The following is a 144,179-nucleotide window of genomic DNA, read 5'->3' as shown; positions in this document are numbered from 1 at the left end:
TCTGTCCTGCTGAAATAAGCAGCTTTGGCATAGTGTAAGCATGGTTTTGTTTTTTTTATCTGTGTTGTCATCTGTAAGGCAGCTGTTTTTACACATCAGCAGTGAATAAACTTTACAAGATCATTTACAGTTTCCTATGATAATAATGGCAATGTATCTGTAAAAAAAACACCGGATTACGTACCGGTAATGCTCTTTTATAGAGCCACGACAGCACCCACTTGAGAGAGGGGATCCGCCCCTAGGAACAGGAAACCCTATGGAGAGAATAAAAGGGGCGGTCCCCCTCGCTCCCACAGTTGGGGTTACAGAGATTGCGAGGAACCGTCCACCAGACTTTAGTAGGTCATTCAATATCATCGTTTATAACTAGTTAACTTAAGCATGGCTAACTACAAGAACCAAACACCCTTAACCGTGCTCCTAATAAAAAACCTATAAGGGTGGGAAGTGAAGGGGTGCTGTCGTGGCTCTATAAAAGAGCATTACCGGTATGTAATTCGGTGTTTTCTCTTCGCCACGACAGCACCCACTTGAGAGACTTTCAGAGATAGTCTTTTTGGGAGGGATCACCGTGTTAAGGACTGATCTACCGAAGGATAAGTCAGATGAGGCAGATAGATCTAATCTATAGTGATTATAGAAGGTAGTAGGCGAAGACCAGGTTGCGGCCTTACATATCTGTTCTATCGGAACCTCCGCTCGTTCAGCCCAGGATGATGCAATCGCCCGGGTGGAATGTGCTCTTACGGTCTCAGGCGGATTCTCCCCTGTGGATGAATAGGCCAGACATATTGCATCTCGAATCCACCGAGATAAAGTACCCTTCATGATTCCAGCTCCTTTTCTATGACCCTGGAAAGAAACAAAGAGAGCCCTGCTCTTCCTCCAGGCGCTAGTCCTATCCAAATAGGCTAATATGGCTCTCCTCACATCTAATGTGTGGTATTTTTGTTCTTCCTGACTTGTAGGGTTCTCATAGAAGGAGGGAAGGAAAATTTCTTGCGATCTGTGAAATTTAGTGCATACTTTGGGTAAGTATGAAGGGTCTGTCTTAAGGACAACTCTATCTGGGAATATAGACATGAAAGGAGGATCTATCGATAGTGCCTGTATGTCACTTACTCTTCTCGCTGATACTAAGGTGACAAGAAGAGCTGTCTTGAGGGAGACATGTTTTATGTGAGCTGAATGTAGAGGCTCAAAAGGGTGATCTGTGAGAGCTTCGAGAACTAAATTAACATCCCATGGTGGTACATGGGGAATTCGGACTGTCTCTGACCTCTGGCATGCTGCAACAAATCTGGCTACCCACTTATTACCTGCGATATCAAGACCATATAAAGCCCCCAGCGCAGAAATGTGTACTTTTAAAGGTGCTGACTGCCAGACCTAGATCGCGCCCTTTTTGAAGAAATTCTAAAATTATAGGAATATGAATTTCGTTTGACAGGGCTGTTGGGTAGAGGTTTAGAAATTTTTTCCACACTCTTGCATAGATGGAGGTAGTGGACTTTTTTCTACTTAGTAGAAGAGTGTCAATCACTTTGTTTGAGAACCCTCTCATCTTTAGCAGCTGCCTCTCAAGTTACAGGCTGTTAACCGTAGACCCTTCACCTGAGGGTGGTTGAAGGGGCCCTGGAAGAGAAGATCCCGATCCTCCGGGAGGATCCATGGGTCTGAGATTGACATGGCTCTCAGCCAGGAAAAAAATGGCCTCTTGGGCCAGAATGGAGCAATTAGGATCACGTTTGCTCTGTCCTCCCTTATCTTCCTGATCACTGTCGGAAGTAATATCAGCGGGGGAAAGGCATATGCCTTTTTGAATACCCATGGTACTTGTAGGGCGTCGAAGATATCTGAATTGTCAGATCGGAACAATGATGCAAATTTTTTGACTTGCCTGTTTTGTCTTGTCGCAAAGAGATCTATCTCGGGAGTGCCCCACTTTTTTATTATCATACAAAAGATACGACGATTTAGAACCCACTCTCCTTGGTGGAGAGCGTGGCGACTGAGGAAATCTGCTCTCGAATTGTCAATTCCTCTCACATGTAGCGCCGATAGGGACAGGAGGTGTTCCTCTGCCATGGCTAGAATATCGTTGGCTATAGACATGAGTCCTTCCGATCTTGTTCCTCCTTGGTGGTTTATATATGCTACCGCTGTCATGTTGTCTGAGAAGACTCTTGTATGTGTTCCGTGTAACTGCGGAGGAAATTCAGATAAGTCATGATAAACAGCCTTCAGCTCTTTTTTATTAGAAGAATCATCTGATTCTCTAGGAGACCACAGACCTTGTACTATTTGGTTTTCTAAATGTGCTCCCCAACCACTAGGACTGGCGTCAGTGAAAACAGTTTTTGATGGTTTAACCACCCAGGGGACCCCACTGGAAAGATGATTCTGATTTAACCACCAAGTGAGAGATTGTATCACGTCTGTCGTTAAAGAAATACGAGTATCTAATCGGCCATGTAACCTTTCTTCCTCACGAAGTATTGTATGCTGCAATTTCCTGCTATGGAATTGGGCCCACGGAACAGCTGGAATACAAGAAGTGAAGGAACCAAGAAGGGACATACCTATTTGTTTTGACTCGGGAAGAAAGCACATTTGATTTGTAGAGTCTAGAATAATTCCTAAAAATTTTTGCTCAGTTGTGGGGGACAATTTAGATTTTTCCCAATTCACTAACCACCCCAACCCCTGTAAGGATGAAATTGAATCAGATAAGCGTTGATGACATTGAGAAAGAGTTCCCGACTATCAATAGGTCATCTAAATAGGGTATTATGAGGGTATCTTTTAACCTCAAATATGACATTACCTCTGACATTAGTTTTGTGAAAACTCTAGGGGCTATTGATAGTCCAAAGGGCATTCCATGAAGCAATGGGGAAACAGAAGCTTAATAGTTGACCGGATGGATTCCATTTTAAAAGCTTGGTTCTCTAAGAAGACATTTAGTCTCTTAAGGTTAATTATTGTTCTATATGATCCGTCGGGTTTTGAAATAAAAAATAAAGGGGAATAAAATCCCCTTCCTTTTTGATGAAAAGGGACTTCCACTAATACTCCTTTGGACAGGAGAGTTATTATTTCCTGTTCCAAGGCCTCTTGTTGTGATGGTGAACCTAAGGAAGTCAAACAAAACGAGTCCGGGGGAACTTGAGAAAATCTTAGTTTTAGGCCTGTAGTTATCAGGCTAGTTGCCCATGAATTAGAGGTTATTGCCAGCCATTGTGTGGAGAAGAAGGACAACCTACCACCAACGGGTAGATCTGTCCTAGCGGGGTTTATCCTCAGGTTTGAAAGGGCGTTTTCCGAAGAAGGCTCCTTTCTGCTTAAAGTCCTTATTAGCCCAACGGTCCTGGTTTTTATAGTCCCGTCTTCTGTTGAACATGGGCTTTCGGAATGCTCTCCTATAAGATGGAAGATAAGTGTTATTGGGGAACCCTTTCTTCCTCTCACCCGCTTTGGTAAGAATGTCATCCAATTGAGTACCAAATAGGTACTCACCTTGACAGGGCAGACCACATAACTTGGATTTTGTTTGTGGATCTCCTTTCCACCCCTTTAGCCACAAGGCGCGGCGAGCCGCGTTGGTTAGACCTGCTGATTTGGCTGCTAATCGGATGGAATCCGCCGAAGAATCTGCCAAAAAGGCAGTAGCTCCTCTAATTAACGGGATAGATGACATGAGTTTATTACGGGAAAGGCCACCTTTTAAGCCTTCTTCCAGATCATTCAACCAAACCATCATGGATCTAGCAGTACATGTGGCCGAGATAGCTGGTTTAAAAGCTCCTGTACAGGATTCCCAAGCTCTTTTTAAAAGGGAGTCCGCTTTCCGATCGAGCGGGTCTTGCAAGGATCCTGAATCTTCAACAGGCAATAAAGATTTCTTAGAAGTGGATGCCACTGCCGCATCTACTTTTGGGGCTTTTACCCATTTGGAGAAATCCTCGTCATTAAAGGGATAGCGACGTTTTGAGGAAGACGGCAACCCTCTTTGCCCTTGGCTTTCCCACTCTTTTTTGACTAACTCCTTTATTGCTGGAATAATAGGAAAGGAAGGTCTCTTTTTCTCTGACAGGCCAGCAAACATCACGTCCTGAGGTGTTTTAAGGGTCTTAGTATCTTCCATACCCATGGTGTTGCGTACAGATCTGACTAAATTGTCAATGCTTTCTGTAGGGAAACATGTATCCTGTTCACCCTCCGAGGATATAACCTCTTGGGAACTGTCCGACTCCTTATCCTCAACCTCAGATGACTGTTCAGATAGAGGAGAGCTGTATTTCTTCCTACTTCCAGGAATTTTATCCGAGTTTCGAAAAGCTCGCAACTCCTCTCTTATCATGCTACGTATATCATCCGACCTTACTGAAGACTCCTCACGTAAGGTGGATTCGATGCAAGACTAGCATAACTTTTTTAAATAGGTATCCGGGAACGGCTGAGAGCATAAGGCACATTGCTTATGTTTGGATTTCCCTGTTCTTTTAACCTAGGGAATTAGATGAAAGAGGGAGTACAATCAGCTTAAAATAGGGTAGACATACACTCACCCCTGAAGCGGTCATAATACCGGCTGGAGAGGAGGAGATGGAGGCACAGATGGAGGAACCGACCGGTCCGATCTTTTTTCCCTGGCGCTCTTGGAGGATGATCTGCGGCTGCTAGTCCGGCTTCCTGGTGTAACAGCGTTAGCTTCAGAAGAAGGCAACGTTGTCTCTTGAGGAGATGCCATGATGGACGCCGGGAATCAACGCCGGCGTCCTTTTGTTATGGGGGCCGCCATCTTCTTCCTGCCGCACCCGGAAGTGACCACTACATCCGGGTTGCGGCTCTGCTGTGCGCGCCTGCGCTTCTATCCAGCGATCGCGCAGGCGCCGTCCTCCTCCTCCATCACCCCGGAAGTTGTAGTAATACTTCCGGGGGAGAAATCACTGGCCCCACGCTGCCTGTGCGCCACCCGAGGCTGGCGTCACAGGATCTTACCCCCCCCCAGCGGTCCGGCCCGCAGGTCTGCTGGATACTTCTCCGTGAGCCAGGTGCCTTCCCGATCCTGGCCTCACGGTACCTGCCAGCAGAGGGGGGAAGCTGATACAGGACCCCGACGCTGCTTCCAGCCCTGGAGCCCTTGCCGTCCCTATTCAGGTAAACCGCACAAGCGGCATCCAGGCTGGGAATCCTCTTCTCTCCAGGTCTCCCGTAGGAACAGGAAACCAACTGTGGGAGCGAGGGGGACCGCCCCTTTTATTCTCTCCATAGGGTTTCCTGTTCCTAGGGGCGGATCCCCTCTCTCAAGTGGGTGCTGTCGTGGCGAAGAGAAAAAAAAAAAATTGGATCAAACATGGTTGCTCCTTATGGGAAACAGTTGTGCTCAAAAGTTTACATACCCCAGCAGAATTTTTGCTTTCTTGGCCTTTTTTCAGAGACTATGAATGGTAACACCAAAACCTTTTGTCCACTCATGGCTAGTGGTTGGGTGAAGCCATTTATTGTCAAGCTTCTGATTTTAAATTATGAAATATGAGAGTAAGTTCCACAATTAGTTATTACTCACCTGTGTGTCCATCTCTGAGAGTATCCTCCGATTTGCACTGCTGATCATCACAGGTATATGTCTCTTCTTCTATCATCTCAGCTTTCACAACAATAGGAAAATCCTAAATATCCAAAAGTAATCATTTTACATTTTTAAAGGGAACCTGCCATGTGAAAAATTGCTATTAACTGACACATATGTAAGTAAAGAGTTTGTCCCATGAATAAAGTACATTTTAATCAATAGATCTTGGAATAATAATAAGTTCCACAATTGGATGTAAAGAAAATGTTCCTGTGCTGAGATAATCTTACAAATGTGCCCCTGCTGTGTACTGTGTAATGGCTGTGTCTGACCGTGCAGGGACATGGTCTGATCATACCACCAGGGCCGGTTTTAGGCAAAGTGGGGCCCTAGGCAAAAGTTTAAAATTGTGCCCCAAATGCTACCAAATTGCACCATCATGCAGAAACATTTCGGTTGTAGTTACATGTGCTGAGTTCAGGCCACTAAACGAGTGTGATCGACAATATTGAAGTCATTCGTCGCTTGTTTCCCGACCTCTTTACACCGGCTGAGGAATAATGATGGGGACAGAATGGTCACTAGTAGATCAATCTGTCCCCATACAGTATCATCTTAGCAGCATATCAATATTCATTCCCTTTAGTAGCGGGCACATACGATCGCCTAGCAGCAGGAAGCCTGCAGCTGTGGCTACTGTGACCCCTATTAAAGTGAAATGAATATCCACTGCTCTCCACACCTATAGTCCCTCCCATCTCTCGGCACCGGATTCAGTGCATAGTGGTGGGAGTGACTATGGGCGTGGGGAGCAATGACTATGAATTTCTCTTTAGCAGCGGGCACAGGCTTTAGCCGCAGCAGCCGACTCCTGCCTCCTGTCACCCACTGCTCCTTCACTGGCACCGGTCGAGCCCCCTGACTCACAGGCCCCATAGCAGCTGCATGGTGTGCTGCTATTAGCGACATGCCACTGGCTGGGGTGGACACTAATAGCTTGGGGCCCCTGTTCCCCCTGTTCAAGAAATGTGTCTGGGCCCCCCTTCCTGCCCGGTACACTGCTTATGATGATGTCAATCTGACAATGGCACCCTGGAGCCTTGGGCTCCAGGAAACAAGTCAGATTGCCCTCATTATTACTGCCCTGCAAGCGGGGCGCACATAGCAATCACAGGGCTCCCATAGCAAAAGTTCTATTTCGGCCCCCACACCTCTAAAAAATATTTATATCTTTTCACTGAGATTATATATATATATATATATATATATCTATCTATATATCTATATATATCTATAGCTATCTAGCTCTCTCTCTCTCTATATATCTATATCTATATATATATATACACTGTGTGTGTTTGTAATAAATATATATCCGTTACGCCGTACATACACAGATGCAAATTCATGTACCTTATATGCAAACGCATACTGTACATACATTCACACAGCTACACATACAGTACATATACCGTACATACATACAAATACGCATACATATACCGTATATGCAAACACAAAAACCGTACATACACACAGATACACATACTGTCATACATACACATACCGTACATACACACACATATACAATATATACATACAGATATATACACATACCGTACACATATACATACACATATACTGTACATACATGCACATAAACATACATATATACATACAATTATATCGCACATACACTATACACACACACAGACATACACATATACTGTACATGCATACACAGATACACACACAGAAGCAAACACAGACACGGCCATTACACAGTACACAGCAGGGGCACATTTATAAGATTATCTCGGCACAGGAAAATTTTTATTATTTTTTTTTTAACACCTCCAATTGTGGAAGTTATTATTCAAAGATCTAATGTACTTTGCTGGTGGGAGAACTCCTGTGACAGCGTTCTAAAGCTGCTTGGTTGCTGCACAGAAAGCTTGGCTACCAGGAGGAAATTCACTTGATTCCTACAGGCAGCCTCCGGCTTTCAGTCACAGATGTACGGCCGGCATGGCTTCAGTCACTGCTCAGTGAGCGGCGGCTGTAACCACACCCCGGCACTGACTGACAGCCGGCTCAGCACTCACACACTGTACAGCCAGCTGTCAGTCAGTGATGGGACGTGGTTACACCAGCCATTGCTCACTATAATACACTGAGTGGTGCCTAAAGCCGTGTCAGCCGCACCTCTATGACTGAAAGCTCAAGGCTGCCTGGAGGAATAAATTGCATTTCCTCCTAGCATACGGATTTCCATTGCGGCTGAAGCTATTACTCTGCAGATATTTACAGGTAACAGCGTTTTTTCACATGATAGGTTCCCTTTACAAGAAGATATGTGTCACAGGACAATATAAGTTAGGAGAAATCATAAGATTGGCTTTATTTCTACCTACATGATCATCCAGGGTATCGTTGTTGTTTTCTGCTGCAGAAGTCTGTGAAGATAGAGGACTGGCACATCCCTCCAGTGTATTTCGGGTAACATACCTGTCTGTAAAAAATAGTTACTGAATGCGTGGTTTGTGCATGTTCTAGCAGAGTATTTGTGTAGTCATCACTTACCCTGAGATGTCAGAGGCTGGGGATTCTCTGTGATGACGTCGTGGTACAGATTCTGGTGTTCTTCTAAATATTCCCACTCCTCCAAAGAGAAATAGACCATGAAGTCATCATATCTTAGAGATATCTAAGAGAAAGATTGATACATCTTCGCTTTTTAGGAATCTGACACATACACATATCATACAGTTATCGTGCGAGCACATTGTTCTCTTGTGGTTATCATGCGAGGTTCCAGCATTCCCAGCAGTGCTCACCTCTCCAGTCAGCAGCTCAGTGATCTTGTTGGTGAGTTCTAGAATCTTCCTATCATTGTATCGCTCATGTAAGATGAGTAGAGATGGGGGTACCATGGTAGGGCTATTAGTGGTGTCTAATTTTTCAAAGATTTGTTGGCAACTGGGAGTAACTTGGTGATCAAACATCTTCAAAGGTCCATAGTCCTACATAAAATGATAAACATGAAATTTACATGACATTTTTTCCAGATTCAAGTTTCATTAGAAGGTATCACCTATGTATAAGAGTGGTGATAAGATGTTTGATGGTGTCTGAGTGCTGGGACCTTAAACAAGCCCAAGAACAAGGCTCAGGAATGTCCCACCTGCATGAAGAGCAGCCACACGTGAGCACCACGAATCCTTTCATTGCCTATGGGACTGCTATGTGCTCCGCTATTTATGGCAGTCCTATAGGGAATGATTGGAGTAGTGGTGCACATTTCTGGGCACAGCTCTATTCAGAGCATTCGAGAGTCCCTTTCATGGGATCTATGGTATAACCCCCATCGATCAGCAGGTTATCATCTCTGGGGCTTGGTCAGGAAACCCAGAACTGGCTCCGTCAACATGGTGTTATTACAGGGATCTGACACGGGACATTGCAGAATCCATTACCTCTCCAGTCAACAGATGGATGATCTCCAGGGTCAACTCCAGTATCTTTTCATTCAACCTGCTGCCTTTCCCATCCATTCCTGATCAGTCACGTTATGTTCTTGTGCAGAACACCGGCCATGAGGAATCTAGACGATCTTCGACTGCAGTAAAGAAGTGGAATTTACCTGTCAGCACTGCTCAAAACATGGTTGCAGAATTTGAGATTCCCCTTGAAATGCCAAATATGGGATCAGTTACGATCAGGATTATATAGAACTTCTGCCACAAAGTCTGGTAAAAATAGATTTCATTATAGGGCTTTTCCGCCTATTGAGAAGAAGTGCAGCTTGCTTACTACAAGGAGTATAATGTACACACTTTTCTGACGGTGGGTTTGAGTGGTCATCATATAACATGGGTAATAGTGGATGGGAGGCTAGTCGGCACGTGACGGCAAGTGGCAGAGCTGTAGTCACCTGATGACTGCTGGCAGCGAGCAAAGACAGATCCTACCAGTGCGGAGATTTCCCACCCACCAGTGCATATCTGCTTGAAGGGAAAAGTCAATGAGGATAATTTTTTTTTACTTAAATACATGTATTTGGGGCTAAAAATTATTTTTGTTATTCGGTTTTATTAAAAATGCTGCAGTTTGGCTCTCACAGGTCGCTTCCCTGCACATTCAACTTTGATGTGGTCTAAAGCCAAGAGGAGCTCAGAATAAAAGTTACCATCTGTCCCATTGGACTGTCACCAGGAGCTCCCTGACAGATTCTCAGTTAACCCATTCAGCAGCCTGCAGTAGACAAAAGTGAGGCCATAGAAGGCGAATGGTGACAGAATTATGCTGAGGCACAAATGCATACACTGAAAATAAGAAAACGCCCCACAGCAGTGGACATACCACGGAAGAGCAGACAGACAGAACTTATAGGACACAAGTCAGCATGTGCAGCACAAGCATGGCCCAGAGAAGGCTGGAGACTGGCGAGCAGCTGCACCAGGAGGCGCTGCATTACATGTCCGCGCACCCACACTGCAGCACCTACTCAGAGCCAGCCGCTGAATGACGTCTGCCTGGACGGTAGGTGCGAAATCCTAGCAGCTAAAGGACCTGTGATGACGTCATGGCCATGTGATCAGCCTTGTGTGGGAGGAGCCATGCTAGAGATGGCCGGAAGTGCTTATTTCCCAGAGTTCTGCAGAGCTGTTTCCGATGCCCCGCCCCCTACAGACAGAAGCAGAGCGCAGCACAGGGCCGTGCTCAGTATTATCGCTCACTGAATGCAATGCTCTGCATCTGTTGGGAACTCTGGCTACACTCGGGTGTAATGCTCTGCAGGAGGCTCTGCATGTGCTGTGGGTGCACACTGCTCTGCAGGAACTGTGCACAGCTTGGGGCTATTTGTACTAGGAGTCAGTGCTCTGCAAGACCTGGTGCACTAGGGCGCAATGCTGTGTATGGGGGTCACTGGATGCAGGAGGGCGCAGTGGTCTATGGTACATGAGGGTGTTCTGCTGGGCATGGTGCAGTGGGGCGCAATGCTGTGTATGGGGGGGTCACTGGATTCAGGAGGGCGCAGTGGTCTATGGTACATGAGGGTGTTCTGCTGGGCATGGTGCAGTGGGGCGCAATGCTGTGTATGGGGGTCACTGGATTCAGGAGGGCGCAGTGGTCTATGGTACATGAGGGTGTTCTGCTGGGCATGGTGCAGTGGGGCGCAATGCTGTGTATGGGGGTCACTGGATGCAGGAGGGCACAGTGTTCTATGGTACATGAGGGTGTTCTGCTGGGCATGGTGCAGTGGGGCGCAATGCTGTGTATGGGGGGGTCACTGGATTCAGGAGGGCACAGTGTTCTATGGTACATGAGGGTGTTCTGCTGGGCATGGTGCAGTGGGGCGCAATGCTGTGTATGGGGGGGTCACTGGATGCAGGAGGGCGCAGTGGTCTATGGTACATGAGGGTGTTCTGCTGGGCATGGTGCAGTGGGGCGCAATGCTGTGTATGGGGGGGGGTCACTGGATGCAGGAGGGCACAGTGTTCTATGGTACACGAGGGTGTTCTGCTGGGCATGGTGCAGTGGGGCGCAATGATCTGTATGGGGGTCACTGGATGCAGGAGGGCACAGTGTTCTATCGTACACGAGGGTGTTCTGCACTGCAGGGTGGGGCGCAAAGTTCTGTGGGTACACAAGTGTGTTTTTCAGGGCGGAGTACAATGTTCTGTGGGTTCACAAAGTTGCTCTGCAGGGTGGGCTGCAATGTTCTGTGGGTACACAATGGTATTATGTGGGGTGCAAAGTTCTAGGTGCAGTATTCTGCAAACAGCACCAAGAGTGCAATGCTCTGTTAAGTAAAATGGAAAGTCAGTGGTCTGTACCTGCGCTGCCAGCTGATGAAGAAACGTCAAGTGTCAGAGATAATGTTATTTTACATTTCTATGTGTTTTGAAGTGTAGCCCACTTCCTCAGGAAACAACAGCCATATACAGGGTTCACAGAAATTTATATAAAGGGAATTTTTGAAAAAAAGCTCCAAGTTCATAGGGTAGAAACATGATGCGGTTCAAGTGAGAAAGAAATGTGTGTAAATGTACAGTATATATGTGAGACTACATGAATAAGAGCTTATTCTCTGGCACTTGACGTTTCTTCATTAGCTGGCAGTGCGGATACAGCCCACCTACTTAACATTTTATTTATTTTTGGGTGAAAAATATTTGAGAGATAATTTGGCTTCTTATCCTAAGTCATGTATTAAGGCCCTGAAAAGGGTCAATATAGACTTAGGATTGCTACAATCAGTAGGTGGCGCTTGAATTTTCATCTTCCTCTCTATAAAAGCAGTTTGCATATTTAATTTCCCGGAGAAGTATTGCGTGGCTTATAAGCCTCCTTACGCCAATTTGCCACTTTCCACCAGGAGAAATGTTCCCCTCTTAAATTTGGTGTAGTTTCATAGCATGAAATAAGCAAGTTTCCAATTAGCTTGCTTTTTCTATGGGTGTCATTCTCCTGCTTCGAGCTGTTGTCTTTCATGGTGTAAAGAAAGGTTTTTATACTAGGGATTGGGGGGGGGAGGGTATTCATTTTATAGGAGGGGAAGATAGTGCAGATAGAGACCTGGAAACAAGGAAGTTGGGGGTGGCGGTGGCATGGGGGGTGGGGTTAGAACAGTTAATAATTTAAGAAAGAATAGAGGTGCAGAGATATACATAAAGTGCATATATACTAATGCCAGAAGCCTCGCCAACAAAATGGACGAATTAGAATTAATGTTGTTGGAGCATAATTATGACATGGTGGGGATATCTGAAACATGGCTGGATGAGAGCCATGACTGGGCTGTTAACTTGCAGGGTTATAGTCTGTTCAGAAATGACCAAACGGATAAGCGAGGGGGAGGTGTGTGTATATATGTAAAATCGTCCTTAAAACCCATCCTGCGTGATAATATAGGTGAATCTAATGAAAATGTAGAGTCCCTGTGGGTGGAGATAAGGGGAGGGGGAAAAAATAATAAATTACTGATAGGGGTTTGTTATAAGTCTCCAAAACTAATGGAAGCAACGGAGAATATCCTCATAAAGCAAATAGATGAAGCTGCGACTCAAGGAGAAGTCATTATTATGGGGGACTTCAACTACCCTGAAATAGATTGGGGAACGGAAATCTGCAGTTCCAGCAAAGGTAATCGGTTTTTGACAACTATGAGAGACAATTACCTTTCACAGTTGGTTCTGGGCCCAACAAGAAGGGGGGCACTGCTAGACCTAATATTAACCAACAGACCAGACCGCATATCAAATATAAGGGTTGGGGGTCACTTGGGGAATAGTGATCACAAAATAATACGTTTTCATGTATCCTTTAAAAAGATGTGTAGTAGAGGGGTTACAAGGACACTAAACTTCAGGAGGGCAAATTTCCAAAGGATGAGCGATCTTGGTGCAATTAAATGGGACGATATCCTGAGACATAAAAATACACAAAGAAAATGGGAGACGTTTATTAGCATCCTGGATAGGACCTGTGCACAGTATATACCGTATGGGAATAAACATACTAGGAATAGGAGGAAACCGATATGGCTAAATAGAGCTGTAAGGGGAGCAATAAGGGACAAAAAGAAAGCATTTAGAGAATTAAAGGAAGTAGGTAGTGATGAGGCATTAAATAAATACAGAAAATTAAATAAATTCTGGAAAAAGCAAATCAAGGCAGAAAAGATTGAGACAGAGAGACTCATTGCCAGAGAAAGTAAAAATAATCCTAAAATATTCTTTAACTACATAGATAGTAAGAAACTAAAAGATGATAGTGTTGGCCCCCTTAAAAATAGTCTGGGTGAAATGGTGGATGAGGATGAGGAAAAAGCCAATATGCTAAATGACTTTTTTCATCAGTATTCACACAAGAAAATTCCATGGCAGACAATATGATCAGTGATAACAAAAATTCCCCATTAAGTGTCACCTGCTTAACCCAGCAGGAAGTGCGACGGTGTCTAAAAATCACTAATATTGACATCTCTGGGCCCGTATGGGATCCACCCCCGAGTACTGCAGGAATTAAGTACAGTCATTGATAGACCATTATTTTTAATCTTTAAAGACTCCATAATAACAGGGTCTGTACCACAGGACTGGCGTATAGCAAATGTGGTGCCAATATTCAAAAAGGGGACAAAAACTGAACTCGGAAATTATAGGCCAGTAAGCTTAACCTCTACTGTGGGTAAAATCCTGGAGGGCATTCTAAGGGATGCTATACTGGAGTATCTGAGGAGGAATAACCTCATGACCCAATATCAGCATGGGTTTACTAGGGGCCGTTCCTGTCAGACTAATCTGATCAATTTCTATGAAGAGGTAAGTTCCGGACTGGACCAAGGGAACCCAGTGGATGTAGTGTATATGGACTTTTCAAAAGCTTTTGATACGCTGCCACACAAAAGGTTGATACATAAAATGAGAATAATGGGGATAGGGGAAAATATGTGTAAGTGGGTTAAGAGCTGGCTCAGGGATAGGAAACAGGGTGGTTATTAATGGAACACACTCGGACTGGGTAGCGGTTAGCAGTGGGGTACCACAGGGGTCAGTATTGAGCCCTCTTCTTTTTAACATATTTATTAATGATCTTGTAGGGGGCATACAGAGTGGAATTTCAATATTTGCAGATGACACTAAACTCTGCAGGGTAATCAACACAGAGGAGTACAATTTTATATTACAGGATTTATGTAAACTAGAAGCTTGGGCTGATAAATGGCAAATGAGCTTTAATGGGGATAAATGTAAGGTCATGCACTTGGGTAGAAGTAATAAGATGTATAATTATGTGCTTAATTCTAAAACTCTGGGCAAAACAGTCAATGAAAAAGACCTGGGTGTATGGGTGGATGACAAACTCACATTTAGTGGCCAGTGTCAGGCAGCTGCTACAAAAGCAAATAAAATAATGGGATGCATTTACTCCTTTACCCCCAAGGGTGGTTTGCACGTTAATGACCAGGGCAATTTTTACAATTCTGACCACTGTCCCTTTATGAGGTTATAACTCTGGAACGCTTCAACGGATCCCAGTGATTCTGACATTGTTTTCTCGTGACATAATGTACTTCATGATAGTGGTAAAATTTCTTTGATATTACCTGTGCTTATTTGTGAAAAAAAAAACGGAAATTTGGCGAAAATTTAGAAAATTTCGCAATTTTCCAACTTAAAATTTTTATGCAATTAAATCACAGAGATATGTCATACAAAATACTTAATAAGTAACATTTCCCACATGTTTACTTTACATCAGCACAATTTTGGAACCAAATATTTTTTTTGTTAGGGAGTTATAAGGGTTAAAAGTTGACCAGCAATTTCTCATTTTTACAACACCATTTTTTTTAGGGACCACATCTCATTTGAAGTCATTTAGAGGGGTCTATATAATAGAAAATACCAAAGTGTGACACCATTCTAAAAACTGCACCCCTGGTGCTCAAAACCACATTCAAGAAGTTTATTAACCCTTCAGGTGTTTCACAGGAATTTTTGGAATGTTTAAATAAAAATGAACATTTAACTTTTTTTCACAAAATTAAATCCCATCTCCACTATGCATGCAGGGCCGCATCCGGCAGCCTGCGTTACCAGACATGCGGCACTTCTTTCCAGACCGCAGCATGTCTATTTACCTTGCGGAAGCGCTCCGTCTCCGCAAGATAAATAACACAGTCTATGAATACGATACAGTGATTCTGCATGTGTTCAATGAACAAATCTGGAATCACTGCGCGTACAACAGGGGGCGGAGCGGGGAATCCACTGCGTCCAAAGCTCAGGGATTCCTGATGGTGGAAACATAGCCTAACACCAATGGGAAAATGGAAATAAATATATGTTTTTATTTTTCCCTAACTAAGGGGGTGATAAAGGGGGGTTTGATTTACTATTTATAGCGAGTTTTTATGTTTGTCAACTGTCACACACTAAAAGACGCTTTTTATTGCAAAAAATAGTTTTTGCATCACCACATTTTGAGAGCTATAATTTTTCCATATTTTGGTCCACAGAGTCATGTGAGGTCTTGTTTTTTGTGGGAGGAGTTGACGTTTTATTGGTACCATTTTCGGGGACATGAAATTTTTGGATTGCTTTTTATTAGGCAGAATTAACAAAAACCAGCAATTCATGAATTTCTTTTGGGAGGGGGAGGGGGGGTGCGTTTATACCATTCCGCGTTTGGTAAAATTGATAAAGCAGTTTTTTATTTCGGGACGGTACGATTACAGCAATATCTCATGTATATAGTTTTTTAAGTTTACACGCTTTTACACAATAAAAACTATTTTATATAAAAAATTATTTTTGCGTCGCTTTATTCTGAGGGCTATACATTTGTTATTTTTTTGCTGTTTATATCCTTTTTTTGATCGTGTGTTATTCCACTTTTTGTTTGGCGGTATGATAATAAAGCGTTGTTTTTTGCCTCGTTTTTTTTTTACGGTGGTCACAGAAGGGGAGAACTAGTGGGACAGTCTTATAGGTTGGGTCGTTAAGGATGCGGCGATACTAAATATGTGTAATTTTATTGTTTTTTTTTCAAACGAAGAAAGAGAAACAGAAGTGCACTCACCGGTCTCTTGTGCGATAGTCCTTTATTTAGAACAGGTGCGGGCACACTTGGGGAGAACGTGGACAAAAAACGACGGCCGTTTCGCGGTACCGTGCTTCTACGGGTCTCAATGCCGAAAGGAAATGCAGAAGCACCCTTTATCTCCCACCTCTGCAAGGGAACTCCCATTAATCGGCACTATGAAAGTAAAAACCCACCCTCTGAGGAAGTGAATTACTTAAATGAATGAATACAATAATTACAAAACATTTAAGAAAAAAATACAACATGAACAATAACAAAAAAAATATAAGAACCACTCTATTTAAATACACTGGATATAATATACTCATCTAGACAATAATAAACATTTAGAAAAAAAGAATAATTACCACTGAAGAAAAATTACAAAAAGACTGCCATATCGATTTTTTCATTCAATCCTAATGGACCCATTGCATTTGTACGTAAAATCCATTTACTTTCTCTTCTCAATAAAGACATTTTCTTAAATGTTTTGTAATTATTGTATTCATTCATTTAAGTAATTCACTTCCTCGGTGGGTTTTTACTTTCATAGTGCCGATTAATGGGAGTTCAGTTGCAGAGGTGGGAGATAAAGGGTGCTTTTCCATTTCCTTTCGGCATTGAGACCCGCAGAAGCGCGGTAGCGCGAAACGGCCGTCGTTTTTTGTCCACGTTCTCCCCAAGTGTGCCCGCACATGTTCTAAATAAAGGACTATCGCACAAGAGACCGGTGAGTGCACTCCTGTTTCTCTTTCTTCGTTTGGATTTTCACAGTCTACTCTTAAGGTGCACCCAGAGTCTAAAGTATGGCATAGCAGCGGCATACAGTTACATAGTAACATAGTAAGGCCGAAAAAAGACATTTGTCCATCCAGTTCAGCCTATATTCCATCATAATAAATCCCCAGATCTACGTCCTTCTACAGAACCTAATTGTATGATACAATATTGTTCTGCTCCAGGAAGACATCCAGGCCTCTCTTGAACCCCTCGACTGAGTTCGCCATCACCACCTCCTCAGGCAAGCAATTCCAGATTCTCACTGCCCTAACAGTAAAGAATCCTCTTCTATGTTGGTGGAAAAACCTTCTCTCCTCCAGACGCAAAGAATGCCCCCTTGTGCCCGTCACCTTCCTTGGTATAAACAGATCCTCAGCGAGATATTTGTATTGTCCCCTTATATACTTATACATGGTTATTAGATCGCCCCTCAGTCGTCTTTTTTCTAGACTAAATAATCCTAATTTCGCTAATCTATCTGGGTATTGTAGTTCTCCCATCCCCTTTATTAATTTTGTTGCCCTCCTTTGTACTCTCTCTAGTTCCATTATATCCTTCCTGAGCACCGGTGCCCAAAACTGGACACAGTACTCCATGTGCGGTCTAACTAGGGATTTGTACAGAGGCAGTATAATGCTCTCATCATGTGTATCCAGACCTCTTTTAATGCACCCCATGATCCTGTTTGCCTTGGCAGCTGCTGCCTGGCACTGGCTGCTCCAGGTAAGTTTATCATTAACTAGGATCCCCAAGTCCTTCTCCCTGTCAGATTTACCCAGTGGTTTCCCATTCAGTGTGTAATGGTGACATTGATTCCTTCTTCCCATGTGTATAACCTTACATTTATCATTGTTAAACCTCATCTGCCACCTTTCAGCCCAAGTTTCCAACTTATCCAGATCCATCTGTAGCAGAATACTATCTTCTCTTGTATTAACTGCTTTACATAGTTTTGTATCATCTGCAAATATCGATATTTTACTGTGTAAACCTTCTACCAGATCATTAATGAATATGTTGAAGAGAACAGGTCCCAATACTGACCCCTGCGGTACCCCACTGGTCACAGCGACCCAGTTAGAGACTATACCATTTATAACCACCCTCTGCTTTCTATCACTAAGCCAGTTACTAACCCATTTACACACAATTTCCCCCAGACCAAGCATTCTCATTTTGTGTACCAACCTCTTGTGCGGCACGGTATCAAACGCTTTGGAAAAATCGAGATATACCACGTCCAATGACTCACCGTGGTCCAGCCTATAGCTTACCTCTTCATAAAAACTGATTAGATTGGTTTGACAGGAGCGATTTCTCATAAACCCATGCTGATATGGAGTTAAACAGTTATTCTCATTGAGATAATCCAGAATAACATCCCTCAGAAACCCTTCAAATATTTTACCAACAATAGAGGTTAGACTTACTGGCCTATAATTTCCAGGTTCACTTTTAGAGCCCTTTTTGAATATTGGCACCACATTTGCTATGCGCCAATCCTGTGGAACAGACCCTGTCGCTATAGAGTCCCTAAAAATAAGAAATAATGGTTTATCTATTACATTACTTAGTTCTCTTAGTACTCGTGGGTGTATGCCATCCGGACCCGGAGATTTATCTATTTTAATCTTATTTAGCCGGTTTCGCACCTCTTCTTGGGTTAGATTGGTGACCCTTAATATAGGGTATACATTGTTTCTTGGGATTTCACCTAGCATTTCATTTTCCACCGTGAATACCGTGGAGAAGAAGGTGTTTAATATGTTAGCTTTTTCCTCGTCATCTACAACCATTCTTTCCTCACTATTTTTTAAGGGGCCTACATTTTCAGTTTTTATTCTTTTACTATTGATATAGTTGAAGAACAGTTTGGGATTAGTTTTACTCTCCTTAGCAATGTGCTTCTCTGTTTCCTTTTTGGCAGCTTTAATTAGTTTTTTAGATAAAGTATTTTTCTCCCTATAGTTTTTTAGAGCTTCAATGGTGCCATCCTGCTTTAGTAGTGCAAATGCTTTCTTTTTACTGTTAATTGCCTGTCTTACTTCTTTGTTTAGCCACATTGGGTTTTTCCTATTTCTAGTCCTTTTATTCCCACAAGGTATAAACCGCTTACACTGCCTATTTAGGATGTTCTTAAACATTTCCCATTTATTATCTGTATTATTAGTTCTGAGGATATTGTCCCAGTCTACCAGATTAAGGGCATCTCTAAGCTGGTCAAACTTTGCCTTCCTAAAGTTCAGTGTTTTTGTGACTCCCTGACAAGTTCCCCTAGTGAAAGACAGGTGAAACTGTACAATGTTGTGGTCGCTATTTCCTAGATGCCCGACCACCTGCAGATTTGTTATTCTGTCAGGTCTATTAGATAGTATTAGGTCTAAAAGTGCTGCTCCTCTGGTTGGATTCTGCACCAATTGTGAAAGATAATTTTTCTTGGTTATTAGCAGAAACCTGTTGCCTTTATGGGTTTCACAGGTTTCTGTTTCCCAGTTAATATCCGGGTAGTTAAAGTCCCCCATAACCAGGACCTCATTATGGGTTGCAGCTTCATCTATCTGCTTTAGAAGTAGACTTTCCATGGTTTCTGTTATATTTGGGGGTTTGTAACAGACCCCAATGAGAATTTTGTTACCATTTTTCCCTCCATGAATTTCGACCCATATGGACTCGACATCCTCATTTCCTTCGCTAATATCCTCCCTTAAAGTGGACTTTAGACAAGACTTTACATAGAGACAAACCCCTCCTCCTCTCCGATTTTTACGATCCTTTCTAAACAGACTGTAACCCTGTAAGTTAACTGCCCAGTCATAGCTTTCATCTAACCATGTCTCGGTTATTCCCACTATGTCAAAGTTACCTGTAGATATTTCTGCTTCTAGTTCTTCCATCTTGTTTGTCAGGCTTCTGGCGTTTGCAAGCATGCAGTTTAGAGGATTTTGTTTTGTTCCAATCTCCTCGCTGTGGATTGTTTTAGAAATGTTCTTACCTCCCTTCTGAGTATGTTTTCCTGGATCTTCTTTGTTCAAGTCTAATGTTTTTCTTCCCGTCCCCTCTTCTTCTAGTTTAACGCCCTCCTGATGAGTGTAGCGAGTCTTCTGGCGAATGTGTGTTTCCCAGGTTTGTTGAGGTGTAGTCCGTCTCTGGCGAGGAGTCCATCGTACAAGTTGCATCTTCTATTTTGTGGAGGTGGTGATACACAGGCACAACAGTGCCATGGACTTTTTCTATATCTCTACAGTTATTGTTTTTTTTATTTACATAAAGAAATGTATTTATTGGAACAATATTTTTTTTCTTTATTTAGTAACTTTTAAATAAAAAAATATTTTTACACATGCTATTTTTTTTAAACTTTTTTACATTGTCCCAGGGTGGGACATTAGTATATATTATCAGATCGTTGATCTGACACTTTGCACAGCACTGTGTCAGATTAGCGATCTGACAGGCAGTGCAGGAGGCTTGCCGGCGCCTGCTCTTTGCAGGTACTGACAAGCCACCTCCCTGAAGGACCCGGAAGGACCCCGTAGCAATCTTGGATTTGGGGGCCAGCAGGGAGGAGACTCTCGGAACAACGCGATCACATTGCGTTGTTCTGAGGGTCTCAGGGAAGCACACAGGGAGCCCCCTCCCTGCGAGATTCTTCTCTATGCTACCCGAATGCTGCAATCTTGTTTGACCGCAGTGTTCCGGGGTTCGAAGTGCCAGGAGCGGTCTATGATTGCTCCTGGCACATAGTGCCGGGTGTCAGCTGTGATAATAAGCTGACACCCGGCTGCGCTTTCCCCGGGTATTCGCATGTGACGTACTATTCCGTCCATGGGAATTAGGGCCCGGGTCACATGGACGGAATAGTACGTCCAATGGTAAAAAGGGGTTAATAAAAAATATACAGTTAAGTCCATATATTTGGACAGAGACAACATTTTTCTAATTTTGGTTATAAACATTACCACAATGAATTTTAAAACAATTCAGATGCAGTTGAAGTTCAGACTTTCAGCTTTCATTTGAGGGTATCCACATTAAAATATGATGAAGGGTTTAGGCGTTTCAGCTCCTTAACATGTGCCACCCTGTTTTTAAATGGACCAAAAGTAATTGGACAATTGACTCCAAGGCTATTTCGTGGACAGGTGCGGCCAATCCCTTCGTTATGTCATTCTCAATTAAGCAGATAAAAGACCTGGAGTTGATTTGAGGTGTGGTGCTTGCATTTGGAAGGTTTTTCTGTGAAGTAAACATGCGGTCAAAGGAGCCATCCTTAAGCTGCGAAAACAGAAAAAATCCATCCGAGAAATTGCTACAATATTAGTAATGGCAAAATCTACAGCTTGGTAAATCCTGAGAAAGAAAGAAAGCACTGGTGAACTCATCAATGCAAAAAAACCTGGGTGCCCACGGAAGACAACAGTGGTGGATGATCGCAGAATAATCTCCATGGTGAAGAGAAACCCCTTCACAACAGCCAATCAAGTGAACAACACTCTCCAGGAGGTCGGCGTATCAATATCCAAATCTACCATAAAGAGCAGACTGCATGAAAGTAAATACAGAGGGTTCACTGCACGGTGCAAGCCACTCATAAGCATCAAGAATAAAAAGGCTAGACTGGACTTTGCTAAAAAAACATCTAAAAAAGCCAGCACAGTTCTGGAAGAACATTCTTTGGACAGATGAAACCAAGATCAACCTCTACCAGAATGATGGAAAGAGAAAAGTATGGCGAAGGCGTGGTACAGCTCATGATCCAAAGCATACCACATCATCTGTAAAACACGGCGGACGCAGTGTGACGGCTTGGGCATGCATGGCTGCCAGAGGCACTGGGTCACTAGTGTTTATTGATGATGTGACACAGGACAGAAGCAGCCGAATGAATTCAGAGGTATTCAGAGCCATACTGTGTGCTCAGATCCAGCCAAATGCAGCCAAACTGATTGGTCATCGTTTCATACTACAGATGGACAATGACCCAAAACATAAAGCCAAAGCAACCCAGGAGTTTATTAAAGCAAATAAGTGGAATATTCTTGAATGGCCAAGTCAGTCATCTGATCTCAACCCAATTGAGCATGCATTTCACTTGTTAAAGACTAAACTTCAGACAGAAAGGCCCACAAATAAACAGCAACTGAAAACCACCCAGTGAAGGCCTGGCAGAGCATCAAAAAGAAGGAAACACAGCGTCTGGTGATGTCCATGAGGTCAAGACTTCAGGCAGTCATTGCCAACAAAGGGTTTTCAACCAAGTGCTAGAAATGAACATTTTATTAAAAATTATTGAATCTGTCCAATTACTTTTGTTCCCTTTAAAAACAGGGTGGCACATGTTAAGGAGCTGAAACTCCTAAACCCTTCATCCAATTTTAATGTGGATACCCTCAAATGAAAGCTGAAAGTCTAAACTTCAACTGCATCTGAATTGTTTTGTTTATAATTCATTAAGGTAATGTCTAGAACCAAAATGAGAAAAATGTTGTCTCTGTCCAAATATATATGGACTTAACTGTATTAACCCCTTTCTGACATCGGACGTACTATCCCGTCGAGGTGGGGTGGGCCCCTATGACCACGGACGGGATAGTACGTCCAGCGCGATCGGCGGCGCTCACGGGGGGAGCGCGGCCGAGTGTCAGCTGCCTATCGCAGCTGACATCCGACACTATGTGCCAGGAGCGGTCACGGACCGCCCCCGCACATTAACCCCTGGCACACCGCGATCAAAGATGATCGCGATGTGCCGGCGGTGCAGGGAAGCATCGCGCAGGGAGGGGGCTCCCTGCGGGCTTCCCTGAGTCTTACCTCCCTCCCTGCCTGCTCCAGACCCGGATCCAAGATGGCCGCGGATCCGGGTCCTGCAGGGAGGGAGGTGGCTTCACAGCGCCTGCTCAGAGCAGGCACTGTGAAGGCTGTACTGCTCTAAGTGAGATCAGTGATCTGACAGAGTGCTGTGCACACTGTCAGATCACCGATCTGTGATGTATCCCCCTGGGACAAAGTAAAAAAGTTTAAAAAAAAATTTCCAAATGTGTAAAAAAAATTAAAAAAAAATATTCCTAAGTAATGAAAAAAAAAAAAATATTCCCATAAATACATTTCTTTATCTAAATAAAAAAAAAACAATAAAAGTACATATATTTAGTATTGCCGCGTCCGTAACGTCCCGACCTATAAAACTGGCCCACTAGTTAACCCCTTCAGTAAACACCGTAAGAAAAAAAAAAAAAAGAGGCAAAAAACAACGCTTTATTATCATACCGCCGAACAAAAAGTGGAATAACACGCAATCAAAAGGACAGATATAAATAACCATGGTACCGCTGAAAGCGTCATCTTGTCCCGCAAAAAAACGAGCCGCCATACAGCATCATCAGCAAAAAAATAAAAAAGTTATAGTCCTGAGAATAAAGCGATGCAAAAATAATTATTTTTTCTATAAAATAGTTTTTATAGAATAAAAGCGCCAAAACATAAAAAAATGATATAAATGAGGTGTCGCTGTAATCGTACTGACCCGAAGAATAAAACTGCTTTATCAATTTTACCAAACGCGGAACGGTATAAACGCCTCCCCCAAAAGAAATTCATGAATAGCTGGTTTTTGGTCATTCTGCCTCACAAAAATCGGAATAAAAAGCGATCAAAAAATGTCACGTGCCTGAAAATGTTACCAATAAAAACGTCAACTCGTCCCGCAAAAAACAAGACCTCACATGACTGTGGACCAAAATATGGAAAAATTATAGCTCTCAAAATGTGGTAACGCAAAAAATATTTTTTGCAATAAAAAGCGTCTTTCAGTGTGTGACGGCTGCCAATCATAAAAATCCGCTAAAAAACCCACTATAAAAGTAAATCAAACCCCCCTTCATCACCCCCTTAGTTAGGGAAAAATTAAAAAAATGTATTTATTTCCATTTTCCCATTAGGGCTAGGGTTAGGGCTACAGTTTGGGTTGGGGCTAAAGTTACAGTTAGGGTTTAGATTACATTTACGGTTGGGAATAGGGTTGGGATTAGGGTTAGGGGCGTGTCAGGGTTAGAGGTGTGGTTAGGGTTACTGTTGGAATTAGGGTTAGGGGTGTGTTTGGATTAGGGTTTCAGTTATAATTGGGGGGTTTCCACTGTTTAGGCACATCAGGGGCTCTCCAAACGCGACATGGCGTCCGATCTCAATTCCAGCCAATTCTGCGTTGAAAAAGTAAAACAGTGCTTCTTCCCTTCCGAGCTCTCCCGTGTGCCCAAACAGGGGTTTACCCCAACATATTGGGTATCAGCGTACTCAGGACAAATAGGACAACAACTGTTGGGGTCCAATTTCTCCTGTTACCCTTGGGAAAATACAAAACTGGGGGCTAAAAAATAATTTTTGTGGGAAAATTTTTTTTTTATTTTTAAGGCTCTGCGTTATAAACTAGTGAAACACTTGGGGGTTCAAAGTTCTCACAACACATCTAGATGACATCTAGTTCCCTGGGGGGTCTAGTTTCCAATATGGGGTCACTTGTGGGGGGTTTCTACTGTTTAGGCACATTAGGGGTTATGCAAACGCAATGTGACGCCTGCAGACCATTCCATCTAAGTCTGCATTCCAAATGGCACTCCTTCCCTTCCGAGCCCTCCCATGCGCCCAAACGGTGGTTCCCCCCAACATATGGGGTATCAGCGTACTCAGGACAAATTGGACAACAACTTTTGGGGTCGAATTTCTCCTCTTACCCTCGGGAAAATACAAAACTGGGGGCTAAAAAATAATTTTGGGGGGAAAGGTTTTTTTTTTAATTTTCACGGCTCTGCGTTACAAACTGTAGTGAAACACTTTGGGGTTCAAAGCTCTCACAACACATCTAGATGAGTTCCTTAGGGGGTCTAGTTTCCAAAATGGTGTCACTTGTGGGGTTTTTTAATGTTTAGGCACATCAGTGGCTCTCCAAACGCAACATGGCGTCCCATCTCAATTCCTGTCAATTTTGCATTGAAAAGTCAAACGGCGCTCCTTCCCTTCCGAGCTCTCCCATCCGCCCAAACAGTGGTTTACCCCCACATATGGGGTATCAGCGTACTCAGGACAAATTGTACAACAACTTTTGGGGTCCAATTTCTGCTCTTACCCTTGGAAAAATAAAAAATTGGGGGCGAAAAGATAATTTTTGTGAAAAAATATGATTTTTTATTTTTACGGTTCTGCATTATAAACTTCTGTGAAGCACTGGGTGGGTCAAATTGCTCACCACACCTCTAGATAAGTTCCTTAGGGGGTCTACTTTCCAAAATGGTGTCACTTGTGGGGGGTTTCAATGTTTAGGCACATCAGTGGCTCTCCAAACGCAACATGGCGTCCCATCTCAATTCCAGTCAATTTTGCATTGAAAAGTCAAATGGCGCTCCTTCGCTTCCGAGCTGTGCCATGCGCCCAAACAGTGGTTTACCCCCACATGTGGGGTATTGGCGTACTCAGGACAAATTGTACAACAATGTTTGGGGTCCATTTTCTCCTGTTACCCTTGGTAAAATAAAACAAATTGGAGCTGAATTAAATATTTTGTGAAAAAAAGTTAAATGTTCATTTTTATTTAAACATTCAAAAAATTCCTGTGAAGCACCAGAAGGGTTAATAAACTTCTTGAATGTGGTTTTGAGCACCTTGAGGGGTGTAGTTTTTAGAATGGTGTCACACTTGGGTATTTTCTATCATATAGACCCCTCAAAATGACTTCAAATGAGATGTGGTCCCTAAAAAAAAATGGTGTTGTAGAAATGAGAAATTGCTGGTCAACTTTTAACCCTTATAACTCCCTAACAAAAAAAAAATGTTGGTTCCAAAATTGTGCTGATGTAAAGTAGGCATGTGGGAAATGTTACTTATTAAGTATTTTGTGTGACATTATAAAGTTAGCCAGAGGTACGAGACAGGGATGCCCACTGTCGCCCCTTCTGTTTGCCCTGGCTGTGGAGCCACTGGCCGCCAAGATCCGACAGTCGGATGAGGTCCCTGGGTTCAGATATGGGAGTGTTGAGGAGAAGATTGCGTTATACGCAGACGACATTTTACTGTTCCTGGCGGACCCGGATGACGCCTTGAAAGGGGCCATCGAGATCATTGAAAAATTTGGAGCCTTGTCGGGACTGAGGATAAATTGGGATAAATCGGTCCTCTTTGATGTGGATGGGGTGGAGGAGAGTGGGAGTGAGCAATTGGGAGAGGGGCGGCTTAAGGTGGCATCCCTTTTTAAATACCTGGGAATATGGATCTCGATGCCAGTTACGGAGTTTTTGTATAGGAATTTGACTCCTCTCATGGGCGTGCTTAAGGCAAAAGTAGATGCGTGGAATAAATTACACCTATCGGTGGTGGGTAGGGTTAATCTTATTAAAATGGTTCTGATGCCCAAAATACTCTACGTCCTCCACAACGCGCCAGTTTGGATTCCTTGTGGGAAATTCCGGCAGATTAATGCTCTCTTTAGAAGCCTGATATGGGGGAGACAGTACCCACGTATTAGCTTGGAGACGCTTCAGCGACCCAAGGAAGATGGAGGGTTGGCTTTGCCCAACCCTGAGTTATATATTTTCTTGCAGCCCAAGGTCAGCATTTGAAGGGCTAGGCGCGAGAGGCGTCCTCCAATGCGGTACAACACTTGATGGAGGGGGTGACAAACCGACGACCGGTGGTGCAGTGTCTGGAGGATGGCTCCTTGGGCGTATTGGGGAAATTGTATCCAACTATGTTTTTGATACATAAACTATGGACCAGACTGCGACAGATTCGGGGGGTTACGGGACTGACTAAATTTACACCGATATGGCTTAATATCGTTATTGAATTATCTGAGCGACCAAATGGATTCCTTTGGCCTGCCACTCTGTCCATTTGGTCGCTCAGATAATTCAATAACGAGTGTTAAAGTCCTTTTCGCAGCTGCAGGGGGAGTTTGGATTGAGACCGACTGGGGAGTATCAATATGCCCAGATGAAGCATGCTTTAAAAGCTCAAAACAAGGGCGATAGTATTGAGATCCAAGGGGACATAGTATTGGAATACGTGTGTGGGGAAGGGTCCACAAGTGGAGTCATTTCCACCCTTTATAAGGACCTACTGCATGCATACTTGCTGGATTTCCCTCTAAAAGCGAGAGCTAAGTGGGAAAGAGATTTAGGCCCAATGGAGAATGAAACCTGGGAGTCGGTGTTGGAGTGGGTTCCACGAGTGTCACTAAGCGAGCCGTATAGACTATCGCAGCTGTACATCTTGCACAGAGTCTATAAATCACCGGAAGTGTTACATAGAGCGGGGTTGCGTGCTGACTCTGAATGCCCGAGATGTAGGACTGAAAATGCAGGAATATACCACATGATGTAGACATGTCCAAGACTGGTTGCTTTTTGGCTGGTGGTATTGAGCCGTGTGGAAGGGGCGTATAAATGTAGAGTGCCGAGAGATCCGATGGTGTGCCTACTGGGATATGTGGAGGAAATTAGAGTGGATAACACCTGGAAGATAGCAATAGCTAGGCTATTATATATGGCTAGGAAGGTGATAGCAAGGAATTGGATTAAGGAGGAGCCGCCTACAAGGGGTGAATTCCTGAAATATGTTAAACATGGTCTCAATCTGGAAAAGGGGGTCTACAAAAGACGTGGGAAAACAGAAATGTTTGACAAAATGTGGTCTCCGTGGCTCGAGCTGGGATGAGTAGGTATGGGAAATGGGTGAATGAAGACCTTTTGAAGGGGGGAGATTGCTAGAGGAATAAGCGGTCATAAGTGAGTCAAGCGGCTCAAAGAGCCATCAGTACTGGTAATAAAAGTATAACTGGGAAGGAGCTGTCATGGGAGGGGGAGGTTTGGGGGTTGTTGGGATTGTTGGGGGTTTGGAAAATGGAGAAACTTTGTAATGTATTGGAAAATGCATAAAATGTAATGTTCATGTTTATTTTCAATAAAAATCTATTTAAATAAAAAAAAAAGTATTTTGTGTGACATATCTCTGTGATTTATTTGCATAAAAATTCAAAGTTGGAAAATTGCGAAATTTTCATAATAATTTTTTTTCACAAATAAACGCAGGTACTATCAAAGAATTTTTACCATTGTCATGAAGTACAATATGTCACGAGAAAACAATGTCAGATTCACTGGGATCCGTTGAAGCGTTCCAGAGTTATAACCTCATAAAGGGACAGTGGTCAGAATTGTAAAAATTGGCCCGGTCATTAACGTGCAAACGACCCTTGGGGGTAAAGGGGTTAATATTAACATGGAATAGAATTAATTTCGGCATATTGGTTCGGCCCTCCACAACAGTCACAATCTCTCATGTGGCCCCTTGGGAAAATTAATTGCTCACCTCTGTTGTAGTTCCATCGTTGTTGAATTTTTGTATCACTTTTATAACAGTGTTATGATATGTGAAGCTATCCTGATCTTGCAGCTTTCACCTTTCTTGTATAAAGAATTTTCTTTCTCGCTCCTTGTAACATTTCTCTTCCATATTGTGACATTGATGACAGTATGAAATTGAAAGGGGTTTTCTTAGTTGACTATAAAATGACATTAGTTAATCTGCTGAGCTCTTGTTTAATGAATAATTAGACTTACCTGTGGTTGAATTCTTGTTAATTAGAATTTTGAAGTCTAAATTTTAGCCTCGCGTCTCAGGCTTTAATTGTGGTGTACTCATTTTTACAACATTGTCTTGAGTACATTTGTACAGAGGCATATCTAGGGTTTCTGGCACCCGGGGCAAGAATACACTTAGGACGAAGCATTTCCTTGCGAAACGCGCGTCGGGTGTGGTGGGTCTCCGGGTGCCTCCTCGTGGTAACTATACCATTCATTTATACAGAGTCTATATATATGGCTTATTTATTTATCTTAGATAGCTTCTTGTCTATGCTAGGGGACATAGTTTATTAGTCTTTTCACTTGCATACTTGGTACTGTACACATTATTGTATTACCTCTGTCTTTTGTCTTATATGTACCCACTTGCTTCTCATTTATTTACTTATGTGGTCACTGTTGTAATTACCTAGACAGTGCTATCTGTTTGTGATCTATTACTGCCATATATGCTGTGTTATTGAGGGTGCCCCTGTGTGAGCCCCACCTTTGCTGCTGCACTGGTGGCCACTGCCTTGTTTTTATTGTCATTTCTTATATTTAATAAAGTTTATATATTTTTTGGTATATTTTATTCTCGACTTCTTTTGTGAAGGTTTGTTTTTTGGTATTTTATTTGGTTTATGCCTTCATGGTTTTGTTAGGGATATCATTTGGTGTTTCTTTTTCATACACCTTAGACACACACGACTCTGCTCCATACACCTTGCACACACGGCTCTGCTCCGTACACCTCGTATGCAGACGGCTCCGCTCCGTACACCTCGTACGCACACGGCTCCACTCTGTACACCTCGTACACACACGGCTCCGCTCTGTACACCTCGTACACACACGGCTCCGCTCTGTACACCTCGCACACACACCACCACCGCAGATGCCTGATGCTGCACACACATAGCCCCTAACGGGACTCCAGCACCTTTCCTGGGAATATGCCCTCTTCCTATTTTCTTTACTGTAAGGTTTGAAAAAGACCCAGCGGGTCGAAACGTTACCTTACAACACTGCGGTGAATTGTTCTATTTTGGTGTTTTGAAAATAAAAAACCACTTGTTTTGAAAAAACTCTAAAGACATTTTGAGTGCGACTGTTTATGCTCGAGACTATACCTTGGTGGAATACCTCCATGTTCAGTCTGCACCACCATAAGCTAGAGTGCACGACTTTCTCTTCTCTACCATACACCTTGCACACACGGCTCCACTCCGAACACCTCGTGCACACCCAGCTCCGCTCTGTACACCTCGTACACACACGGCTCCGCTCCGTACACCTCGCACGCACACGGCTCCGCTCCGTACACCTCGCACACTCTGCTCCGCTCTGTACACCTCGCACACACACGGCTCCGCTCTGTACACCTCGCACACACACGGCTCCGCTCTGTACACCTCGCACACACACGGCTCCGCTCTGTACACCTCGCACACACACGGCTCCGCTCTGTACACCTCGCACACACGGCTCCGCTCTGTACACCTCGCACACACACGGCTCCGCTCTGTACACCTCGTACACACACGCCTCCGCTCTATACACCTCGCACACACACCACCACCACAGATACCTGATGCTGCACACACATAGCCCCTAACAGGAATCCAGCACCTTTCCTGGGAATATGCCCTCTTCTTATTTTCTTTACTGTAAGGTTTGAAAAAGACCCAGCGGGTCGAAACGTTACCTTACAACACTGCGGTGAATTGTTCTATTTTGGTGTTTTGGAAATAAAAAAAACACGTTTTAAAAAAACTCTAAAGACATTTTGAGTGCGACTGTTTATGCTCGAGACTATACCTTGGTGGAACACCTCCACGTTCAGTCTGCACCACCATAAGCTAGAGTGCATGACTTTCTCTTCTCTACCATACACCTTGCACACACGGCTCCACTCCGTACACCTCGTGCACACCCAGCTCCGCTCTGTACACCTCGTACACACACGGCTCCGCTCTGTACACCTCGTACACACACGGCTCCGCTCTGTACACCTCGCACACACACGGCTTCGCTCTGTACACCTCGTACACACGGCTCCGCTCTGTACACCTCGCACACACACGGCTTCGCTCTGTACACCTCGTACACACGGCTCCGCTCTGTACACCTCGTACACACACGGCTCCGCTCTGTACACCTCGCACACACACGGCTCCGCTCTGTACACCTCACACACGGCTCTGCTCTGTACACCTCGCACACACACGGCTCCTCTCTGTACACACACGGCTCCGCTCCATACACCTTGTACACACACTGCTCCACTCCATACACCTTGTACACACACGGCTCCGCTCCAAACACCTCGTACACACACGGCTCCGCTCCATACACCTTGTACACACACTGCTCCACTCCATACACCTTGTACACACACGGCTCCGCTCCATACACCTTGTACACACACGGCTCCGCTCCATACACCTTGTACACACACGGCTCCGCTCCATACACCTTGAACACACCCAGTTCCGCTCCATGCACCTTGCACACACCCAGCTCCGCTCCATACACATCAGACACACATGACTCCACTCCATACACCTTGCACACACGGCTCCACTCCGTACACCTCAAACACACACGGCTCCACTCCGTACACCTCGTACACACACGGCTCCGCTCCATACACCTTGCACACACCCAGTTCCGCTCCGTACACCTCGTACACACACGGCTCCGCTCCATACACCTTGCACACACAGCTCCGCTCCATACACCTTGCACACACAGCTTCCGCTCTGTACACCTCGCACACACACGGCTCTGCTACATCCACACAAACCACTCCTGACCCCACACAAAAGCTTACCCTCGCCCAGCACCATGACAACTAGCAGAGTCCTGCACTACACTGAGGCCCTTGATCATGTGACTCCTGACTCTTCCCCTCCTGTGACCTCATCACAGGTCCTGTGCGTACAGAGCAGCAGCAGCAACAGCTGTGGTGTGCGGCTCTCTGCGGTGGAGGGGCTCTGCTGTGGGGTAGTTACGCCGCTGGGATTCGACGCGCAGCACTTTCTCTGAGCCGGCTGTCAATTTGACAGCCGGCTCAGACAACGGGACTATCTCAGTGTGGGGGCGGCAGAATGCCGCCGACGAGGAGCCTCCTTGGACCACCGCATCATCAGGCGGCCCGCTGGCGCTCCCCTGTCGGCTGCGCCACTGATTTGTAAGGAAAATTACTTTTATAGATGTGCAAAATAAATATTGCTTGCAATCAATGGCCCACATTTATGGGAGTATTAAGTATGATGGTTTCCCATAGAAAATGTTGATTCTGAAAAGAAAGATTTTCTGACAAATCTGTTGGGTTGTACTCATTTATACCAAGCACTGTATGTTAGGAGTCGAGTTTCCTCTGCTGCACAAGGGGAATCTCGATCCGTGTCTGCTGCGGTCTCCCATTCGGTATCGGCCGCAGTGGGCTCTGCTCAGCGGAGACGTCGCTCCCAGCGTCTCGCTGGGGCTGATTCGGTGCATAGGGTCACTACTGCCTTTTCTGGCTTTCCTATGGTACCCTGCACTGATCTGCGGCGAGCGAGCCTCTCTGGGACTAAGTCCTTGTTTACTCACACTGAGCATGCCCAGGGCAGGGTCTCCCATTGGAGGTCGAGGGCCACATGTTCGGTCACATGCTCAGGTGCTGCAGCACTTTCCATTGGTCCTTCTGGAAGGTCCTGAAAGGGCAAAAACTTCAGTAGCAGCTTCCTGTGCTGCAACTATATAAACTGCGCATGACCGCACGGCCATGCGCTAGTATCGTCTTATGCTATATGCTTTGCGCCAATGTGGTCATGTGTTTGAATGTGTTCAGGGACCCGGCTGAAATAAGCCCCTAGAATGCTGGCACCTCCGGCGAGGAGATTGTGTTTAAGTGTGTTCAGGGACCCGGCTGAAATAAGCCCCTAGAATGCTGGCATCTCCGGCGAGGAGTTTTGTATGCATGCATGACCACTCACTGCTCACATCTGGGTAGTTGGCCTGTGCCTCTGTGAAAGTCTAACAGGGCACAGAGCTTTCCTCTCGCGGTTACTCTGTGAAGCTAACAGAGTTGGTATATACCGCCATATAGAGCCGCCATTATTTAGCAGCAGGTGCTTTCTTGCACGGTGGATCCCGGGTTGCGAACGCACCAATTCCATTTAATAAATTATATATTTGGTGCGTTCCGCCAACCCTAACACTGTATTTCTCTTTTTGAACTCTGTTGTCACTACATTTTTCAAGAAGATACCCCTTACAACCATATGAATGTCTACCTGTGACTTCAAGCAAAATTTAGTTATTTACCTGAAGTACTGGGAGTGATCGATTGGAGACATTCTCGCTTAGACATCCACTTTAATTTCTTTTCAGACATTTATAGCAGGATAAAAGGGAGAAGCTATCGGGAACAGGAAAAGACCACTCCAACCTCAGTGTAAACAAACTTACTTTCTCTCAAAGAAATGACTTTGGGTAATCGAAATTGCGAAAAGGACTAATTCACAAAATGAAATAAAAAAATGAAAAGCCTTAATAATGATTTCATTATACAAGCTGCATCCATACACTGTATCAATGGCAGCCATATTCATTTCTCAAGTATTTCTCTGTAAAGTAAAAAAAACGGTTTAAAAACAACATTCCAATTAAAAGTTTACCTAGGGTATGAAAAGGTCTCATATAAAACTTTCCTCCTATATATTTGCCAAGAAGTCTGTCTAGACCTCTGCTCAAGTTGTTCCCCACCAAGCAAATCTGCAACTGTTTAGTTTTTCAGAAAAATGTTGTTAAAATTGAAAATCTCTTCATACAAAGTGAAGTCTTTGATGTACAACAAGCCCCGAATTACTTGTAAAATGTTTCCCACAATGCAAACAAGAAAATGGCTTTTCTCCTGTGTGAGTTCTTTGATGCAACAAGAGATTAGCTCTCCGGTTAAAGACTTTGCTGCACTCAAAACAAGCAAAGGGCTTCTCTCCGGTGTGAATTTTCTTATGTCTAATGAAGTTTGACTTATCGTTAAAGCTTTTGCCACATTCTGGACACACAAATGGCTTCTCTCCTTTGTGAATACGTTCATGTGTCAGCAGCTGGGAGTTATTGGCAAAACATTTGCCGCAGGCTGCACAAGAAAATGGTTTCTCTCCTTTATGAATCATCTGGTGGATGAAAAGACTGGATTTCTCATTAAATTTTGCATCACATTCCAAACAGGAAAACTGCTTCCCTTCCATGTGGAAAACTTTATGTCGGACCAGTTCCGCTTTGCTGGTGTAACGCTTCCCACAATCATTGCAGGCAAAGGGCTTCTCCCCTGTGTGGGTTCTTTGATGAATTAGAAGATTAGCTTTGCGATTAAAGCCTTTTCCACACTCGCTGCATGAAAACGGTTTCTCCCCAGTGTGGATTCTCTTGTGCCTTCCAAAGTTTGATTTGTCATTGAAGCTTTTTCCACATTCTTGACAGACAAAAGGTTTCTCTCCCCTGTGGATCCTTAGGTGAGTTACCAGATGAGAGTTACTCTTAAAATTCTTGCCACATTCTAAACAACTAAAGGGTTTTTCTCCTGCATGAATCCTTAAATGTATTAAGAGATGGGAATTACTAGGAAAGCACTTGCCACACACCGAACAGACTAGCGGAACCTTCCCTCGATGCAATCTTCTATGTATAACCAAATCATTATTTCTAGGAAAACACTTTCCACATTCTGTACATTGGTGCTGTCTACTTCCCAATTTTGGCTGGCTTTTAACTCCAGGGTCTTGAAAATATTGGTCATGTCTGTAGGGAAAAGAATTTAAAGTTGGATTTTGAGTCAATTGCAGCATTTCAGCGTTATAATTGGGATCAAGGTGAAAATCCTGATAAATATTATGGTTTACTACGGTAGGATAGTGATGGATTCCTGAAGTCTGTCCATTGTCTTCAAGGGCTTAAAAAAAAAAAAAGTGCAAAAAACAGTTAACATTAAGTAGTAATATAATCCTGACCAACGCATACAGCTAAAACTTCCATTTAAAGATAATCTGTCAGCAGTATTTCACCACAAACTATTTACATGCACATGTTGCTCTTTCAAACACAAGTCCAGTCTGTTCCTTAAGGCCCCTTCACATTAAGCGACGCTGCAGCGATACCGACAACGATCCGGATCGCTGCAGCGTCGCTGTTTGGTCGCTGGAGAGCTGTCACACAGACCGCTCTCCAGCGACCAACGATGCCGGTAACCAGGGTAAACATCGGGTAACTAAGCGCAGGGCCGCGCTTAGTAACCCGATGTTTACCCTGGTTACCATCCTAAAAGTAAAAAAAAACAAACACTAGATACTTACCTAACGCTGTCTGTCCTCCAGCACTGCGCTCTGCTTCTCTGCTCTCCTCCTGTACTGGCTGGGAGCCGGAAAGCAGAGCGGTGACATCCAGTGACATCCAGCGGTGACACAGCCAGTACAGGAGGAGAGCAGAGAAGCAGAGCGCAGCGCTGGAGGACAGACAGCGTTAGGTAAGTATCTAGTGTTTGTTTTTTTTTACTTTTAGCATGGTAACCAGGGTAAACATCGGGTTACTAAGCGCGGCCCTGCGCTTAGTTACCCGATGTTTACCCTGGTTACCAGTGAAGACATCGCTGGATCGGTGTCACACACGCCGATCCAGCGATGTCTCCAGGGAGTCCAGCGACGAAATAAAGTTCTGGACTTTATTCAGCGACCAACGATCTCCCAGCAGGGGCCTGATCGTTGGTCGCTGTCACACACAACGATTTCATTAACGATATCGTTGCTACGTCACAAATAGCAACGATATCGTTAACAATATCGTTATGTGTGAAGGTACCTTTAGTTGCTGAAAAATCATTGTTTAATTGACATGCAAATGAAACTTAAGGACTATGGTCAATCTGAGGCCTCTGTACTCCTTGCCCAGCATGGTTTCCTCCTGCTTGACTGATTGCCTGAAGTCACAGATCATATAGGCTAAGGAGCTGTCAGACAAGCAGGAAAAGGTGGTACTGGGTGGGGAGTAGAGCTGGAGTGACAGAAGCTTCAGATCTACCATAGCTCATCAGTCTCATTTGTATGTCAACTGAAACACTGATGTTTTAGTAATGAAAGAACCGACTAGCTAAGGTACTGGTACTTGTCATTAAACTTGGACTAGTCATTAAAAGAACTACACAGACATATACTGTAAATGGGGTGGGTTTGGGGGCGGAAAAGATTAAATCCTGCTGACAGATTGACTTTAAATCTGTCACCAGATTTTATAATACAAACTGGATACATTCTCAAATAGATCTCTTACTGATCTATTACTGGTGTACTTACTTTAAAAATCAATGCCAGAATGGAGATATAATCGTTTATGAAAGTTTCTCTGTCTAATATTAAAATGATACTTTTATGAGCTAAAAATTCCCATTTTTATTTTAGGATTATACAGTCATTCTGACATGAATATTCAAAGTAAGTACACCAGTCTCATCAGGAAAAATGTATGCAGTTTGTGTTGTGAAATTTTCTTTAACTCCATAGTACTATGGTAGGCATATTTTGCAACTTAAAGGGCAAGCTATTTTCTGCTCATGTTGGTTAAAGAGCTCTATCTTTTGTTATGCATTTAGAGATTTTTTCCATTTAATTTTTTCTAGACACCCAGGGCTTTATTTTTATACTATTATGCCACACACAAGCTCACACATTTACTGTGACCAGCTTTTTTTTTTTTTTTCCTTTTTTTTTTTTTTTTAAACGCCAGTTTATCCTCTTCACCCCCAAGCCATTTTTCAGAGTTTGACAGTGGCATTTCACTAGTTAATAGGCATGGGTAGATCGCGATTCCCCCCATGCCTATTGCGGGCACATGTCAGCTGTTCAAAACAGCTGACATGTCCCAGCTTTGATGCGGGCTCACCACCGGAGCCCACCTCAAAGCGGAGGTACCGACATCAGACGTACTATTCCATCTGATGTCAGTAAGGGGTTAAATAATTTTTTTTCTGTTAGGAAGTTAGAAGTGTTAAAAGTTGACCAGCGATTTCTCATTTTTCCAACAAAAACAGGATTGCTTACCGTAAAATCTGTTTCTTGAAGCCTCCATTGGGGGACACAGGAACCATGGGTGTATGCTGCTGCCACTAGGAGGCTGACACTATGCAAATAAAAAAGTTAGCTCCTCCTCTGCAGTGTACACCCCACCGACTGGCATTAAACTCTTCAGTTAGTGAGAAAGCAGTAGGAGAAAGAACAAGGTTGAAAACCATAACCACAAACAAGAGAACTGTAAACGTGAGAACAGTCAGAGAACATATAACAAAAACATTGGGAGGGAGCTGTGTCCCCCAATGGAGGCTTCAAGAAACAGATTTTACGGTAAGCAACCAAAAATCCTGTTTTCTTTATCGCCTCTCATTGGGGGACACAGGAACCATGGGACGTCCCAAAGCAGTCCCACGGGTGGGAAAAACAGACTTCCATCAGGTCAGAGGACTCACCACTGCCGCCTGCAAGATCCTTCTGCCTAGGCTGGCGTCCGCCGAAGCGTAGGTATGGACCTTGTAGAATTTGGCGAACGTGTGGATGGAAGACCAAGTTGCCGCTTTGCAAAGCTGTAGGGCGGAAGCCCTGTGGTGCACCGCCCAGGAGGCGCCGACTGCCCGGGTAGAGTGAGCCTTAATCCCAGGAGGGGGCACTCTGTTCTTGACCCGGTAAGCCTCCAAAATTGCCATTCTGATCCAGCGAGCAATAGTCGCTTTAGAAGCCGGTTGGCCTCTGCGCGTGCCATCAGGAATGACGAAAAAGAAATCCGTCTTCCGGAAAGTGGACGTTCTGTCCAGATAGATCCTCACTGCCCTGACAAGGTCCAGCTTGTTCAATGATCGCTCCAGAGGATGAGTCGGAGCTGGACAAAAGGAAGGTAGAACGATGTCCTCGCTGAGGTGGAAGGTGGAAACCACCTTAGGAAGAAAAGAAGGTGGGGGCCGGAAGACCACCTTGTCCTGGTGAATGACCAAAAACGGAGGACGGCAAGACAGGGCCGCCAGCTCGGAGACGCGGCGAATGGACGTGATGGCCACAACAAAGGCCACCTTCCACGATAAAACTGATAGAGGAATCTCCCTAAGAGGTTCAAAGGGAGAAACCTTCAGAACGTCCAGTACCAGGTTTAAGTCCCATGCCTCCACAGGGGCCCTGTACGGCGGGACGGCGTGGGCTACCCCCTGAAAGAAGGTCTTAACCTGTGGCCGAGAGGCCAAGGTCTTCTGAAAGAGGATGGAAAGCGCAGAGACCTGACCCTTCAGGGAACTAAGAACCAGGCCCGAATCCAGTCCTGCCTGAAGGAAGGCCAAAAGAGAAGGCAGGGAAAAAACCATAGGCGGAACGCGGTTGGACTCGCACCAATGGAAGTAGGCCTTCCAGGTGCGGTAGTAGATCCTGGAAGACGAAGGCTTCCGAGCCTGAATCATGGTGTGAATCACCCGGTCCGAAAGGCCGGACGCTCTTAGAACCACGGTCTCAACAGCCACGCCGTTAAACTGAGCGACCGAGAATTTGGGTGGCAGATCGGACCCTGGGACAGATCGGGCCTGTCTGGAAGGCGCCAGGGAGCGTCCGCGAGAAGGTTGACGAGCTCCGCGAACCAAACTCTCCTGGGCCAATCCGGGCCGATCAGGATGACCGGCACCCCTTCCGCTTTGATCTTCTTCAACAGTTTGGGAAGTAATGGAAGGGGTGGGAACAGGTAGGGCAGCTCGAACTGTGACCAAGGAATGGCCAGAGCATCGACGCCCACTGCGAGAGGATCGCGGGACCTGGAGACGAACTGCGGAACCTTCCTGTTGATTCGAGACGCCGTGAGATCCACGTCCGGAGTTCCCCATCGAAGACAAATCTGATGGAAGACCTCCGGATGCAAGGACCATTCCCCTGCCGCGAGGCCCTCGCGGCTGACGAAGTCGGCGGCCCAGTTTTCCACGCCGAGGATATGCACCGCGGATATCACCGGAACCGTTGCCTCTGCCCAAAGGAGAATCTTGGATACCTCGGCAAGGGCCAAGGAGCTCCGAGTCCCCCCCTGATGGTTGACATATGCCACAGCCGTGGCGTTGTCCGTCTGGATCCGGACTGGAAGGCCCCTGAGGATCCTTTCCCAGTGGCGGAGGGACAGAAAGATGGCCCGAATTTCGAGGACGTTGATTGGCAGAGATGACTCCTGCGGCGACCAACGGCCCTGAACCGTCAGGTGGCGAAAAACCGCACCCCAGCCGATCAGGCTGGCGTCCGTTGTCACCACCTGCCAGTGAACCGGAAGGAAGGACCTGTCCTGGGAGATGAGAGGTGACGTCAGCCACCAGTTGAGAGACCGCTTGACCCGAAAGGAGAGTCTGATCGGCCGATCCAGGGAGAAGACCGACCTGTCCCACTGAGACAGAATGGCTTGCTGAAGGGGTCGCGAATGGAATTGGGCGAAGGGAATCGCTTCCAATGTAGCTACCATCCTCCCCAGAACCTTCATGGCCAAATGGAGGGAGGGAGGCCGAGGACCCTGGAGCAAGCGTATGTCCCGACAAAGAGTGGATCTCTTGTCTTTGGGAAGGAAGACTCTGCTCTGACGAGTGTCGAAAAGCATGCCCAGAAAGATGATGCGCTGAGAAGGAATAAGGCAGGACTTCTTCCGGTTGACCAGCCACCCGAAACGGGCTAAGGTGTCGAGAACAATGGACAGGCTTTCGTGGGCCTGAGCAAAGGACGGAGCCTTGATGAGGATGTCGTCGAGATATGGAAATAGGACCAAGCCTCTGACTCTCAAGATGGCCATCAGCGCCGCCATGATCTTCGTGAACACCCTTGGCGCGGTTGCGAGACCGAACGGCAGGGCGATGAACTGAAAATGATCTCGTTGCACTGCGAAGCGCAGCAAACGGTGATGTCCGGGAAATATCGGGACATGAAGGTAGGCGTCCTGGATATCTATTGAGCATAGAAACTCCTGAGCCTCCATGGAAGCAATTACTGAACGAAGGGATTCCATCCTGAAGTGTCTCAGGCGAACTCTCCTGTTCAGCAATTTGAGGTCCAGAATGGGGCGAACCTTGCCGTCTTTTTTCGGACCACAAAAAGATTCGAGTAGAAACCCGTGAAGCGTTCTTTTTCTGGGACGGGAACGATTACCCCGGATTTGAGCAGAGAAGCGATGGCTGAGAAGAAGCCCGGAACTAGAGCGGGATCTCTTGGAGGACGGGATTGGAAGAAACGATCCCGAGGTCGGGAAGCGAACTCTATTTTGTATCCCGAGGATACAACTTCCCTGACCCATGCATCCTCTACTGCGGAAATCCAGACGTCCCTGAAAAGGAGAAGACGGCCGCCCAATCTGGGAGTTGGGCTGGAGTCTTGCCGAGAGTCATGCCGAGGTTGGATCTTCCAGTCCTGGGCCTGTAGGATCTACCTTGGGAGAAGCGAGGACGCCAGGACGGAGTGGGCCTAAAGGACACCGCCTTCTTCTCTTGACGTGCCTGTGGCCTCTGTTGCTGCTGGGAAAAGGAGTTTGACGCAGCAAAGCGACGAAAAGGCCGAAAAGAACGAAACTGTCGTCTAGAAGGAGGGCGACGAGGCTTAGCCTGGGGGAGAAGAGAACTTGTACCCCCGGTGGCGTCCTTAATTATTTGGTCCAGCTGGGAACCAAAGAGACGAGAGCCCTGGAAGGGCAGACTAGTGAGGGACTTTTTGGAGGACAAGTCCGCCTGCCAGGCCTTGAGCCAAACGGTCCGGTGGATGGCAACGGCATTGCTGGAAGCTTGAGCCGCACAAGACGCGACATCCAGGGAGGCGGAAACCAGGTATTCACCAGCGTGGGAAATCTGGTTGGCAAGTTCCGCTAATTGCGCGGGAGGCGCCCCGTCCAGGATACCTCGCCGAAGATCCTTGGCCCATTTTGAGATGGATTTTGAAGCCCAAGTGGACGCAAAAGCTGGACATAGAGCCGCTGAAGCCGCCTCAAAAGCAGATTTCGCGAAGGATTCTATAACTCTATCGTTAGAATCCTTCAGAGATGCTCCGCCGGACAGGGGAAGCACCGTGTTGGTGGACAGCCTGGACACAGGTGGATCCACCGAGGGAGAGACCGTCCAATTGGCGGTAAGTTCTGGAGAAAAAGGATATAGCACACCCAGGCGTTTTCCCCTCTGAAAACGCCTAGTGGGGTTCTCTCTCTCTCTGGACAAGATTTCCTAGAATTCAGGATGAGGAGCGAAAAAATTTAGAAGGTGGTTTGGCCCATCTAAACGAAACCGCCTGATCTGCGGGTTCCGTAGAGGGATCCTTGATGCCACAGGTTTGGTTTATTGCCCCAATGAGGTTCTGGACTGTCTCACTCATGGTGGCGATTTGGTTAGGATCCAGCTCCGAAATATCCTCCGAGGGCGCATCAGATAATGCCTCGCCTGACTCAGGTGAGGAGGATCGGTGGGACACCAACCGCGGGGGAGGGCCGAGCGGCGAGATGGAGCGCGAAGAGGACTCAGACCGACATTCCTGTCTGGACCTTTTGTGGCTTATCAAGGAGGGCTCGGGCGGCGGTTCCTGCGACCCGCTGGCCACTGCAGGGGTCTGCAGGGGTAACCGATCCAGCGCGGACACTAGGGTTTGAGATACCCGTGTTGAATCGGCCACCGATTGTGACAGAGAGGCGGCCCACCCTGGGATGGGGGGATCACTCTCGGGCGGAACAGCCGGGGGATCCTGGGCGGTGGGAACAATCGGGTTGCTGCAGGACTGACACAGCGGGGAGGACTGACCTGAGGGAAGTTTGCTGTTACAGGACGAACATGCAAAGTACGTGACTAAGGCAGTAGATGAAGAAGAAGTAGGGGGGCGAGAGCGGCCCCCTTTAGAGGTAGACATTTTGAGGGACCCTGAAGATGCTAGTGGGTTAGGGGACAGTGGGCAGAGGGGGGTGTCAGACTGCAGTGCAGCTACTCACGGACCCGGTCCTGGGAGATGTCCCACTTGTCGATGGAGTGCCCTGAGGAGCTGTATTCAGCGCAGATAGAGCTGTGCCCACAGAAGATGCGTGCGAAGGTGCGGGTGCGCTTGCGAGAACTGGTGCTGCTGCCGGTACAAAGCGGTGCTCACACCAGACGAGTGTCCCAGGAGGAAGGGGGCGGAGCCAGACGCAGGGGCGCCAGTAGGCAGGGCACAGTAAGTCGGGCGGGAAAAAGCCTGCCCTCAGAGCCGGAAGTGAGGGGGCCGAAAACCGGAAGTAGGCCCCGACTGAAGCCGGGGCCTAAATTAGGGGCCGGCGGCCGAGGAAAGGAGCCGCGGCGCCGGAATAGAGCGCCCTAAGAGACAGCTAGCGGCGCGGTCGCCCACCAGGCTGCGCCGCTGAGGGGCGCCCAGAGAAAGACCTCCTGCGGTGCCGGAGCAGAGCGCCGCAGGGAGAAGCGGCGCGACAGCCAGCAGGGCTGCCGCGCTGTGGATGGTGCCCCATGAAGAGCCGCAGCACCGAGTGGTGCGCCGCAGGGGGGAACGTATGGCAGCCCATCGTGCAGGCATACAGAAGAACGGCGCAGCAGCCTGTAAGGGCCCCGCGCCGGAAAGAAGGCAGAGGGCCTCCATATCTGAATTGGGGGAAGAGGTGCTGTGGGGGGAAGAAAGCGCACCTACGGATGTCGCAGCGCGACACAACAATCCCGGCCGCGTCACTGTATGGACGCAGGTGATGACAGGTATGAAAGGAGGCTGGGAGCCCCTAACAAGACCCCCACCCCCCCTATAAAAGATGTGGGATGTGAATGGCGAAAATACTCGCCTAAAACATCCCACGCCGATACTAACCTTACAGGAAGGGTATGAGACGTCCAGGGAGCTGATGGACGTCCTCGTCTCCTCCAAACCGACAGGCTCTGGTGGGTGGGGGACGGAGCCAGGACCGGACTTCTGAGCACGCTTGTGTGCTAGGATCTTGGTCCTGGAGAGAGATCTATGAGGATACGGGGTGGCAGTACACGCCGTACTCATAGTCCGCTTGTGGGACTACAGGTGTGACTGCTCACCCTGTATCCCATCCGGAAAAAACCTGAAAAGAAACGACGCACGTTGAGGTAGATAAGGGTCTAATGAAAGACCCGTGTCCACCTCCTACTGACACTAAGCTAAACTGAAGAGTTTAATGCCAGTCGGTGGGGTGTACACTGCAGAGGAGGAGCTAACTTTTTTATTTGCATAGTGTCCGCCTCCTAGTGGCAGCAGCATACACCCATGGTTCCTGTGTCCCCCAATGAGAGGCGATAAAGAAATATACAATTTTTTTGTATTTTTTTTTAGGCACCACATCCTATTTGAAGTGACTTTGAAAGACCTGTATGACAGAAAATACCCAACATTGACAGTATTCTAAAAACTGCACCCTGCAAGGTGCTCAAAACCACATTTAAGAAGTTTATTAATCCTTCAGGTGCTTCACATAAATTTTTGAAATGTTTAAAAAAAAAAAATGAACATTTAACTTTTCTTCACAAAAAATTTACTTTTTTTTATTTTACCGAGGGTGACAGGAGAAATTGGACCCCAAAAGTTGTTGTACAATTTCTCCTAGGAAAAACTACTGTTTATGCGCACGGCAGGGCTCAGAAAGGAAGGAGCACTATTTCATTTTTTTAATGCAAAATTAGCAGGAAACATTAGCAGATACAATGTTTGGCTTGGACAGCCCTGATGTGCCTAAACAGTGGACAAATGACCCCATTTTGGAAAATAGACCCCTTAAAGAATGTATCTAGATTTGTGGTGAGCACCTTGAACTCACAGAATTTTATACCATTGGGCAATGAAGAAAGAATAATTACATTTTTATCACTAAAATGTTGTTTTAGCCCCAAGTTTTAAATTTTTCTAAGGGCTAATACAAAAAATGAATCTCAGAATTTTGTAAAAATTTATCCTACGTGCTCCAATACCGTACATGTAATTGGGAAATACTTTTCAGGCACAATGCAAAGCTCAGAAGGGAAAAAGCGCCATATTATAGTGCAGATTTTACTGTTCTGGTTTGCTGGCGCCACGACCCACTGGGAGAGCCCCTGAGGTGCCAGAACAGCAGAATCCTCATAAGTGACCCCATTTGACAAACTACACCTCTCAATAAATATCAACCAGAAGCGGATTTACATCCAATTAACCGCACGAAGAGATGCATAAAGGTTTAAAATAACATCTTTATTAATGATACAATATAAAAACACACAGAAAAGACAAGACCTGATATACACATAACAAAGTGTCCTATGGGGGGAGAGACATCACGCACTAGCTGTAAAGTATGTCACAAAATCAATCAATATCCTAGAAATATATAAAAAACATATACCCACTGCTGAGGCTGCCACTAGATGTCATAAGATGAGAAGTCCATATAATACACTGATGACTACAATATAGTGCAGGATGGGAAAATACAAGGGGGGGCCCTGATGCCATCATATGCCTAGGCAGTAACCTTGTCCACATACCATATACTATGCCATATAACCAGATTACCCTCTGATCACTAATATATCAAACACATAGCCAGCGGTGCAGATGCAAATATATTACCTGATAGTGCGGTGTGTCTCAATACCCACGTGCGCCCCGACGCATGTTTCGCCCAAGCTTCTTCCGGGGGACATTTTTACATGGGGAAGTGGGTAAAAATGGCACCATAACTTGTCCCACAATTTCTGCTGAACGTAACAATATCCCAGATATGGCAGCTTAGCCATACGGCGAGACTCGGAAGGAACAGAGCGCTATTTGCCTCATGGAGTGCCTATTTTCCTACAATAGTTTGTGGACTCTATATAGAGAGCCCCTAATTGCTAGAAGAGCGGAATACCACCCTCCCCCTCAAGTGACTCCAGTTTGGAAATTATACCCCTTTGGGAATTTATCTATAGATTTAGTGATGATTTTGACTCCATGGGTGTTTTCCAGAAACGAGCAGCAGCTGATGTTGCTGAGTCAAAATTGCAAACTGCCATTGTAGTTACCAGTATGCTGTAGTGACCAGTACATTATGCCCAGCTCATACTTCTGGAGACATGCACCTGTGAATTAGGTGGGCTATCATCACTACAGAAATGCCAAACATGTGGGCGCTAAACGTGGTTAAGGTACACTGTGGGGCTCAGAAGGGAGAGGGGGCATTTGGATTGGGGAGCACTGAATTTGTTGGATTTCTTTTGGGGAGCGAGGAGCCACAGCGCTTTTCCAGAGTACTTGTACTACCAGTATCATGGAAGCCCCCTATATTTCTGTTAACAGGTGATGGACCTGAGTGGGAACTTGCTTTTTTATGGACTGAGTTGCAGCTTATATTGGGAACATTTTACACAATATTTGGGATCACATTTATCCGGCGCTGTACGCTGAGCACTTACTTTGGGGTTTCCATCTAAATCTCTGAGTAATTCAGATGAAACCCCCGAGGAATCCATTCACTATAATGAGGCAGCAGAGTTACTCTGGACTCCATCTGGCCTCTGTTCAGTGGTATCCTTTTTTCAGAGGTGCACAAAACTGTGGCTGACGGCATTTTTATGCACGTCTAAGAAGACGGACTCTGCCGGATCATAGGCCAGGCAGCGTCCACAGTGCCTCCATCTGCCTCATTATAGGGAATCTTCCGCCAGATGTTCCATCTGAATCACATATTTCAGAGATTTACATGGAAACCCCACTGTAAGCGCTCAGCACAGAACGCAGGATAAATGTGCGCCGAGCCCTGGTGTTCACTGAAGGGGTTAACTAGTCTGACAGTTTTATGGAGCAGGTTGTTTCGGACATGGCGATATCAAACTTGAACTTTTTTGTTTACTGATTTTACATAAGAATACAAATTTATCAGTACAATGTATTTTTTAGTATTATTTTTGGATTTGTTTATTTTTTAAATATTTTTACAACTTTTTAACAAACTTTCAATCCATTAGTACCGGATTCTCCTTCATGGCTGCTGCAAACACACAGCGTGCAGCCATTAAGAGTTTGTTTAAAGGGGTTGTCCAACGAACCAAAGTACATTTTAATTAAGAGATCATAGAATAAAAATAAGTTCCACAGTTGGATGTATTAAAAAAAAATGTTCCTGTCAATGGATAATCTTATAAACGTGCCTTTGTGTAATGGATGTATATGACCTGGCAATAACTTGGTTGGATACACCACAGCTCCTGCTCAGTGGAGGAAGCAAAAGGGAGTATACAGACATTACAGCATGGGATCAGAGCTGGTTATTTCTATGAGGTAAATCAAGTTTTTAAAACAGGCAGGGAAATGTTTTTCCTTGCAGAAAGCAGTAGTTGTGATCCCATACTATCCAGTCTGTATCTTCTGTTTTGCTTCCTCCCCTGCCCAGGAGTTATGGTATGATCAAATCCAAATTTTTCATTTTCATAAGGGCAATAGAAGAAAATGAACCCTAAAATGTGTTGTGCAATTTATGCAGAATGTGCCAATACCCCATATGTGGTGGAAAACTACTGTTGTGCTCAGAAGGGAAGGAGAACCATTTGACTTTTGGAGCGCAAAATGGCCTAGGATAGATAGATGCCATGTCACGTTTGCAGAGACCCTGATGTGACTAAACAGTAGCACAGCCCCAGAAGTGACCCCATTTTGGAAACTAGGCCCATCAAGGAAATTATCTAGAGGTGTGGTGAGCACCTTGAGCCTACAAGTTTTCCAACTAAACTGTTGCTTAGGCAAAAATCTTTAAATTTTCACAAGGATAACAGCTGTGCAATTTCTCCTCAGTACGTTGGTGTTCCATATGTGGAAAACTTGGAAGAGAAGGAGCACTATTTGACTTTTTAAGCATAGATTTGGCAGGAATAGACTGAGGACGTCATGTTGCATTTAAAGAGCCCCCAAGATGCCAAAACAGCAGAAACTCCCTACACATGACCTCATTTTGGAAACCATACTTCTTGAGGAATTCATCTGAATGGTAATGGGCATTTTAAACCCACATATGATTCACAAAAATGTGTAACATTGGGCTGTGGAAATTCAAAAATACATTTTTTTAACTTACAAGTTGTAGCTTAAGTTTTTAATTTCCAAAAGGGCTATTATGAGAAAAGTTTGCAACAAATTATGTGGTCCATTTTCTCTGAAGTATGCCAATACCCCAAAACTACTTTTCAGGCACAGTTCAAAGCTCAGAAGGGAAGGAGCAACACTATTTGACCTCCGATTGTCAACGATTATATGGCAGTCGTGTCGCTTGGGTGGGAGAGGGAGCCCCTACCTTTCCTAGCCTTCTAAATGCTGCAATAGTTATTGTTTATGGCATTAAGGGGGTTAAACAGAGAGGGGTTGTGCGGGCACAGACTCTGTGCCGACACACCTTATGTGCCCACATAGTCACTAAGACGTAACTGTACATCATTTTGCCGAAACTCCTTCCAGATCATGACGTACAGTTATGACAAGTGTTCTGACGGGATTAAAGTGTACTTCGTTTGTGGGACAACCCCTTTAACTTGCAGATTTGCTACAAATTTCCTAATTCAGTTTGAGAATTACATTCTCAACATAGTGAGATTTCAAAAATGTAATCCACATGTTGCAGCTAATTTCTGTGTGGAAACTGTCTCGCGCTGCATATATATATAAATCTGTAGCAAGTTAATTCTCTGAGAAGAATTTGCTCACGGACTTGCATAGGGTGACATCGGCAAAATCATATGTACAATTTTTTTTTGCAGATCTGCAACAAAAAATTGTCGGTCAAGTGTGAACATATTCTAACATGTCCTAATATGTTTAAAGTGTGAAAAAATATTTTATACAGGCCTTACTTACAGTGCTCTCATGGAAGGCCCCAAGGCAAGCTATAATGACAAATTACGGCTCACCTGTAGAAACCTGTGTCTCCATCTTACACGGTTGGTCACCCTCTGTGTAGTCCTCATCATCTTCTTCAATATCAATTATGACAATATTCAAATTTTCATCCTAAATAGAACATTTGGGAGAAAAGTTAAATAGCTAGTAAACATTTATATGTCACTAATAACCAGCTTAGTTTATTAATTACATTCATGCACACATATAAACATTACTGTTATCAAGAACCCCAATTTGGGCTTGGTTGGTGCAAACAATTAGAAAATGTTTGTTCAGAAATTGGAGCCTCTAGTGAATCATGTTCTAGGACTATCTGAAGTGAGGCATAAGCTTGTAGGGTGAATACATTGGAGAGATGGACATTTATGTAACCGGTAGTACAGTACCTCATTCTGTTTTTTGAAGGCTCTCCGATTCACTGCATAAGTTGCTGGATTAGTAGGACTGGGGCATCTTTTAGGTGTGACACTGGATTCCTCTGTACGAAACAGACACTACATTGTAAGCAAACATTAACAACATAAAATACTACACACAAAATCCGCAAAAAAAAAATTAAAATAAAGAAATAACTTTTCTTTTTAGGATTCATTTCTGGCTCCAAAGCTTAGCCTTTTAGACTACTGTTTCTTAACATTGTCAACCATTAGGCAACTATTGATTAAAATGGTTCTTGAGAGAAGATGCCCAAAATGTTTGCAGTCACCTATTTGAGGCTATAACTGATCTTAGGCTGCATGCATTAGGACAGGTTTCTTGAAGAAAAGCTCCAAGAAGATGTCCAATATGGTCACCATCACTCAATTCAGGCTCCTTATCTTCCTAAGCGCTATACTGGAGTATCTGAAGAGGAATAACCTCATGACCCAGTATCAGCACGGGTTTACTAGGGACCGTTCATGTCAGACTAATTTGATCAGTTTCTATGAAGAGGTAAGTTCCGGATTGGACCAAGGGAACCCAGTGGATGTAGTGTATATGGACTTTTCAAAAGCTTTTGATACGGTGCCACACAAAAGGTTGATACATAAAATGAGAATAATGGGGATAGGGGAAAATATGTGCAATTGGGTTGAGAGCTGGCTCAGGGATAGGAAACAAAGGGTGGTTATTAATGGAGCACACTCGGACTGGGTAGCGGTTAGCAGTGGGGTACCACAGGGGTCAGTATTGGGCCCTCTTCTTTTTAACATATTTATTAATGACCTTGTAGGGGGCATTCAGAGTAGAATTTCAATATTTGCAGATGACACTAAACTCTGCAGGGTAATCAATACAGAGGAGGACAATTTTATATTACAGGATGATTTATGTAAACTAGAAGCTTGGGCTGATAAATGGCAAATGAGCTTTAATGGGGATAAATGTAAGGTCATGCACTTGGGTAGAAGCAATAAGATGTATAATTATGTGCTTAATTCTAAAACTCTGGGCAAAACCGTCAATGAAAAAGACCTGGGTGTATGGGTGGATGACAAACTCATATTCAGGGGCCAGTGTCAGGCAGCTGCTACAAAGGCAAATAAAATAATGGGATGCATTAAAAGAGGCATAGATGCTCATGAGGAGAATATAATTTTACCTCTATACAAGTCATTAGTACGACCACACTTAGAATACTGTGCACAGTTCTGGTCTCCGGTGTTTAAGAAAGACATAGCTGAACTAGAGCGGGTGCAGAGAAAAGCGACCAAGGTTATTAGAGGACTGGGGGGTCTGCAATACCAAGATAGGTTATTACACTTGGGGCTATTTAGTTTGGAAAAACGAAGACTAAGGGGTGATCTTATTTTAATGTATAAATATATGAGGGGACAGTACAAAGACCTTTCTGATGATCTTTTTAATCATAGACCTGAAACAGGGACAAGGGGGCATCCTCTGCGTTTGGAGGAAAAAAGGTTTAAGCATAATAACAGACGCGGATTCTTTACTGTAAGAGCAGTGAGACTATGGAACTCTCTGCCGTATGATGTTGTAATGAGTGATTCATTACTTAAATTTAAGAGGGGACTGGATACCTTTCTGGAAAAGTATAATGTTACAGGGTATATATACTAGATTCCTTGATAGGGCGTTGATCCAGGGAACTAGTCTGATTGCCGTATGTGGAGTCGGGAAGGAATTTTTTTCCCCAATGTGAAGCTTACTCTTTGCCACATGGTTTTTTTTTGCCTTCCTCTGGATCAACATGTTAGGGCATGTTAGGTTAGGCTATGGGTTGAACTAGATGGACAAATAGTCTTCCTTCAACCTTAATAACTATGTAACTATGTAACTATGTAAGCGTCACACATTACAGCAGGTTGCCTATAAACAGGCTCTGAGATATCCAAAATGGTGACAGTCCCCCAATTCAGGCACCAACTTGACCCAGGCTAAATGTATTACGACAGATTGCCTGAAGAAAAGCTGCTCGTACAAATGTCTGCTATGTTAGAGCAAGTTCCTGGTCAGGCTGAGGGACAGCATAGTAAATATGTAGTAGACATTATCTGCTTACTCAGCCTGACAAGTTGACAGAGGGCATGGAGAAGGTCAAAGCTGGTGAAAAAAACAGTTTTGCTTAGTCAGACTAGCAAGTTTCATTTTCCTCTATTTTTTTCCCACTTTGTGCTTGTCTGTAAACTTGTTATACTGAAAGAGCAGATCAATTTATTTATTTATGAAGCTAACCCTCAGCTTAAACAGTAGCTTGGTCTAGCAAAGCTTAGATGCATCTCTAATGCTGCTTTTCTTCAGACAACCCATTTAAATGCGTGCAGGCTGACAACTACATATTGATGACTATGAATGTCATGGCGTTGTATTAGAAAATCAAACATGTGCGTTGGATCTCCAGTATAGAATATTATTTTGAATCAGACACCTCTCTAACAAATGCACAGAGAATTTCTCTTTGATCCTCTACCTATGGAAGAAAAATATACCATCAAAAATTTAGTACCGTGATGTACCGTGATAGCTAAGCCATCTTCTGCTAATCTCTTCATAACGAGGTTTAAAGAGTTATTTTGTAGAGAACACTCTAAGGCTACGTTCACACTAGCGTTGCGCCGCCCTGCGTCGGCGACGCGACGCACGAAAAAACGCGCGCGTCGTTTTTTTGACCAAAATCGGACGCACAGAAAATGCAACTTGTTGCATTTTCTTGCGTCCGACGCTAGCGTCGGAAACGACGCAAGTGTCGAAAAACGCCACCCTAAAAATGCACGCGTCCCCTATGTTAAACATAGGGGCGCATCGCCGCTGCGTCGCCGGCGCAACAGCGACGCACATTGGCGGAACGCCAATGTGAACGTAGCCTAACTGGGACAGTATCATCTTATACTTTATTTAACTTAATATTTAATTGCATAGACAATTTTTTTTATATGGCAAGTTGATGAAGGAAGCATGAGACTTCTGTGACCAACTTAACACCAATAAATGGGGCATCAAACTAATGGTCAACTATAATCATAATAGCATAGAATTTTTGGACCTACTGATCATCTATCAAGTATATTCTTACATGGCATTGACCTTTTTTTTGTTTTTAATAGGTAGTCGATACCAATAGATTCCTTGAATTTTACTGCAGTTATCTTAACACATGTACCAACATTCAACGGATTCAGAAAGATGGTTGCTGGGGTGGCTTAAGATCCCAGTCTGCGCATGCGCCACCTCTAGCGGCCTACAGCTTCTGGAAAAATCGCCGCCAGGAAAGCAATGCACGTTGCTCTGCCTCACCGCTGACATGGGTCCACAGCATCGCACCGCTTCTGCTGCCTCCAGCACCCTGAGGAAGGGACCCTGCCTTCTGTGATCCCGCTCCACCACCGCCGCAACCCCCGGTAAGCTACATTCGGACAATAAGATGCCCCCACCATTTTCCTCCATGTGGAGGATTGCAAGATAGTTGAGCTCTGCTATAAGCAAACTGATAATAATGTACAAAATCACACAGGCAGCTTTTCTTACGTAGCTACTAGAATATAAAATCAGTCAGGCAAGGTACAGTACAGGAGCAGAAAGTGTACAGAAGCATAAGGTGAATTAAATGCTTAGTTTAGCTTGATGATTAAATCAAAGATGTGTGGCTTGTCAGGAGAACAAAGAAAAGGAAGGGGAGTGCAGCACTGAGGAGCAGCAAGTGCTGATGAGAAATGTAATTTTACCAGATAAGAAGAGAACAGCCCATTCAGCTATACAAAGCTAGATATGCAGAGGGACAGATGAAAAATGCAACAAAGGTGGGTCATTCCATGTCAAGTGAACCAATGATTTTTACCACTATATTTTTAATTATTTTGAGATTTTGTTATTTGGTAACAGTGTGTCAGAGAATGCAAAGTGTGAAGAAGAAAAAATTCTAGATATTTTTTTTTTTTTTTTTATTGATTTTCAAAGTTCGGAAAAAGTGCGAATTTCGGTGTTGCCTGCCTATACATTTCTCCCCATAGCTCAGGCTAGAAAAGAGATAGAGAAACAAAATAAACACCATTCTACTCAGAACTGTACAGGCTTTCACCAGATATGTCACAAGACTATCTTTGATAATATTTTACCTATGCGAACGCAAGCGCAAATCTTTAAAACGCATTTCCGAAAAAAAAGTTTAATTTAAAAATTTCAAAAACTGCACATGTGCCTGCTATGCTCCTAACCACATCTGTACCAAAATACAAGATGGGATCGTGATGGGATCATATTTTAAAAAATAAAAATATTACAGTGTCAGTTCAAAAATCTTGATTTCAGATCTGTTCAGCCTGTGGTCTAACAGTGTGGGGTCTAGATTTACCAAATAATCCATGATTTCTAGATATTACTGTATTATTTTATTATGTTACCACTCAGAAGCAGGAGAGGACAGAGGAGAAAGCTTTGTTAGGGCAGAGAATAACCAGGGGTAGACGGTGACTGCAGAGCAGATGACCGGCCGGCAGCTCGGGCCTCCACAGACCGTATTCACACCAAATCTTATCACACAGGCAACTCCTAAAATGGAGGGAGAAAAATATTCTTAACATCCAGTTCATGTATTGTACAAACCAGGACTGCGAAGCGGAGGAGGAGAGTTTGTTATAACATCAGTTACAGGAAGCAGAAAGGGGACTCAGCAATACCGGACTGTCATCCCATGTAGTGGAAATAAAGACAGCGACGACCATGAAGTGGTAGAAGGCGGCACAAGATCGGCAATGGATGACACAACTGGCTATGTGACCTGTGAATATGATCGGCGCTGGCGGCTACTGGACTCTCCAAAGATTGTGAAAATGAAGACGTAGAAGTGACTCTTCTGCACTTTATGGTCCAGCGCCGTCCTTTGTGTATCCAAGAAAATCAGACATTGTAAAAGTGAAGAAAAATCAGATATAATTCAGGTGGAGCCGAGCACCATGACCGGCCGCACATACTCTGACACAGAAGGAAACGGCCAATGCTAGTAAGCGCTTAAGGACAAGATGACATTTCACCCACTAGAAGGGACACATTGATAAAAGGCCAGTGTAAAAACCTACCATTAATTGTTTGATTAGTTCATATTTTATAGAACGAGGAATTAACTACTGTACTATTCTTCTTAACCCCTTCATGACCCAGCCTATTTTGACCTTAAAGACCTTGCCATTTTTTGCAATTCTGACCAGTGTCCCTTTATGAGGTAATAACTCGGGAACGCTTCAACGGATCCTAGCGATTCTGAGATTGTTTTCTCATGACATATTGGGCTTCATGTTAGTGGTAAATTTAGGTCAATAAATTCTGTGTTTATTTGTGATAAAAACGGAAATTTGGCGAAAATTTTGAAAATTTTGCAATTTTCACATTTTGAATTTTTATTCTGTTAAACCAGAGAGTTATGTGACACAAAATAGTTAATAAATAACATTTCCCACACGTCTACTTTACATCAGCACAATTTTGGAAACAAAATTTTTTTTTTGCTAGGAAGTTATAAGATTATAAAATTTGACCAGCGATTTCTCATTTTTACAACGAAATTTACAAAACCATTTTTTTTAGGGACCACCTCACATTTGCAGTCAGTTTGAGGGGTCTATATGGCTGAAAATACCCCAAAGTGACACCATTCTAAAAACTGCACCCCTCAAGGTGCACAAAACCACATTCCAGAAGTTTATTAACCCTTCAGGTGCTTCACAGCAGCAGAAGCAACATGGAAGGAAAAAATGAACATTTAACTTTTTAGTCACAAAAATGATCTTTCAGCAACAATTTTTTTATTTTCCCAATGGTAAAAGGAGAAACTGAACCACGAAAGTTGTTGTCCAATTTGTCCTGAGTACGCTGATACCTCATATGTGGGGGTAAACCACTGTTTGGGCACACGGCAGGGCTCGGAAGGGAAGGCGCGCCTTTTGACTTTTTGAATGGAAAATTAGCTCCAATTGTTAGCGGACACCATGTCGCGTTTGGAGAGCCCCTGTGTGCCTATGCATTGGAGCTCCCCCACAAGTGACCCCATTTTGGAAACTAGACCCCCCAAGGAACTTATCTAGATGCATACTGAGCACTTTAAACCCCCAGGTGCTTCACAGAAGTTTATAATGCAGAGCCATGAAAATAAAAAATAATTTTTCTTTCCTCAAAAATGATTTTTTAGCCTGGAATTTCCTATTTTGCCAACGGTAATAGGAGAAATTGGACCACAAATTTTGTTGTCCAGTTTGTCCTGAGTACGCAGATACCCCATATGTGGGGGTAAACCACTGTTTGGGCGCACGGCAGGGCTCAGAAGGGAAGGCACGCCATTTGGCTTTTTAAATGGAAAATTAGCTCCAATCATTGGTGGACACCATGTCGCGTTTGGAGAGCCCCTGTGTGCCTAAACATTGGAGTTCCCCCACAAATTACCCCATTTTGGAAACTAGACCCCCAAAGGAACTAATCTAGATGTGTGGTGAGCACTTTGAACCCTCAAGTGCTTCACAGAAGTTTATAACGCAGAGCCATGAAAATAAAAAAAAAAAATTTCTTTCATCAAAAATGATTTTTTAGCCCGCAATTTTTTATTTTCCCAAGGGTAACAGGAGAAATTTGACCCCAAAAGTTATTGTCCAGTTTCTCCTGAGTACGCTGATACCCCATATGTGGGGGTAAACCACTGTTTGGGCACATGCTGGGGCTCGTAAGTGAAGTAGTGACGTTTTGAAATGCAGACTTTGATGGAATGCTCTGCGGGCGTCACGTTGCGTTTGCAGAGCCCCTGATGTGGCTGAACAGTAGAAACCCCCCACAACTGACCCCATTTTGGAAACTAGACCCCGAAAGGAACTTATCTAGATGTGAGGTGAGCACTTTAAACCCCCAAGTGCTTTACAGAAGTTTATAACACAGAGCAGTGAAAATAATAAATACGTTTTCTTTCCTCAAAAATAATTTTTTAGCCCAGAATTTTTTAATTTTCCCAAGGGTAACAGGAGAAATTTGACCCCAATATTTGTTGTCCAGTTTCTCCTGAGTACGTTGATACCCCATATGTGGGGGTAAACTACTGTTTGGGCACATGCTGGGGCTCGTAAGTGAAGTAGTGACGTTTTGAAATGCAGACTTTGATGGAATGCTCTACGGGCGTCACGTTGCGTTTGCAGAGCCCCTGATGTAGCTAAACAGTAGAAACCCCCCACAAGTGACCCCATTTTGGAAACTAGACCCCGAAAGGAACTTATCTAGATATGTGGTGAGCACTTTCAACCCCCAAGTGCTTCACAGAAGTTTATAACGCAGAGCCGTGAAAATAATAAATATGTTTTCTTTCCTCAAAAATAATTTTTTAGTCCAAAATTTTTTATTTTCCCAAGGGTTACAGGAGAAATTGGACCCCAAAAGTTGTTGTCCAGTTTCTCCTGAGTACGCTGATACCCCATGTGTGGGGGTAAACCACTGTTTGGGCACACGTCAGGGCTCAGAAGGGAAGTAGTGACTTTTGAAATGCAGACTTTGATGGAATGGTCTGCGGACATCACGTTGCGTTTGCAGAGCCCCTGGTGTGCCTAAACAGTAGAAACCCCCCACAAGTGACCCCATTTTGTAAACTAGACCCCCCAATGAACTTATCCAGAAGTGCTTCACAGATGTTTGCAACGCAGAGCCATGAAAATAAAAAATCATTTTTCTTTCCTCAAAAATGATGTTTTAGCAAGCAATTTTTTATTTTCTCAAGGGTAACAGGAGAAATTGGACCCCAGTAATTGTTGCGCAGTTTGTCCTGAGTATGCTGGTACCCCATATGTGGGGGTAAACCACTGTTTGGGCACACGTCGGGGCTCGGAAGTGAGGGAGCACCATTTGACTTTTTGAATACAAGATTGGCTGGAATCAATGGTGGCGCCATGTTGCGTTTGGAGACCCCCTGATGTGCCTAAACAGTGGAAACCCCTCAATTCTAACTCCAACACTAACCCCAACGCACCCCTAACCACAGCCCTAACCCCAACACACCCCTAACCCTAACCACAACCCTAATTCCAACCCAACCCTAACCCTAAGGCTATGTGCCCACGTTGCGGATTCATGTGAGATTTTTCAGCACCATTTTTGAAAAATCCGCGGGTAAAAGGCACTGCAGTTTACCTGCGGATTTCCAGTTTTTTTGTACGGATTTCACCTGCGGATTCCTATTGAGGAACAGGTGTAAAACACTGCGGAATGCGCACAAAGAATTGACATGCTGCGGAAAATACAACGCTGCGTTTCCGCGTGGTATTTTCCGCACAATGGGCACAGCGGATCTGGTTTTCCATATGTTTACATGGTACTGTAAACCCGATGGAACACTGCTGCGGATCCGCAGCCAAATCCGCACCGTGTGCACATAGCCTAATTCTAAAGGTATGTGCACACGCTGCGGAAAACGCTGCGGATCCGCAGCAGTTTCCCATGAGTTTACAGTTCAATGTAAACCTATGGGAAACAAAAATCGCTGTGCACATGCTGCAGAAAAACTGCACGGAAACGCAGGGGTTTACATTCTGCAGCATGTCACTTCTTTCTGCGGATTCCGCAGCGGTTTTACAACTGCTCCAATAGAAAATCGCAGTTGTAAAACCGCAGTGAAATGCGCAGAAAAACCGCGGTAAATCCGCGATAAATCCACAGCGGTTTAGCACTGCGGATTTATGAAATCCGCTGCGGAAAAATCCGCAGAGGACCAGAATACGTGTGCACATTCCTAACCCTAACCCTACCCCTACCCCTAACCCTAACCCTAGTTCTAACTCCAACCTTAGTGGGGGAAAAAAAAAAAAATTCTTTATTTTATTATTGTCCCTACCTATGGGGGTGACAAAGGGGGGGGGGTCATTTACTGTTTTTTTTTTTATTTTGATCACTGTGAGGTTTTATCACAGTGATCAAAATTCACTCTGGAACGAATCTGCCGGCCGGCAGATTCGGCGGGCGCACTGCGCATGCGCCCGCCATTTTGGAAGATGGCGGCGCCCAGGAAAGAAGACGGACGGACTCCGGGAGGCTAGGTAAGTATAAGGGGGGGAGGAGATGAGGGCACGGGGGGGGGGGGGAGCGTCGGAGCACGGGGGGTGGATCGGAGCACGGGGGAGGAAGGATCGTAACACTGGGGGTGGATCGGAGAACGGGGGGGTGGATCGGAGTGCGGGGGGTGGATCGCAGTGCGGGGGGGTGGATCGGAGTGCGGGGGGGTGGATCGGAGTGCAGGGGGGGTGGATTGGAGCACGGAGGGTGGGATTGGAGCACGGGGGGAGCGGACAGGAGGACGGGGGAGCGGAGCACAGGACGGAGGGGAGCGGACCACAGATCGGAGGGCTGGGGGGGCGATCGGTGGGGTGGGTTCACATTAGTGTTTCCAGCCATGGCCGATGATATTGCAGCATCGGCCATGGCTGGATTGTAATATTTCACCAGTTTTTTAGGTGAAATATTACAAATCGCTCTGATTGGCAGTTTCACTTTCAACAGCCAATCAGAGCGATCGTAGCCACGGGGGGGGGGGGGATTCGAAGCCACCCCCTGGGCTAAAGTACAACTCCTCCTGTCCCTGCAGGCCGGGTGAAATTACAGTTAACACTTTCACCCGGCCTGCAGTAACGCGATTCCGCCATGACGCATACGCTGCGTCATGGGTCGGAATGGCACCGACTTTCATGACGCAGCGTATGCGTCAAAGGTCAGGACGGGGTTAAACACTTCAGAAATGACATGTTTAGTGATATAGTAGATAAAAAATTGTTCCATGTATAAGTAGGTGGTAAAAATATTGGTTCTTTTAATCTTGTTCTTAACATATAATTAGGATCAGACTGTATTTAGAAAACCACACTTGAGGATGTGATCACCTTTTATCTTTTGGCTTGTTCAAAGAATTCAAGTTGAAAATGCTGAGCAAGTTGTTATGATGATTAAGATGTATTTATTGTGGCACTTCGGTATTTGTTTTTTTGTGTTTCTTTATTGTTACATATAAATGTTCAATGCAATAAGTTGTAATTTGAAAAGAAAAAAGGAAGAAACTCACACAAACATAAAATCAGATGATTCAAGGCTTAAAAAAAATACAAATTTGATAGGTCCATATGTTTGAATCCCGTTTGAGGGGGGTTGGATATAAAAGCCACGACGGGGGTCACTGAATGGGTGCCAAAACGCAAAGTGAAAGCACCTTTGTTTGTCCCAGTACGGATGGGAGATCGCAATTCGACTCCATTGACTTGTATTACTCTGTAGTAGCAATACTTAGCAAACTTGTGTTGCCATGTAGCCACAGTTTTTTTTCTTTTAATACACATTATGTTGTTCCATGTACAACGCTCCCCAATGAACTTTGACCTATTAAATTAGTTTCACAGAACATTTGGAACATATACCATTAATACACCCATCGTCCACAAATATGTGAACCTTTTGTACACGAAAAACACTTTGTGACACTTTGTGTACAAATTTAGACGCATGTAACCAACAGCATCTTTTCCTATTTTATATTTTTTATAGCGATTGTGTGTTACACCTTTGAAAAAGCTAAATCGAAACGAGCATCAGGGGTCTTATCCCTGGTCTTTGCAGCACCATCTCACCATGGTGTAAGGTGGACACATAGTAGATAACAGATATGTATCACTGAGGTGGATGTCTTCACTGATGTATACCTGAAGTATTCTCATCCTTTGAATTTGAGGATATTCACATTAGACTGTAGTTTATAATGAAACATACATTTTTGGACCAAACTCCTAACACTAATGGTATTACTTGATCTAGAACAGCATCTGCAGGAAAATCTCAATTTTTCTGTTTCCCCAATTACTTTCTACTGGGCTGTACTGCCAGTCATACCAAAGAGGGTTGAGGGCAGCAGTGCCACTGATTATGACTTGCATTCATGAGAGTTGTACATGATAGCACAACTTATCCAGGTTGGCCCAATTCCTTCTCCTGATTTTATACCCTCTCTGAGGATACTACCTGAGGCGCGGTCTCTTCTTAACCCCTTCATGACCCAGCCTATTTTGACCTTAAAGACCTTGCCGTTTTTTGCAATTCTGACCAGTGTCCCTTTATGAGGTAATAACTCAGGAACGCTTCAATGGATCCTAGCGGTTCTGAGATTGTTTTTTCGTGACATATTGGGCTTCATGTTAGTGGTAAATTTAGGTCAATAAATTCTGTGTTTATTTGTGATAAAAACGGAAATTTGGCGAAAATTTCAAAAATTTTGCAATTTTCACATTTTGAATTTTTATTCTGTTAAACCAGAGAGTTATGTGACACAAAATAGTTAATAAATAACATTTCCCACTTGTATACTTTACATCAGCACAAATTTGGAAACAAAATTTTTTTTTGCTAGGAAGTTATAAGGGTTAAAATTTGACCAGCGATTTCTCATTTTTACAACGAAATTTACAAAACCATTTTTTTTAGGGACCACCTCACATTTGAAGTCAGATTGAGGGGTCTATATGGCTGAAAATACCCCAAAGTGACACCATTCTAAAAACTGCACCCCTCAAGGTGCACAAAACCACATTCAAGAAGTTTATTAACCCTTCAGGTGCTTCACAGCAGCAGAAGCAACATGGAAGGAAAAAATGAACATTTAACTTTTTAGTCACAAAAATGATCGTTCAGCAACAATTTTTTTATTTTCCCAATGATAAAAGGAGAATCTGAACCACGAAAGTTGTTGTCCAATTTGTCCTGAGTACGCTGATACTTCATATGTGGGGGTAAACCACTGTTTGGGCGCACGGCAGGGCTTGGAAGGGAAGGAGCGCCATTTGACTTTTTGAATGAAAAATTGGCTGCACTCTTTAGCGGACACCATGTCACATTTGGAGAGCCCCCGTGTGCCTAAAAATTGGAGCTCCCCCACAAGTGACCCCATTTTGGAAACTAGACGCCCCAAGGAACTTATCTAGATGCATAGTGAGCACTTTAAACTCCCAGGTGCTTCACAAATTGATCCGTAAAAATGAAAAAGTACTTTTTTTTTACAAAAAAATTCTTTTAGCCTCAATTTTTTCATTTTCACATGAGCAACAGGATAAAATGGATCCTAAAATTTGTTGGGCAAATTCTCCTGAGTACACAGATACCTCACATGTGGGGGTAAACCACTGTGTGGGCACATGGTAAGGCTCGGAAGGGAAGGAGCGCCATTTGACTTTTTGAATGAAAAATTATCTCCATCGTTAGCGGACACCATGTCGCGTTTGGAGAGACCCTGTGTGCCTATGCATTGGAGCTCCCCCACAAGTGACCCCATTTTGGAAACTAGACCCCCCAAGGAACTTATCTAGATGCATATTGAGCACTTTAAACCCCCAGGTGCTTCACAGAAGTTTATAACGCAGAGCCATGAAAATAAAAAACAATTTTTCTTTCCTCAAAAATGATTTTTTAGCCTGGAATTTCCTATTTTGCCAACGGTAATAGGAGAAATTGGACCATAAATGTTGTTGTCCAGTTTGTCTTGAGTACGCAGATACCCCATATGTGGGGGTAAACCACTGTTTGGGCGCACGGCAGGGCTCGGAAGGGAAGGCACGCCATTTGGCTTTTTAAATGGAATATACCCACAAAGGAACTAATCTAGATGTGTGGTGAGCACTTTGAACCCTCAAGTGCTTCACAGAAGTTTATAACACAGAGCCATGAAAATAAAAAAAAAAAATTCTTTTCTCAAAAATGATTTTTTAGCCCACAATTTTTTATTTTCCCAAGGGTAACAGGAGAAATTTGACCCCAATATTTGTTGTCCAGTTTCTCCTGAGTACGGTGATACCCCATATGTGGAGGTAAACTACTGTTTGGGCACATGCCGGGGCTCGTAAGTGAAGTAGTGAAGTTTTGAAATGCAGACTTTGATGGAATGCTCTACGGGCGTCACGTTGCGTTTGCAGAGCCCCTGATGTGGCTGAACAGTAGAAACCCCCCACAAGTGACCCCATTTTGGAAACTAGACCCCGAAAGGAACTTATCTAGATGTGAGGTGAGCACTTTGAACCCCCAAGTGCTTCACAGAAGTTTATAACACAGAGCAGTGAAAATAATAAATACCGTATATACTCGAGTATAAGCCGAGATTTTCAGCCCAAATTTTTGGGCTGAAAGTGCCCCTCTCGGCATATACTCGAGTCAAGGTGGGTGGCAGGGTCGGCGGGTGAGGGGGAGAGGGCGCCGAGGCATACTTACCTAGTCCCGGCGATCCTGGCACTCCCCCTGCAGTCCCACGGTCTTCGGTGCTGCAACGTGGGACCGCTCATTAGAAAAATGAATAGGCGGCTCCACCTCCCATAGGGGTGGAGCCGCCTATTCATTTCTCTAATCAGCGGTAACGGTGACCGCTGATAGAGAAAGAAGCTGCGGCACCGAAGACAGCTGTGACAGGCAGAGGGAGCCGGACGTCGGGACCAGGTAAGTATCGCACATTCACCTGTCCACGTTCCAGCCGCCGGGCGTCGCTCCATCTTCCCGGCGCCTCCATCTTCCCGGCGTCTGCGCTCTGACTGTTCAGGTCAGAGGGAGCGATGACGCATATAGTGTGCGCGGCGCCCTCTGCCTGATCAGTCAGAGCAGAGACGCCGGGAAGATGGAGGCGCCGGAACGAGACGCCGGGAGCTGCAAGCAAGAGAGGTGAGTATGTGTTTTTTTTTTTTTTTTTATTGCAGCAGCAGCGGCACAGATTTATGTGGAGCATCTATGGGGATATATGAACGGTGCAGAGCACTATATGGGGCACAGCTATGGGGCACAATGAACGGTGCAGAGCACTATATGGGGCACAATGAACGGTGCAGAGCACTGCATATGGGGCACAGCTATGGGGCACAATGAACGGTGCAGAGCACTGTATATGGGGCACAGCTATGGGGCACAATGAACGGTGCAGAGCACTATATGGGGCACAGATATGGGGCACAATGAACGGTGCAGAGCACTGTATGGGGCACAGCTATGGGGCACAATGAACGGTGCAGAGCACTGTATATGGGGCACAGCTATGGGGCACAATGAACGGTGCAGAGCACTATATGGGGCACAGATATGGGGCACAATGAACGGTGCAGAGCACTGTATGGGGCACAGCTATGGGACAAAATGAACGGTGCAGAGCACTATATGGCACAGCTGTGGGGAAATAATGATCTATTTTTATTTTTGAAATTCACCGGTAAATGCTGCATTTCCACCCTAGGCTTATACTCAAATCAATAAGTTTTCCCAGTTTTTTGTGGCAAAATTAGGGGGGTTGGCTTATACTCGGGTCGGCTTATACTCGAGGATATACGGTACGTTTTCTTTCCTCAAAAATAATTTTTTAGCCCAGAATTTTTTAATTTTCCCAAGGGTAACAGGAGAAATTTGACCCCAATATTTGTTGTCCAGTTTCTCCTGAGTACGGTGATACCCCATATGTGGGGGTAAACTACTGTTTGGGCACACGTCGGGGCTCGGAAGTGAAGTAGTGAAGTTTTGAAATGCAGACTTTGATGGAATGCTCTACGGGCGTCACGTTGTGTTTGCAGAGCCCCTGATGTGGCTAAACAGTAGAAACCCCCCACAAGTGACCCCATTTTGGAAACTAGACCCCGAAAGGAACTAATCTAGATATGTGGTGAGCACTTTCAACCCCCAAGTGCTTCACAGAAGTTTATAACGCAGAGCCGTGAAAATAATAAATACGTTTTCTTTCCTCAAAAATAATTTTTAGCCCAGAATTTTTTATTTTCCCAAGGGTTACAGGAGAAATTGGACCCCAAAAGTTGTTGTCCAGTTTCTCCTGAGTACGCTGATACCCCATGTGTGGGGGTAAACCACTGTTTGGGCACACGTCGGGACTCAGAAGGGAAGTAGTGACTTTTGAAATGCAGACTTTGATGGAATGGTCTGCGGGCGTCACGTTGCGTTTGCAGAGCCCCTGGTGTGCCTAAACAGTAGAAACCCCCAACAAGTGACCCCATTTTGGAAACTAGACCCCCCAAGGAACTTATCTAGATATGTGGTGAGCACTTTGAACCCCCAAGTGCTTCACAGACGTTTACAACGCAGAGCCGTGAAAATAAAAAATCATTTTTCTTTCCTCAAAAATGATGTTTTAGCAAGCAATTTTTTATTTTCTCAAGGGTAACAGGAGAAATTGGACCCCAGTAATTGTTGCGCAGTTTGTCCTGACTATGCTGGTACCCCATATGTGGGGGTAAACCACTGTTTGGGCACACGTCGGGGCTCGGAAGGGAGGGAGCACCATTTGACTTTTTGAATAAAAGATTGGCTGGAATCAATGGTGGCGCCATGTTGCGTTTGGAGACCCCCTGATGTGCCTAAACAGTGGAAACCCCTCAATTCTAACGCCAACACACCCCTAACCCTTATCCCAACTGTAGCCGTAACCCTAACCACAACCCTAACCCCAACACACCCCTAACCCTAACCACAACCCTAATTCCAACCCAACCCTAACCCTAAGGCTATGTGCCCACGTTGCGGATTCGTGTGAGATTTTTCCGCACTATTTTTTAAAAATCCGCGGGTAAAAGGCACTACGTTTTACCAGCGGATTTACCGCGGATTTCCAGTACACATGCTGCGGAAAAACTGCACGGAAACGCAGCGGTTTACATTCCGCAGCATGTCACTTCTTTCTGCGGATTCCACAGCGGTTTTACAACTGCTCCAATAGAAAATCGCAGTTGTAAAACTGCAGTGAAATGTGCAGAAAAACCACGGTAAATCCGCCATAAATCCGCAGCGGTTTAGCACTGTGGATTTATCAAATCCGCTGCGGAAAAATCCGCAGAGGACCAGAATACGTGTGCACATACCGAAACTCTAACCCTACCCCTAACCCTAGTTCTAACTCCAACCTTAGTGGGGAAAAAAAAAATTCTTCATTTTATTATTGTCCCTACCTATGGGGGACAAAGTGGGGGGGTCATTTACTGTTTTTTTTATTTTGATCACTGCGATAGGTTTTATCACAGTGATCAAAATTCACATTGGAACGAATCTGCCGGCCGGCAGATTCGGCGGGCGCACTGCGTATGCGCCCGCCATTTTGGAACATGGCTGCGCCCAGGAAAGAAGACGGACGGACCCCGGGAGGCTCGGTAAGTATAAGGGGGGGGGGGAGATCAGGGCACGGGGGGGCGTCGGAGCACGGGGGGGGGGTGTGGATCGGAGCATGGGGGGGTGGATCGGTGTGCGGGCGGGTGGATCGGTGTGCGGGGGGGTGGATCGGTGTGCAGGGGGGGTGGATTGGAGCACGGGGGGTGGGATTGGAGCACGGGGGGAGCGGACAGGAGGACGGGGGAGCGGAGCACAGGACGGAGGGGAGCGGACCACAGATCGGAGGGCTGGGGGGGCGATCGGTGGGGTGCGGTGGGGGCACATAAGTGTTTCCAGCCATGGCCGATGATATTGCAGCATCGGCCATGGCTGGATTGTAATATTTCACCAGTTTTTTAGGTGAAATATTACAAATCGCTCTGATTGGCAGTTTCACTTTCAACAGCCAATCAGAGCGATTGTAGCCACGGGGGGGTGAAGCCACCCCCCCCCTGGGCTAAACTACCACTCCCCCTGTCCCTGAAGGCCGGGTGAAATTGGAGTTAACCCTTTCACCCGGCCTGCAGGAGCCCAATCCGGCCATGACGCATATGCTGTGTCACAGGTCGGATTGGCACGGGTTTTCATGACGCATACGCTGTGTCAAAGGTCGGGAAGGGGTTAAATGTGTGCTGCCAAGGAAAGATTGGAGAACCTTTAAGGACTAATTGATCACATTCCAAAGAAGTAGTAGTGCTGATCATGTAATCCAGGTTTCATATTAGGGCAAGTATATCAAGTACATAAGAGGAGCGGTGCATCCATCTGGGCTACAGCCAAATCATGTGTGCTTGCGCTTTCACAGAGTAAAGTTATTTATAAGTATATCATTTATATGGGACAAGACAGTGGCACTTACCAATCTTCCTTAGCTTTTAGTCACTACAGCTTTTAGTCAACCCCCACTACCGCCGCTAAAGACTGCTAGGTTACACAAAACAAGAGGAAACTTAGCTTGTGTAGACTCAGAAAGAAACACCATCATCGTTCAAACTCCAAAGAGGACGCTATCCGACTGCTGCAGCTCAAAGCCTCAACAGGGATGTGCAAATAGAAGATATCACCAGCAACTCCTAACAGCAAGTTGGGAGTTATAAACACACAGATCCAGGTGTGACCATTAGAGCCAGAGGAGGTGGCCACTGAGTCCTAGTGTCAGAAGGACCAGGCAGAAGTCTGCAAAGCAAACTGCGAAGACCTTCTGCACACAGATGCAGTGCAACGGTCTGCAGCCTCTGACACATCCATGACAAAAACCTTCAAGGAACACATCTGGAAACATGGAGTAAAGAAATGCGTGCATATAAACTGCATTTATGATAAACCTTAGACTCCTCAAAGTATTACTCTTCTATTTTATTCTGAGGACATCGTTACACACACTCTTAGCATTCTCTCAAGCAGTTTCAACCGTCGATCTGTAAAATCAAAGGCCTTCAAGTGTGTTTTATTTTGCGGAGGCAGTGTTGGCACATAGTTCCATGCGGTGTTGAGCCCTATTCCACAACTTTTCTAAGCCACAATGTGTCAAGAACCACTCAGCAAGTAAAGTCTGCCTTTGAAGAAATTGGTTCTCAAGTGGACTTCCCCAGGTAAAGAAGATTTAGGCCCCGATTCATATTTTTGCCTGTTTTTAGTATTTTAACCCCTTCATGACCCAGCCTATTTTGACCTTAAAGACCTTGCCGTTTTTTGCAATTCTGACCAGTGTCCCTTTATGAGGTAATAACTCAGGAACGCTTCAACGGATCCTAGCGGTTCTGAGATTGTTTTTTCGTGACATATTGGGCTTCATGATAGTGGTAAATTTAGGTCAATAAATTCTGCGTTTATTTGTGATAAAAACGGAAATTTGGCGAAAATTTTGAAAATTTCGCAATTTTCACATTTTGAATTTTTATTCTGTTAAACCAGAGAGATATGTGACACAAAATAGTTAATAAATAACATTTCCCACATGTTTACTTTACATCAGCACAATTTTGGAAACAAATTTTTTTTTTGTTAGGAAGTTATAAGGGTTAAAATTTGACCAGCGATTTGTCATTTTTACAACGAAATTTACAAAACCATTTTTTTTAGGGACCACCTCACATTTGAAGTCAGTTTGAGGGGTCTATATGGCTGAAAATACCCAAAAGTGACACCATTCTAAAAACTGCACCCCTCAAGGTACTCAAAACCACATTCAAGAAGTTTATTAACCCTTCAGGTGCTTCACAGCAGCAGAAGCAACAAGGAAGGAAAAAATGAACATTTAACTTTTTAGTCACAAAAATTATCTTTTAGCAACAATTTTTTTATTTTCCCAATGGTAAAAGGAGAAACTGAACCACGAAAGTTGTTGTCCAATTTGTCCTGAGTACGCTGATACCTCATATGTGGGGGTAAACCACTGTTTGGGCGCACGGCAGGGCTTGGAAGGGAAGGAGCGCCATTTGACTTTTTGAATCAAAAATTGGCTCCACTCTTTAGCGGACACCATGTCACGTTTGGAGAGCACCCGTGTGCCTAAAAATTGGAGCTCCCCCACAAGTGACCCCATTTTGGAAACTAGACGCCCCAAGGAACTTATCTAGATGCATAGTGAGCACTTTGAACCCCCAGGTGCTTCACAAATTGATCCGTAAAAATGAAAAAGTACTTTTTTTTCACAACAAAATTCTTTTAGCCTCAATTTTTTCATTTTCACATGGGCAACAGGATAAAATGGATCCTAAAATGTGTTGGGCAATTTCTCCTGAGTACACCAATACCTCACATGTGGGGGTAAACCACTGTTTGGGCACATGGTAAGGCTCGGAAGGGAAGGAGCGCCATTTGACTTTTTGAATGAAAAATTATTTCCATCGTTAGCGGACACCATGTCGCGTTTGGATAGCTCCTGTGTGCCTAAACATTGGCGCTCCCCCACAAGTGACCCCATTTTGGAAACTAGACCCCCCAAGGAACTTATTTAGATGCCTAGTGAGCACTTTAAACCCTCAGATGCTTCACAAATTGATCTGTAAAAATGAAAAAGTACTTTTTTTTCACAAAAAAATTCTTTTCGCCTCAATTTTTTCATTTTCACATGGGCAGTAGGATAAAATGGATCATAAAATTTGTTGGGCAATTTCTCCCGAGTACGCCGATACCTCATATGTGGGGGTAAACCACTGTTTGGGCACTCGGCAGGGCTCGGAAGGGAAGGCGCGCCATTTGACTTTTTGAATGGAAAATTAGCTCCAATTGTTAGCGGACACCATGTCGCGTTTGGAGAGCCCCTGTGTGCCTAAACATTGGAGCTCCCCCACAAGTGACCCCATTTTGGAAACTAGACCCCCCAAGGAACTTATCTAGATGCACATTGAGCACTTATAAACTTCTGTGAAGCACCTGGGGGTTTAAACGCAGAGCCATGAAAATAAAAAATAATTTTTCTTTCCTCAAAAATGATTTTTTAGCCTGGAATTTCCTATTTTGCCAAGGATAATAGGAGAAATTGGACCCCAAATATTGTTGTCCAGTTTGTCCTGAGTACGCTGATACCCCATATGTGGGGGTAAACCACTGTTTGGGCGCACGGCAGGGCTCGGAAGGGATGGCATGCCATTTGGCTTTTTAAATGGAAAATTAGCTCCAATCATTAGCGGACACCATGTCACGTTTGGAGAGCCCCTGTGTGCCTAAACATTGGAGATCCCCCAGAAATGACCCAATTTTGGAAACTAGACCCCCAAAGGAACTAATCTAGATGTGTGGTGAGGACTTTGAACCCCCAAGTGCTTCACAGAAGTTTATAACGCAGAGCCATGAAAATAAAAAAAAAAATTATTTTCTCAAATATGATCTTTTAGCCTGCAATTTTTTATTTTCCCAAGGGTAACAGGAGAAATTTGACCCCAAAAGTTGTTGTCCAGTTTCTCCTGAGTACGCTGATACCCCATATGTGGGGGTAAATCACTGTTTGGGCACATGCCGGGGCTCGGAAGTGAAGTAGTGACGTTTTGAAATGCAGACTTTGATGGAATGCTCTGTGGGCGTCACGTTGCGTTTGCAGAGCCCCTGATGTGGCTTAACAGTAGAAACCCCCCACAAGTGACCCCATTTTGGAAACTAGACCCCCAAGGGAACTTATCTAGATGTGTGGTGAGCACTTTGAACCCCCAAGTGCTTCATAGAAGTTTATAATGCAGAGCCGTGAAAATAATAAATACGTTTTCTTTCCTCAAAAATAATTATTTAGCCCAGAATTTTTTATTTTCCCAAGGGTAACAGGAGAAATTGGACCCCAATAGTTGTTGTCCAGTTTCTCCTGAGTACGCTGATACCCCATGTGTGGGGGTAAACCACTGTTTGGGCACACGTCGGGGCTCAGAAGGGAAGTAGTGACTTTTGAAATGCAGACTTTGATGGAATGGTCTGCGGGCGTCACATTGCGTTTGCAGAGCCCCTGGTGTGCCTAAACAGTAGAAACCCCCCACAAGTGACCCCATTTTAGAAACTAGACCCCCCAAGGAACTTATCTAGATATGTGGTGAGCACTTTGAACCCCCAAGTGCTTCACAGACGTTTACAACGCAGAGCCGTGAAAATAAAAAATCATTTTTCTTTCCTCAAAAATGATGTTTTAGCAAGCATTTTTTTTAGATTCACAAGGGTAACAGGAGAAATTGGACCCCAGTAATTGTTGCGCAGTTTATCCTGAGTACACTGATACCCCATATGTGGGGGTAAACCACTGTTTGGGCACACTTCAGGGCTCGGAAGTGAGGGAGCACCATTTGACTTTTTGAATACGAGATTGGCTGGAATCAATGGTGGCGCCATGTTGCGTTTGGAGACCCCTGATGTGCCTAAACAGTGGTAACCCCTCAATTCTACCTCCAACACTAACCCCCCCACACCCCTAACCCTAATCCCAACTGTAGCCATAACCCTAATCACAACCCTAACCACAACCCTAATTCCAACCCTAACCCTAAGGCTATGTGCCCATGTTGCGGATTCGTGTGAGATATTTCCGCACCATTTTTGAAAAATCCGCGGGTAAAAGGCACTGCGTTTTACCTGCGGATTTTCCGCGGATTTCCAGTGTTTTTTGTGCGGATTTCACCTGCGGATTCCTATTGAGGAACAGGTGTAAAAAGACGCGGAATCCGCACAAAGAATTGACATGCTGCGGAAAATACAACGCAGCGTTTCCGCGCGGTATTTTCTGCACCATGGGCACAGCGGATTTGGTTTTTCATATGTTTACATGGTACTGTAAACCTGATGGAATACTGCTGCGAATCCGCAGCGGCCAATCCGCAGCCAAATCCGCACCGTGTGAACATAGCCTAATTCTAAAGGTATGTGCACACGCTGCGGAAAACGCTGCAGATCCGCAGCAGTTTCCCATGAGTTTACAGTTCAATGTAAACCTACGGGAAACAAAAATCGCTGTACACATGCTGCGGAAAAACTGCACGGAAACGCAGCGGTTTACATTCCGCAGCATGTCACTTCTTTGTGCGGATTCCGCAGCGGTTTTACAACTGCTCAAATAGAAAATCGCAATTGTAAAACCGCAGTGAAATGCGCAGAAAAAAACGCGGTAAATCCGCCATAAATCCGCAGCGGTTTAGCACTGCGGATTTATCAAATCCGCAGCGGAAAAATCCGCAGAGGACCAGAATACGTGTGCACATACCGAAACCCTAACCCTAGCCCTAACCCTACCCCTAACCCTAGCCCTAACCCTAACCCTAGCCCTAACCCTAACCCTAATCCTACCCCTAACCCTAACCCTACCCCTACCCCTAACCCTATTCTAACATTAGTGGAAAAAAAAAAAATTCTTTATTTTTTTATTGTCCCTACCTATGGGGGTGACAAAGGGGGGGGGTCATGTATTATTTTTTTTATTTTGATCACTGAGATATAATCTATCTCAGTGATCAAAATGCACTTTGGAACGAATCTGCCGGCCGGCAGATTCGGCGGGCGCACTGCGCATGCGCCCGCCATTTTGGAAGATGGCGGCGCCCAGGGAGAAGACGGACGGGACCCCGGCTGGATCGGTAAGTATGATGGGGTGGGGGGGACCACGGGGGGGGGGGATCGGAGCACGGGGGGGGGGATCGGAGCACGGGGGGGGAATCGGAGCGCGGCAGGCGTGGAACGGAGCACGGGGGGCGTGGAACGGAGCACGGGGGGCGTGGAACGGAGCACGGGGGGGCTGGAACGGAGCATGGGGGGGTGGAACGGAGCACGGGGGGTGGATCTGAATGCAGGGGGGGTGATTGGAGCACGGGGGGGTGATTGGAGCACGGGGGGAGCGGACAAGAGCACGGGGGGGAGCGGAGCACTGGATGGAGGGGAGCCGGAGCAGTGTACCGGCCAGATCGGAGGGCTGCGGGGGCGATCGGTGGGGTGGGGTGGGGGCACACTAGTATTTCCAGCCATGGCCGATGATATTGCAGCATCGGCCATGGCTGGATTGTAATATTTCACCCGTTATAATGGGTGAAATATTACAAATCGCTCTGATTGGCAGTTTCACTTTCAACAGCCAATCAGAGCGATCGTAGCCACGAGGGGGTGAAGCCACCCCCCCTGGGCTAAACTACCACTCCCCCTGTCCCTGCAGATCGGGTGAAATGGGAGTTAACCCTTTCACCCGATCTGCAGGGACGCGATCTTTCTGTGACACAGCATATGCGTCACAGGTCGGATTGGCACCGACTTTCATGACGCATACGCTGTGTCACAGGTCGGGAAGGGGTTAAGCCTCTTTGTTTGCACCAAAATGTTACTTAAATTTTCACCTTCTATTAAATCTATTCTATATAGGTTTGTATATCACCTGCAACAACATGCCAACTTTGTGCAATTTGTGTTGCTACAGGAAAATGACCCAAAATGCACCTTTTGGTTATGCAAGGACTATGTGACCAAGATGGAAAGGAATGGAGTGCTGCATCTGAAGAAATGTCCTACATATCTGATCTCAACCAATTTGACATGGTATGGGATGAGTTGGACCACAAAATAAAGCCACTTTAAAAAGGACTTGAGAGAATGCCAAAAGGGGAGTAAATCTAACATCAAAGAACAAAGGAATCTAAAGGTACCGTCACACTAAGCGACGCTGCAGTGATACCGACAACGATGCCGATCGCTGCAGCGTCGCTGTGTGGTCGCTGGAGAGCTGTCACACAGACAGCTCTCCAGCGACCAACGATGCCGAAGTCCCCGGGTAACCAGGGTAAACATCGGGTTACTAAGTGCAGGGCCGCGCTTAGTAACCCAATGTTTACCCTGGTTACCGTTGTAAATGTAAAAAAAAAAACACTACATACTTACGTTCCCGGTGTCTGGTCACGTCCCTCGCCTTCAGCTTCCCGCACTGACTGAGCGCCGGCCGTAAAGTACAGCGGTGACGTCACCGCTGTGCTGTGCTTTACGGCTGGCCCGGCGCTCACCAGTCAGTGCGGGAAGCTGACGGCGGGGGACATGACCAGACACCGGGAATGTAAGTATGTAGTGTTTTTTTTTTACATTTACAACGGTAACCAGGGTAAACATCGGGTTACTAAGCGCAGCCCTGCGCTTAGTAACCCGATATTTACCCTGGTTACCAGTGAAGACATCGCTGGATCGGCGTCACACACGCCGATCCAGCGATGTCAGCGGGAGATCCAGCGACAAAATAAAGTGCTGGACTTTCCCCAGCAACCAACGATCTCCCAGCAGGGGCCTGATCGTTGGTTGCTGTCACACACAACGATTTCGTTAACGATATCGTTGATACGTCACAAAAAGCAACGATATCGTTAACGATATCGTTATGTGTGACGGTACCTTAAGGCTTAATATATACAATGGTCGCACATTGTGTTCCTTTGTAGTTTTTTTGTTTTCCTTCACTCTTAATTCTAACTAGCTGAAGAGCCCGGCGTTGCCTGGGCATAGTAAATATCCTTGGTTAGTTATAGCACCTCACTTCTCTTATTTTCCCATCACGCCTCTCATTTTCCCAATCACATCTTTCATTTTCTCCCTCACACCTCTCATTCCCCCCTAACACTTGTCATTTCGACCTCACATCTGTAATTTTCCGATCACTCCACTATTTTCCCTCACTCCTCTCATTTTGCACTCACACCTTTTCATTTTCACCTCACACCTCTCATTTTCACCTCAATATATACATGTTTGTCATCTCCCTTATATATAGTATACACCTGTATGTCATCTCCTGTATATAGTATACACCTGTATGTCATCTCCCCTGTATATAGTATATACACCTGCTGTGTCATCTCCCCTGTATATAGTATATACCTGTATGTCATCTCCTCTTACATATAGTATATACCTGTATGTCATCTCCTGTATATAGTATATATCTGTGTGTCATCTCCTCTATATAGTATATACCTGTATGTCATCTTCTATATATAGCATATACCTGTATGTCATCTCCTCCTGTATATAGTATATACCTGTAGGTCATCTGCTCCTGTATATAGTATATACCTGTATGTCATCTCCTCCTGTATATAGTATGTACCTGTATGTCATCTCCTCCTCTATATAGTATATACCGGTGTGTCATCTCTCCTGTATATAGTATATATCTGTGTGTCATCTCCCCTGTATATAGTATATACCTGTGTGTCATCTTCTCCTGTATTAGACCTCATTCACACGTTATTTGCTCAGTATTTTTACCTCAGTATTTGTAAGCTAAATTGGCAGCCTGATAAATCCCCAGCCAACAGGAAGCCCTCCTCCCTGGCAGTATATACAGTGCCTACAAGTAGTTTTCAACCCCCTGCAGATTTAGCAGGTTTAATAAGATGCAAATAAGTTAGAGCCTTCAAACTTCAAACAAGAGCAGGATTTATTAACAGATGCATAAATCTTACAAACCAAAAAGTTTTGTTGCTTAGTTAAATTTTTATAAATTTTAAACATAAAAGTGTGGGTCAATTATTATTCAACCCCTAGGTTTAATATTTTGTGGAATAACCTTTGTTTGCAATTACAGCTAATAATCGTCTTTTATAAGACCTGATCAGGCCGGCACAGGTCTCTGGAGTTATCTTAGCCCACTCCTCCATGCAGATCTTCTCCGAGTTATCTAGGTTCTTTGGGTGTCTCATGTGGACTTTAATCTTGAGCTGTTTCCACAAGTTTTCAATTGGGTTAAGGTCAGGAGACTGACTAGGCCACTGCAACACCTTGATTTTTTGCCTCTTGAACCAGGCCTTGGTTTTCTTGGCTGTGTGCTTTGGGTCGTTGTCTTGTTGGAAGATGAAATGACGACCCATCTTAAGATCCTTGATGGAGGAGTGGAGGTTCTTGGCCAAAATCTCCAGGTAGGCCGTGCTATCCATCTTCCCATGGATGCGGACCAGATGGCCAGGCCCCTTGGCTGAGAAACAGCCCCACAGCATGATGCTGCCACCACCATGCTTGACTGTAGGGATGGTTTTCTTGGGGTCGTATGCAGTGCCATCCAGTCTCCAAACGTCACGTGTGTGGTTGGCACCAAAGATCTCGATCTTGGTCTCATCAGACCAGAGAACCTTGAACCAGTCAGTCTCAGAGTCCTCCAAGTGATCATGAGCAAACTGTAGACGAGCCTTGACATAACGCTTTGAAAGTAAAGGTACCTTACGGGCTCGTCTGGAACGGAGACCATTGCGGTGGAGTACGTTACTTATGGTATTGACTGAAACCAATGTCCCCACTGCCATGAGATCTTCCCGGAGCTCCTTCCTTGTTGTCCTTGGGTTAGCCTTGACTCTTCGGACAAGCCTGGCCTCGGCACGGGAGGAAACTTTCAAAGGCTGTCCAGGCCGTGGAAGGCTAACAGTAGTTCCATAAGCCTTCCACTTCCGGATGATGCTCCCAACAGTGGAGACAGGTAGGCCCAACTCCTTGGAAAGGGTTTTGTACCCCTTGCCAGCCTTGTGACCCTCCACGATCTTGCCTCTGATGGCCTTGGAATGCTCCTTTGTCTTTCCCATGTTGACCATGTATGAGTGCTGTTCACAAGTTTGGGGAGGGTCTTAAATAGTTAGAAAAGGCTGGAAAAAGAGATAATTAATCCAAACATGTGAAGCTCATTGTTCTTTGTGCCTGAACTACTTCTTAATACTTTAGGGGAACCAAACAGAATTCTGGTGGGTTGAGGGGTTGAATAATAAATGACCCTCTGAAAAGACTTTTCACAATTTAAAAAAAAAATAAACAAAGAAATAACATTCTTTTTTTGCTGCAGTGCATTTCACACTTCCAGGCTGATCTACAGTCCAAATGTCACAATGCCAAGTTAATTCCAAATGTGTAAACCTGCTAAATCTGCAGGGGGTTGAATACTACTTGTAGGCACTGTATTAGCTCACACATACACATAATAGACAGGTCATGTGACTGACAGCTGCCGTATTTCCTATATGGTACATTTGTTGCTCTTGTAGTTTGTCTGCTTATTAATCAGATTTTTATTTTTGAAGGATAATACCAGACTTGTGTGTGTTTTAGGGCAAGTTTCGTTTGTCAAGTTGTGTGTGTTGAGTTGCGTGTGGCGACATGCGTGTAGCAACTTTTTATGTGTGTCGAGTTGCATGTGACAGGTTAGTGTAGCAAGTTGTGTGAAGCAAGTTTTGCACGTGGCGAGTTTTATGTGTGGTGCCTTTTGAGTATGTGCAAGTTTTGTGTGAGGCAACTTTTGCATGTGTTGCAACTTTTGTGCATGTGGCAATTTTTCCGTGTGTGCAAGTTTTGCGTGTGGTGAGTTTTCCATGAGGTGAGTTTTGCACTTGTGGCGAGTTTTGCGTGAGCCTAGTTTTTGCATGTGGCGAGTTTTGCGCGTGGCGAGTTTTGAGCGGCGACTTTTGTGTGTCGACTTTTATGTGGCGAGGTTGGTGTATGTGTGGTGAAATGTGTGCTGAGGGTGGTATACGGTATGTGTTCAAGCATGTGGTAGTGTGTGGCACATTTTGTGTGTGTGTTCATATCCCCGTGTGTGGTGAGTATCCCATGTCGGGGCCCCACCTTAGCAACTGTACGGTATATACTCTTTGGCGCCATCGCTCTCATTCTTTAACCCCTTCATGACCCAGCCTATTTTGACCTTAATGACCTGGCCGTTTTTTGCAATTCTGACCAGTGTCCCTTTATGAGGTAATAACTCAGGAACGCTTCAACGGATCCTAGCGGTTCTGAGATTGTTTTTTCGTGACATATTGGGCTTCATGTTAGTGGTAAATTTAGGTCAATAAATTCTGCGTTTATTTGTGATAAAAACGGAAATTTGGCGAAAATTTTGAAAATTTCGCAATTTTCACAGTTTGAATTTTTATTCTGTTAAACCAGAGAGTTATATGACACAAAATAGTTAATAAATAACATTTCCCACATGTCTACTTTACATCAGCACAATTTTGGAAACAAATTTTTTTTTTTTGCTAGGAAGTTATAAGGGTTAAAATTTGACCAGCGATTTCTCATTTTTACAACGAAATTTACAAAACCATTTTTTTAGGGACCACCTCACATTTGAAGTCAGTTTGAGGGGTCTATATGGCTGAAAATACCCAAAAGTGACACCATTCTAAAAACTGCACTCCTCAAGGTGCACAAAACCACATTCAAGAAGTTTATTAACCCTTCAGGTGCTTCACAGCAGCAGAAGCAACATGGAAGGAAAAAATGAACATTTAACTTTTTAGTCACAAAAATGATCTTTTAGCAACAATTTTTTTATTTTCCCAATGGTAAAAGGAGAAACTGAACCACGAAAGTTGTTGTCCAATTTGTCCTGAGTACGCTGATACCCCATATGTGGGGGTAAACCACTGTTTGGGCGCACGGCAGGGCTTGGAAGGGAAGGAGCGCCATTTGACTTTTTGAATGAAAAATTGGCTCCACTTTTTAGCGGACACCATGTTGCGTTTGGAGAGCCCCCGTGTGCCTAAAAATTGGAGCTCCCCCACAAGTGACCCCATTTTGGAAACTAGACCCCCCAAGGAACTTATCTAGATGCATATTGAGCACTTTAAACCACCAGGTGCTTCACAGAAGTTTATAACGCAGAGCCGTGAAAATAAAAAAAATTTCTTTCCTCAAAAATTATTTTTTAGCCTGGAATTTCCTATTTTGCCAAGGGTAATAGGAGAAATTGGACCCCAAATGTTGTTGTCCAGTTTGTCCTGAGTACGCTGATACCCCATATGTGGGGGTAAACCACTGTTTGGGCGCACGGCAGGGCTCGGAAGGGAAGGCACGCCATTTGGCTTTTTAAATGGAAAATTAGCTCCAATCATTAGCAGACACCATGTCGCGTTTGGAGAGCCCCTGTGTGCCTAAACATTGCAGATCCCCCACAAATGACCCCATTTTGGAAACTAGACCCCCAAAGGAACTAATCTAGATGTGTGTTGAGCACTTTGAACCCCCAAGTGCTTCACAGAAGTTTATAACGCAGAGCCATGAAAATAAAAAACATTTTTTCTTTTCTCAAAAATGATTTTTTAGCCCGCAATTTTTTATTTTCCCAAGGGTAACAGGAGAAATTTGACCCCAAAAGTTGTCCAGTTTCTCCTGAGTACGCTGATACCCCATATGTGGGGGTAAACCACTGTTTGGGCACACGTCGGGGTTTGGAAGGGAAGTAGTGATGTTTTGAAATGCAGACTTTGATGGAATGCTCTGCGGGCGTCACGTTGCATTTCTAGAGCCCCTGATGTGCCTAAACAGTAGAAACTCCCCACAAGTAACCCCATTTTAGAAACTAGACCCCCAAAGGAACTTATCTAGATGTATGGTGAGCACTTTGAACCCCAAAGTGCTTCACAGATGTTCATAACGCAGAGCCGTGAAAATAATAAATACGTTTTCTTTCCTCAAAAATAATTTTTTAGCCCAGAATTTTTTAATTTTCCCAAGGGTTACAGGAGAAATTTGACCCCAAGAGTTGTTGTCCAGTTTCTCCTGAGTACGGTGATACCCCACATGTGGGGGTAAACTACTGTTTGGGCACGTGCCGGGGCTCGGAAGCGAAGTAGTGACGTTTTGAAATGCAGACTTTGATGGAATGCTCTGTGGGCGTCACGTTGCGTTTGCAGAGCCCCTGATGTGCCTAAACAGTAGAAACCCCCCACAAGTGACCCCATTTTGGAAACTAGACCCCCCCAAGGAACTTATCTAGATATGTGGTGAGCACTTTGAACTCTCAAGTGCTTCACAGACGTTTACAACGCAGAGCTAAGAAAATAAAAAAAATCATTTTTCTTTCCTCAAAAATGATGTTTTAGCAAGCAATTTTTTATTTTCACAAGGGTAACAGGAGAAATTGGACCCCAATAATTGTTGTGCAGTTTGTCCTGAGTATGCTGGTACCCCATATGTGGGGGTAAACCACTGTTTGAGCGCACGTCAGGGCTCGGAAAGGAGGGAGCACCATTTGACTTTTTGAATACAAGATTGGCTGGAATCAATGGTGGCGCCATGTTGCGTTTGGAGACCCCTGATGTGCCTAAACAGTGGAAACCCCTCAATTCTACCTCCAACACTAACCCCAACACACCCCTAACCCTAATCCCAACTGTAGCCATAACCCTTATCACAACCCTAACCACAACCCTAATTCCAACCCTAACCCTAAGGCTATGTACCCACGTTGCGGATTCGTGTGCGATTTTTCAGCACCATTTTTGAAAAATCCGTGGGTAAAAGGCACTGCGTTTTACCTGTGGATTTACCGCGGATTTCCAGTGTTTTTTGTGCAGATTTCACCTGCGGATTCCTATTGAGGAACAGGTGTAAAACGCTGCGGAATCCGCACAAAGAATTGACATGCTGCAGAAAATACAATGCAGCGTTTCCGTGCGGTATTTTCCGCACCATGGGCACAGCGGATCTGGTTTTCCATATGTTTACTTGGTACTGTAAACCTGATGGAACACTGCTACGAATCCGCAGCGGCCAATCCGCTGCGGACCGGCAGCCAAATCCGCACAGTGTGCACATAGCCTAATTCTAAAAGGTATGTGCACACACTGCGGAAAACGCTGCGGATCCGCAGCAGTTTCCCATGAGTTTACAGTTCAATGTAAACCTATGGGAAACAAAAATCGCTGTACACATGCTGCAGAAAAACTGCACAGAAACGCAGGGGTTTACATTCCGCAGCATGTCACTTCTTTCTGCGGATTCCGCAGCGGTTTTACAACTGCTCCAATAGTAAACTGCAGTTGTAAAACCGCAGCGAAATGCACAGAAAAACGGCGGTAAATCCGCAATAAATCCGCAGCGGTTTAGCATTGCGGACTCATCAAATCCGCTGCGGAAAAATCCGCAGAGGACAAGAATATGTGTGCACATACCGAAACCCTAACCCTAACAATTCTTACCCCAACCTTAGTGTAAGAAAAAAAAAATTTCTTTATTTTATTATTGTTCCTACCTATGGGGGTGACAAAGGGGGGGGGGGGGGGCATTTAGTCTTTTTTTTTTTGATCACTGTGATAGGTTTTATCACAGTGATCAAAATGCACTTGAAATGAATCTGCCGGCCGGCAGATTCGGCGGGCGCACTGCGCATGCGCCCGCCATTTTGGATCATGGCGGCGCCCATGGAGAAGACGGACGGACCCCGGGAGGATCGGTAAGTATCATGGGGTGGAGGGGGAGCATGGTGGGGTGGATCGGAGCACAGTGTGGGGGTGTGGATCGGAGCACGGGGGGGTGGATCGGAGCACCGGGGGGTGGATCGGAGTGCAGGGGGGGTGGATCGGAGTACAGGGGGGGTGGATTGGAGCACGGGGGTGAGCGGACAAGAGAATGGGGGGAGCGGACAGGAGGACGGAGGGGAGCGGAGCTGTGCACCGGACTGATCGGAGGACTGGGGGGGGGGGGGGGAAATCGGTGGCGGTGGGGGGGTGCAGACCAGTGTTTCCAGCCATGGCCGATGATATTGCAGCATCGGCCATGACTGGATTGTAATATTTCACCAGTTTTAACCCCTTTACCCCCAAGGGTGGTTTGCACGTTAATGACAGGGCCAATTTTTACAATTCTGACCACTGTCCCTTTATGAGGTTATAACTCTGGAACGCTTCAACGGATCCCAGTGATTCTGTCATTGTTTTCTCGTGACATATTGTACTTCATGATAGTGGTAAAAATTCTTTGATAGTACCTGCGTTTATTTGTGAAAAAAGCGGAAATTTGGCGAAAATTATGAAAATTTCGCAATTTTCCAACTTTGAATTTTTATGCAATTAAATCACAGAGATATGTCACACAAAATACTTAATAAGTAACATTTCTCATATGTCTACTTTACATCAGCACAATTTTGGAACCAAAAATTTTTTTTGGTAGGGAGTTATAAGGGTTAAAAGTTGACCAGCAATTTCTCATTTTTACAACACCATTTTTTTTTTAGGGACCACATCTCATTTGAAGTCATTTTGAGGGGTCTATGTGATAGAAAATACCCAAGTGTGACACCATTCTAAAAACTGCACCCCTCATGGTGCTCAAAACCATATTCAAGAAGTTTATTAACCCTTCTGGTGCTTCACAGGAATTTTTAGAATGTTTAAATAAAAATGAACATTTAACTTTTTTTCACAAAAAATTTATTTCAGCTCCAATTTGTTTTATTTTACCAAGGGTAACAGGAGAAAATGGACCCCAAATGTTGTTGTACAATTTGTCCTGAGTACACCGATACCCCATATGTGGGGGTAAACCACTGTTTGGGCGCGTGACAGAGCTCGGAAGCGAAAGAGCGCCATTTGACTTTTCAATGCAAAATTGACTGGAATCGAGATGGGACACCATGTTGCGTTTGGAGAGCCCCTGATGTGCCTAAACATTGAAACCCCCCACAAGTGACACCATTTTGGAAACTAGACCCCCTAAGGAACTTATCTAGAGGTGTGGTGAGCAAGTGCTTCACAGAAGTTTATAATGCAGAACCGTAAAAATAAAAAATCATATTTTTTCACAAAAATTATCTTTTCGCCCCCCAATTTTTTATTTTCCCAAGGGTAAGAGAAGAAATTGGACCCCAAAAGTTGTTGTACAATTTGTCCTGAGTACGCTGATACCCCATATGTGGGAATAAACCACTGTTTGGGCGCATGGGAGAGCTCGGAAGGGAAGGAGCACTGTTTTACTTTTTCAACGCAGAATTGGCTGGAATTGAGATCGGACGCCATGTCGTGTTTGGAGAGCCCTGATGTGCCTAAACAGTGGAAACCCCCCAATTATAACTGAAACCCTAATCCAAACACACCCCTAACCCTAATTCCAACGGTAACCCTAACCACACCTCTAACCCTGACACACCCCTAACCCTAATCCCAACCCTATTCCCAACTGTAAATGTAATCTAAACCCTAACCCTAACTTTAGCCCCAACCCTAACTGTAGCCCCAACCCTAACTGTAGCCCCAACCCTAACCCTAACCCTAACTCTAACCCTAGCCCTAACCCTAGCCCTAACCCTAATGGGAAAATGGAAATAAATACATTTTTTTAAGTTTTCCCTAACTAAGGGGGTGATGAAGGGGGGTTTGATTTACTTTTATAGCGGGTTTTTTAGCGGATTTTTATGATTGGCAGCCGTCACACACTGAAAGACGCTTTTTATTGCAAAAAATATTTTTTGCGTTACCACATTTTAAGAGCTATAATTTTTCCAAATTTTGGTCCACAGAGTCATGTGAGGTCTTGTTTTTTGCAGGATGAGTTGACGTTTTTATTGGTAACATTTTCGGGCACGTGACATTTTTTGATCGCTTTTTATTCCGATTTTTGTGAGGAAGAATGACTAAAAACCAGCTATTCATGAATTTCTTTTGGGGGAGGCGTTCATACCGTTCCGCGTTTGGTAAAATTGATAAAGCAGTTTTATTCTTCGGGTCAGTACGATTACAGCGACACCTCATTTATATAATTTTTTTATGTTTTGGCGCTTTTATACGATAAAAACTATTTTACAGAAAAAATAATTATTTTTGCATCGCTTTATTCTCAGGACTATAACTTTTTTATTTTTTTGCTGATGATGCTGTGTGGCGGCTCGTTTTTTTGCGGGACAAGATGACGTTTTCAGCGGTACCATGGTTATTTATTTCTGTCTTTTTGATCGCGTGTTATTCCACTTTTTGTTCGGCGGTATGATAATAAAGCGTTGCTTTTTGCCTCGTTTTTTTTTTTTTTCTTACGGTGTTTACTGAAGGTGTTAACTAGTGGGCCAGTTTTATAGGTCGGGTCGTTACGGATGCGGCGATACTAAATATGTGCACTTTTATTGTTTTTTTCTTTTATTTAGATGAAGAAATGTATTTATGGGAATAATATTTTTTTTTTTTTTCATTATTTAGGAATATTTTTTTTTCTTTTTTTACACATTTGGAAAAAATTTTTTTTACTTTTTTATTTTGTCCCGGGGGGGACATCACAGATCAATGATCTGACAGTTTGCATAGCACTCTGTCAGATCACTGATCTGACTTACAGTGCTGCAGGCTTCACAGTGCCTGCTCTGAGCAGGCTCTGTTTAGCCACCTCCCTCCCTGCAGGACCCGGATCTGCGGCCATCTTGGATCCGGGTCTGGAGCAGGCAGGGAGGGAGGTAAGACCCTCGGAACAACGCGATCACATCGCGTTGCTGCGGGGGGCTCAGGGAAGCCCGCAGGGAGCCCCCTCCCTGCGGGAAGCTTCCCTATACCGCCGGCACATCGCGATCATCTTTGATCGCGGTGTGCCGGGGGTTAATGTGCCGGGGGCGGTCTGTGACCGCTCCTGGCACATAGTGCCGGATGTCAGCTGCGATAAGCAGCTGACACCCGGCTGCGATCGGCGGCGCTCCCCCCGTGAGCGCTGCCGATCGCATATGACGTACTATCCCGTCGGTGGTCAAACGGGCCCACCCCACCTCGACGGGATAGTACGTCTAATGTCAGAAAGGGGTTAATAGGTGAAATATTACAAATCGCTCTGATTGGCAGTTTCACTTTCAACAGCCAATCAGAGCGATCGTAGCCACGGGGGGGGGGGTGAAGCCACCCCCTCTGGGCTGTACTACCACTCTCCCTGGCACTGCACATCGGGTGAAATTGGAGTTAACCCTTTCACCCGATCTGCAGGGACGCGATCATTCTGTGAAACAGCATATGCGTCACAGGTCGGATTGGCACCGACTTTCATGACGCATAGGCTGTGTCACAGGTCGGGAAGGGGTTAAGTCCCCTTTGCTCACATCTGGCAGCTGTCAATTTGCCTCCAACACTTTTCCTTTCACTTTTCCCCATTATGTAGATAGGGGCAAAATTGTTTGGTGAATTGGAAAGCGCGGGGTTAAAATTTCACCTCACAACATAGCCTATGATGCTCTCGGGGTCCAGATGTGTGACTGTGCAAAATTTTGTGGCTGTAGCTACGACGCCTCCAACACTTTTCCTTTCACTTTTTTCCCCATTATGTAGATAGGGGCAAAATTGTTTGGTGAATTGGAACGTGCGGGGTTAAAATTTCGCCTCACAACATAGCCTATGACGCTCTCGAGGTCCAGATGTGTGACTGTGCAAAATTTTGTGGCTGTAGCTGCGACGGTGCAGATGCCAATCCCGGGCATACACACACACATACACACACACATTCAGCTTTATATCTTAGATAAGTAAAAAAAACAAAACAAAAATAAAATTACATTAGAATGTGTGTCGAAATGTTTGCTTGTTACTGTATATAAGTTGTAAGAAGCAGGCTCAGGAGCTCCATATGACACCAATGGGGGTCCTACAGCTCTATACAATATGTGGTGGCTTTTCTCAGATGATGCAGCTCAGCTCCCATTGATGTTGAAGGTCTGATCCCACAAAGGCCTACCAAGTTTACAAACCTGTAGTGTTCTGATTCACTTGTGTACACCAAGCATCATTATAAACTGCTGATCAGTGTGGGTCCAACATCTATAACCAAATATCACATTTCTGAAGTACTCCTTTAAAGACTTGTCTGCAATTTTAATCCAGAATCTCCAGACTTTTTAGAATTCTCTAGTCCAGTAGTCAGGTTTTCTGTGGTCAGATGATAACTTTGCCTAATGAGCAAACAACTCTTCTCGGTAATACAACGTTCAATGCAGGGGAGGTTTTTAATATGAAGTATGAATTCTGTTTTTATGATTTTAACTCTTGATTGTGGTTTTTATTTTATGTTTAGTGTATACTAGGAAAATGGAGGAAGCTCGATGGGATGAGTAAGAAGAAGTGACCTATTGAGATCCCATAATAAATAGCATAGATTGTTATCTATACGGGTATATTTTTCTTCCCCCCCCCCTCTCCATTACATGGCTTGATAGAGGCCGCTTGTGGATGAAACATTGCACTTTCTAAGTGTTGTATGCTGCAACCAGTAAAGAAATCAATTGCGTTTGACATCTGGTGCCTTGGATATTTATACTTTCCATTATATGGCAATATACTGGAGAGTTGACCTAAGACAGTACGGACCCAAAAGGAGTAGTGCACGGGATTCTATTACATGAAGAACAACTCCTCCTGGAGCTCTATGATTGGCTGGTACTCACCTGGGGTGAGATCTATAACAGTGTCAGCGTCCTGAGGTTTACTCATAGCACGCGTCTTTTTTCCTTTCACTTGAGGGTCAACTTCAACTTGCCACATCTTTACATCTTCATCCTATGTGATGAATTAAAATAAAAGCTATTGGGTAGAATCCTCACTTTTTAGGTCTTTATAAAGTATGCAGAAAACAACACTGTCCTGTGTTGGCTGCCTTCATGTCCCTCCTATACACAATCAGTAATAAACATAGAGGTAACACTGGAACCTGGAAACTGTCACAATTATGTGACTGGCATAATGAAAGTAGTGAATTTCCACAACTATTAGATGTAAAAAAAAAAAAAAAAAAGAAAAGAAAACACTATTTTCTGCCTCTGAGCTCATTGTTTGTAAATTCTGAAAAAGTTAAAAAGGGATGTCCAGAATGGTTGATTTGCTCCAAAAAGAGCGGGTTCATGACGAGTGGTGACGTTAGCTGTGCCACAAATCTTACTCCAGTCCCTGACTGGAGTAAGAATTGTAGTGAGGCGCAAGCTGCTGATTCATTAGGAGTAAGGCGTCTCTCAATAAGTCAGGAGCGTCTGACTACAACATGACTCCTCATCAAGACAGGCAAGAAAATCGCTATTTTTGATGAATCGGGGCCATTGTGTATAGTATTGTAGTTTAGCCCATTTACCTTAATAAAGCCAACCTGCAATAGCAGAAAACTCATGGACACTGTTTCGGCACTATTTCTGGAATAAGGCGGAGGATTCATTCCTGCTTTAGGTGCAGATTAGGAGTCTCCAGAATATAACAGATTGTAGATCTAAACTGGAGACCTACTTGGTTATTGGCTGCTGTAGAGCACTGAACTCTGCTGCAAGATATGCATTGGACATAATACAATCATTAAAATAGAATCTGTCTGCAATCTGTAAGACTATCCTCCCCCCCTCCAAACTGAATATATCGGCATGCAGAGCTTTAAAAAGTAATTCCATCTACCTCTATTTATTACTGCATTCCCAAATAATTAGCATAATAATTCATATACAAAAAGTGCAGTAAGTGCTCTGGCCATGACAAAGCACTTAACAAGCCAATGCCTTCCAAGGTCGTTTCCTCGCCCAAAGCCAGCCTCTTTAGCTTGGTTGATGGCTCACTATCCAATTTCCTTGCCTACAACTTCATGACACACAGACAGTGAGCCATCAATCAAGCTAAAGAAGTTGGTACTGGGTGATGAAACAATCTCAGATGGCAGAGGCTCCTCATTTGCATTTGAATAAAAAGCTCAATTTCTTAGGAATACAGAAATGAATGTAAGATATAAATTATGACTTCGGCATACACGTTTTGTAGAGTTCTTGCCAAATTCAGTGCATGGCAGATGTGGAGGCCACGGTAAAGAATCCAGTTACCATAGCAATCCATCAGCACAAAGCAATCGAATCGAGGGGTGGGCTGGGCATAACAGTAGTGGTCACAGAAGGTGCAGGACACGGGCCTGCCCACGCCAGTGCCTGTTTCAGCTGGATATGCATTTAAGGCACAGTCAGCTGATTGGGGAATAGAGACTCGCAGGCTTCTTGCACTGCAATACACGCCACCAGCCAATCAGAGGTCAGCAGCTGACGTTGATGTGTCTGTCACAGGTGGCACATGGCAATGACGTCATGCACTACCCATGGTGGGCACGACAACGTCAGCTGTAGGCCTTTGAGCTGGCTATGGAAGAGGAGACCGTGTGTCATGGGAGTGGAGGCATGGTTTATTTGTTTTATATGTGTTAAAAAGAGCAGCAGAACAAGGACTTTATTACAGAAAGGCGACATCAGTACAAAAAAGGGGCCAGGATGGGTGACATTATTACAGAAAGGGATATGGATGAGGACATTATTACAGAAAGGAGCCCAGGATAGGGGACGTTATTGCTGGAAGTGGCCAGGATGAGGACATTATTACATGGGGTGAACAATTATGTCCTTATAGGTTGTAAAACACTATAAGGGACCATACATCTGACTGACATGCTATTGGGGGCCCAGGTCTAAATTTTGCACCAGGGCCCTTCGGACACTAGTTACGCCACTGATGGCCAGTCTCCCAGCAGATGTTTCGGGACACCCTGCCGTCTGCTGACTTGGAAGATGTGCCGGCATTGTACATTTGAATATGTATAAGAGCCGGCCCGAGGCATCCCAGTATTGCAGACACCCACACTGCATGTTGTGTGGTCCCAGCCTGCTGAACTCATGTCACCAGCACGCCTGGCTACTTCAACACACCGGGGAGGAGCTTATGAGAAGGATGGCGGAGGTCAGCATACAGCCTTACGCTGTGTGGTGTCAGCGGATTGATGATTTTTTTGCACGCTTGAACCTCCACACAGATCAGGTCATGCGGTCAGTGGGAATCATTGGCCACAGTGTCACCCAATCTGCAGGAAAGTTCACACACTGCAGCAATAACTTACACAGTGCCTGAGATAGAGTGACTGGAGACACTGAAATACAGAATCCAGGGCTGACTGATCCTGAGCCTGGCTCCGATACATCATACTTTACATATCATATAACGCGCAATACATTATAATAGGCATGTCCTGCAGCCAGGGCCAGTTGTGAGCAGTGATACAGAAATAAGATGTCATATATAGTGCCATAGAAGAAAATTAAAATCCATAAAACATCTCCATGGTGGGGACATATGTCACCGCCACCCCCCGACTTTGAGCATATGGAAAAGAGTAAAAACAACTCATAACTGGAGGAGAGCCGACACTCCAAACTCCATTTGGAGTGGGATTAATTATAGCTAGGTAGAGAGAACCTAATTAAAGCAACCTTTAAAGCAGAGGGCTCCTACCGTGAACAGGTGACAAACAGGATATCTGCTGGGGAAAAGACAGTAAGCTGTCAGATCTGATTACACAGAGAAGTCCAGAGGTTGGCTTTGTTCAAAGGAAGAAGTATCCAGGGTTCAAAGGATTCTTCCGAGAGCATTTCAGACATGAATATTGAGATTTTGTATCAATCTGATATTAATGGGATATAGATTTTCATCGTCGTGGCAAATGAAGGATGTGACACATTCAGTCACATCGCCGTGGGGTCACTAGAACACCTCAAACTTAATAATGGTCCGACAGATGATGCGAACCAGGCCACTTTTGAGCTCTATGTAATGGTAAAATCATTATAAGAAATATGACGTCAATATCAATATGAACCTTAAGGGGCGAATATATCCTTTAAGTTGGGCATCTCATAAAATTCTAACAGGCCCAGCACATCCCAAAATCATGAGCTCATAAAGGGGAGGTGTGTGAGCGTGACTTGAAGCTTAAAAAAGCAGCATTTGGGTCTGGGTCATTTGTCAGTCCCTGGAAGACAGTTAGCTGTCGATTCTGTCCGTTTACTTTCCCAATTGGAGTATTTCCCTCTGCTAAGCTCTGACTGAGCCATTTCCGTAACCAGGTTTAATAATTCGTCTCATAATTCCTTTTTATTTTAAGCAATTGTACATATCATATTGTGTTGTTCCCTTTTTGTATCATCCTGTATAATTTTAAAAATCCTGGCCATCTTTCTGGAACAAATATATAAAATGTAATGTCTCTGTTCCTTTTACTCTGTAAACCGCACCCCCGGAAGCAATAAGCAACCTTTAATGGGTGTCCAATTGGCCCATATAAACAATTGGTGGTGGCAACTAGTAGTTCTTTTGTTATAGTGGAGCTGACAGTGACCATAAGGTGGGTATATACATATATTCTATGCGTTGGAATCAGAGGTGTATTTACCATACGCTCACTGTTCGTTCCCCAATAACCAGCCTAGTAGTGAACGCAGCAGCGATCTCATTTATCACTCGTCAGCCAACTGCATAATGGTCTTGACTATTGGAGGCAGCGGGTTAGGTACCCCTGACAATTGGTAGCAGCACTGGGATTTGCATGACCCCAATGGTTATCTGTGACATATTGGTGGCAAGCGGTGGGATACAGAGCATTAATGGCTGGATTGAGCAATAATGGCTGGATTGAACAATCATTGCTTTCACAGTCCTTGCACAGATTCTGTGCAGAGTTTTGAGAATCAGACTTTGTTTTATTTTTACCTGGGACAATTCTCAGATTGTTAGCTTGTGAGCAGGGCCCTCACTCGTTTTGGTATTGGGGGTTTGGTGTTATTCTAAAATGCCTTTGTCTGTCCAAGTTCCCTCTTAAATGTACAATGCTATGGAATATGTTGGTGATATGGAAATAAAAATGATTATTATAATACTGTATGTGTAGCAATTATACCCCTCCCCCCTCATATTTTTCTGTTCTATGCTTTATTTGGCGAGTGACTGCTAAGACATCAGCTGCTTACCAGAAGTATGAGAAAGCTGATAAGTTTGTGTGAGGAGTTAGGTTTTGATGGGTCAAACAAGACCAAAAGAGATGTTAATCTGTGCCTTGGTGGAGGATGATGCCAGGCGCCAACTCGATGAGGCACCAGACAAGTGGAGCCCCAGAATGTCCAGTTGTGGAACTAATTCCCGAACTGTCCAACTCAGCAGGGACCAGCGGCAACCATAGCTCCCAGAGTGGAATGGACTCAGCAAATGAGCACATGTGACCTCAAATGCAGATGCAGCTTGTGCTACAAGAATGCAGAGCGGCAGGTCGAGAGAGAAACTGCAGCACCACAGGCCGAGCGAGATTTTGCCGAGCATCAAGCCAAGCTAGGGTTGAAAGAGCCAAGCGACAGGCCCAGGCAGAGCAAGAGGCAGCAGCACAAGAGCGACAGGCCCAGGCCCAGCAAGAGGCAGCAGCACAAGAGCGACAGGCCCAGGCCGAGCAAGAGGCAGCAGAACAAGAGCGACAGACCCAGGCCGAGCAAGAGGCAGCAGCACAAGAGGGACAGGCCCAGGCCATGCAAGAGGCAGCAGCACAAGAGCGACAGGCTGACAGAGATCAGCAGCTGGAGATAGCCCGACTCCAGAAAGAGCCATCTACCCCACTAAACAGTGAGTCCAGTAATGTCCAGACCTTTATACCCTGTCCCAAACACTTTCTGATCATGGACAAGGACGCTGATATGGACACATTTTTGAGGTGGTTTGAAAAGGCCTGCATATAGTACCAGCCGCCTGATGACTAGTGGGCCTGATCATTAAACCCAAGGTTACGAGGCAAAGTTCTGGTGGTGTTTGTCTCTCTCTCTCTCTACAACATGATGGAGACTGAGGCAAACAAACAGGCCCTGATAAGGAAATACCAGTTGACTCCTGAGGTGTACCGAAAAAAGTTTCAGACCCTTCAGAGTGGACCTCACAACAGCTGTCAAATGCGTGAGCCTTAAGTGGCTTTTACATAGCAAATCTACGGAGCCTCATTCTGGCACGCCATAGACTTACACTGTAAAAAAATGGCTTCTGTATCACAGTGAGTACAGTGTGGTCCAGAAAGCCTGAATCACATTACTCAGAAGAGGGGTGGAATGATGCTGAAGGCCACAGTATATTAACACACTGACACTACACTACATATACACACACAGGTTTAGGGAAAAAATGTTTATAGGAGGGCCTCTTTAACCCTTTTACCCCCTGAGGGTCGTTTGCACATTAATGATCGGGCCAATTTTTACAATTCTGACCACTGTCCTTTTATGAGGTAATAACTCTGGAACACTTCAACGGATCCTACTGATCATGACATTGTTTTCTCGTGCATATTGTACTTCATGATAGTGGTAAAATTTCTTTGATATGTCTTGCTTTTATTTGTGAAAAAACAAACGGAAATTTGGTGAAAATTTTGCAATTTTACAACTTTTAATTTTAATGCCCTTAAATTAGAGTTATGTCACACAAAATACTTAATAAGTAACATTTCCCACATGTCTACTTTACATCAGGACAGTTTTGGAACAAACATTTTCTTTTTGTTGTAAGGGTTAAAAGTTGACCAGGAACCAATTTTTGGGGGGATCACATCACATTTGAAGTCACTTTAAGGGGTCTATATGATAGAAAATACCCAAAAGTGACACCATTCCAAAAACTGCACCCCTCAAGGTGCTCAAAACCACATTCAAGAAGTTTATTAACCCTTCAGGTGCTTCAGGTCCCAAACTTTTCATTTTGTCAAGGGTAACCGGCAAAAAAAAAACAACATACAACAAAATTTGTTGTGTAATTTCTCCTGAGTACGCCGATACCCTACATGAGGGAGAAAACCACTGTTTGGGTGCACATTAGCGCTTGGAAGGGAAGGAGCGCCATTTGACTCTTTGAATGCAAAATTTGCTGGAACAATTGGCGGCATTTGGTTTTGGGAGCGGAGAATTTGCTGAATTTCTTTTGGCGGGTGAAAAGCCATTTCGATTTTCCAGAGCCTTTGTGCTACCAGTAACGTGGAAACCCCCTATATTTCCATTAACAGATGACAAACCTGAGTGGGGACTTGCTTTTTTTGTGGATTGAGTTGAAGCTTTTATTTGGAACATTTTACATAACGTTGGGGATCACATTTATCCGGCACTTACACCGTACACTGAGCACTTACTTTGGTGTTTCCATCTAAATCTCTCAGTGACGTGATTCATATGAAACTCAATGAGATCCATTCACTATAATGAGGTACCAGAGTTACTCAGGACTCCATCTGGCCTATTTTCAAAAAAACAAAAAGATGATCCAACTTCCAAATAAAATATAAAAGGTTAATCCAACATATTAAAATAAGGAAGACGACTCCTGGGACGGCATCATACACATAGTAAGGCGAGCGACGCGTTTCGACCAAGCGGTCTTTATCACAGCTGATCTGCTAAATGACATATCCGGTATATATACAATATAGCACCAATCAAATGCTAGAAAAATGTCATGTGATACATAGGTCTAAAAAAAAAAAAAAAAAAAAAAAAATTCCAAAATGTACCCAATAAATTCAAAACAATAATGTGCAGAAGGATATATACAATAGATAATAAACAATAAACAATGCACAATGAATAAAAATAAAGACATAAAGAAAATGAAGAAATACAGAGGGAGGGACATTGCTAGTAAATGAAACATTAGTTCATTTCGTTTGTTCAAACCACCTGGAAACCTTGTACCTAGATTAAAGATCCAGAACGCTTCTCTGGTAAGTAACGCTCTGTGAATATCCCCACCGTGCGGAGGTTTTTTAATTTTCTCAATACCTATTACTTTCAAAGAAGCTGTATTGCGGGAATGAAAATCAGTAAAATGCCTCGCCACCGAGGAAATGGTGCGACTATTATTTGTAGTGCATTTGATGTCATACAAGTGTTCCGATATGCGGTTTTTTAATTTCCGAGTAGTACACCCGATATATGATTTGTCACAAATCGTACAATCAATTTTGTAGACTACAAATCGTGTATTACAGTTTATAAATGTTTGAATTTTGTATTGATTTTTATTTCGTCCGGTACCAAAAAACTTGACGGTGGTAAGATGTCTGCACGTAGTGCAATTAGTTACATTACATTTATAACAACCTATACAATGCAACCAAGTATTAGTTGAATGTTCAGAAGAAAAGTGATTAGGAGATATTATGTTGCCTAAGGTGGGCGCTTTTCTGGCTACTATATTGCATCCCTTAGACAGAATCTGAGCAAGAGTGGGATCTTCAAATAAAATGGGCAAAGCTTGATTAATAATAGTTTTGATTTTATTGAACTGAGGACTAAATTGTAGACACACGTATGGTTTGTTGCCTATATTAGTTCTATTTATAATTTTCTTTTTTTTATTTTTTTTAATATTATCGCTTGTTCCACTGTCTATCTCTGAGGGGATAAGACTTGATTGCTCTTTCTGATTTACTATATGTGCTGCTCTGTCTAGCCTCCAATGCGGATATCCACGTTTTAAAAATTTGTTTCGTGATTGGATTAGATCTTTAAATAAATCATTATTATTGTTACAGTTTCGCTTCAATCTCGTGAATTCACCTACAGGAATTGCCTTAACTGTGTGCCTGGGATGACTACTTTTAGCGTGAAGTAAACCATTATCTGCCATTGGTTTTATAAAAGTTCGTGTGGAAATAAGTTCATTAGGAACACCTGTCAACTCCAGATCCAAAAAGGAAATCTTGGACACAGCCTGAACATATGTGAATTTTAAATTGAAATTGTTGTCGTTAATATAATTTACAAAGTCCTGTATGGCAGATACATCGCCACGCCAAATAAACAGCGTATCATCGATGTATCTGCCATACCAATGAATACATGCAGAAAACGGATTGGAAACTGCAAAAAGGTGTGAATACTCCCAATAAGACATGACCAGATTTGCTAGGGAAGGTGAAAATTTAGCCCCCATGGCCACACCTGTGCATTGTAAAAAATATTCAGAATCAAAAGAAAAGAAATTATGCGTCAAAAGAAAATAAGTTACCTGTAAAATAAAATTAATCAGATCACTTGAATATGAACTATACTTGTTCAGATGGAATTGTAACGCTTGAATTGCAACATTGTGAGGGATACAAGTATATAAAGAAACGACATCGCAACTTAGCCAAGTATACTCCAATTTCCATTTCTTTTTTGTTATGATACCCAGTATATCTTTGGTATCCTTAATATATCCTGGGGTCCTGGATACCAATGGCTGTAGTAAAGAATCAAGCCACTGGCCAAGAAATTCATTTAGAGATCCTACACTAGAGACTATGGGTCTCATAGGTGGAAAAGCGGCTTGTTTATGAATTTTAGGAAGCCCATATAAAATGGGCATAACTGGATGAGAAACTCGTAAAAAATCAGCCTGTTTAATGGTCAGGACCCCCAAAGATATTCCCTCTTCAATAATTTTGTCAATTTCAGATCTAAATGAGGGGGTAGGATCAGAAATCAATTTTTTGTAAATATTAGGGGCCGCTAAAGATTTTAACATTTCATTTTTATAGTCAGAGGAATTCATGATGACAATTATGCCTCCTTTATCACTAGTTTTTATAACTATGTCATTCATATCTTTTATCTCCTGAATAGCTCGTTTCTGGTTTATAGATAAATTGTGTTTGACTGAAACCCTTTGATTCTGCAGGGTTTTCAGATCTCGCTCCACTATTTCTTGAAATTTATTCATACATTCAGCCCGAGACTGCAAATGATAAAAAAAGGGGTTCTTTGTTACCAAATTTTGAGATTGATTGACCAATTTATTGGATTCAGTATCCTGATCCTGTAAATCCTGCAGAATCAAAAGGGACATTTGTTCATGAAAATCCAAAGAATGAAAAACATTTGTTGTCCCATAATTTTCCTCAGACAAATATTCTTGTTGTTCGGCTGAAAAAAAATGTTTTTTTATTGTAAGATTCCGAATGAATTTATTGATGTCCAAAATTGTTGTAAAAAGATTAAAGTCTTGATCTGGCGCAAAATTTAAACCAAAAGACAATACTTCCAATTGGTCTTGTGTAAAAGATCTAGATGATAAGTTTATAACATTATTATTCATCTCATTGCACCCTTCCTGCGGCGGGTCTGCACACCATATAGACTTTCTGTGCTTCCTCCCACCGCGCCTTTTGCGTTTTTTGGCTTATTCACATGTCTAATGGGACTGGTATCCGTGAGCTCATTGAGGGAGGCATCCGATGTGCTGCAGCCATTATCGTCAGAATCCCCCTCTCTTGAGCTAAAGCTTACAAAACGCTTGTTGTGTTTTTTGCGGCGATTGGAAAACCGCAGAATGGATCTGGGTGTTTTAGAGGAGTCTATGCCTTCATTCCAGTTAAACACTTTATTGGTTGCATAGTCGTCCAAATCTTGTTGAAATTTGCGTTTCTTTCGTTGTATAATTTCATCTTCTAATATTGTGACGTCTTCCTGAATTTTCTTGTACGAGACGTTATTTTCTAGAATGATGTCCATACTCTGCAGACTTGCTTTAGATACATCAATTTCTTTTTGTATGTCATTAAGTTTTTTATCCTCATATTTCACAATTAAACGCATGAGATTAAGTGAACAGGTGCTTAATATTTCGTTCCACTCCTCAGAGAATGAAGTACCCAAATCAGTAGTGGCTTTTTTCTTAATTCGCAAGCCTCTTGGCACCATAGTTTTGGATATGTAATTCTGAAGTGTGGTTAAATCCCACCAAGTTTTGGTTTCTTGGATCATGAGTTTTTTCAGTGCAGACCATGAGTTAGAAATTTCAGATGTAGCAATATTTCCTTCAAATGTACCAGAAAAAACCTTAGCTGCTTTTTGCATGCAGTTTGTAGTGGTGTCCGACATGGTGCAATGTGCCAAAAAAATAAGAATATGATAAAAGCAGAGAAAGCACTTACTTGTGATGATATGTAGCCAGTCCCGAAAATAAGGAGTTAAATCTCGGGTGCACGGTAGTCAGCGAAATATGGACAAAAGGCAGGGAGCCAGCACACCGAGGAAATGCAGGAAGCACGGATCTCCGTCCTGACGTGACGTGAAGAATATCCAAAAAAACGAAAAGATGATCCAGCTTCCAAATAAAATATAAAAGTTTGCCTTTGTGCTACCAGTAACGTGGAAACCCCCTATATTTCCATTAACAGATGACAGACCTGAGTGGGGACTTGCTTTTTTTGTGGATTGAGTTGAAGCTTTTATTTGGAACATTTTACATAACGTTGGGGATCACATTTATCCGGCACTTACACCGTACACTGAGCACTTATTTTGGTGTTTCCATCTAAATCTCTCAGTGACGTGATTCATATGAAACTCAATGAGATCCATTCACTATAATGAGGTACCAGAGTTACTCAGGACTCCATCTGGCCTATTTTCAACTAAACGAAAAGATGATCCAACTTCCAAATAAAATATAAAAGTTTAATCCAACATATTAAAATAAGGAGACGACTCCTGGGACGGCATCATACACATAGTAAGGCAAGCGACGCGTTTCGACCAAGCGGTCTTTATCACAGCTGATCTGCTAAATGACATATCCGGTATATATACAATATAGCACCAATCAAATGCTAGAAAAATGTCATGTGATACATAGGTCTAAAAAAAAAAAAAAAAAAAAAAAAATTCCAAAATGTACCCAATAGATTCAAAACAATAATGTGCAGAAGGATATATACAATAGATAATGAACAATAAACAATGCACAATGAATAAAAAATAAAGACATAAAGAAAATGAAGAAATACAAAGGGAGGGACATTGCTAGTAATGAAACATTAGTTCATTTCGTTTGTTCAAACCACCTGGAAACCTTGTACCTAGATTAAAGATCCAGAACGCTTCTCTGGTAAGTAACGCTCTGTGAATATCCCCACCGCGCGGAGGTTTTTTAATTTTCTCAATACCTATTACTTTTAAAGAAGCTGTATTGCGGGAATGAAAATCAATAAAATGCCTCGCCACCGAGGAAATGGTGCGACTATTATTTGTAGTGCATTTGATGTCATACAAGTGTTCCGATATGCGGTTTTTTAATTTCCGAGTAGTACACCCGATATATGATTTGTCACAAATCGTACAATCAATTTTGTAGACTAAATTGTAGACACACGTATGGTTTGTTGCCTATATTAGTTCTATTTATAATTTTCTTTTTTTTATTTTTTTTAATATTATCGCTTGTTCCACTGTCTATCTCTGAGGGGATAAGACTTGATTGCTCTTTCTGATTTACTATATGTGCTGCTCTGTCTAGCATCCATTGCGGATATCCATGTTTTAAAAATTTGTTTCGTGATTGGATTAGATCTTTAAATAAATCATTATTATTGTTACAGTTTCGCTTCAATCTCGTGAATTCACCTACAGGAATTGCCTTAACTGTGTGCCTGGGATGACTACTTTTAGCGTGAAGTAAACCATTACCTGCCATTGTAACAACAAATGTTTTTCATTCTTTGGATTTTCATGAACAAATGTCCCTTTTGATTCTGCAGGATTTACAGGATCAGGATACTGAATCCAATAAATTGGTCAATCAATCTCTAGATTTGGTAACAAAGAACCCCTTTTTTTATCCTTTGCAGTCTCGGGCTGAATGTATGAATAAATTTCAAGAAATAGTGGAGCGAGATCTGAAAACCCTGCAGAATCAAAGGGTTTCAGTCAAACACAATTTATCTATAAACCAGAAACGAGCTATTCAGGAGATAAAAGATATGAATGGCATAGTTATAAAAACTAGTGATAAAGGAGGCATAATTGTCATCATGAATTCCTCTGACTATAAAAATGAAATTTTAAAATCTTTACCGGCCCCTAATATTTACAAAAAATTGATTTCTGATCCTACCCCCTCATTTAAATCTGAAATTGACAAAATTATTGAAGAGGGAATATCTTTGGGGGTCCTGACCATTAAACAGGCTGATTTTTTACGAGTTTCTCATCCAGTTATGCCCATTTTATATGGGCTTCCTAAAATTCATAAACAAGCCGCTTTTCCACCTATGAGACCCATAGTCTCTAGTGTAGGATCTCTAAATGAATTTCTTGGCCAGTGGCTTGATTCTTTACTACAGCCATTGGTATCCAGGACCCCAGGATATATTAAGGATACCAAAGATATAGTGGGTATCATAACAAAAAAGAAATGGAAATTGGAGTATACTTGGCTAAGTTGCGATGTCGTTTCTTTATATACTTGTATCCCTCACAATGTTGCAATTCAAGCGTTACAATTCCATCTGAACAAGTATAGTTCATATTCAAGTGATCTGATTAATTTTATTTTACAGGTAACTTATTTTCTTTTGACGCATAATTTCTTTTCTTTTGATTCTGAATATTTTTTACAATGCACAGGTGTGGCCATGGGGGCTAAATTTTCACCTTCCCTAGCAAATCTGGTCATGTCTTATTGGGAGTATTCACACCTTTTTGCAGTTTCCAATCCGTTTTCTGCATGTATTCATTGGTATGGCAGATACATCGATGATACGCTGTTTATTTGGCGTGGCGATATATCTGCCATACAGGACTTTGTAAATTATATTAACGACAACAATTTCAATTTAAAATTCACATATGTTCAGGCTGTGTCCAAGATTTCCTTTTTAGATCTGGAGTTGACAGGTGTTCCTAATGAATTTATTTCCACACGAACTTTTATAAAACCAATGGCAGATAATGGTTTACTTCACGCTAAAAGTAGTCATCCCAGGCACACAGTTAAGGCAATTCCTGTAGGTGAATTCACGAGATTGAAGCGAAACTGTAACAATAATAATGATTTATTTAAAGATCTAATCCAATCACGAAACAAATTTTTAAAACATGGATATCCGCATTGGAGGCTAGACAGAGCAGCACATATAGTAAATCAGAAAGAGCAATCAAGTCTTATCCCCTCAGAGATAGACAGTGGAACAAGCGATAATATTAAAAAAAATAAAAAAAAGAAAATTATAAATAGAACTAATATAGGCAACAAACCATACGTGTGTCTACAATTTAGTCCACAGTTCAATAAAATCAAAACTATTATTAATCAAGCTTTGCCCATTTTATTTGAAGATCCCACTCTTGCTCAGATTCTGTCTAAGGGATGCAATATAGTAGCCAGAAAAGCGCCCACCTTAGGCAACATAATATCTCCTAATCACTTTTCTTCTGAACATTCAACTAATACTTGGTTGCATTGTATAGGTTGTTATAAATGTAATGTAACTAATTGCACTACGTGCAGACATCTTACCACCGTCAAGTTTTTTGGTACCGGAGGAAATAAAAATCAATACAAAATTCAAACATTTATAAACTGTAATACACGATTTGTAGTCTACAAAATTGATTGTACGATTTGTGACAAATCATATATCGGGTGTACTACTCGGAAATTAAAAAACCGCATATCGGAACACTTGTATGACATCAAATGCACTACAAATAATAGTCGCACCATTTCCTCGGTGGCGAGGCATTTTATTGATTTTCATTGCCGCAATACAGCTTCTTTGAAAGTAATAGGTATTGAGAAAATTAAAAAACCTCCGCGCGGTGGGGATATTCACAGAGCGTTACTTACCAGAGAAGCGTTCTGGATCTTTAATCTAGGTACAAGGTTTCCAGGTGGTTTGAACAAACGAAATGAACTAATGTTTCATTACTAGCAATGTCCCTCCCTCTGTATTCCTTCATTTTCTTTATGTCTTTATTTTTTATTCATTGTGCATTGTTTATTGTTTATTATCTATTGTATATATCCTTCTGCACATTATTGTTTTGAATTTATTGGGTACATTTTGGAATTTTTTTTTTTTTTTTTTTTTTTTTAGACCTATGTATCACATGACATTTTTCTAGCATTTGATTGGTGCTATATTGTATATATACCGGATATGTCATTTAGCAGATCAGCTGTGATAAAGACCGCTTGGTCGAAACGCGTCGCTCGCCTTACTATGTGTATGATGCCGTCCCAGGAGTCGTCTCCTTATTTTAATATGTTGGATTAAACTTTTATATTTTATTTGGAAGCTGGATCATCTTTTCGTTTTTTTGGATATTCTTCACGTCAGGACGGAGATCCGTGCTTCCTGCATTTCCTCGGTGTGCTGGCTCCCTTCCTTTTGGCCTATTTTCAGCCGTGTCCTTCTTTTCAGAAGTGCACAAAACTGTGGCAGATGGCGCTATTATGCAATCCTAAAAAAGACGGACACCGCCTTGAGTGTTTTTGAATATCCATATTGAATTTGGAGACCCATAAGATGCTCCATACAAAATACGCCCCATACAATGCTGCACAAATGCTGATTATGGCCCCATAAGATGCTCCATATAGACATTTGCCCCATATAATGCACCACAAATGCCGCTTATGGCCCCATTAGATGCTCCATACAGACATTTGCCCCATATAATGCTGCACAAATGCTGATTATGGCCCCATAAGATGCTCCATAGACACATTTGCCCCATATAATGCTCCAGAAATGCCGATTATGGCCCCATAAGATGCTCCATACAGACATTTGCCTCATATAATGCTGCACAAATGCTGATTATGGCCCCATATGATGCTCCATAGAAACATTTGCCCCTTATAATGGATATCGAACAATGCCCCCGTTATACTCACCTGCTCCTGGCGCGGTCCCAGCACGTCCCTGGTTCTCCGGACGTCGGCAGCTTCTTCCTGTGTTGAGCGGCCACATGGTACCGCTCATTACAGTAATGAATATGCAGCCCCACCCCTATGGGAGTGGAGTTGGGTCCATATTCATTACTGTAATGAGCGGTACCATGTGACCACTCACAGTTAAAAGCTGCCGGCACCTGGAGAACCAGGGATGTGCAGGAACTGCGCCAGGAGCAGGTGAGTATAATTAGACAGCCCCTGCTCCCCCTCCCCTGCCGACCCCTGGGAATGACTCGAGTATAAGCAGAGAGTGGCAATTTCAGCCTAAAAAATGGGCTGAAATTCTCGGCTTATACTCGAGTATATACGGTAATTATTTTTGCATCGCTTTATTGTGAGAGCTATACCTTCTTTACTTTTCCACTGATGGAGCTGTATGGCAGCTTCTTTTTTTGCGGGACAAGATGACTTTTTCAGCGGTACCATGGTTATTTATATATATTTTTATTTTATTATACTTTTTGTTTGGCGGTATAATGATAAAGCATTGTTTTTTGCCCTTTTTTAATAGTGTTCACTAAAGGGGTTAACTATTGGGACAGTTTTATTGGTTGGGGCACTGTGGACGCGGTGATACCAAGTATGTGTACTTTTATTGTTGTTTTTTTCATTAAAGTATTTATTTAGAGATACAATATCTTTTGATTTTTTATATTATTATTTTAAAATATTTTTACAATTAAACTTTTTTTACTTTGTCCCACTATGGGACAATCATCTTTTGGAGTCTGATCGCTTCTACAGTATGGGGATGAAGCAGCATCTCCATGCTGCAGAAACTGTCAGGTCTGCACTGACAAACTTACTCATCATGCACTGGGCATCATCAGCAAGTTTCCTAGGTCTGGTGATTCGAGTGTCGTCATGACGACATCGGGTCACCTTGGCAACAATCGGGACCCCGCATCACGCCGCAGGGTCTCCTATCCAAGGGCAGAGGGGCTGTCAGCCCTCTGCCTGCTCCCGGAATGCTGCGATTGTGTGCTGGGCGTCAGCTGTCAGAATCAGCTGACACCCAGCGGTGATCGCTCACACACCCCCTGTGAGAGCGGGCAATCGCTCAGATGTAATATTCCATCCATGGTCAAATAGGCCCAGGGTACAGGGATGGAATATTACGTCTCATGTCAGAAAGAGGTTAAAAAGACTGTTTTGTCTATTTAACAATGGAGGTAACTATATAGGAATTAATTCTGTGAAAACAGCATACAATTTATCAGCCACACACTTTTTTTCCTCAACCCTTTCCAAGTACCTGTGCAGTATTGTTTCTTCATTTACAGTATATACACAGTTGAGAAAACAAGTATTTGATGCACTGACGGATTTGCAAGTTTTCCCGCCTACAAAGAATGGAGAGGTCTGTAATTTTTATTGTAGGTACAGTTCAACTGTGAGAGACAGAATCTAAAAATAAAAACCAAAAAAATCACATTGTATGATTTTTATATAATTAAATAGCATTTTATTGCATGAAACAAGTTTTTGATCACCTATCAACCAGCAAGAATTCTAGCTCTCACAGACCTGTTAGGTTGTTTTTAAGAAGCCCCCCTACTCTGCACTCATTACATGTATTAGTTGCACCTGTTTGAACTTATTGCCTGTATATAAGACACCTGTCCACACAATCGATCACACGCCAAACTCTCCACCATGGCCAAGACCAAAGAGCTGTCTAGTGACAACAGGGACAAAATTGTAGACCTGCACAAGGCTAGGATGGGCTTCAGGATAATAGGCAAGCAGCTTGGCGAAAAGGCAACATCTTTGGCACAATTATTAGAAAATGGAAGAAACACAAAATGATTGTCAATCTTCTTCGGTCTGAGACTCCATGCAAGATGTCGCCTCATGGGATAAGGATGATACTGAGAAAGGTCAGGAATCAGCCTAGAACTACACCGGAGGACCTGGTCAATTACCTGAAGAGAGCTGAGACCAGAGTCTCAAACATTAACAGTAACACATTATGCCATCATGGATTAAAATTCTGCAGGGCATGCAAGGCCAGCACATGTCCAGGCCCGTTTGAAGTTCATCAATGACCATCTGGATGAGGAGGAGGCATGGGAGAAGGTCATGTGGTCAGATGAGACCAAAATAGATCTTTCTGGCATCAACTCCACTCGGCATGTTTGGAGGAAGAAGGTTGAGTACAAGCCCAAGAACACCGTCCCAACCGTGAAGCATGGTGGAGGAAATATACTTTAGAGTTGCTTTTCTGCAAAGGGGACAGGACGACTGCACCATATTGAAGGGAGGATGGATGGGGTCATGTATTGAGAGATTTTGGCCAACAACCTCCTTCCCTCAGCAAGAGCATCGAAGATAGGTTGTGGCTGCGTCTTCCAGCATGACAATGATTTGAAACCTACAGCCAGGGCAACTAAAGAGTGGCTCAGTAAGAAGCATTTCAAGGTCCTGGAGTGGTCTAGCCAATCTTCAGACCTGATCCCAATAGAGAATCTTTGGAGGGAGCCGAAACTTAATATTGCCCAGCGACAAGCAAAAGATCTAGAAAAAATATGTATGGCGGAGTGGGCCAAAATCCCTGCTGCAGTGTGTGTAAACTTGGTCAAGAACTACAGGAAACGTCTGACCTCTGTAAATGCAAACAAAGGTTTCTGTACCAAATATTAAATTCAGTTTTTTTATTGTATTATATACATATTTCATGCAATAAAATGCAAATTACTTATGTAGAAATCATACAATGTTATGTTCTGGATTTTTTTTTTTTAAAGATTGTGTCTGACAGGTGAAGTGTACCTACGATAAAAATTACGGACCTCTCCATTATTTGTAGCTGCAAAACTTGCAAAATCGTCAGTGTATCAAATACTTATTTTCCCCACTGTAGGTAATAAATTAAGCAGTGGTCGTTACCTTGGTCCTCAGTTCTGCTATTGTATCTGTGCAGTACCCTTGGATGTCTTACTGGCTCTATAGCCTAAAATGCGTTCTCCGGGCTCTAGACAAATTTCTGTACTCCCTCTGTAGTTGCAGACTGATGAATCATGATAATAATAATAATAATAATTTTTATTTATATAGCGCCAACATATTCCGCAGCGCTTTACAAATTATAGAGGGGACTTGTACAGACAATAGACATTACAGCATAACAGAAATACAGTTCAAAACAGATACCAGGAGGAATGAGGGCCCTGCTCGCAAGCTTACAAACTATGAGGAAAAGGGGAGACACGAGAGGTGGATGGTAACAATTGCTTTAGTTATTCGGACCGGCCATAGTGTAAGGCTCGGGTGTTCATGTAAAGCTGCATGAACCAGTTAACTGCCTAAGTATGTAGCAGTACAGACACAGAGGGCTATTAACTGCATAAAGTGTATGAGAACATGATGCGAGGAACCTGATTGTTTTTTTTATAAATAGGCCACACAGGGATTGTTAGGTTAATGCATTGAGGCGGTAGGCCAGTCTGAATAAATGAGTTTTTAGGGTACGCTTAAAACTGTGGGGATTGGGGATTAATCGTATTAACCTAGGTAGTGCATTCCAAAGAATCGGCGCAGCACGTGTAAAGTCTTGGAGACGGGAGTGGGAGGTTCTGATTATTGAGGATGCTAACCTGAGGTCATTAGCGGAGCGGAGGGCACGGGTAGGGTGGTAGACTGATACCAGGGAGGAGATGTAGGGTGGTGCTGAGCCATGGAGTGCTTTGTGGATGAGGGTAATAGTTTTGTACTGGATTCTGGAGTGGATGGGTAGCCAGTGTAATGACTGGCACAAGGTAGAGGCATCGGTGTAACGGTTGGTGAGGAATATGATCCTGGCTGCAGCATTCAGGACACATTGGAGCGGGGAAAGTTTGGTAAGAGGGAGGCCGATTAGTAGAGAGTTACAATAGTCCAGACGAGAATGAATAAGTGAAACAGTAAGAGTTTTTGCAGAGTCGAAAGTAAGAAAAGGGCGAATTCTAGAAATGTTTTTGAGATGCAGGTAAGAAGAGCGAGCCAGTGATTGGATGTGGGGGGTGAATGAAAGGTCAGAATCAAGGATGACCCCAAGGCAGCGGGCATGTTGCTTTGGAGTAATGATAGAGCCGCACACGGAGATGGCAATGTCAGGCAAAGGTAGGTTAGTAGAGGGAGAGAACACGAGGAGTTCAGTTTTTGACAGGTTAAGTTTCAGATAGAGGGAGGACATGATGTTAGAGACAGCGGTAAGACAATCACTGGTGTTTTCTAAAAAATCATGATAGTGCGGTATGCACACAATGTCACGATTTCTGTTCCCAATGTAGTGACCACACATATACATCTGGCATAGTGGCAGTCACGTGCCAACTAGAGTCAGTCACCTTTCTAGGTAGCACAGGTAAGCACACCGATACGCATTGAGAGAAGTGGCTGAGAATCTAGTCACCATCTGACAATAATTAACCCATCAATACACATGCTTTATCTTTTTAAAGCCTTGTAACCTCTACTTGCTTAGAGAAGCATGCAGAGGTAACCACAATAAGGAAGAGCTGCTGCTCATGGGCCACTGCTGTGCACTTGCCCAAGGCCACAAATTGCCAGCTATCCCCTTATCGCATCTTTGCAAAATGAATGGGTAATAGGAGAAATTGAGTGGGATGACAGATGAAGCCATTGCCTTCTGTCTAACCGTTAGAATGCCTTGGCCCCCATTTTGTGTGGCATCTAAGGGAGTAAAAGTCTAGTATCCGAGCTAGCATCAATCCTAAATGTATCAGCACGAGCCTGATTGTGCCTTGAGATTGCTAGAAATGTATTCTCCATAGTGAGAAACAATTAGGGTAATACAACTTGACTTTGAAATTTAACTATAAATACCTTGTTGCATTTCTTGTCGCAGGCTTGGTTAGGCTCCCTAATACAATCTTGAGTCATACTTTGGTTTTCTTCTTTACGTTCCTGTGGACTGGAACATCTCTGTTGTGTATTTCTCTTGGACTCATCTGTTTAAAAGAAATGCAGTGTCTAAATACATTGCTTAGATGTGGTAATCAGATAATGAGGGTGTCTCGACCCCCCTCAAAATTTCTCTCTCTTTTACCCAGTGATTTGAGGTGCTGATAAGTCTCCGTTAAAAGGTCCTTGTACAGATCCTTGTGTCCGTCTAAATACTCCCACTCCTCCATGGAGAAATAGACGGTGACATCCTGACACCTTAGAGGAACCTGAAACACACACACAGATACATCCTCATCCAGACACCTTCCTTGGTGTAACTGTAAAATGTTCTTAAGTTCCCAGAAGCCCTCACCTCTCCCGTCAGCAGATGTATCATCTTGTGTGTTAGTTCTAAGATCTTCTTATCATTGTTTCTCTCACGTATTGGGGTGGAGGAAGACAATGTTATAGAGCTTTGCGCTCTACCCATCTTTCCTGAGACTGAAACATGATCAACAGCCGGCTTCAATGGGCCATAATCCTAAAAATGATTAATAAAAGGGAAGAACAATAAGACATAACACATTTTTAGTCTACTCTACTTTCTTGTGACAGAGACCCCATCATCTCTAACCTCTCCAGTCAGAAGATAGATGATCTCCAAGGTCAGACTTAATATTTGCTCAGTCTGCTCATTGTCCATTCTGGAGACCAAGCTTCTGGCCTGCTGCTGGGACCCAGATGTCCAGAGCCCTGAATGATGAAACAAAAAGTTATTTTATTCGAAACAACCAATAACATTATCACCATAAAATGATCAGAACTTAGCCAATTTCTCCGGTAAAATACAGAATTCTGTTGGTGAAGATAGGGGTTCTTCTTGCACCTATTTCTTTTAGATGTGATCTAGTCATGGGGAGGAAAATAAATGCAGCAGCCTGGAATAGGCAGACAGCGTGTAGCTCTTTCCCAGCGGAGGATGTGCATTCCTTGGGTAAATAGGCCAGACAGTATGGTCTGCTTTCACCACAAAGGTAGACATTGGACGGGCCGTGTGTGACTATTGAGAGGGCAAATGAGGACCTGCTATGAATAATGGAGACACTCAGAGAATACTTGTGTCATTGTTGGACATAAAAGTATTTACATTGATTTTTCTGCCTGATACAGTACCATAATATAATGTTTTATTGTACATCTCAATCTATCACAAACACCATGGAGGTCACGAAACTAACATAATACTTTATTGGCATGTTTAAAATGTAAACAAAAATTTAAAAAATGCTGCTACCAGAATGTAATATTTATGAAACTGCAATAATCAATTTGTTTAAATAAAAAAAAGTGAGAATAAGTACCTCTGCTTCATTTATTGTCTATGGGACTGCTAGAGATAGCCAAGAACAGTGCTCAGCTTTCCCCAGCAGTGATATAGTCAATGAATGAACCATACTCAAATTCTGCTCTATTCATATGAGGCTCTGCAGATATCCGTTTTCGGGATGGGATTGCTTAGGTTCCAATGGTCAGACCCCAGCAATCAGTAAGTGATCACTCATATTACTACTTGGGAAAACAAACACTAAAAGGTATATACACACACAAAGTCTTCGGGATGCCGGTGTACCCGCACATTTTGGGACCAGAAGAAGTTTAATAAAAACTATGAAAGCATTTTTTCCTGCAGTGTCTTTTCTGATGTCTTCACCATCGACATCTATATATATTTTTTTCAATTCCATAAGAAAGTGGCAGCTTCTAAGAGGAAGACGCCGAGAGAATGAAGCGCTCACTTGTGTTAGCCACTTTATAACTTCCAAAACCTGAAGCGGTTAAAAGAAATGAAAAAAGAAGCAACATATGCACAGCAAGTCCTTTTGACATTAGTGTGCATATATTCATGCTTTTTGGCATTTATACAGTTATATGAAAAAGTTTGGGCACCCCTATTAATCTTAAGCTTAATGTTTTATAAAAATTGTTTTTTTTTTGCAACAGCTACAGTGGGGCAAAAAAGTATTTAGTCAGTCAGCAATAGTGCAAGTTCCACCACTTAAAAAGATGAGAGGCGTCTGTAATTTACATCATAGGTAGACCTCAACTATGGGAGACAAACTGAGAAAAAAAAATCCAGAAAATCACATTGTCTGTTTTTTTAACATTTTATTTGCATATTATGGTGGAAAATAAGTATTTGGTCAGAAACAAAATTTCATCTCAATACTTTGTAATATATCGTTTGTTGGCAATGACAGAGGTCAAACGTTTTCTGTAAGTCTTCACAAGGTTGCCACACACTGTTGTTGGTATGTTGGCCCATTCCTCCATGCAGATCTCCTCTAGAGCAGTGATGTTTTTGGCTTTTCGCTTGGCAACACGGACTTTCAACTCCCTCCAAAGGTTTTCTATAGGGTTGAGATCTGGAGACTGGCTAGGCCACTCCAGGACCTTGAAATGCTTCTTACGAAGCCACTCCTTCGTTGCCCTGGCGGTGTGCTTTGGATCATTGTCATGTTGAAAGACCCAGCCACGTTTCATCTTCAATGCCCTTGCTGATGGAAGGAGGTTTGCACTCAAAATCTCACGATACATGGCCCCATTCATTCTTTCATGTACCCGGATCAGTCGTCCTGGCCCCTTTGCAGAGAAACAGCCCCAAAGCATGATGTTTCCACCACCATGCTTTACAGTAGGTATGGTGTTTGATGGATGCAACTCAGTATTCTTTTTCCTCCAAACACGACAAGTTATGTTTCTACCAAACAGTTCCAGTTTGGTTTCATCAGACCATAGGATATTCTCCCAAAACTCCTCTGGATCATCCAAATGCTCTCTAGCAAACTTCAGAGGGGCCCGGACATGTACTGGCTTAAGCAGTGGGACACGTCTGGCACTGCAGGATCTGAGTCCATGGTGGCGTAGTGTGTTACTTATGGTAGGCCTTGTTACATTGGTCCCAGCTCTCTGCAGTTCATTCACTAGGTCCCCCCGCGTGGTTCTGGGATTTTTGCTCACCGTTCTTGTGATCATTCTGACCCCACGGGGTGGGATTTTGCGTGGAGCCCCAGATCGAGGGAGATTATCAGTGGTCTTGTATGTCTTCCATTTTCTAATTATTGCTCCCACTGTTGATTTCTTCACTCCAAGCTGGTTGGCTATTGCAGATTCAGTCTTCCCAGCCTGGTGCAGGGCTACAATTTTGTTTCTGGTGTCCTTTGACAGCTCTTTGGTCTTCACCATAGTGGAGTTTGGAGTCAGACTGTTTGAGGGTGTGCACAGGTGTCTTTTTATACTGATAACAAGTTTAAACAGGTGCCATTACTACAGGTAATGAGTGGAGGAAAGAGGAGACTCTTAAAGAAGAAGTTACAGGTCTGTGAGAGCCAGAAATCTTGATTGTTTGTTTCTGACCAAATACTTATTTTCCACCATAATATGCAAATAAAATGTTAAAAAAAACAGACAATGTGATTTTCTGGATTTTTTTTTTCTCAGTTTGTCTCCCATAGTTGAGGTCTACCTATGATGTAAATTACAGACGCCTCTCATCTTTTTAAGTGGTGGAACTTGCACTATTGCTGACTAAATACTTTTTTGCCCCACTGAATTTCAGTTTCATATATCTAATAACTGTTGGACACAGTAATGTTTCAGCCTTGAAATGAGGTTTATTGTACTAACAGAAAATGTGCAATCTGCATTCAAACAAAATTTGACAGGTGCAAAAGTATGGGCAAGTATGGGCACTCATTTTCTTGTTTTAAATACTCCTACCTACTTTTTACTAACTTACCAAAGCACTTTGTTTGGTTTTCTAACCTCGTTGAGCTTTGAACTTCATAGCCAGGTGTATGCAATCATGAGAAAAGCTACTTAAAGTGGCCACTTGCAAGTTGTTCTTCTGTTTGAATCTCCTCTGAAGAGTGGCATCATGGGCTCCTCAAAACAACTGTCTAATCATCTTAAAACAAAGATTATTCAACATAGTTGTTCAGGGGAAGGATACAGAAAGCTGTCTCAGAGATTTAACCTGTCAATTTCCACTGTGAGGAACATAGTAAGGAAATGGAAGAACACAGGTACAGTTTTTGTTAAGGCCAGAAGTGGCAGGCCAAGAAAAACATCAGAAAGGCAGAGAAGAAGAATGGTGAGATCAGTCAAGGACAATCCTCAGACCACCTCCAGAGAGCTGCAGCATCAACTTGCTGCAGATGATGTCACTGTGCATCGGTCAACTATACAACGCACTTTGCACAAGGAGAAGCTGTATGGGAGAGTGATGCGAAAGAAGCCGTTTCAGCAAGCACGCCACAAACAGAGTCGGCTGAGGTATGCAAAAGCACATTTGGAGAAGCCAATTTCTTTTTGGAAGAAGGTCCTGTGGACTGATGAAACCAAGATTGAGTTGTTTGGTCATACAAAAAGGCGTTATGCATGGCGGCCAAAAAAACACAGCATTCCAAGAAAAACACTTGCTACCCACAGTAAAATTTGGTGGAGGTTCCATCATGCTTTGGGGCTGTGTGGCCAATGCCGGCACCGGGAATCTTGTTAAAGTTGAGGGACGCATGGATTCCTCTCAGTATCAGCAGATTCTTGACAATAATGTTCATGAATCAGTGACAAAGTTGAAGTTACGCAGGGGATGGATCTTTCAGCAAGACAATGATCCAAAACACCGCTCCAAATCTACTCAGGCATTCATGTAGAGGAACAATTACACTGTTCTGGAATGGCCATCCCAGTCCCCAGACCTGAATATCATTGAACATCTGTGGGATAATTTGAAGAGGGCTGTCCATGCTCGGCAACCATCAAACTTAACTGAACTGGAATTGTTTTGTAAAGAGGAATGGTCAAAAATACCTTCATCCAGGATCCAGGAACTCATTAAAAGCTACAGGAAGTGACTAGAGGCTGTTATTTTTGCAAAAGGAGGATCTACTAAATATTAATGTCACTTTTCTGGTGGGGTGCCCATACTTATGCACCTGTCAAATTTTGTTTGAATGCAGATTGCACATTTTCTGTTAGTACAATAAACCTAATTTCAAGGCAGAAGCATTACTGTGTCCAACAGTTATTAGATATATGAAACTGAAATAGCTGTTGCAAAAAAAAAAACAATTTTTATAAAACATTAAGCTTAAGATTAATAGGGGTGCCCAAACGTTTTCATATAACTGTATAGTGCTTTTTCACCATGTTATAGGTGATATTTGCCTGAAAAAGATGTCGTACACATACATAAAGTTAAAGGGTTAGTTCCAGCTTGATAAATAGGTATTGTTGGATAGTGCTTGTAAATACAATCAATTTTGCAATTGACGGAGTATTAACATTTTCAACCATTCTTGAGATGGTAACACCTCTTCTGTCCACAGCTCATTGCCTTGGAGATCGACCACCTATGCTAGATAGCAGAACATGTGCAGTACTTACAAGCTCTTTTCTATTGAGCTTATAAGCGCTGTTTCGAAGCTGGTCAGGATTGCTGGAACACGTTACCTGTTAATCCCAGCCAGCTTCAATGCACTGTTTATTTGCAACACAGCAGCATTGGTCAGTTTCCTAGGCAACAAGCTTTAACCCTTTTCCCACCTTAGACATATAGTTACATCTGAGGTGGGCTCCTGCTGTTTGCTGTTGGCTCCGGCTGTGAGCTCGCAACTTTTCCAGCACATGTCAGCTGATTTGAACTGCTGACATGTGCCCTTAACAGCCTAGGGTGAATAGCGATCTACCTGCAGCTGTTGACATTTTAGATGACGCTGTCAATCTCTGACAGCGGCATTTAACATGCTCACGCCAGAAGAATGTCACTAATTCTTCCCATCGGTGCCCGTGTCACATGACTGCGGGTTGCTAATGGGCTGGCTGCAGCCCTGCTCTACAAATGGTAAATACTCAAGAAAAAGGGCAGCAACAACATGTCAAAATCCAATATACAAATTGTATCTTAATTACCAGTAATTCTTTGCTGCTATAACTATTGCTGGACCACTATTGTGGACTGATCGCTAATGAACCTGAACCAAGGGGGGAATGTGGAAGCCACACACAAAAATGCGATCCAATGAGTCCATAGTAAAACGTAATACTTTATTGAAATAATCCACAAGTAAATGACAGGAACAGAGAACATAAAATGCAGCCATTAAAGCACCTATGGCTGTTGAAAATGGATGCCTCAGCCCAAGAGGCAAACAGGCGGATTAACAGGAATATTCTATCAAGCATAAATGAGAGTCATTAAAATCACCCACCCCATATTGTGCATCTATCATATTTCACCAAAATACAAATACCGATGTACAGGCGCAAGATTGCGCCAAACAAATTCTGAGGGGTTCCCTGATATAGGGTTGGAGCAAGGGGACTGCCGTATTATGCATACCAAGTGGTAAGTGCCAAAATATAAATAGTTACCTCAAGTGAGTGGCACAAAAGAACTTGCAGGGCTGACGCATCACCCCGACGCGCGTTTCGGATGTCCATAAATATATAAATATCCACCGGACCGGAAGTGACAGAGCCGCGGCCCAGAAGTGATGAATTCACTGCCATGACAACACGGGACTCAAGGCAGCGTCGATTTCATGTATAGGAGGAGCATGGTGAAGATACCATAGCAACCTCCCACACATACAGATGCCGAAAGCAGCCACGGGTCACGGGGCAGGGCATGAATCCGTGCAGGTCCGTTGCACTGTCAGCGGAGCTAGATCGTAAAGGTGTAAAGTAACATCCTACGATGATAACAAGAACACATATTAAGTTGCTACATTACTTAAGCTCACTCCTGACCGTATAATATACTTTATGTAATGGCATATATAGAAATTATGGCATCATAATTTGTTGAATCCGCTGTCAGTAATATAGAATGAAAATCATATATATCATATTAACATGCCTACAACATTATTACCTAAAGAATCCAATTATATGACCTTAGTTAGAGTAATTATGTTGCACAATACAACGATATACACACGTTTTGTTATACATGAGTCAAAAACGGGAGAGGTCAGAAAAATGTACAGTACGGGCCAAAAGGTTGGACACACCTTCTCATTTAAAGATTTTTCTGTATTTTCTATGAAAACTGTAAATTCACACTGAAGGCATCAAAACTATGAATTAACACATGTGGAATTATATACTTAAAAAAAAAGTGTGAAACAACTGAAAATATGTCTTATGTTCTATGTTTTTCAAAGTAGCCACCTTTTGCTTTGATGACTGCTTTTCACAGTCTTGGCATTCTCTTGATGAGCTTCAAGAGGTTTTCACTTTACAGATGTGCCCTGTCAGGTTTAATAAGTGGGATTTCTTGCCTTATAAATGGGGTTGGGACCATCAGTTGTGTTGTGCAGAAGTCTGGTGGATACACAGCTGATAGTCCTACTGAATAGACTGTTAGAATCTGTATTATGGCAAGAAAAAAGCAGCTAAGTAAAACAAAACGAGTGGCCATCATTACTTTAAGAAATGAAGGTCAGTCAATCCGAAAAATTGGGAAAACTTTGAAAGTGTCTTCAAGTGCAGTTGCAAAAACCATCAAGCGCTACAAAGAAACTGTCTCACATGAGGACCGCCCCAGGAAAGGAAGGCCAAGAGTCACCTCTGCTTCTGAGGATAAGATTATCCGAGTCACCAGCCTCAGAAATCACAGGTTAACAGCAGCTCAGATTAGAGACCAGGTCAATGCCACACAGAGTTCTAGCAGCAGACACATCTCTACAACAACTGTTAAGAGGAGACTTTGTGCAGCAGGCCTTCATGGTAAAATAGCTACTAGGAAACCACTGCTAAGGACAGGCAACAAGCAGAAGAGACTTGCTTGGGCTAAAGAACACAAGGAATTGACATTAGACCAGTGGAAATCTGTGCTTTGGTCTGATGAGTCCAAATTTGAGATCTTTGGTTCCGACCACCGTGTCTTTGTGCGACGCAGAAAAGGTGAACGGATGGACTCTACATGCCTGGTTCCCACCATGAAGCATGGAGGAGGAGGTGTGATGTTGTGGGGGTGCTTTGCTGGTGACACTGTTGGGGATTTATTAAAAAAAATGAAGGCATACTGAACCAGCATGGCTACCACAGCATCTTGCAGCGGCATGCTATTCCATCCAGTTTGCGTTTAGTTGGACCATCATTTATTTTTCAACAGGACAATGACCCCAAACACACCTCCAGGCTGTGTAAGGGCTATTGGGCCAAGAAGGAGAGTGATGGGGTGCTACGCCAGATGACCTGGCCTCCACAGTCACCAGACCAGAACCCAATCGAGATGGTTTGGGGTGAGCTGGACCGCAGAGTGAAGGCAAAAGGACCAACAAGTGCTAAGCATCTCTGGGAACTCCTTCAAGATTGTTGGAAGACCATTTCCGGTGGATACCTCTTGAAGCTCGTCAAGAGAATGCCAAGAGTGTGCAAAGCAGTCATCAAAGCAAAAGGTGCCTACTTTGAAGAACCTAGAATATAAGACATATTTTCAGTTGTTTCACACTGTTTTGTTAAGTATATAATTCCACACGTGTTAATTCAGTTTTGATGCCTTCAGTGTGAATGTACAATTTTCATAGTCATGAAAATACGGAAAAATCTTTAAATAAGAAGGTTTGTCCAAACTTTTGATCTGTATTGTATATATATATATAAAAAAAAACGTACTGTGTGTGACAACGACGGAGACACAAAGAAGGAACGAAGGGGCGGACCCACTGGACCGTGACAACGATCCTCCCACGGGCGAGCTGGCCAGATGGACCACCCTTATACAGGGAGTGTTATGGGCAGACCCGTGAGAGACTATCGCCACGGCAGCTGGAAAGCAGAGTGAGAGGGCTAGAAATAGGAACCGGGAAGGTATACAAGACTAAGAGGAATACGACAGGAGAGGTGGTACGAGAGGGCAGCACGAACCGGTAGGTAGCTGAGGTCAGACCGGCGACTGGAGCAAGGACGGTGCAGTGGAAATGGACAAGCAGGCAGGACAACATGGAGGTAGACCGGATGAGGAACTAGGACAGGACCTAGGGGAAAAATGAATGAAGCACAAGGTCAGGTATACGAGACGCTGGACAGTAGTGCGGCCAAAATCACTTGCAAGCACAAATGAACACAAGGCAATGTTTGGAGGAAGAAGCGGAATAATAAGGCCAGGAAAGGATGGAGCGGCAGGGACACTCTCAGAGGTGTACGAGCGCAGCGCTAAACCGAGCGTGCGCGGGCAGCCGTCGAGAAGCAGAGACCGGGAGAATACACAGAGGAGGGGACACCAGATGGGAACCCGCATCAAAGGAGGCGCGCCGAGGCGCCGAAGACAGGTGAGTGCAAGAGGGAGCGGGGAGCCGCGGTGGAAGCGAAGATGTGACAGTACCCCCCTCTTTACGCCCCCCTTGATTTAGGCTAAAAAGAAACCTAGCCAAAATTCAAGGAGCCTGGATGTTCTCTCGAGGCTCCCAGGACCTCTCCTGAGGACCGAAACCCTTCCAATCCACTGAAAACATAGTTCTACCTCTAAGTCTGTTCATAGCGAGAATATCTTTTACCTTAAAGACATCATCAGCAGACGCAGGCGAAGGAGAATGAAGAACTGAAGCATGGTACCGATTAAACACCACTGGTTTTAGAAGAGACACGTGAAATGAATTGGGAATTCGGAGAGAGGAGGGTAACCTTAGCTTGTAAGAGACTTCATTTAATGCGAGTCAAAACCTCGAAAGGACCAATATAATGGGTACCCAGCTTACGAGAAGGAACTTTAAGACGGATAAATTTAGAAGATAACCACACCTTATCACCCGGTTGATATAAGGAAGGATCCAGACACCTTTTATCTGCATGTCTCTTCATCCTATTTTGTGCTAATTCAAAAGCGGACTTGGTCTCCTGCCAGACCCTGGAGAACTCTCTAGACAGAAGATCAGCCGCAGGTACAGTAGAGACAGGAGGAACCGGTAGAGGAAGACCTGGATGCTGACCATAGACGATAAAAAATGGTGAGTTGGAAGAAGCTTCGCTGGTATGATTGTTATAAGCAAATTCTGCCCACGGTAGTAGATCTGACCAGTTGTTCTGATGAGCATTGGAGAAATGACGAAGATAAGTCACCAAAATCTGATTCGTGCGCTCCACTTGACCATTAGTCTGCAGATGGTAGGCCGAAGAAAAGTCAAGTGAGATGTTCATAGATTTACAGAGAGCTCTCCAGAAGCGCGCGGTGAATTGGACTCCTCTGTCAGAAAGAATATGTTGTCGTAAACCATGAATACGAAAAATATGGTGAACAAAAATCTTCGCCAACTCAGGTGCCGAAGGTAGGCCTGGAAGAGCGATGAAGTGAGCCATCTTAGAGAAACGATCCACAACCACAAGGATGACGGTGCAAGAAGAAGAACAGGGCAGGTCAGTAACAAAATCCATTGCGATGTGTTGCCACGGAGTGGAAGGAACCGGAAGAGGACGAAGACAACCAGAAGGCAATTGCCTAGGAACTTTATTCTTGGCACAAGAGGAACACGAGGCTACGAACCCTCGGACATCCTGTGGAAGAGACGGCCACCAATAATAGCGGGACACCGGGATGAGAGTCTTTTTGAGACTGGCATGATCTGCCAGTTTGGAGGTATGGCCCCATTGCAAGACACGTCGCCTGTTCTTCATAGACACAAAAGTCTTACCCGGAGGCAGCGAGGTAAGATTAACTGGAGCGACAGTGATGACCTTAGAGGGATCGATAATATGTGTGGGCTCCTCCTCGTTATCTTCCGACAAGAAGGACCTAGACAATGCGTCGGCCTTGAGATTTTTATTACCGGGCTGAAAACGAAGCTCAAAGTTAAAAACGGGCGAAGAACAGAGCCCACCTGGCCTGTCTAGGATTAAGTCTGTGCGCAGAACAAATGTACGCCAAGTTCTTATGATCCGTATAAATCACAAAGGGATGCACGGCTCCTTCCAAAAGATACCTCCACTCCTCCAGTGCCAATTTGATGGCCAAAAGTTCTCTGTCACCGATGGAGTAGTTCCTCTCGGCAGAGGAGAAGGTCTTGGAAAAAAACCCACAAGGAGCAAGGCGACTGGTAGAAGACCTCTGAGAAAGAACTGCTCCGGCCCCGGTGGTGGAGGCATCGACTTCTAGAATAAAAGGTTTATTAGCTTCTGGACGTTGAAGTATAGGAGCTGAGGCAAATGCTTGCTTGAGAGATAGGAAAGCCTTCTCGGCTTCAGTTGACCAGTGGTGTGGATTAGCCCCCTTTCTTATTAGAGCAGAGACGGAAGTGGACAAAGCGGAAAAGTGAGGAATAAACTTCCGGTAATAATTTGCAAATCAGAGAAATCGCTGAATTGTCTTGACTCCGAGCGGATTCGGCCAGTTGAGCACGGCAGAAACTTTTCCCGGATCCATGCGTAAACCGGAATCGGAGACGATGAAACCCAGGAGGAATGGGAGAGACGGCTGCTCAAAAGCGCACTTTTCAAGTTTGGCGTACAGACGATTCTCCCTAAGACCCTGAAGTACAAGTCGAACATGGCTTTTATGCGAAGGCAGATTGGGAGAGAACACAAGAATATCGTCTAGGTAGACCAGAACGCAGGTGTACAGTAGATCCCGAAAGATGTAATTCACAAACTCCTGGAAGACAGCGGGCGCATTGCACAAACCAAATGGCATAACCAAGTACTCGTAGTGACCGTCTCTGGTGTTAAAGGCAGTTTTCCACTCGTCTCCTGAGCGGATACGGATTAAATTGTATGCACCTCGGAGATCCAGTTTAGAGAATATTCGTGCACCACGCAGACGATCAAAGAGTTTAGGAATGAGGGGAAGTGGGTACTTGTTCTTAATCGTGATGTTATTGAGACCCCGGTAATCTATGCAGGGACGAAGAGAACCATCCTTCTTCTTTTTTTTTTTATTCAAATAAATTTTTATTAAGAATAACAAGGCAATTAACATGTTACATTTACATTTTCAATATAGAGTATTTCCCCCCCCCCCCTTCAAACAGCCCCCTTCGATCCCAAAGCCCCCCACCCCCACCCCACAAAGCAGCTCATCTTGTTAATTACTACCATCATTAAAACAATAGAGTATCTAATCCCTCAACCATTCGTATAAGCCACACTTCACATTACTATCCCATAGCAATCCATGGAGACCACATTTTATTGAACGTTTCAGTTTTCCCTTTCTTCTTATAAATCCCTTTTTCTAGTGTCAGGCCCTGTTTCACATACTGGAGGAACTCTCCTCTTGACGGCGGCTCTTCCCTAATCCAGTTTCTAGCTATCACCTTCCTAGCCATATACAACAATCTGGCTATAGCTATCTTTAGGTGTTCATCCACTCCAATCTCATCCACGCATCCCAACAAACAGACAACTGGATCCCTTGGCACCGTGCATCCATACGCACCTTCCATACGACTCAAAACTACCACCTAGAAGGCAGCCAACCTCGGACATGTCCACATCATATGGAAAATGTCTGCATCCGTAGACTTACACCTCGGACATTCAGAGTCATTACGCAATCCTGCCTTATATAGCACCATCGGAGACCTATAAACTCTGTGTATCACATAGAGCTGTGACAGTCTATACGGTTCACTCAGCGACAGTCTTGGGATCCATTCCAACACCGACTCCCAAGTCTCGTTATCTATTGGGCCCAAATCCCTTTCCCATTTAGCTCTTGCCATTATTGGAAACCCCAATAGAAAAGTGTGCAACAGATCCCTGTATAGAGTGGATATGACTCCTCCAGTCGTCCCATCATTACACACATACTCCAGTACTATATCCCTTTGAATCCTAATACCTCCGTTCCTACTCTGAGCTCCAAAGGCATGCCTCATCCGCAAATATTGATACTCCCCTGCAGACCCAAGACCAAATTCCGCCTGCAATTGGGAAAATGATTTCAGTTCACCTTGTTCAATTATTTGATACACATACTGAATCCCTTTGCCCAACCACTCTATCAGTACCCCCAATGCCTCAATTTCTTTCAGATTGTTATTATGCCATAGCGGCGAGTATCTAGTCAAGTCCGTGATCCCACGTATGTGCCTCAATCTACTCCACAGCTTGCGTATCAACAGCAAAGTCGGATATAGCTTCCCCAAACTCTCCAAGGATCCATCCTCCAAACATTGCACCACTGGCCTTCTTTTTGTCACCACCTCCATCAACCGCTGTACTGCCCCAGATGACCCCTCATGCGCCCAGCCCCTTAAATGCTGACTCTGGGCTGCAAGAAAGTACAACTCAGGGTTAGGCAATGCCAGACCCCCATCATCCTTGGGTCGCTGAAGTGTCTCCAGTTTGATACGCGGATGCTGCCTCCCCCAAATCAGATTCCTAAACAGAGAGTTGATCTGTCTAAATTTCCCACGTGGTATCCAAACCGGCGCATTGTGAAGAATATACAGTATTTTCGGCATCAGAATCATTTTGATAAGATTCACCCTGCCTACCACAGACAAATGTAGCTTAAGCCATGCATCCGCTTTTGCCTTGAGGGCACCCAAGATTAGAGTCAGATTCTCATGTATATAGTCAGTGACCGGCATAGATACCCATATTCCCAGGTACTTAAATTTACTCGTCACCTCCAGTCGCCCGTCCTCCAATGGCTCCCAATCCACATCGTCCACCTTAAACAAGATAGACTTACTCCAATTTATCCTAAGTCCCGACACTGATCCGAATCGTTCAATAATCCCAATGGCTCCCTCCAAGGATGCAACCGGGTCAGCCAGAAATAGCAGAATGTCATCCGCATACAACGCCACCCTTTCTTCAATCACCCCATATTTAAACCCCGTCATCTCATCAGACTGTCGAAGCGTAGCGGCCAGTGGTTCCACCGCCAGAGCAAACAAAAGGGGGGAAAGCGGACACCCCTGTCTCGTCCCTCTAGCCAATTGTATGGTCCGTGACAACTCCCCGTTTACCCTAACCCTGGCCATCGGCATCGAGTACATTAATTGAATCCATGATATGAACTGCGGTCCAAACCCCATTCTTCGCAACACCTGCCAGAGATACCCCCACTCCACACTATCGAATGCCTTGTGAGCGTCTAAAGATGCAATAACTCTCTGGCCACAGTTATCGGCTTTGAGTTGCAAGTTCATATACAGCCTTCGTAGATTAATCGCAGTTGACCTATCAGGCATAAAGCCAGACTGGTCTGAGTGTATCAGGCCAGAAATAACACTTGTCAACCTCATCGCCAACACCTTAGCCAGGAGTTTAACGTCGATAGTAAGCAAAGAAATTGGCCGATATGAATCCGGCTGTGTCGGGTCTTTCCCCTCCTTTGGAATCACCACTATTGTGGCCTCCCGCATAGATGCCGGTAGCCTTCCACCATTCGTAGCCTCTTCCAAGACCGCCTTCAATTTAGGGATCAACACTTCCCCCAAGCTTTTATAAATTTCGGCAGGAAATCCGTCTACGCCAGGCGCCTTCCCATTAGCCATCGACTGCAATGCCCGTCCCAGTTCCTCCTCCGTAATGGGAGCCTCCAAATCCTCCCTAGCTGTGTCACTCAGCCTCGGGAGCTCCAACTCCTCAAGGAACGCCACCGTGTCCTCCATTGACCCATCTACCCGAGAGGAGTATAAGTCTGCGTAAAAATCTGCAAAAGTCTCCAAAATCTCTGAAGTCTCAGAAACAGCAACACCACTCCCAGTCACCAAAGAGTGAACAAAGGAAGTATTTCTCTGGGCAGATGCCACCAGCGACAGCAAATGACCCACTGATTCACCCTCCTGGTAATAGGCCAAATTCATGAATTCCCTCTTCCTTTCAGCCTTACTCAGCAAGACCGCCTCTAGCTGGCTTTGAGCTGCCTTTAACCTCCTCCCAGCCTCCAAAGTACCCATTATTACCATCTCATCTTCAGCCACCCTCAGCCTATCTATCGCCAGCCTCTCTGCCTCTCTCGATTTCCACTTACACCTGCTAATATCCCTAAACAACAGCCCTCTCAAGTACGCTTTCATGGCTTCCCACACAGTAAGCACATCTACGCTACCCTCATTTATCTCAAAAAATTCCACCAATTCCTTCTTAATCTTCTCCAAGTCTATACTGTGTAGCCAATTAGGGTGAATTTTCCACTCCCTTCTGCTCCCGTTCCGTGTCCCCACTGATCGAAATTCCACTTCAACTGGACTATGGTCTGAGAGAGCCCTAGGTAAATATCTCACGTCCCTTACCATCGTATCTAGTAATCGGTTACCCAGTGCCAGATCAATCCTAGACAGCGTACCATGAGCTGGTGAGTAGCATGAATACGCCCTTTCCCCGATATGCCTAACTCTCCATAAATCAACCATGCCCACTTCCCCGACATAAGTCCCAAACGTAGTGGTATGTCCCGCCGTCCTATTCTGGGGGTTTTTGTTCTTATCCCAAAAGTCATCACATATATTATTAAGGTCGCCGATAATTAGTAATGGTAACGGTCCCCAGCGCTCTACCCTCTCCAGCACCTCTCTTATCTTCTTGCTTGAGTATGGGGGCGGAATATACATTGCCACTATACACATCAATACTCCATTCATTTTACATTTCACCACCACATACTGACCATCGACATCCTCTTTTACCATTACCTCCTCATACTGCACCCCCGCAGGTATTAACACAGACACACCCCTAGAATACGTCGAGAAAGTAGAATGATACGCCCTCTGTATCCAGCGCCTATTCAATATGTTCACCCTCTCCCGCACTAAATGTGTCTCCAGCAGGCATATCATTGAGACTTTCTGTTCTCGGACATACTGCAGACTTGCCGCCCGCCGTGTTTTATCTGCCAGACCTCTCACATTCCAACTCAATATTTTAATACAATCTCCCATCATGTGGCTCATCATTTCTTAAAGTATCCAATTTCCCAAGTATGAGCTGCCCCAACCCTCCCACCCCCCCTGCCCCCTCCCAACTTGCCTCCCTAACCCCCCCAATATAACGCATTCTTCCTCTCATCAAGAGTGGGGCTCCACTGCCCACTACGAACACTATCCCTTACTTAACCCTCTCCATTCGCGTCCCGCTGCCATAGCAATCACAATTTCCCCCCCAACTTTCACTTTATTGTATCTTAACATTTCAACTTATATTAACATATAGAAAAAGTACCAAACCAGTTCACAGTACCCAGCATAACCCTCCTCCCCCGTACTTAGTAGTTGGTACTGTCCCCTCCGGCCATTCCTTCAATATGGCCCAGCAAAACCCCCAACAGTTGCTCAACTCTTTAACCATTGCTAACGAGCGCAGAACTCTCCTCCATCGACAGAGAAAACAAATCCCAACTGGATCTCGCCGAAATGTCAGTCGCCCATTCCCTTAAGTTTTTTCTCATGAGTATCAAGCCACTGGGTAGCGTCCTCCGGTGTCAGGAAGAAATGTGTCTTATTAAAAGCCACCAGTCTCAGCTTGGCGGGAAACATCACTGAGTACTGCACTCCCAGCTCCCTCAGTCGCCGCTTGACTCCAGTAAACTTCATCCGCTGTTTCTGAACCGCAGCGGAATAATCCGGATAAATGGCGATTTTCTGACCTCCAGCCGTCAGATCCTCCATCTCTCTAGCCTTTCTGAGGATAATGTCTCTGTCCCTGTAGTTCAGTATTTTAGCAAGCATGGTACGGGGATTCGCTCCTGGGGCAGGGGGCTGCGGCGGGACCCTATGAGCCTGTTCAACAGCAAAGACTTTTGTCAACACTGTGCTCCCAATCTTCTCCAGCAGCCAGTTCTCCACAAACTCAGTGGGATTTCTCCCCTCAGTCTTTTCAGGCAGCCCCACTATACGTATATTATTTCTTCTGGATCTATTTTCCAGATCCTCATTTTTGGCAGCGAGCTCGGCTATTGCTTGGGCGAACTTCTTTTCAGCTTTTTGTAGCTTAACTATGTGATCTTCTGCCGTGCTCACCCTCTCCCCCACCACTCCTATACGTTTGTCCATTTTCTGCAGAGCCGCATTAATCTGTGCCGTGTCCCCTTTAACTTCCTGCATCTGCTGGGCCAAGGAGTTCAGGGATTGCTGACATGAAGAGATCAGTGTGATAACATCTCTAAGAGTCGGCTCCTCTCCCTGTGATATGGCTTCAGGTCCCCCACTAGCCCCAGCCATGCTGCCTCTCTCCTTCCCCCTCTGTACCTCATGCTGCTCGGCTGTGCTTGCTTCCTCCTCCTCCTGGTCAGCTCCAGCTCCAGATCCTGGTTCTGCCTCCTCAGCAGCCTCCACTCTGGCATACTGCTGCAGCTTTGCGGCCACCTCCATGCGCCGCTGACATGCGGCGTTCTCCTTCTCGGCGTCCTCCCTAGCATCGGAGCCATCTTGGCTGGCTCCTGCATCGCTGGTGCCAGCGTCTTTCTGCCGCCTCCTGGTCATCGCTGCCGACTCCGGACCTGCTGCTCCGCACTGCTGCACTCTCCGGACCTTCAGCCAGCCGGATTTAGGTGAGTTTACCCGAAAATCGGGGTTAAAGCAGGATTTTTGTCCTTATGGCAGCAGGAGCACTCTTCCCTGCTTCCACTCACATGGCCAGCTAGGACACGCCCCTAACCATCCTTCTTCTTGACAAAGAAAAAACCTGCTCATGCTGGTGAAGAGGATTTCCGAATAATGCCCCTGGCCAGGTTCTCTTGTACGTACTCAGACATGGCTTGAGTCTCAGACAGAGATAGAGGATAGATACGACCTCTGGGAGGAGAAGAACCTGGAATGAGATCGATCGAACAATCATATGGTCGATGCGGTGGTAAAGTCTTTGCTTCTTTCTTGTCGAAGACATCCGAGAAAGAGCAATAAGCCGAAGGTAGATTTGCAGATTCTGGAGCAGACTGCGAGGATCTAGCGGGCTGAATGGGAAGCAGACACCTATTCTGACAAGAATATCCCCAACGTAGAACGTCACCGGTGCGCCAGTCCAAGGTGGGTTCGTGACTTTTTAACCAAGGAAGTCTCAGAAGGAAAGTATGAGACAACGAAGGCAGAACGTAGAAAGCCAACCTCTCTCGGTGTAGAGCTCCAATTTGAAGTTCCAGTTCTTCGGTAACCAAGTTGATGGTCTCCCGCAAAGGCTGACCGTCTACTGAAGCTACTTGCCAAGGAGTCTCCAAGGGTCTGACAGGTATCCCAAGTTTCTCTACTGCCTCAAGTTGCACAAAGTTCCCAGCCGCTCCTGAATCAATGTATGCCTCCAGAGAGAAGCGACTGGAACCCAAATGCAATAAAACGGAAAGAGTCAAAGGGGGAGAGGATTCATGGTAACCTAGGAAGACCTCTCTTACCTGTCCTAGGCGGAGGCGTTTCCCGGCTTCTGAGGACAAGAACGCAGAAGATGAGAGGCGCTGCCGCAATAGAAGCAAAGGCCCTGTGCGAGTCTCTCCTTGCGGCGAAGAAGAAGGTACAGAAGCGGGTTGTGAGTAAGAAGAAACTCACACAGCAGAGGACAAACAAGGAGGTCTTCTCTCTCTGGTGATCTCGCGGGAACGCTCTTGGAAGCGTAAATCTATGCGAGTAGCCAAGGAAATCAGGTCTTTCAATAAGGTGGGTGTATGTCATCCTGCCAACTCATCTTTTATACAAGGAGATAGTCCTCGCCAAAAAGCCCCCACTAATGCCTCATTGTTCCAACCCAAATCTGAGGAGAGTGTGCGGAACCGAATGGCATATTGAATAACAGTACTAGTGCCCTGGTGAAGGTTGAAAAGGGATTCAGTCGTAGAGACCAGACGACCGGGTTCATCGAATACCTTGCGAAAGGTATCCAAGAAGGGAGTGAGTTGAGAGACTAGAGGGTCGTCACGTTCCCAGAGAGGATTAACCCAAGCCAACGCCTCACCCTCCAAATGGGAGACCACAAAGGCCACCTTAGCGCGCTTAGTAGGGTATAGTAGTGGTGACAGTTCAAAATGTAGTTGGCACTGGTTGAGAAACCCACGGCACAACTTAGGATCTCCACTATACCACGGAGGTCTGGCCAAATGGGGCGAGGAATGCAAAGGAGGGACTTGGACAGGAGCGGAGGCGGGGGTCGGGAGAGAGAGAAGCCGGTTATCCACCGAGGCCATGAAATTCAGAATATGAGACTGAGTGTTTCGTTGCTGGGCAAGCTCCTGCTGAAGAGCAGCCAACTGGGAAGCGTTACCAGGATCGGAGGTCTGTAGGGACGAGAGACGGGACTCCATAGTCTTTAGGAAGGACCTGGTCTGGTTCTCTCGAAGGATAAGTAGCTCCTTTTGGGTAGCGGAAACACCAGTGGGGTCCATGGCCTTGTGTTACTGTGACAATGACAGAGACACAAAGAAGGAACGAAGGGGCGGACCCACTGGACCGTGACAACGATCCTCCCACGGGCGAGCGTTAGGGGCAGACCCGTGAGAGACTATCGCCACGGCAGCTGGAAAGCAGAGTGAGAGGGCTAGAAATAGGAACCGGGAAGGTATACAAGACTAAGAGAAATACGACAGGACGGAGAGGTGGTACGAGAGGGCAGCACGAACCGGTAGGTAGCTGAGGTCAGACTGGCGACTGGAGCAAGGATGGTGCAGTGGAAACGGACAATCAGGCAGGACAACGTGGAGGTAAACAGGATGAGGAACTAGGACAGGACCTAGGGGAAAAATGAAAGAAGCACAAGGTCAGGTATACGAGACGCTGGACAGTAGTGCGGCCAAAATCCCTTGCAAGCACAAATGAACACAAGGCAAGGTTTGGAGGAAGAGGCGGAATAATAAGGCCAGCGCTGTGAGAACTTCCGGTTTGGAGTCCTCCAGGGGATAGAGAGGAAAAGATGGAGCAGCAGGGACACTCTCAGAAGACAGGTGAGTGCAAGAGGGAGCCGCAGTGGAAGCGAAGATGAGACACTATGTAGGTACAACTGAATACCATGGTTCCCGTACATATTAATATTAGTCACCACTCAGACCCCCGATATAGCATTGTGACCCATCTTATTCCATAAAAGCATATGTGGCCCTACGGATCAACATTCTAATGCATCAACAAAATTCAAAGAAATATATGGAAGATCTACACCCATTAGCCTCGACAACCTGGTCCGAAGGAACATGAAGAGAAAATGGAGAATAGAGAAATTCTGTGTTCTGCACAGGTCCCACTCTTGATATCATGGACTATAAAGCCAGGGAGAAGCCCTGGCTTGGACAAGTTAATCAGGTTTTTGTCTGGGGCGGGGCTGACACACAGCGAACTAGCGATCACAGATGGGACAGTCTATTTGATTCGATACAGACTATGTTAATAAAACATACTAAACTCTAGTGGAATCGGGAATATACTGAATATATGATTCAGAAGTTGATTCCCACAGGTTTGAGGATACGTGTTACTCCGGCGTTTCCAGTTGAAGACCAGACGTTCATAAATGAGTGGGAGGAGGAATGCAGCACCTGTTCTAACACCTTTATGCAACTATTGATGAATCTCAATTCAAAATCAATCGTTAGTCTGGATGGAGACATTGATATAGCCCTTACAGAATTACGAGCTGGATGTACTGTAGATCAGATACAGAACTATGAGGTAAAACTTGACAAATCACTGGATGGCACTGTCAAGAAAATCAATGAAATACAGCTTTTGAAATTTAATAGAGACATGAGGGATTACCAATGGAAGCAGACACCCTCACAGTCCAAATTTAGACAGCGGACTACTTCAAATACATCCATTTCTTCCCTCAGTACACAGTCAGATGCATCTACATCCTCTATGATAACAAGGTCAGGAGCTAATAATAAAAGGCCAAGAAATCACAATTATCATCCCTATAGAAGAGTGAATAATCCGCCACAGGATGATGACCATAATGACAACTAGGTAATTAATCTTGGCCACCTAAACAAAAGCGCCCTCTCGACCAGCAGAGGGCATACCTCTAGGTCACAGCATATAAACATGTAAGATCACACTGAGATGTGGAGCGATGACTAATGTCAGTGGGTCTAAATGTCAATCTACTATATAATTGTCTAAGGGTCACTTCCGTCGGTCCTTCTTTCTTTCTTTATGTCACGGTTATTCATTCGCTGATTGGTCTCGGCCTGTCATGGCTGCCGCGACCAATCAGCGACGGCCACAGTCCGGAAGAAAATGGCCGCTCCTTTCTCCCCGCAGTCAGTGCCTGTCGCCCGCATACTCCCCTCCGGTCACCGCTAACCCAGGGTTAATGCCGGCAGTAACGGACCGCGTTATGTCGCGGGTAACGCACTCCGTTACCGCCGCTATTAACCCTGTGTGTCCCCAACCTTTTACTATTGATGCTGCCTATGCGGCATCAATAGTAAAAAAAGTAATGTTAAAAATAATAATAAAAAAAACAAACTGCTATACTCACCCTCCGTTGTATGCTGAGCCGCTCGCGCCTGCCGCCATCTTCCTTTCCCAGCGATGCATCGCGAAATTACCCAGAAGACCTAGCGGTCTCGCGAGACCACTAAGTCATCTGGGTAATTTCGCAATGCATCCTGGGAACGCAAGATGGCGGCAGCAGCGCGCCCATCGGCACAGCGCCGTTGGATCCCAGAAGGCGGAGAGACAGGACACTGAGGAGCAGCGACGAGAATGGTGAGTATGTTTGAACTACAAAGGGCCCTCGGATCGTTAGGTGAGTATGTTTATTTTTTAACCTGTGACATACATGGCTGGGCAATATACTACGTTACTGGGCAATATACTACGTGGCTGGGCAATATACTACGTGGCTCTGTGCTGTATACTATGTCGCTGTGCAATATACTACGTGGCTCTGTGCTGTATACTACGTCACTGGGCAATATACTACGTCACTGGGCAATATACTACGTGGCTGGGCAATATACTACGTGGCTGGGTAATATATTACGTGGCTCTGTGCTGTATACTACGTCACTGGGCAATATACTACGTCACTGGGCAATATACTACGTGGCTGGGCAATATATTACGTGGCTGGGCAATATACTACGTTGCTGGGCAATATACTACGTGGACATGCATATTCTAGAATACCCGATGCGTTAGAATCGGGCCACCATCTAGTAATATATAACAAAATTAATTATTGACCATGAAATCCACACTACTCGCTGTGATGTGGATTTCCTGGTCAATAATTAATTTTATTATATATATGGACATTTAGACCCGCTGACATTAGTCATCGCTTCACATCTCAGTGTGATCTTATAGGTTTATATACAGGTAATTAATCTTAGTAGTCATGTTCTTACTAGAACTGACTGCTCCTTACTGCATAAGGGTCTATCATTTTCTCCAGCTGCAGGATTCGATAACTTTACTGCCATAAAAGATCTCCACATTTTTACACGGTCATTACTGTTCAAGCGTTTTTTCATGATGGTAATATATGTAAATTATTCCCTAGAGAGGAAGAACAAAACAGTCAGCATTGAGGGTATTGGAAGAACTGTCAAAGGAGCATAATACACCAGAAGGAGGTAAGATACCTCCATCCATTCGGCCGCGCTCCAAGAAATTTCCCCCGATTTCACAATGCAGCAGCACTGACCTGTTTGTGTAGGTGGTGACTAATGAGTTGTTACGGATTCCACACCATATACAATACGATAATTTGACTAGAGAGGAGCAGGTACATTTGAAACATCTACAGAATCTCCCTGAGGTGGTTATCAAACCAGCGGACAAGGGGGGTAATATCGTGGTGTGACCTACGGCCATGTATGAAAAAGAGGCATTTCGTCAACTCCATAATAAGACCTGTTATAAAAAAAATGATATTTAACCCCTTGTCTTCTTTAAGTCAACAACTCAGGGAGATTCTGTTGAGGGCCACTACATATGGGACCATCACTAAGGAGCTGGCCACCACTCTGACTGTAGTGGAACCTACAATACCAACATTCTATCTCCTCCTAAGATCCACAAAAATAAGGACATTCCACCAGGTCTCCCGATTATATCAGGTCAAGGAAATTACTTGGAGGGCGTCAACCGGTGGATAGATTCTATGCTACAACCTGTGGTTGAAGAATTGCCTTCTTTCCTCAAAGACACTGACCAACTACTTCGGAAAGGTGATGGCCTATCCCTTGATGCTGATACCTTGTTGGTGACGGATGACAACATCTAACATTTCTGTAGGGATGAGAGCCCTTACATTGGAATTATTGAATTTTACTTTGACCCATATTTTTTTTGTTTTCAAGGGGTCCTTCTTCCTACAGATCCAGGAAACAGCCATGGGGCGGCCTTTGCGCCCTTCTATGCTAATCTGTTCCTGGGTCTGTGGGAGAGGGACCACTTCCTGTCTGATCAGTGGGGGTCCATGGACCACGTCCTACTGTGGACACGGTACATAGACGACATTCTCATGATCTGGCAGGATACTTCAGATTCCCTTCAGTACTTCATAGAAATGTTGAACAGTAATGACCAGAACATACGATTGACTTTTACATACGACCAGAACAAAATTGAGTTTCTGGACATCATGGTTAAAAGGGACTCAATGGGGATGATCCAGACAGGGATTTACAGAAAACCCACCTCCTCTAACATTTTGCTGCATGCTTCCTCCTCTCATCCCTCACACATGGTGCACTCGGTACCAATAGGGGAGTTCCTTCGTCGGATATGTTTGACAGACAGGGAATATGAGGAACAGGCTGGTGATCTTAAAACAAGGTTTCGGGAGCGGGGGTATAGTCATCGGTCAATCAATAGGGGATATAATGGAGCTAAGCATAGCTCTTGGAATGGATTACTATACAAGTCAGACGTAAAAATTAAGAAATCCAGTCAAATTAGATTTATCACTAATTTCCATTCCCAGGGTGTAAGAAGGCCTCTTTGTCAATCTTGGCCGATTCTGAAAACTGACCCCATTATTACACAACTGCTACCGGATCAGCCACTGATGACATACCGCCGTTCCAGAAACCTTCGGGAATATTTGACGAGGAGCCACTATGTCAATGATCCCCCGATAACATTCCTGAATAAAAACAAAGCTAGGGGAGGCTGTTCCACCTGTGGACGCTGTGTGGCATGCGCCAACATTGAACAAAGTGATTCGTTCATTTATTCCCGTGGTTTGAAAAACCATACAATACGGAAATCCATTAACTGCACAACTAAGAATGTGATATACTATGCCACCTGCCCGTGCTCCCTGACCTATGTGGGACTTACTACGCGTCAACTTAAGGTCCGGGTCAGGGAGCACATGTTGGGCACTCAGGCCACAGTGAATGAGGATGACATTACAACTCTAAAGACCATACCCAAACATTTTAAATTACACCATCAAAGTGACAGTAGGGGCTTCAGGGTCAAGCGTATAGATGTATTGGAGGTAGGCATACATGGTGGCAAAACCACCCAACGTCTGGCTCAACTGGAAGCAGGCTGGGTTTGGACCCTTAACACAGTCCACCCACATGGTCTAAATGAAAATCTGAATGTTGCCTCATTTCTGTGACTGCTGTCTGCTGTGTGCTTATGCACCTGTTGGCACCTATGTTATATTGATTTTAACCGGTTCTAATTTTCTTTTCTCTTTATTCTCTTTTTATTTTAGGTGTTTTGTGTATATATATTCTCTATTCTCCATATTCTCTTCATGTTCCTTCAGACCAGGTTGTCGAGGCTAATGGGTGTAGACGCTTTACTCCTGAAAGAAGATCTTCCATATATATCTTTGAATTTTGTTGATGCATTAGAATGTTGATCCGTACGGCCACATATGCTTTTATGGAATAAAATGGGTCACAATGCTATATCGGGGGACTGAGTGGTGACTAATATTAACAATATTAATATTAACAAGTACAGGAACAATGGTATTCAGTTGTACCTACATAGTATTTTTTATTTTTTTTATATACCGTATATACTCGAGATTTTCAGCCCAAATTTTTGGGCTAAAAGTGCCCCTCTCGGCTTATACTCGAGTCACGGTGGGTGGCAGGGTCGGCGGGTGAGGGGGAGAGGGCGCTGAGGCATACTTACCTAGTCCTGGCGATCCTGGCGCTCTCCCTGCCGTCCCACGGTCTTCGGGTGCTGCAGCTCTTCCCCTGTTCAGCGGTCACGTGGGACCGCTCATTAGAAAAATGAATATGGAGTCCACTCCCATAGGGGTGGAGCCGCATATTCATTTCTCTATTCAGCAGTAACAGTGACCGCTGATAGAGGAAGAGGCTGCGGCACCGAAGACAGTGTGACAGGCAGGGGCAGCGTCAGGAGCGCCGGGACTAGGTAAGTATGTCATATTCACCTATCCCCGTTCCACACGCCGGGCGTCGCTCCATCTTCCCGGTGCCGCACCATCTTCCCGGCGTCTCTCCGCTCTGACTGTGCAGGTCAGAGGGCGTGATGACGCATATAGTGTGCGCGGCGCCCTCTGCCTGATCAGTCAGTGCGGAGAGACGCCGGGACCGGACGCCGGGAGCTGCAAGCAAGAAAGGGGAGTATGGCTTTTTTTTTTTTTTTTATTGCAGCAGCAGCAATGGCACAGATTTATATGGTACATCAATGGGGCAAAAATGAACGGTGCAGAGCACTATATGGCACAGCTATGGGGCAATAATGAACGATGCAGAGCATTGTATATGGGGCACAGCTTTATATGGAGCATCTATGGGGCAATAATGAACTGTATGGAGCATTATATGGGGCTCCTGATTCAATATGGATATTCAAAAACACAACCTACTGATGTCTCAATTAATTTTACTTTTATTGGTATCTATTTTTATTTTTGACATTAACCGGTAGCTGCTCCATTTTCCACCCTAGGCTTATACTCAAGTCAATAAGTTTTCCCAGTTTTTTGTGGCAAAATTAGGGGGGTCGGCTTATACTCGGGTCGGCTTATACTCGAGTATATACGGTACATTTTTGTGACCTCTCCTGTTTTTGACTCATGTATAACAAAACATGTGTGTATATCGTTGTATTGTGCAACATAATTACTATAACTAAGGTAATTGATAATTGGATATTTTAGGTAATAATGTTACAGGCATGTTAATATGATATATATGATTTTCATTCTATATTACTGACAGCGGATTCAACAAATTATGCTGCCATAATTTCTATATATGCCATTACCTAAAGTATATTATACGGCCAGGAGTGAGCTGACGAAGGACATCCGAAACGCGCGTCGGGGTGACGCGTCAGCCCTGCAAGTTCTTTTGTGCCACTCACTTGAGGTAACTATTTATATTTTGGCACTTACCACTTGGTATGCATAATACGGCAGTCCCCTTGTTCCAACCCTACATCAGTGATCCCCTCAGAATTTATTTGCGCCTGTACATCAGTATTTGTATTTTAGTGAAATATGATAGATGCACAATATTACTTTACCTGCTCTCCTGCTGTCTGTCTATGAAGTGCACATAGTACATCACCCAGCTTTGCACATAGACTTGCCTCTGCACCTAGCATTCGCATGGTATGTCTTTTAACTAACCCCAGCTCTACCCTAGTGTTATTTATGGCGTTGTTTACTCTGGCTTGATTGTATGCATCTGGTCCACTCTTAATTCTCTGACCAAGATGAATAGAGACCACTCCTCTCTGCTTCACACCTGAATGCACTTAGTTGTACATATATTGCATAGCTCAAGTCTGCATAGACTTCAGTCTGCAGTGTGATTCCGATAAGTGTGTCCTAGAAGTGTGAAGATTATGTAGAATTAAAACCAGAATTGAACCAGAAAGGAACTGAAGGTAACTGGCCAGTCACTGTAAACAATGTTTCTGTTTGTTTTCACTTTCACCCCTATAATCCTTCACTTGCTTAAACTCCCCTAATCCCCACATCAAGTAAAGGCCCCTTCACATTAAGCGACGCTGCAGCGATACCGACAACGATCCGGATCGCTGCAGCGTCGCTGTTTGGTCGCTGGAGAGCTGTCACACAGACAGCTCTCCAGCGACCAACGATGCCAGTAACCAGGGTAAACATCGGGTTACTAAGCGCAGGGCCGCGCTTAGTAACCCGATGTTTACCCTGGTTACCAGCGTAAAAGTAAAAAAAAACAAACACTACATACTTACCTACCGCTGTCTGTCCCCGGCGCTCTGCTTCTCTGCACTCCTCCTATACTGGCTGTGAGCACAGCGGCCGGAAAGCAGAACGGTGACGTCACCGCTCTGCTTTCCGGCTGACCGACGCTCACAGCCAGTACAGGAGGAGTGCAGAGCACAGCGCCGGGGACAGACAGCGGTAGGTAAGTATGTAGTGTTTGTTTTTTTTTACTTTTACGCTGGTAACCAGGGTAAACATCGGGTTACTAAGCGCGGCCCTGCGCTTAGTAACCCGATGTTTACCCTGGTTACCAGTGAAGACATCGCTGGATCGGTGTCACACACGCCGATCCAGCGATGTCAGCGGGAGATCCAGCGACGAAATAAAGTTCTGGACTTTGTTCAGCGACCAACGATCTCCCAGCAGGGGCCTGATCGTTGGTCGCTGTCACACAGAACGATTTCCTTAACGATATCGTTGCTACGTCACAAAAAGCAACGATATCGTTAACGATATCGTTATGTGTGAAGGTACCTTAAGGAACTGTTCATCTCTTCTTCAATCCTTCCAATCCAGCCCACCTCCTCCTCAAAACTGTTCCTTAACATACAATCCTCTGTCTCCAAACACAGACAGCCCCCCTCATGCCCTCTCCTGCTCCCACCTGCTAACACTTTCTCTGCTCCTTCTCACTGCTGGTGATATTTCTCCAAATCCTAGTCCTCCTCACCACATTCCCACAGTCATTTCTACCTCCCATCCACGCTCTATCACAACCTTCCGTAACCTCTCTAACCTTATACCCATTCACCCAGCCCCCACTAACAGGACCTCTGTGGAACGCTCGCTCTGTCTGCAACAAGCTTTCCTACATCCATGATCTTTTTGTTACTACCAAACTTTCCTTCCTCGCCATCACCGAACCCTGGCTCACCCCTTCTCACACAGCCTCTCCTGCTGCACTTTCGTATGGTGGCTTCCATCTTTCTCACACACCCCGCCCCAGCAGGAAACATGGCGGAGGAGTTGGTTTTCTCCTGTCAGATACCTGCTCTTTCACACTAATCCCACTGCCACCCTCTGTTACCCTCCCTTCCTTTGAGGTGCACTCTCTGCGCATCTATTCCCCCTCCAACCTCCAACTAGCTGTCATCTACCGCCCCCCAGGGCCAGCCACCGCCTTCTTTGACCACTTCACCACCTGGCTACTTCATTTCCTTTCCGCGGACATCCCTACTATCATCATGGGTGACTTCAACATCCCCATTGACATTTCCCTCTCACTGCCACTAAACTATCTCTCACTTCCTCCTTCGGCCTCACTCAATGGTCTTCTACAGCCACCCACAAAGATGGCCACACACTGGACTTCATCTTCACCCGCCTCTGCTCCCTATCTAACCTCTCTAACTTACCTCTTCCTCTCTCTGACCACAACCTTCTCATATTCTCTTCCCTCTCCACTCCATGTCGACAATCCCCACCCCACAAACTTTCACACCCTCGCAGAAATCTTAAACACCTTGACCTACATTCATTCTCTGAATCCCTCCTCTCTCACAGATATAAGTTCCTTACACAATGCGGATGACGCTGCCGCTCTATATAACACCACAATAGCTGTAGCTTTGGAATCTGCTGCCCCACTTACACATACCAAAGCTCGCAAAATCAACAGACAGCCCTGGCACACCAGCCTGACCAAATAACTGAGGCGAGATTCCAGGGCTGCTGAGCGCAGATGGAAAAGATCCCACTCCAACGAGCACTTCATTGCATTCAAACAGTCCCTCACTACTTTCAAGACCACACTTGCCACAGCTAAACAAACCTATTTCTCAACTCTCATATCCTCCCTGTCTCACAACCCTAAACAGTTATTCAACACCTTCAATTCTCTCCTCCGTCCCCCAGCACCTCCTCCCTCCCCACTCATCTCAGCTGAAGACTTTGCCTCATTTTTCTAGCAGTAGATTGATAACATCAGAGACAGTTTTGGTCAACAACCCCCAGAGCCCTTCCTCCAGACTTCCCAGCCCTCCACCTCCAAAACCAACTTTTCCACCATTACAGAAGATAGACTCTCCACTCCACTCTCAAGATCACATCTCACCACCTGTGCACTTGACCCGATCCCATCCCACTTCATCCCAAACCACACCACAGTCTTCATCCCAACCCTAACCCATCTCTTCAACCTATCACTAACAACTGGTGTTTTCCCCTCAAGCTTTAAACATGCCTTCATCACACCTATCCTCAAAAAGCCCTCTCTTGACCCATCCTCTGTATCTAGCTATCGCCCTATATCACTTCTCCCCTATGCCTCCAAGCTACTGGAACAACACGTCTACCTTGAACTGTCCTCCCATCTCTCTTCTTGCTCCCTCTTCGACCGCTTACAATCTGGCTTCCGGTCACACCACTCCACTGAAACTGCCCTAACTAAGGTCACCAATGACCTCTTAACCGCCAAGAGCAAGCGACACTACTCTGTCCTCCTCCTCCTGGACCTGTCGGCTGCCTTTTACACAGTTGATCAGTCCCTATTATTACAGACCCTCTCATCCCTTGGCATCACAGACTTGTCCCTATCCTGGATCTCATCATACCTAACAGACCGGACATTCAGCGTCTCCCACTCACACACCACCTCCTCACCTCGCCCCCTATCTGTCGGAGTCCCACAAGGTTCAGTCCTTGTTCCCCTGCTCTTCTCCATTTACACTTTTAGCCTGGGACAGCTCATAGAATCTCATGGCTTTCAGTATCACCTCTATGCTGATGACACACAGATCTACATCTCTGGACCAGATATCACCTCCCTACTAACAAGAATCCCTCAATGTCTGTCCACTATTTCATCCTTTTTCTCCGCTAGATTTCTCAAACTCAACATGGACAAAACAGAATTCATCATCTTTCCCCCATCTCACGTGACCCCCCCAACGAACCTATCCATTACAGTAAATGGCTGCCCACTCTCCCCAGTCCCACAAGCTCGCTGCCTCGAGGTAATCCTTGACGCTGATCTCTCCTTCAAACCACATATCCAAGCCCTTTCCACTTCCTGCCGACTTAAACTCAAAAATATTTCACGAATCCGTTCATTCCTCAACCAAGAATCTGCAAAAACCCTAGTCCATGCCCTCTTCATCTATCACCTTGACTACTGCAACCTCCTGCTCTGTGGCCTCCCCTCGAACACTCTCGCACCCCTCCAATCTATTCTAAACTCTGCTGCCCGACTAATCCACCTGTCCCCCCGCTATTCCCCAGCTTCTCCCCTCTGTCAATCCCTTCACTGGCTCCCCATTACCCAGAGACTCCAGTACAAAAGCCTAACCATGAAATACAAAGCCATCTACAACCTGTCTCCTCCTTGTGACCTCGTCTCCCGGTACTTACCTATACGCAACCTCCGATCCTCAAAAGATCTCCTTCTCTACTCCCCTCTTATCTCCTCTTCCCACAATCGTATACAAGATTTCTCTCGCGTATCACCCCTACTCTGGAACCCTCTACCACAACACATCAGACTCTCGCCTACCATCGAAACCTTCAAAAAGAACCTGAAGACCCACCTCTTCAGACAAGCATATAACCTACAGTAACCACTGATCGACCAAACCGCTGCATGACCAGCTCTACCCTCGCCTACTGTATTCTCACCCATCCCTTGTAGATTGTGAGCCTTCGCGGGCAGGGTCCTCTCTCCTCCTGTACCAGTTATAACTTGTATTGTTTAAGATTATTGTACTTGTTTTTATTATATATACCCCTCCTTACATGTAAAGCACCATGGAATAAATGGTGCTATAACAATAAATAATAATAATACTTTTTACTATGGACTCATTGGATCGCATTTTTGTGTGTGGTTTCCACATTCCCCCTTGGTGCAGCCCTGCTCTGTGTAGCACAAGCGATTGGATGATACCAGCTTCTAGTCTCCCATGGAGACTATTGAAGTATGTAAAAAAAAAAGTTTATAAAGTATTTTAAAAATATAAAAATATATAAGAGTTCAAATCACCCGCCATTCAAAATAAAACAATAAAGAAAAAAAAGCGCATATTTGGCATCACCGAGTTTAGAATCAAGATATAAAATAATGAAATGGCGTAACGAGAAAAAAAAAGTCAAAACGCAAGAATTTTTTTTTTTTTAAATGCAATAACGGGTGATCAAAACATTGTATCTACACCAAAACAATATCAATAAAAACATTAGCTCAGCATGCAAAAAATAAGCCCTCAGCTGACCCGAGATCACAAAAAAATGCAGACACTACGGGTAATGGAAAATTGTAACTTTTTTTTTTTTTTTTAAGAAACTTTGCATTTTTTTTCCCACCACTTAAATAAAAAAGAACCTAGACATGTTTGGTATCTACAAACTCATAATGACCCGGAGAATCATAATGGCAGGTCAGTTTTAGCATTTGGTGAACATGGTAACATAGCAAAACAAAGAAAAATTGTGGGATTGCACTTTTTTAGCAATTTCACCGCACTTTGAATTTTGTTCCTGTTTTCCAGTACATTATATGGCAAAACCAATGGTGTCGTTCAAAAGTACAACTCTTCTCGCAAAAAACAAGCCATCACATGGCCATATTGACGGAAAAATAAAAAGTTATGGCTCTGGGAAGGAGGGGAGCGAAAGACAGAAATGCAAAAACCCAAGAAGGTGAAGGGGTTAAAGTAGAGAGCTAATATTTGAAAATTGGAAAACACAGTTATTGGAAAAAGTGCTTGGGTCTATCCGTCTGTGAAGATGGGAATAACCCTTTGTTTGGAATGTATTATGGTAAGGAATTGACTGCATGAATTGGTATACCTGCTCCTTGAAATCTGAGGCCAAATTCAGTGCAAATTCAGCCTCTTCCACTCACTCATCATCCTCACTGTCAAAAGGTTTTTTTTTTAATTTCCAATCCGTGTCTTCTCCCTTAAATTATGATTTTCACTTTTCACTGCTTCTCCCCCTGTGATCGGGTCTGTCCGGGAAACAAACTCGCTGCTCCATGTTCGCAGGCTGCAGCTCCATATATGACTATATGAGCCACAGCCCAGAATTTTAGAATATGAATAAAATGAAGAATTAAAGCCTGAGGAATATATATATACTGGCTCGCTCTTCTTACCTGCATCTCAAAAACATTTCTAGAATTCGCCCATTTCTTACTTTCGACTCTGCAAAAACTCTTACTGTTTCACTCATTCATTCTCGTCTGGACTATTGTAACTCTCTACTAATCGGCCTCCCTCTTGCAAAACTCTCCCAGCTCCAATCTGTCCTGAATGCTGCAGCCAGGATCATATTCCTCACCAACCGTTACACCGATGCCTCTACCCTGTGCCAGTCATTACACTGGCTACCCATCCACTCCAGAATCCAGTACAAAACTACTACCCTCATCCACAAAGCACTCCATGGCTCTGCACCACCCTACATCTCCTCTCTGGTCTCAGTCTACCACCCTACCCGTGCCCTCCGCTCCGCTAATGACCTCAGGTTAGCATCCTCAATAATCAGAACCTCCCACTCCCGTCTCCAAGACTTTACACGTGCTGCGCCGATTCTTTGGAATGCACTACCTAGGTTAATACGATAAATCCCCAAACCCCACAGTTTTAAGCGTACCCTAAAAACTCATTTGTTCAGACTGGCCTACCGCCTCAATGCATTAACCTAACGATCCCTGTGTGGCCTATTTATAATTTAAAAAAAAAAAAAGGTTCCTCGCATCATGTTCTCATACACTTTATGCAGTATTAGCCCTCTGTGTCTGTACTGCTACATACTGGTTCATGCAGCTTTACATGAACACCCGAGCCTTACACTATGGCTGGTCCGAATAACTAAAGCAATTGTTATCATCCACCTCTCGTGTCTCCCCTTTTCCTCATAGTCTGTAAGCTTGCGAGCAGGGCCCTCACTCCGGCTCCTGGTATCTGTTTTGAACTGTATTTCTGTTATGCTGTAATGTCTATTGTCTGTACAAGTCCCCTCTATAATTTGTAAAGCACTGCGGAATATGTTGGCGCTATATAAATAAAAATTATTATTATTATTATTATATACCAATTCAGCCTGAAAAAAGTAAACCCCATAGGTGAAGCTATTAATGAAAATAAGTAAATAAAAAGTTGGGCTTTTGAATGGCAAGGATGAATAAATGCAAAGAAAAGACAAATAGCATTAATAAGAGAACTCAGCATAATCCATAGGTGAGTGAGCTGATGAGACCCTTGTATGAGGACCCTTGTATGAGACCCTTGTATGAGGACTCTTGTATGAGGACCCTTGTATGAGACCCTTGTATGAGGACTCTTGTATGAGGAGACTTGTATGAGGACCCTTGTATGAGGACTCTTGTATGAGGACCCTTGTATGAGGACTCTTGTATGAGGACCCTTGTATGAGACCCTTGTATGAGGACTCTTGTATGAGGACCCTTGTATGAGACCCTTGTATGAGGACTCTTGTATGAGGAGACTTGTATGAGGACCCTTGTATGAGGACTCTTGTATGAGGACCCTTGTATGAGACCCTTGTATGAGGACTCTTGTATGAGGACCCTTGTATGAGACCCTTGTATGAGGAGACTTGTATGAGGATTCTTGTATGAGACCCTTGTATGAGGACTCTTGTATGAGGACTCTTGTATGAGACCCTTGTATGAGACCCTTGTATGAGGAGACTTGTATGAGACCCTTGTATGAGGACTCTTGTATGAGACCCTTGTATGAGGACCCTTGTATGAGGAGACTTGTATGAGACCCTTGTATGAGGACTCTTGTATGAGGACCCTTGTATGAGACCCTTGTATGAGGACTCTTGTATGAGGACTCTTGTATGAGGACCCTTGTATGAGGACTCTTGTATGAGGACCCTTGTATGAGACCCTTGTATGAGGACTCTTGTATGAGGACCCTTGTATGAGACCCTTGTATGAGGACTCTTGTATGAGGAGACTTGTATGAGGACCCTTGTATGAGGACTCTTGTATGAGGACCCTTGTATGAGACCCTTGTATGAGGACTCTTGTATGAGGACCCTTGTATGAGACCCTTGTATGAGGAGACTTGTATGAGGAGACTTGTATGAGGACTCTTGTATGAGACCCTTGTATGAGGACTCTTGTATGAGGACTCTTGTATGAGGACTCTTGTATGAGGACCCTTGTATGAGGACTCTTGTATGAGGACCCTTGTATGAGACCCTTGTATGAGGACTCTTGTATGAGGACCCTTGTATGAGACCCTTGTATGAGGACTCTTGTATGAGGAGACTTGTATGAGGACCCTTGTATGAGGACTCTTGTATGAGGACCCTTGTATGAGACCCTTGTATGAGGACTCTTGTATGAGGACCCTTGTATGAGACCCTTGTATGAGGAGACTTGTATGAGGAGACTTGTATGAGGACTCTTGTATGAGACCCTTGTATGAGGACTCTTGTATGAGGACTCTTGTATGAGACCCTTGTATGAGGACCCTTGTATGAGGACCCTTGTATGAGGAGACTTGTATGAGACCCTTGTATGAGGACACATGGAGCCATGACATCTCTAGCCCGCTGACTAGGCGCAGCCCCCTGAGCTCCCAGCAGCTTTCCCCATCACAGTAAGTGTCAGCTTCGGGTGACAATGGAAGCCCTAGCAGCCCACCATTCCTACTACTAGACCCCGCAGCCTCAGCACGAATACTGTGGACTCCCCCCCAAAAAAACATCACTTACCGTAAAACCCCTTTCTCCAGCCCCCAAATCCTCTCACCGGAAACGGAAATGGATTGCAGACGAATACTTCCTGATGTTGCGTTCCAGGGAATGCCTTGTTTGCGTTCCACCACGCAGAGCCCACGTGCTGCCCCCTCTGCTGCGCGGCCGGGGAGCTCTGGCTGGAGGTGACGTTGGGGTCTGCACCAGGGGGTCGCTCCTCACACCGGGAAGATGTGAATTCCTGCTGAGCCTACGGCAGAGGAGACAGGGATGCCGCCATGCTGAAGTTGGTTTCTTATGCGCGATTTTTGTTTTATGTCCGAATTCCTCATTTCCTTTGCGCCTTTTATTTTTGCTTGCACCCAATTCCTTATGCCATTTGCTCCATTTTATAGGCGCTCGCCTGTTTTTTCTTTATCTTCCGCTTTGTGGCCTGAGTTTATCATTTGTGGATATTATAGCTGATTCATTAATTGCGGTTTTTAAAAAAGGCGCAAATAGAATAATGATTTGGGTACAAATACAAAAAAAAAGCTCAAAACGCAGAACTAGACAAGAAACCGTCACAAAGGCAACAATGAATCGGGGGTCAAAGAGCGCAGCGGCAAGTGACTCGTAAACCAGGGAAGATGGCGGTCGCTGACTGACTTTCCATACACTTTTATTAGTCAGGGTTATTGGACGTGCTTCTGTGAGGACGCGACAAATGCAGTTCTAGGATAAGGTTCTTCTTGCCTTGCCACGGTGGACAATAGATGAAAAGTGGCCGCGTGAGCAAGGCCTTACGGAACGACAACCCAGCGATCACATGACGTGTCACTTTACAGATGGTGGTCGGGACTGGATGGGGGACGAGCTGAGCGCTTGAGCCCAGGTGACATGTAAAACAGAACCCCAGAATTGTTGAAAACTCTTTTAATCATGCAGATAAACCCGGACATATTGTTTTTGTGAGGCAACTAAGAAATAACATTAATTTGTTGGAAAATAAAAGTTTTCTGAACATGAGATTGTTGTAATATTTACAAAATTCTCAGAAATTTTTAGCAATAATAGTATAAGATAGTAAAGCGGCGCACATCACATGACTGCTGACATCACAGAGGAGTCTGCAATCTTCACAGAAAAACTAGCGCTACATATACCTCTATACCTACTGTCAGAGGTGACTGGAATATGGGACAGAATTTGTCATTAACATTCGTCAGGCTGTATAATTTTACAACGTTAACAGGCTGCAGAGGTACAACTGTACCTTCATATATATTTTATTGAAATTTGGCCAATATATTCTGGACCAAAACTGCAGAGACGTCACGAAATTTCAGCCCTCTACGGCTTTTCGAAAGAAAAAGTTATTGCAATTTTAAAACAGAATAGTTACAATTGTACCTACTCAGCCGGACGAAGGTTAAAAGGGTTGTCCAGTTTTAGTCACTGTATGTGACTGCAGACTTGTGACTCCTCACATCGCGTACTCTGCATGCTGTAAGAATTCGCTGGGACTGTTGTAAGTATGTGATTTGCATATATGCCGACAAGACGTGCACGCCTCAGTTCAAGTGTGTTGAGCAAGGCCAGACACGTCTAGTCAGAATATGGCCAGAAGTATGCAAATAACATTTGAGGTCACATGACTGACTAGCGCCAGTACCAGGGAATCTTCACAGCACACAGAGCACGTGCAGTGAGGATTTACAAGTCTGCAGTCGCATACAGTGACTGCAAACTTGTACCCTATGGCTGAATAACCCCTTTGATGTAAACAGAATTACAAACAGTTCAATCTTGGAATCGTGGTGGGACCCCTAGTGATAATTAACTTAGCCCCCCTTCTATAGATAAGGAAAACCGTAATATTTTGGAAATACCATTATAGCTGTATAAATACATAAGATGTTCATATCAAGAAACAATGGTCGCTTGCCTACTTTGTTGCCGGGAACAGATATTGATATAGGGCATCGCTATCTGAGTGTGGGCAGGGTCAGATCAGCGCCCCAAAGTCTTTTAAGGCTTTAAAAACCAGTTAGGGTAAGTTCACACAGGGCGTTTTTGCTGCGTTTTTTTATGCTAATTTTCAGCTGCTTTTTACAATACCAGCAAAGCCTATGAGATTTCAGAAATCTCATGCACACACTTTTGCGTGATCAGTATTTTGTGCTTTGCTGCGTTTTTTGGACATAGAGCATGTCACTTTCAGCGTTTTTGCTGCGTTTTTTCACCCATTGACTCGAATGGGTGTTGAAAAAAACACAGGTATCGTTATTTCCTGCATTTTTGGTGCTGAAAATCCAAGAACATTAGCATGGACAAAGAGAAAAAAAACGCACCTAAACCTGCATTTTTGACGCAGCTTCTTTCCTGCCAAGATGATCAGGTTTTGCTGCAGAACCCCCCCCTCCCCCCCCCAGAAAAAACGCCCTGAGTGAACTTACCCTTACTTTTTCAAACCTGTGGAAATTGACTGTCTACCCACTTTCATGCTAATTGTGATGCTCAGAACTAGTGATGAGCGAATATACTCGTTACTCGAGATTTCTCAAGCACACTCGGGAGTCCTCCGAGTATTTTTTAGTGCTCGGAGATTGTGTTCATCGCCGCAGCTGAATGATTTACATCTGTTAGCCAGCATAAGTACATGTGGGGGTTGCCTGGTTGCTAGGGAATCCCCACATGTAATCAAGCTGGCTAACAGATGTAAATCATTCAGCTGCGGCGATGAAAACTAAATCTCCGAGCACTTAGGGTATGTGTCCACGTTCAGGATTTGACTCCGGTAAAATTTGCACCTGAGGTCACTGGCAAATCACCTGCGTTTTTCATGCGTTTTCGTTTTTTTCATGTGGATTTGTGTGTTTTTGTAAGCTCAGTAAAGATATACAAAAAAAAAGGGTGATGTCATTTCTTGCCCAACCTCTTCATTTACATACTCTATTGAAGAATAATGTTTACGCACAGACAGATAGATGATAGATAACAGATCGATAGATGATAGATAGATATGGGATAGATGGATACAATAGATCTATCTTATTTATCTATTGTATCTATTATCTATCTATAAATTATATATATCGATAGAAAAAGAAAACAAAAAGCAGCACCAAAAGAAGACAGAGGGTGCAAAAAATCCTTCCAGGTATATACCAAACCTCATGCTATTGTCCAGAAAGATGAAGGCAGCACTCCAGTAGAAAAAATAAGAGTATTTTATTGGCCCATGTGCGACGTTTCAGTCCAAAGTGTGGACCTTTCTCTATCGATAGATATATCTATAGATAGCTAGATAGATATATCGATAGATAGATAATACATAGATACACTAGTTAGATGATTCCAAGCCTGATGTTTAGTATATCTATGTATCTATAGACATATCTATAAATATATCTATAGATAGATTATCCATCTATATAATCATCTAAGGGGTACTTCCGTCTGTCTGTCTTTCTGTCTGTAACGGAAATCCCGAGTCGCTGATTGGTCGCGGTTATTGGCCCCCCCCCCCAGCTACAAATACCAGCCCCCAGCCGCCCCAGAAATTGCGCATCTGTAAGATGCGCCAATTCCGGCACTTAGCCCCTCTCTTCCCACTCCCGTGTAGCGATGGGATATGGGGTAATAAGGGGTTAATGTCACCTTGCTATTGTAAGGTGACATTAAGCCGGGTTAATAATGGAGAGGCGTCAATAAGACACCTATCCATTATTAATCCTAGAGTAGTGAAAGAGTTAAAAAAAAAAATTAGACACAGCCAGAAAAAAGTATTTTAATCTTAATTTAACCATACTTGCCATACTCGATCGCCTGCAAAAAATTAAAAATAATAAACCGTATACTACCTGTCCGCCATAGTCCAATAACGTGTCCCACGACGATCTCCCCTATAGAACAGTGACATCTGGTGATGTCACTGCTCTATAGGACCCTCAGTGACACACTGACAGGAGACAATGGCTCCTGCAGTGCATCACTGAGGTTACCTGAGTTCAGGGTCTCACTTTATGGCATTGCTGTGTGGGAACTTTCTCACACAGCAGTGCCACAAGTGAGACTAGGGACTATTTTTTACAGTTGCGGAGGAATACAGTGCAGAAGGATACCTTCCTTCATTGTATTCCTGGAGAGCGGTCGCATCAGCTGATGCTGCTGCTCTCCATGAGAGATCATTGTGGGAAACTCGTTTTAATTGGATTTCTGCGGATCATGGAGTATAGTGTTTGTTTATTATTTTAATATTTTTATGTGACACTGGCTTCGGGGATCAAAGTGACAAGTGATGGTGAGTATGTACTGTATGTTATATGTATGTACTGTATGTATGTGTTGTATGGTGTATGTTGCATGTTGTCGCATGGTGTATGTTGTATAGTGTATGTTGTATGTGCACACCATGTAGACGAGTCCGGTTCTGCTACATCTGGATGCCTGACATTTAGATGTAGCAGAGTCGGTAGATGATCACCGGAGATAACTGTCCAGCGAGCACCTACACTACAGCGTTCTCACAATCAGCTGATCAGCTGTTTGTGAGAACCAGACTAGTGACCGGAGATAAGTCCCGGTCACGTGCACGGTAGTTCTCGCGATAAGATAAGTTATCGCGAGAACTGCAGTGGACGAGGGACTTCCGGCGGCGGGACAGGTGAGCCGGCAGACATGCGTAGTAAGCTGCATGTATGCAGTTTCTACGCATGTGACATCATTAGATGCGATTTTATCGCATCTAATGATAGTCTATGGTAAATTTACGGCGTTGTGACATGCTGTGTTCTGAAAAGACGCGCCGCATGTCCATTTACGCGGGTCTGCCACCTGCGTGTTTTACCGCATAGTGGAGACGGAATTTCATGAAATCCCCTCCACTATGCTGTAACATCTGGACGCTGCGTGTTTGACCCTGTGGCTCTACGCAGCGTCAAACACGCAGCGTTTCCTGAATGTGGAAACATACCCTTAGGGTATGTGCACACGTCAGGATTTCTTGCAGAAATTTCCTGAAAAAAAACAAATTTTCTGCAAGAAATCCGCAATTTTTTTTGCGTTTTTTTCCCGTTTTTTTTAGCATTTTGCAAGCGAAATTAGCTTGCAGAATGCTAAAGTTTTCCAAGCGATCTGTAGCATCGCTTGGAAAACTGACTGACAGGTTGGTCACACTTGTCAAACATAGTGTTTGACAAGTGTGACCAACTTTTTACTATAGATGCTGCCTATGCAGCATCAATAGTAAAAGATAGAATGTTTAAAAATAATTTTAAAAAAAATGGTTATACTTACCTGCAAACAGACGATCTCCTCAGCGGCGTCCGTTCCTGTAGATGGTGTGTGTGTACAGGACCTTCGATTACGTCGCGGTCACGTGACCAATCACAAGACGGCGACGTCATCGCAGGTCCTTCACACAGAGCATCTATAGGAACAGAAGTGGCAGCGTGCACCGATGAGAGGTGGAAGGACTCCGGGGCCATCGAAGGTGAGTATATGACTATTTTTTATTTTAATTCTTTTTTTTTACCAATTATATGGTGCCCAGTCCGTGGAGGAGAGTCTCCTCTCCTCCACCCTGGGTACCAACCGCACATAATCTGCTTACTTCCCGCATGGTGTGCACAGCCCCATGCGGAAAGTAAGCAGATCAATGCATTCCTAGGTGTGCGGAATCCCCGCAATTCCGCAA

General features: G+C 44.2%; 2 protein-coding genes across 7 annotated transcripts in view; both read right to left on the bottom strand.

Moving 5' to 3' along the window:
- LOC138667068 (zinc finger protein 432-like) overlaps positions 1 to 10,199 on the bottom strand; it is a 12,091-nt gene extending 1,892 nt beyond the window's left edge. The window contains exons 1-7 of one of the 5 annotated variants that reach the window (XM_069755329.1): positions 9,944 to 10,171; positions 9,771 to 9,835; positions 9,058 to 9,200; positions 8,338 to 8,604; positions 8,165 to 8,243; positions 7,996 to 8,093; positions 5,576 to 5,678 (exon numbers count right to left, since the gene is read on the bottom strand). In XM_069755329.1, coding sequence (XP_069611430.1) covers positions 5,576 to 5,678; positions 7,996 to 8,093; positions 8,165 to 8,243; positions 8,338 to 8,604; positions 9,058 to 9,135 — 625 coding nt within the window. In that variant the 5' untranslated portion in view covers positions 9,136 to 9,200; positions 9,771 to 9,835; positions 9,944 to 10,171. Of the gene's footprint in view, positions 1 to 5,575; positions 5,679 to 7,995; positions 8,094 to 8,164; positions 8,289 to 8,337; positions 8,605 to 9,057; positions 9,201 to 9,770; positions 9,836 to 9,943 lie in introns of all 5 variants that reach the window. The other 4 variants (XM_069755328.1, XM_069755327.1, XM_069755330.1 and 1 more) reach the window with 4 other exon arrangements.
- A 22,722-nt stretch (positions 10,200 to 32,921) lies between these two features.
- LOC138667075 (zinc finger protein 3 homolog) lies at positions 32,922 to 138,555 on the bottom strand. 2 transcript variants are annotated; one of them, XM_069755348.1, is made up of 11 exons: positions 138,518 to 138,555; positions 123,246 to 123,355; positions 112,628 to 112,737; positions 104,328 to 104,446; positions 104,067 to 104,234; positions 103,857 to 103,980; positions 103,634 to 103,758; positions 83,668 to 83,779; positions 47,858 to 47,949; positions 47,480 to 47,579; positions 32,922 to 34,516 (listed from the first exon to the last, which is right to left on the bottom strand). In XM_069755348.1, exons 4-11 carry the CDS (start codon positions 104,394 to 104,396, stop codon positions 33,387 to 33,389), a joined length of 1,920 nt encoding a protein of 639 aa, XP_069611449.1. In that variant the 5' UTR covers positions 104,397 to 104,446; positions 112,628 to 112,737; positions 123,246 to 123,355; positions 138,518 to 138,555; the 3' UTR covers positions 32,922 to 33,386. The 2 variants fall into 2 exon arrangements, with proteins under 2 accessions (XP_069611449.1, XP_069611448.1); XM_069755347.1 differs by lacking the exons at positions 112,628 to 112,737; positions 123,246 to 123,355.
- Positions 138,556 to 144,179: the final 5,624 nt, after the last annotated feature.

Source organism: Ranitomeya imitator, chromosome 2, assembly GCF_032444005.1.
Source record: "Ranitomeya imitator isolate aRanImi1 chromosome 2, aRanImi1.pri, whole genome shotgun sequence".
In the NCBI taxonomy this organism is placed as follows: Eukaryota; Metazoa; Chordata; class Amphibia; order Anura; family Dendrobatidae; genus Ranitomeya; species Ranitomeya imitator.
This window is presented reverse-complemented; position numbering and strand designations above follow the sequence as displayed.

Excerpts from the sequence above, each read along its gene's own strand:
- LOC138667075 (XM_069755348.1), bottom strand. The coding sequence starts at position 104,396 with ATGGACAATGAGCAGACTGAGCAAATATTAAGTCTGACCTTGGAGATC. Across the intron at positions 103,759-103,856 it reads TCAGCACCTCAAATCACTGG|ATGAGTCCAAGAGAAATACA; the intron begins GTAAAAGAGAGA and ends TCTTTTAAACAG. Across the intron at positions 47,950-83,667 it reads TGTTATAGATCTCACCCCAG|AGGAATCCAGTGTCACACCT; the intron begins GTGAGTACCAGC and ends TGTTTCGTACAG.